This window comes from Neovison vison, chromosome 3 (genome assembly GCF_020171115.1).
Source record: "Neovison vison isolate M4711 chromosome 3, ASM_NN_V1, whole genome shotgun sequence".
Lineage (NCBI taxonomy): Eukaryota > Metazoa > Chordata > Mammalia > Carnivora > Mustelidae > Neogale > Neogale vison.
In genome coordinates, this window is record NC_058093.1 from 140,302,377 (window position 1) to 140,437,410 (window position 135,034).

Sequence of the window (135,034 nt, forward strand, 5' to 3'; positions counted from 1 at the left end):
CTCTCTCATGCTCTCTCTGCCAAATAAATAAAATACTTGGGATCCCCGGGACACCTGGGTGGCTTCGGCAGTTGAGCAACTGCCTTTGGCTCAGGTCTTGGTCCTGGAGTCCCAGAATCAAGTCTCACTTTGGGCTTCCTGCTCAGTGGAGAGTTTGCTCCTCCCTCTGACCCTCCCACCTGTCGTGTTCTCTCTAATAAAAATAAATAACTTAAATTAAAAAATAAAATCTTAAAAAAAAAAAGAGAGAAATTCTTGGGATCTCCTACAGCTGATGAAGATGGAAGAGTGGAAAAACTCATGGATAGGGAGTTTCAAGTTTACGGACACCAAGTATATTCTTCCTACCTGGGATAGGTACAAAGGGGCTTGGCACATGTGGGAGAGGGCATGCTGATAATAGGCAAGGGGCATGGGTCTTACTTCTGCCTCAAAATATCTTCCCAACTCATCAGTTAGACTTTCACATGTTGATGCGGTCTCTAGGGTCATAAACACGAATTTGATTAAGTTTATCATTGGTTCCAATACAATCTCCTCTTATCTCTTTTTCTCTGGTCATCTAAATTTAGGTGCTTAATCTGTAATTTTTTTTTTAAGATTTTATTTTTTATTTGACAGACAGAGATTACAAGCAGGTAGACAGGCAGGCAGAGAGAGAGAGAGAGAGAGAGAAGGAATCGGGCTCCCTGCTGAGCAGAGAGCCCGATGCGGGACTCGATCCTAGGACCCTGGGATCATGACCTGAGCCGAAGGCAGAGGCTTCAACTCACTGAGCCACCCAGGCACCCCTATAATGTATTCTTAATAATTCATTTCAATTTAGCAAACAGTTAATGAATGTCTCCCTATTCAATGCACCGGGATACAAAACTAAGACGCTGTCTTATAGCAGGAGGGTCGGTCCTCAGGGCACTCAGTATGACCCTTTACATGCCTGTTCTGCCTACATCCTCCTTCTGAGCAAGAAGCCAGTTCTTAATTTAAGATTGCCTGAGATATAAATGAATGCATTGGGTGTCCTGAGGAGGGAGTGATTAATTTAGGTTTGGAGGAGAGTTTGGGGTAGAGGTTACGGTAGAGCCAACCACAGTGATATTTGAACTTGAACTTGAGGAGTGCTCCATTTCTTCTCCCCTTCTTCCCCCCACCCCCCCTTTTTCTTTTAAGGTTTTATTTATTTACTTTGAGAGGGAGAGAGCAGGAGCGCCCAAACAGGGTTAGGGGAGAGACAGGCAGAGAGGGAGAAGCAGACTCCCTGCTGAGCAAGGAACCCAACATGGGGCTCTGTCCCAGGGTCTTGGGATAATGACCTAAGCCAAAGGCAGACGCTTAACCGACTGAGCCACCCAGGCACCCCAGGAGAGTACTATTTCATAAAGACGTACTACGAAGAATGAGAAACCTTTGTGAGAATTTGGAGATCAGGCCTGTACCTGGATCTGCCAGGACCTGGAATAGTGGAGCCATGAAAGTGACCATGAATATCATGTAAGGGTTTGGGGCTGCAGACGGATGGCCATGTGGTGAGCTGGCCCAAGACGCTAGGGTCAGACTATGAGGTGAATTTGGGCCAACTCCGGGGCAGTGAGCAGTCACCCATCCATCCATGCTTTGCAGGCATGGAGCTTGGATTTGCCGCCATTGGACTTGCACGGCACAATGGTTGGGAGCACCCGCCGGCTTGGTGAGGAGCCTGTTCATGCTTCCATCGCACCTCGCTTGAACACACTGGCCTCTCTGCTTTCCCAGCTCACCACAGATCGGAAACATAAAACAGCAAGTTTGAAAGGAAGTATGCTAGAAGCAGGCAACTGGGAAGGAGACAGACAATGTACTAGACAGCCAGACTAGACTCCGAGGTAACCTCGGAGATCAGCTGATTTCACCCGGCCCACACTGCGGACCCTCAGGACGTTCAGGTCACGACTGCTATGCTTGGTTTAAGAGAGCAGGGGCATGCGTCCTCTGTCTGAGAATGCTTCCATTAAAAACAAATGTTTTCAAGGTTTGACCCTTAAAGGGATACAGCAAACATTTTTTTAAAATTAATTTTTGGGGGGTGGGCACCTGTGTGGCTCAGTCGCGGAGCGTGGACTCTTAATTTCAGTTCAGGTCAGGGTCTGAGGGTTGTGGGATCCAGCCCTGTATGGGGTTCCTGACTGGGTGTGGAGCCCGCTTGCCATTCCCCCTCTTCCTCTGCACTCCCCGGCCTCCTCAACTGCCCACTGTCTCTCTCAATAATAATAATAATAATAATAATAATAATAAATTATTTTATTGTGGCAAGATATACATGACTAAAATTTACCATCTTCATCATTTTAAGTGTACAACGTGGTGGCAGTAGGTACACTCGCGATGTTGTGAAACTGTCAGCTATTCCAGAACGTTTTTGTCATCCCCAACAGAAACTTTGCACCTATTAAACAATACATTTCCATTTTCTTCTCTCTTCTACCCCTGGTGACCAGCATGCCACTTCCAGTCACTATGAATTTGACTATATCAAAGAAATGGAATCACACAATATTTGTCCTTTTGTGGTTGGCTTATTTCACTCGCCATGATGCCTTCGAAGTTCATGCCTGTGTCAGACTTTTCGTCCTTTTGGACGGACCACACTTACCCATTCCTCCGTCCACGGATACTTGAGTTGTTTTCACCTCTTGGCTACCATGAGTGACGCTGGTAGGGACGAATATCTCTTTGCGTCTCTATTTTCAATTCTTGTGGGCACAGACCTGGAAGTGGGCTATGTGGCTAGGTGATAATGTTATTTTTTATTTTTTAGGAACCCCCATACCGTCTAAAAATAATCCTTTTATCTTTTCCTTCACTCACCTGCTCCCCACCCTTCAAGGTCCTAATCAAGTTCCACCAATTCTAGGAAGTCCCCAGTGTTCTCCTGCACTTCCTTCTTGTAAACTATGCACTTCGCAGTGTGGCAGCCGACGAACTACGCCCTTGCGTTATCCAGTCTTGGTCCCTTGGTTTAGTTGTATATCCCAGGTTCGACTGCAGATTCTCCAGGTGCCCATCGCGTCATGCTCAGATGGTCTGACTGCATCTAGCTCAGAGAAGAGGACGTGGCGGGTTCTCGGGAATAGCACGGACGGATGGTTTGAAGGAACTTTGGGAGGAAGCGTAGAGCCATAAATCGTCATCCTTGTGTTTTAGGGGATTTGGCGGATGGCAACGCTATTTTGGGATAGAGCCCAGCAGAATCTCCCACACACAAGGTGGAGGGCGTAAATGGTAGGGGCCGACACAGAAAGCTCAGGGTTGCGTTGTCACGGGCGTTGAGGATTAAGGAAATAAAAATGAGTGAATTGCGGCCAACGAGAGTGGCTCTGTGGCCTAGGACAAATTATTTAACTTGTCTTAGTTGCCTGTCAGCAAAATGAGTTTGCTGTACTGTCCACTTGCAAGCCCTTGATGAAGCCGAGCTGGGTCCTGTTCAGAGTCAGAAAACACTGGTCCCCTCCCCTTCTCCTGCACAGATGCCCCTCTTTCTCCAGCCTTCTGGAAGGAAGTGATCGTTAGAGGTCTTAGTCTTCCTTCCCTTTCTTTCTTACTTTGGAGGCCAGAAGATGAGGAGAAAACAGCCATTGAAGGGACAGTTTTCCACTTGCAGCTCTCCAGACACAGGAGGGATACGATGCCACACGGGGCCGCACTGGCCACATAGGGCCACAAAGGCCACACAGGACCACACAGGAGACACCAGTGGTGGTCAGGAGGCAGAAAGGGCAAAGTGGAAAGCACGGACAAGAGCCTTGACCGTGGTCTTCTGGGAAGGAATGCTCAAGGCAGTGTAAGCAGGGTAGACAGGTTTAGGATTGGCTGGTTTGAACATTTCCATGTGCTCTGGAGCACAGGGGATGTCACTGGTGGTTTGGTCCCTAGGCCCTGGGATACTTGGGGGCAGAGGATTATTGCGTTCTGGGGTGTAAGGACCATTTAGAGGTGGTGCTTTGGAGTACGGGCTCTGTTTGGTTAGCTTGTGTAGGAAAGGAGTACTCCCAGAGAGAAGTGGGCCAGCTTTCAGAATTGGCTAGACCAGGGAAGGGCAGTCTCTCCCCAGTCAACAAGCCCCCAGGTGCTAGAACATCAAGAATGTGGAAAATTAGGGGCGCCTGGGTGGCTCAGTCGTTTAAGTGTTCACCTTCGGCTCAGGTCATGATCCCAGGGTCCTGGGATCGAGCCCTGCATCCGGCTGCCTGCTCAGCAGATAGCCTGCTTCTCCCTCTCCCTTCCGCCTGTCCCCAACCCCGCCATGCTCTCTCTCTCTCTTTCTCTCTCTCTCTCTGTGTCAAATAAATAAATAAAATCTTAAAAAAAAAAAAAGGAAGGAATATGGAAAATTAGAATATACAGTATGATACAGTTGGTGAGGGGCAAAGACGCTGGCAATTACAGCAGGCGTGTGCTGCCTGTGCTCCCAGGGCGCTTGGCCCAAACCTGTCCTCATCGCTAAGGAAACACTTAATCTATGGGGGCTGAGAATAATTGTCATTAAGAAAATGGCCTCTCTTTCCCCAAATTCCCCAAGGATTCTGTCTTTCCTAGGCCCTATCAACTGTCTCCCCTCTGCTCTCCTTACACAGAAAGGTTTTAAACTCCTAAAGATAAATATCTCTGAGAGGTTAAGAAAATGACCTCAATGGGAAGAAAGTGAAAGCCTCGCTGGGAGATTTCCATGCAGGATGGCTCTCTTTCAAAGAGGAACCTTAAAAAAAATCAACAAGAGCACTAATAAATATCGTAATAAAACCTATTTTCAAATGAGTTGCAACTCAGCTGTAAAACGTCACTGAAGCTTAATCTCGAACAAAGACTTTGAAAAAATAAACCTCACTCCAAATTAGGAACGCCTGCAAATGTAGTAATTTCTACCTAAGAGGCTTTGTGTCCAAACATGTCATTTGAGAGGCCAGGCAGACAAAGGAGAATGCGCTTGGAAACAAGGCTGCCATTCAGCCCCGTGGCCCCAGGGCATTGGATTTCCTCCCTGGGCTCAATAACATTTTCAGCCACATTAGCCACCAGCTTCAGACCTGGTGGGAAGCAAATTTAAAGTGTCTCTTTTAGGGGAAAACAATAAGAATGCTGTATTTCACAAAAGAAAGGAATCCTATCACCCTTGGATTGGCGGACCTGGAGTCTTAATGATTATCTTTGACAGTTGCTCCTAGATGTTGGATTTATAGACACCTTTGGGCTGGTAAAGCTTATTCCAAAGGGGAGACACCCCAGATCTCCACTGAGCCCTAGTTCTTCCAGTAGCCTTGGAACAAATGTTTATTCTGTTCACCTTTGCATTCCCGGGGATCAGTAACAAATAAATGAACGATCCAAAAGCTTCAAGATACTGACAGTAAAGAGTAATAAATCAGAAGAGCATTCACATCCATTCATTCGCTCGCCTATTCATTCAATGACCAGATGGCTACGGAGGGCTACCCCCACCGGGCACCTGAAGTCCAGAGTGAACAGAGATGTGGGGTGAGACCAGAACTGGTGGCATCTAGAGGGGAGAGAGGGGGATTCCCTCACCTTCAAGCAAAGGGGAAGAAAAACTTCCAGGAGGTACGGAAGAGAAGAGAAGGGGAAAGGGAGGGAGCCCTGGCACAGGATAGAGAACATGAGATTGGGCAAAAGGACATCAGATCTGGGCGCAGGGAGACTTCTGGTCAAAAACAAACCATCGAAAGAACCTAGGAAATGTTTTACTGTGAAGCAAGGCCTCCAATCCAGCCCAGATCCAAGCTCTAAGGGCATGTGGTCAGGGGAGGAGAAATGGGCATCTTTCTTTTTTTATTTTTATTTTTTCAAGTGAGCCCTATGCCCAATGTGGGGCTCGAATTCACGACCCCGAGATCAAGAGTTGCATGCCCTACCAACTGAGCCGGCCTGATGCCCCTGAAATGGGCTTTATTTATTTATTTTTACGATTTTACGTATTTGTTTGACACACACAGAGAGAGACAGAGACAGCAAGAGAGGGAACACACGCAGGGGGAGTGAGAGGAGAAGAAACAGGCTTCCCGCTGAGCAGGGAGCCCAACATGGGACTCGATCCCAGGACCCCTGGGATCACGACCTGAGCCGAAGACAGATGTTTAACGACTGAGCCACCCAGGTGCCCTGAAATGGGCATTTTTAAAAACTGAAAAACCATTGACCAGCCTGGCCCAATTTAGGAGAGCGAAGTCTCCCCTGCTTTTCCTTTCCTAATTTCAGGGTCAGGAAAAAAGACGAGATTCCATACCCTGATTATGTTGCATAACATGGGAAGAAACGAGTTTTGCAGGTGTCATTAAGGTTACTAATCAGTTGACTTAGAATTACTCAAAAGGGAGAGAATCTGAGTGGGCCTACTTGAAACATGGGGGCCCTTAAAAGCAGAGAGTTTTACTGGGCTGATGGCAAAAGGGGAAGTCAGAGAGACTGAGAGGGTAAGAAAGATTTGCTGTACCTTTGCTAGCTTGTGGTGTGCAAGGACCACCTAGGAGTGGCCCCTAGGAGCTCAGAGTGACCCCTGGTGGACGGCCAGCTAGGCAATGGGGACTTCCAGTTGTCCAGCCACGTGGAGTTCAATTTTGCCAACAACCTCAACGAACTTGGACATCCTTTCTTCCCCAGGACCCGGCCCAGCCTCCATCTTGTTTTCAGCCAAGTGAGACCCAGAGTAGAGAACCCAGCTAAGCCTAACCTACACCGGAGTTAACGAACAGGTGCTGTTTTAACTGGCTACCTTTGGGACATTTGTTCCCTGGCCATAGAACGAATCCAGCCTATCGGACACTGGGCCGGGTACTGCAGAGACAGTTGCTGCCTTCAGAATCTTTCCGCTTGCAGGGACCACACACGTGGGCTCGTGCAGGGAAATGCAGGAATAAAGGCCACATGAATCAGGCCTGGCGAGTCACAGAAGAGTCACGCGTGAGGCGGTCTGAGAAGAGGGGGTGTGCGGGCGCAGCGATGGGGCGTGGTGTCAGGGATGAGCTGGGGGGGGCTCCAGCTGTAACATCAACCCCCACATTTAGGAGATGCTGGGGCTCCCCAGGTGCTCTACGGAGGGATGGGTACACACTCCCCACCCCCTTCTCTCTCTCTCTCTCTCTCTCTCTCTCAATCAAGGAGGCGCCACAGCCAGCCTGGAGCCCACCGCGGGGCTTGAACTCACCACCCTGAGATGAAGACCTGAGCCAAGATCCAGAGTCAGATGCTTAATTGACTGAGCCACCGCTCCCCTCTCTTTCTGGCATCAGAATTATAGAAAAAGATTCAAGAAGGGAGAATTTCATGAAGGAGGGGTTACAGGACTACGATCCCTCTTGCTGCTGAAAATTCACGGGCTGTCCCCTACGGTGTTTTATCACAGACACTATTCACAGACTCTATCTGTTTCTCTGTAAAAGATGCTGCTACTGCCCAATTACCCCAAATTCTGTTTCTTTTCAACAGTACTTCATCAAAAGGCAGCACATTAAAATAAAAGGAATGTTCCGGAACCCAGGGGAGATGAAGCTGTCAGGCAGCTGAGGCAGGCTCTCTCTAGGGAGCAGACAAATTCCTACTCTTTTTATCTCTGCAGACTCTTCCCCAGTGCCCTGATGGATGAGGAGGCCAGAGAAGGAAACAGGCCTACTGCGGACTTCTCCTCGGGAGGGAGCAAGGGGGGGAGGGCGGAGGGGCGGAGGGTGGGCAGGGATAGACGGGGAGAGGGAAGGGAACACAGTGAGGTGCGGCCGGAGAGGTCCCCGGAGACATCACTTTCCCACGGGAGGACGTTTGCTTCCTGCCACTTAGCTTCTCCGAAGACCTTGATAAAAGGATGGTGAAGACACCCGCTGGCTTCTGCCAGGTCGTCTGCTACGTTCACAGCTGGCTCTGCCGCGACCGTGTACGCCTCCTTCTGATTCATGGGACATTTGCCCTCTTCCTTCCCAACCGAAAATACCATGGTAGAGGCCTGGAGGCCTCAGGCCATGGAGAAATAATCCAGAGACAGAAAATATTTCCATCCGCACAAACCAACGTCTTCACGTTCACTTGAGTACCTATCCTGAGGACCACCACGGCCTCCATGTTTGGGTCCCCCACCCCTGCATTTACAGGTTGAAATTCTAACTCCCGAGGTGATGGTGTTAGGAGGCAAGGCCTTAGGGAGGCGATTGGGTCAGCAGGGTGGAGCCCTCGGGAACCGGACTGGCGAACTTCTGCGGAAGGCGTGAGACAGCTTCCTTGCCCTTTCGGCCACTAGAGGACCCACATTGCTGTCTGTGAGGAAAGAGGCTCTCACCAGACATGGAATCTGCCAGCGCCTTCATCTTGGGCTTCCCAGCCTGCGAGAAGTGGATTTGTGTTGTGTATTGGCCACTGTGTTTGTGGTATTTTGCTATTACAGCCCCAGCAGCCCAAAAGACGAGCCAAAAAGAGTCGTCCAAGTAGTAGTCCCAAGAGACAAGAACCACAGCAGCTATTTCGGGATTTGGACAGAGGCGGGAAATTCAGGTACTGATTCAGTCATTAGGGGTATGACTGTTTCCCCGCAGGCGCCCTTGCCTTCCTTTGAAGGGACCCGTGGGTATTTTGGTGCAGGATGTACCCTCAGCCCTTGCTGGCTGCAAAGACTCTTGGTCGCTGCCTGCAGGCAAATTTCCACATCATGGTCCTGCCCTGACTTGTTCCTGCCCACCTGCCTGGTTTCATACTTGGAATTCTTCTCCACATCCTGATGCTGCCGCCACTCCAGACTGTTTTCTGCCTCCTAGATACCCTGTACTCTGTTCCCCTTTGTTACTGCACTGCTGTCTGTCTAGAAGCTTCTGGGCACCTCCTCCTCTCCCTTCCAGGCAAATTCCTGCTGCTTCTTCAAGTCTCAGTACAAATTCTATCACCATGAAACTTTCCATGATTCTCTCGAACACGCAGGGGCTGGTTTCTCCATGCTCACACCAACCCGTGATTAGCATATTGTGTTGTGATTGTCTCTTTGCCTGCAAGTGTCTCCCTCAGACTCCATACCTGAGGTGGAGATCCTGTTTTGTTTTGTTTCCATGTTGGCATTGCTAACGTTATTACACGTGTCTCCTGAACATTTGCTGGTTGAGCAACTACAGAGCTTAGGGACTGTTACATAGGTGACATCTGTCAAGTCCCCTGTACGACGTCTAGTTCATTCCCCATAGGTGTTCATGAAATGTTGGGCTTCTCGTGGAAAACAAGGGATCCTGCTGAGAAAAATGCAGAATGCTTCAGAGTGAAATCACCTGAAATGCTGACATACGGCCGGTGGGGAGGTGGTGGGGGGACCTGGAGAGGGGAGCATTGATTTGCGGCAGAAACAAAACAATAGGACTTTGGAAAGTACTTGTGAGGCATTCCGCTCTTGAGGATTTTGGTTTGATGATCTGTCAGGGAAGAAAAGAGAAAGTGGAGACCCATTTCCTCCTGGCGCTGGGCCTCATCATGCAGTCCTATTGATTTCAAGAGCTGTCTCCCCCTGGCAGGGTCCCAGTTACGCTGTTGGGGAAGAATTTCTTCCCCAGCATCTGCACATGAACCAGCATGGGCCCAAGAATGCCAGATCTGTGTGCTCCGTAAGTCACAGTTCCTGTGCTCATCAATGACAAGCAAATGAATAACGTGACAGGGCTGCCTTTTTTTTTTTTTTTTTAAACTCAGCAGTGGAAAAAATAGCAGATTTGAAGTCAGAAGACTCCCAAAGTTCCTGCCTGGACTCGGCCACTCTCTGCTAGTATGACCTTAAGCTCTTACTTTCTCAGGGATGTCGTCCTCAAAATGGTGGTGTAACAACGGCGGCAGTAATGGCCTCATGGGACTGTAGGGACCGTCCACTGAGATCCCTTAGGTAAAGCTAAAAGAGAATTTTCTTAAATGGTGAAGGTATGAGTTTCATACAGCTATGAAATAGACAAGAGTCAAAGATTTTATTTAACTCATCTGTCAATGCGGAAATCAGTAAGATGGTGAAACTGATTCAAGGGAGAATTTGACTCACAGAGATGTCTGTTCTCCACAGCATACAGTGCCTTTGCACTGCTGGGAATGGGAGTCTGTGCTTGCCTGTGGACAGGGAAAATTGGTGGTGTCACTTAACTTCTTTCCCGACAGATTTGTTAAATAGCTTAGGCAGTCAAAAATAATCCAAGGTGCACATCCCCACAGTCTGATAATTCCTGGAAGGTCTACTAGAAAACCCCAGCACTCCACTACAAGGACACTAGGATTCTCTTCTGCTGATTTTCGCTGACACCCAGCAGCTGGATACTCCTACCCGTCCCCCATAATCCTGTCTTGTCCTCTTTCCCCTTGACATCACACCACACCTTGATCCTACCCCCACCCCCACCCTCTTCTCCCCTTGACCAGATGCCAACATACTTTCACCTTTGTCCATTCCTCCTTAAAGACCCTTCTCTTCTGAGATCCATTCTTCTTTCGTTAACTTTCCTCTCTTCCGTTTTTACAACCCTGTTCCCTTGCTCCTTCTCTATTGTTCTACTCCATGGCTTAGAAACTTTTTTTTTTTTTTTTAAAGATTTATTTGTTTTAAAGAGAGAGATAGAGAGAGGGAGAGAGAGAGCATGAGTGGCAGGGAAAGAAGGAGAGGGAGAGAAACATCCAAGCAGACTCCGTGCTGAATGTGGAACCCGATGCAGGGCTCAGTCTCATGACCTGGGCTGAAACCAAGAGCTGGATACTTAACTGTGCCACCCAGGTGCCCCAGCTTAGAAACATTTTTAAGTCCTTCTTACTTAATGTATAGTTGTAGTGTTGTTTTTTTTTTTAAATGTAATTTCTACACCCAATATGGGGCTCGAATTCACAACGCTAAAATCAAAAGTAGAATGAAATCCCTCTTAATATAAAAACAAACAAAAATATGAAATTATTCATCTATAATTGTGAGTAATGCTGTGTAACCAAAAAAACTGGACATTTTGATGGTTTACAGTAGAAATCAAACCAACTTTTTCCTTATAGGGCCAGAAAGTCAACATTTTAGACGTCATGGGCCCCATATGGTCGCTGATCCTGTTCACTTTGTTTTTCTTCACAACTCCTAGAAAACGTGCGAGTCCTTGTACAGGCTGCAGGCTAACGTGGCCAGCAGGCTACAGTCTGTTGAGTCCTGGCTGATAGAAATAAGGCTTTATTTTCAGCTTTATTTTCCCGTCTCTGAGGCAGAGTATCCTATCTGTCCCTCTTCCCATTGATGTCGGGAGCCATGGGCTTACGTGGCTGATGGACTGTGAGCAAGGATGTAGCATGAGAAGAACACGCCTGGGGGATCCGTTGGTCCAGGAAGGATGAAAGACATGTGGCACAGACCTGGACCCCGCCCCTCGCTCGGAACCACAGCTGGCCGGGCCCAGCTCCGGTCCGCCAGACCCCAGCCCACCTATGCAGCTGTCCGACGGCGATGGTTGGCTGCTGCAGCAGGAAGTGCCTCCGTACGGGGACGGGGGATTGTAGTTATTTCCGTGTTGCTGATGACCGTCTAGGCCGGCGTTCCTCCAGGTGTGAGCAGGGACCACGGGCCAGGTGTGACCGAGTCACCAGCCTGCTTGCTGTGTCAGGTCCTGGGGCCTCACGTGAGAGGGTGAATTCGGAATATCTGGGGGGGAAGACTTACTAATCCGCATTATTCCTATACTCCCTGAGGAGTCTGGGAGGCCCGTCTCTGACTCCTTCCAGTGTTCTTCGGTGAGAGTTGGGAATAGCAGGTTTCACGGGACATCTGCTACATACCGGACTCTCTGCGTGTACATAGTCCTGTTCTTTAAACCTCGCAGAGACCGCTCTGTGGGGTAGCGGGGCTGTCCCCCTGTTACCATGGGGGAAGCTAAGACACGGAGAGGCTCAGTACCTCAGCTCCCGACACGCATCTACTCAAGAGCAGGGTCAGACCCACAGGCCAGGATTCTATCGGCCGGTTTCGGTTTCCCTAGACTTAAGGAATTAGAGAATCAGCTCATGCAGCCAAAAAAGAGAAGTGAGGCCAAGAGAAGAGTTCATTAAGGAAAAGAGGGGAGGCAGAGCGGGAGGCTCAGTCTGTGGACTGTTGGGCAGAGGCAAGGGGAGGAGCAGGGGCCTGGTCTGCTCTGTCAGGGCTAGTTCAATGTGCAGGAGGGGGGCAGGGAGGGGCGAAGGGGCAGCAGGGAAGTCCAGCCGGATTCGGTAGGTCTGAGCTACAACCAAGGGAACCCTCCTTTCCAGCAAGCTCTCTGAATCTGACGCTGGTGCCCCCCCCCTTTTTAAAATATATTATTTATTTGAGTGAGCACACAACTGCATGCATACGTGCAAGAGGGGATGGGGAGAGCCAAGTGCCCGCTGAGCACGGAGCCCAATGCCGGGTCAATCTCACGACCCTGAGCTTGTGACCTGAGCTGAAATCGAGAGTCCTACGCTTAACCGACTGTGCCCCCCGGGGTGCCCCTGATGATGTTGGTGCCTTTAAACCACAGTTTGGAAAAACTGGGAACTAAAGGAATGATTCATGAACACCAGAATTTCTCTTAACGCATATATATATAAGGAATACACGTGCAGTGTAAGTAAATTCTAAAATGCAGAAAAAGAAAAGGCAAAACGTCACGAAAATGCCACCAGTCAGGGATGCTTCTCTCAACGTTCTGACGTCTGTCCTTCCACTCCTCTGTGTGTGTGCATCCCGGCTCTAGAAGGGGCACGCACTGGCCAGAACGCTTGGCAGCTTGCGTTTTGCACGTAACAACGTATCTTACACACTCTTCCATATCAATAATAGAAATTTACGTCCTCTTTATGGTAGACTTTCCGGCATGGGTGGAGATCCTGGTTTTGGAGGGTCGGGCTGGGGTCTTTCACCTCCCCTTGGACTTGTACGATCTTATCTAGCCAACACCTACTAGCCTTGGGTAAGGCCGGAACTTGGGTTCACTTCTGAACCCAAGCCCTTCATTCCCTACACTTCATAGAATCCTTTCCCGGCCTGAGAAGTGGGGAGCTCCTGGTTGGTTCTGGGCCAGCAACAACCTTTGCTGGCTTTCTGGGCAAATATCCCCAGACTTCAGAAAGCCGTCCGGGGACTGGCTGGCCTCCGCCGCTGATCCTGAGTGTTTCTGGCTCCAACGGCACAGTCCAATCTGCAAGATTTGCAGTTTGGGATTCCACGGACTGTCCTTTCTAAGGCCCACCCCACCCCGACCCATGGGAGCCCCACGGGGACCGGGTTCAGGAAGGAAACGTGGGCCCAGGGAAAGCAGAGCCTGCCGCCTTTGAAGGGCAGAGATCCCCCCCCCCCGCCCCCGGCAGCTCTGTCCTGAGGGCCCCCACAACAATGCAAAGTTCAAATCTATGGTTACTGGAAAGAGCATTTGGGAACAATCAGGGGCCCCCTGACCTCTGACATGTGACCTTAGGCCCACCCTCCCTGCGGCTGAGACCAGGCTTGAGTCCTTGGAACCAAAGGGGAAAAATGTGTTAGAGAGGCCTGGTTTTTTTTTTGTTTTGTTTTGTTTTTGTTTTTTTGAGAAGAAATGCACTTAAAATATAAACTCTTGTAAACTTAAAAAAAAAAAAGGTAATTGGAAAAATTGGGTTCAGTCTGAGAGGCAAACAAACAACAAAGCAAATCTTTTCACCTCCTGTTTGAGGCTGTAAAGGGGCTGCATTTGTATCTTCCTGGTGCTTTTATGACCTGGGGGCCAGCCTTTCTCTGCCTCTGGACTGGGCCGGCACAAAGCCCGGCTAATCACAGAGCAGTTTCGGAAATGAGGGTCTAGAATGGAATTTCCTCCACACGCCCCCCCACCCTCCCCAGTCTGCAGCTTCCCCCTCTGGAAGGCTCTGGGCCCAGCTCTGCACAGGGCTGGAGAACAAAGGGACTGTCTCTCTCAATTTTCCCTGGAGCCTAAGGAGCCTTGTGTTGTACAAAAATTCAGTGAAAGCAGCTCTTCTGTTCCCTTCCCAGGGCTAGGGCTGCCTGAAGGAGGAAACCGGGGGCTGCATGTTTGTGACACATACTGTGTGTAGAGCTCTGTGGGGGCAACACAAAAATGCATTTTGTACCTAGGAGCCTTGCCCTCAAAGAGCTTCCTATTTATCGGGAACGTCAAAACTCATGAGAACACCAGGGAAAAGTCAACTCATAATTCAAGATGGCCGTCCAAGTGACTGAACGATGAGAGGTCCAGGCCTTCAGAGTCCAGTAATTGTGAAGACAGATGCCGTGTCTCCCTCATACGCGGAATTTAAGGAACAAACGAGCAAAGGAAAAGAAAAAAGAGAGAGAGGGGGAGACAACAAAAACAAGACTCTTAACTCTAGAGAACACACAGTTGGTTACCAGAGGGGAGGCCCTGGGCAGGGGGATGGGGGAGATAAGTGAAGGGGATTAAAAAGACACTTATCATGAGGAGCACTGAGTGGTATGTGGAATTGCTGAGTCGCTCTATTGTACGCCTGAAACTACAGTAACACTAAGTTAACTACGCTGGGAAAAAAAAAAGAGTTCAGTAACTGTTTAATATCTGTGGAGCATCTCTACTAGACACATCATGGGATGGGGGGCCTGGGGAGCTCAGTTGGTCATGGTCTTGGGGTCCTGGGATCAAGTCCTGCATCTGGGCACCCTACTCAGCAGGGAGCCTGCTCCTCCCTCTCCTTCTCCCTCCGACCGTCCTCACTGTTCATGCTCTCGCTCTCCCTCTGTCAAATGAATGAATAAAATTCTTAGGAAAAAAAAAAAAAGCTATAGAATCACAAAGACCCTACGTGTCATCTCAAAAGATGGCTGCCATCACTTCTTTCCTTCCCCGTACACGCTGGCCTCTGCCTCTTGAAGAGGCGGAGTCTACTTCCTCATCCCCTTGAACCTGGGCTGGCCTATGACTGCTTTGACAAATGCATATGGTGGAGGTTATGCTGTGCTAGTTATTTCCAGGACTTACCTGGAAGAAGACTGGAAATTTCTGCTTGTGTCTTGGAACCCAGCTGACAAGAAACTACATGGAAAGTCCAAATGAAAGGACAATTCAGGCTCCAGAACTTTGAATCTGAGTGTCCCAAAGAAGAATGGTTTAGGAAATTCCCCTATAGCAATGGTAATGCCAGAAGAAGAGCCCGCCTGGGGAGGGAGTCTATCCTCAAACACTGATTTGTGGAATTGGAACAGATTCCAGGAAGATGATTTCAGTTTTAGAAAAGCTGGAACTGAAAAGCAGACAGAGAGAAGGTGTGGAACTCAGGGCTCGGGTCCTCGGCGGTTTACAGAATCTCTCTCTGTCTTCCATAGACACCCCATAGACCCCGTGTCCATGTACCGGCGATCACACATTCCTAATACACAGTCACACCGACAGCAAGAGAAGTAGTACGTAGTAAGTACTCAGAAAAAGAACAAACTGCCAAAACATTTGATACAGAGAAAAAATGCTACAGGTCATCTAGAGGGGAAAGATCACGGGCTTGACAGCCTCCCGAAGGGTTACAGTAGAATCAGAAGAAGGATATTCTTGTAACATATGCGTCCCAGGGCGTGGAGGGACCGTGGAAAGCATCGTTTTCACAGCCAGCGAACAGTCTTCCAAAACGTGATTTTTTAACGATCACAGGGTATCCGTCTCATGAATAACCACAATTTATTAAACTCTCCCTTGTACATTTTGTACATTTATGAGGTTGATAATTTGGGCTCTTATAAATAACACGAAAATGAAAGTCTCTGTAAATAAATTTTTGCCTGCATCTGATCTTTCTTTGAAGACAGATTCCTAGAAATGGAGTTAGTGGGCTGAAGGGTGATAATTTGAAAATATTCTTGATACTCGTTGCCAAATAGCCTGCTGAAAGCGTTGCCAGGCCGTGTGATGTCCAGCAGTGTGTCAAAGGCCCACCCTGCATTCAGCTTGTAATGGAATGAGAAGAGGACATAGAGCTGTGCCCACTTAGGTCCTCCTGTTTGTTTTTAAAGATTTTTTAATTTATTTAAAAAGGGGGGGAGGGGCAGAGGGATAGGAAGAGAGAGAGTCTCAAGCAGATTCCTCGCTGAACACGAAGCCCGGCATAGAGCTCGATCTCACGACCCTGGGATCATGACTTGAGCCAAAATCAAGAGTCAGACTCTTAACTGATACACCCAGGTGCCCCTGTATGACCTTGGTTTTAAAGATTTTTTTATTCATTTGAGAGAGAGAAAGAGAGAGGAGGGACACGTGGGTGGCTCAGTTGGTTAAGCATCTGCCTTTGGCTCAGGGTCCTGGGATCGAGCCCCACATTGGGCTCCCTGCTCAGCGGGTAACCTGTGCGTAACCTCCCTCCCTCCCCCTGCGTGTATTCCTCTCGCCCTGTTTCTCTGTCTATCAAATAAATAAAATCTTAAAAAAGAGAGAGAGAGAAAGAGAGAGCAGAGTTGGAGGAGAGCAGGACAAGAGGGAGAGGGAGAATCCCAAGCAGACGCCTCACCGAGCGAGGAGCCCATCGTGGGGCTTGATCCCAGGACCCTGAGATCGTGACCTGAGCTGAAATCAAGGGTCGGTCGCCCAACCGACTGAGCCACCCAGGCCTCCCTGACCTTGTTTTATTTTTTTTATTTTTATTTTTTTTAAAGATTTTATTTTATTTATTTGTCATAGAGAGAAGCGAGAGCAAGCATAGGCAGACAGAGTGGCAGGCAGAGGCAGAGGGAGAAGCAGGCTCCCCGCCAAGCAAGGAGCCCGATGTGGGACTCGATCCCAGGACGCTGGGATCATGACCTGAGCCGAAGGCAGCCGCTTAACCAACTGAGCCACCCAGGCCTCCCTGACCTTGTTTTAAACTAAATACATGAAAATAGATGAAAAGAGAACCCAATGGTTAACGGTACCTAACTCTGGGTGTTGGGGCCTCAGGGGAGATGTAATTCCTTCCTTACACTTTCGTGTGTTATGTATAATTCCTACATAAGTTGTGTACTCCTTAAAACAGGTTTTTGTTTGTTTGTTGTTTTTTTGTTTTGTAAAGCAATAAAAGTAATAGAGCAGGAAGAACCCTGGGCTCCGGCCAGGGAAACTGTGGTCCCAGGTACCCTGCTGACAGCGGGGTCGCCGAACCAGCTGCCAGGGGTCTCCGCGAGGGGCTCCCTCAGTGACCGGGGCTTTTAGAAGCCCTTCCCCTGAGTCCCACCTCAGACTAACGGGGTCTGCATTGTTAGTTGGGGTGGGGCCTGGGCATGGGTATTTTCAGAAAGTGACCCACCTGCCCTAATGTGAGACTTAGACCCTAAAGCGAAGGATCTAAGGACGGTCTCGAAGGCTGCGCTGAAGACCTCACCCTAGCCAGGCTGGGGCCATCTCTGGGGCCGGGGGTGCTGGGACAGAGCACCCCCCTCACCTGTCTGCCCGCACTGCTGAGCCCCGCAGGGGGGCTAGGCTGACTCATGTCCGCCAGCGTTTGCAGACAGTGAGTCAGAACCAAGCAAAACCGCATCGCTGGCAAGGGCAGCCAGGGTCCCCATCATTCCTAGAGCCGCAGAGGTCAGGTAGGTGAAACCAGGCGGTGGCTGGCTTGGGCCCTCCCTTCCCGTGTTAGGGAAGCCACACTGGTCGTCTCCCTTTTTGGGGGGTTTGTGGTTGAGGCGAGAGAAGAGGAGGTGGAGCAGAAGAGGGGAGACGTAGGGCCACAGGCCGGTGACCTCCTGCACGTCATCTCGGCCAACGGGGAGCTGCCACCTCATGCTGGCCAGGCTCGCGGCCTCCTCTGAAGCCTGGAGATTAGGGCAATTTAATCCCTTGCTCCTCTCTGGTTATTTCTGTGGGGAAGGGGGCTGGGCCCGCCGTGGGTTCCCTCAGCAACAGGGCCTGGCCCGGCTCCATGGTGAGGAGGCCCCAGCTGGGAAAAGCAGTGGGGGAAGGAAGGGAGGCGCCCGGTCTTTCTAGGGCCTTCCCTGCTCCGAGGTGGTGGGAGCGGTAGACACCCTACAGACATGGAGGGGAAGTCTTTAGGGTCCTCCGGCCCTCCCTGGAGGGGAGAAAGCCAGAGAGGAGCCTGTGGCCATAACAGAGCTCATTGTTCAGGCGCTGAAAAGGCAGGCACAGCCCGGCCAGGCTGCAGGCCGGGGGAAGAGGTGTTAGAGAGTTCTGGGAGCCGATTTCCCTTTGATCAAGAGGAGGAGGAGAGGGTCCGGTCGGACAACCCCGCCTGGAGGCTGGTCCCGGCCTACAGCCCTCACACTTGCATTTTCTGACCAAACTATTCCCCTCAGTGTTTCCATCCACAGAGCTCCTTACAAGCTTCTCTCTCCAGCGCCCTCCGCGGCAGGGATTCTAGTCCTCACCCCACGACGGCTCCGTCTTCCCTGTATTTTGTGGTGCTCACGGTTCCCTCTCCGCAAGCCTCTTCCAGCTCTGCCACGTGCCGTCTCTCTCTCCCACCTCCTTGTTCCCATTAATCTTTTTTTTTTTTTTTAAAGATTTTATTTATTTATTTGAGAGAGAGAGACAGTGAGAGAGAGCACGAGTGAGGAGAAGGTCAGAGGTAGAAGCAGACTCCCCATGGAGCTGGGAGCCTGATGTGGGACTCGATCCCGGGACTCCAGGATCACGCCCTGAGCCGAAGGCAGTCGTCCAACCAACTGCGCCACCCAGGCGTCCCTTCCCATTAATCTTTGATTACACACGGCCCCCCCCCCCACACCGCGAAAGCAAACGAACGTCTCCCAACCTCTCTCCAGGCGTGCCCTGCTTCAGGACAATAAAGGGTCCGCCAGCCTCGAGGGTGCTGGCAAAGCACCCAGGCCTCGCCACAGCGGCCCACGTGGGGAACCAGACGTGAGACACATGCTTGAGAAAGGTTCGGTCACTGGTGAGTTTTAGATGTCTCGGGACTCACACCTGGAAGCTTCCAGATCTAAAAACACGGCCGCTCTAAAAGCTTCCAGACCGCACCCAGGAGTCGGATGTGACCCCAGGTCAGATGTGGCCCCCGGTCAGATGTGAAGTCCCTTAAAGCATAAATGTCTTTGCGTGGAGACCTTGCTGTTTTTAGTAATTTCCCAAATGCCCGTTCCTTAGGGACCCTTGTTTCAACCTGGCAAACGTCGCGAGCTGAAGAGTCATGTTAAGGACCCAAGAGACCCAGCCACCCCCCTCCCGAGGTGCCTTTTTATTGCTGACGGCATCCTCACCGCAGCGGAAGGGCGCTCAGGCTCCCGGAGAGCAGAGCGGGGCCCCCAGCCCAGCCGGTGAGACGGCGCAGGCTGGATTGGACCTTGAAACACTCAGCCACCCGTCGGCTCTTTCCGGAGCGGCTGCTGCCTCGCCCTCATCTCGCCAGTTTCAGAAAGGGTTTGCCTTACCTGAGTCCTCGGAGGTTTGCGCCAGGAGACAAGTCCATTAGGTCGATGCACTTGAAGCGGCCCGGAGGCAGTGTCTCAGCGGATGCTTGTAGGGCCTGTTAAGCAGGTGGGGAAAGAATCAGATCAATGCAAGGAACACGATGTGTGTGAGGTTCCCTCATAGGGCCTGTAGACCTGCCCGTGCTCCCAGATTCTCGAACGAGGCTGGAATCCTAAGGCCTCAGAGGAGAACAGTTTTGCCCAAAGACAGAGGTGGTGGCTTTTCCCATGCTGGCGTGATTTTAGGGGAAGGGGACCTTCCTTATGGATGTATCCTTTAGATCCAGATTGTCTGCTATGAAACACGCCTGAAGAACCAGCATTAAATCATTGTTCTGAGGTCCTCACTCTGGAGTCCTTTCTCCAAATAAATATGCCTGCAAGAAAGAAACCACCAGAGCGTCGGGCCGTCCTCCTGGAAGGCAGCAGAGGATGGCCCGTGTGGGCCTGGGGAGGAGTAGGGGGAACTGAAAGGGGGGCATGAGGGCCTCAGTGTTCTTCCCAAGACGTCTGGGGGAATATCTTCGATTGGATGCTATCTGTGTTGTGATCTCTGCTGGGTTTTCCTGCTCTTCTCTGCTAATATCTGACGGAGAACAGAAAAGGATGATGGAGAAGGGGGCATGGGCAGATGGGGGCGGAGGAGGGAGCGTCTGCCTAGCTTGGGTAGAGAGGGAAGGTCTCACCTGGCACACATGTGTGCACCGGCGCGCGCACACACACACACAAACACTCTCTCTCTCTCTCTCTCTCTCTCTCACACACACACACACACACACACACACACACACACACACACACACACGTCCTGCACCATTTCGAGAGAATCACAGTGCCACCTGCTGGTTCTTTCTGTGCAAAGACGTCTCTACACCTTCCCTGAGGAGGAGGCAGCCCAGGTAGGTGTCATCCTGTCCTTATTTACTCTGGTTTCCTACGGTTGCAAGTCCCTCCTCACCCTCCCGTCTTTTTCTCAGAAAGTGAGCCAAGCCGTGAATGTGCCTTACAGCGTTCCCGGCGGTGCTCTGGGCCAGAGAGACAAGACTCAGCGCACAGACTCCCTGCGGAAAGTCTGGCTTCTCGGTGTCTTAGAACCCTGGCATTGTGCTTCTAGCAACAGGCTTGAGGAGCAGAGGTACGTGGACGGCAGGAAGTGATCCCAGCCGCTGCCCCCCACCGGACATCCTAAAAAATCCGTAAATTACCAAAAGAGCAGAATCATTAGTTGCCTCCTGCTTCTCTCAGGTGTGGTCTCTCCGGTAACAGCTCATCTCGCTCTGTTGTAATTATACAAAATGACATCCGTCTGCAACACCGAGTCCCTACCCCCAACCCCCACACCCCCAGGCAGGTACCCGCAGGGAGGCTCCTCCCATAGCTGGTGATGTCAGGGTAGAAGGAAGCCCACGCATGGGGCTTTGTTTTCCTCCCAGGAACCTGAAGCACAGGTCACAGGTGATCTTTATCTCTTTGAGTCAACCAGATGGTGACTATGATGAGCTCGGCTCTCCGCCTGGTGCCTCAAAAGCGTCCTGTCACCGCGGCTACGAAGGAACCCAGTGGGTACACCATAGGCACGTGCAGCTAAGACCCAGGGAGCAGGCAGAGCGTTTTAAAAGGACTCATTACAAGGCATCGAGATGACTGCCTGGGATGCTTCTGAAGTCCAAACGCTAACTCAGAGATCCTTGCGGAATCGCCTGGAAGCGACTGGCCAGGAAAGGGAATGCCACCAGCACGTCATTAATCCGAGGCCGGTGGCAGCAGACTCAGGACAAGGAACAGGCCGTTCTTCCAGTGCCCTCGCTCCCGAGTCAGAGCCGTGAAACGCCCTGGTCAACAGCCTGGTTTTGCTCTGCGCCTGCTGGGTATGGGAGCCACCTCCTCGGAGGCCTCGTGGCCGGGAAGGAATAAGGCTCTGAGCAATGATTCTGGATGAGTCTGTAAGCAGGAAACAGAGAAGCGGTGGAGGGCTCACGGAGTTCCCGCTCCTCCCCTACGTGTGAGTACAGGTGCCATCAGGCTAAAACGAGTATCAGGAGAGCTTCAGGGGTACCTGGGTGGCTCCGTGGGTGAAGCCTCTGCCTTCGGCTCAGGTCATGATTCCAGGGTCCTGGAATCAAGCCCCGCATCGGGCTCTCTGCTCAGCAGGGAGCCTGCTCCCCCACCCCCCCTGCCTGCCTCTCTGCCTACTTGTGATCTCTCTCTGTCAAATAAATAAATAAAATCTTTAAAAAAAATAAATAAAATAACCTTAAAAAAAAAAAAAAGAGCTTCCAGGGGGAGGACCCGGATAGGAGAGCGCACAGAGGCCTCAGCGCCTGCAGGGGGCGGTGGAGGGAGACTGCGTTCCCAGCCTTCTTTAGCTCCCCCTGGCGGCCTGCGTTCCTTGGCCTGTGACCCCTTCCTCTGACTTTGTCTTGTGTCATACATCACCTTCTTCCATCTCCAGTTCATCCCCTTTTGATGGCGCTGGCCCACTCAGATAAGGCAGGACAGTCTCTCCGTCTCAAGATTGGTACTCGAATCTGCAGAATCCCTTTTGCCATAAAAGATCACAATCCGGGGATTAGGATGTGGGGAAATCTGTTTTTTTTTTTTTTCTGCCTCTCACACTGGGCAGTCAGAGCAGAGAGACTGAAAGGCATTAAATCCTTCCATAACATCAATTTCTCCAAGTCCAAGGATGCTGGGACACCTCACCCACGAGCTGGCCATTGGAGTGCTGGACTGGGCCAATGTGAGCCGTGCTTCTGGACAGGTCTCCCACCGTGGGTGCAAGAGAGGGCATTCTTGGGACTCTCCCGAGCTAGGGGTGGTGAGATACTGGTGCAGCTCCAGCTTCTCCCTCCAGAAAGCTGAGGAAGCCTGTTAAAGTTCAATTATCAATGGGGAGGGCCACTGGGGTTGCTGGGGAGATGCCCTTGTCTACAGCGGTCATGGGGAATGGGAAATGGGTTTCATAACAACCAAACCTCATCAAGTTCTTTTGGACCATCTCTGAAGAGACAGTCTGTGGCTTTGAGTTAGAGGAATCCAGATGGAAACCACAAACACCACGTGTGAGCATTTCCTTCTGCTCTTCAAAGAACCAGGTTCAAAGGAAGAGTTCCCATCTGCAGAGACATGTCCGAGTTCCTGCATCCTAAAACCTCCAGGATGGTTCTGGCCACAAATCAGTCCTGCTGTCAGATCTTGCCGCAGCTTCTAGGATCTGATCTGAGCTCATGGGCGCCTCGGACCCCCCCTGCACTGTCGCAGCCCACGCGGGCCCTGAGGGCTCCGGACTTAACTATTCCCCTTCTCTCCTGGTTCTGTGGCTTGGATGTCCCCTGGGGGACACGCTCTACAAACCACGGTCCTTGGGTCTGCATTGAGGAAGACCCACTGGTCAGTTCCCCTAGAGCCTTGCTTCCCTGCCTCACTTCCCCTCTCTGAAGAAGGCTCTCTCGCTCCATCTACAGTTTGGGATGGCCCCAAGTTTGGGGTAAGTGCACTTTCCCTCTTGAAAGCTTTTACGGTTCACACAGCTCTTTCGGTCTTTGACCAGGAAGAAAAATCTCAAGGGTGTGTCACGTGGGGGTTTGTTAAGATGCAAAGCAAGAAATATGCAGCCCTGGTGACATTTGGGGGCAGATAAGTCTTTGTTGTAGAGGCTCTCTTGGTCTCTGTGACATCCCCAGCTTCTAACCACTAGATCAGCTACTCCTCAGAGCAGCAGGGCATGGCGGGATGGTGGGGGCGGCAGTTTTGCCCCCGGAGGACATGTGGCACGATCCGGAGATGTTTTTGGATGTCAGACCTGGGAGTGGGTGGGTGGGGGGGTGCTCCTGGCATCCAGGAGGTCTGAGCTGGCACGGGACAGCTCCTCGGAGCAGAGAGTGATCCGGCCCCGATGTCAGTGGGGTCAAGATTGAGAAGCCCTGGTTGAAAGAAGTGGAAGTGGACATTTATAGTTGGTCCAACAGGACGGGGCGAGAAAGTCCCGAGGGAAGGACATGCCCCCCAGAACAGAGTTCATATCCCAGTCTCTCTGCTGATACAGCTGGAAATAGTCCTTTTGGAGCCATCATTGCCGGGATGAACATCCTCCCCGGAGGCCCTTCCTGGCAGGAGACTCAGGGAGGCGAGCACAGGAGAGAGCGCACTTGCTTCCTCTCAGGCCTGGCTGGGGCCGCCCGGAGAGTGAGCAGACAGGGTGGGTGGGTGGGGGGGATGTGCAGGGCTGGCCCGGAGAAGGGGCCGCAGAAGTTCTGGAAGCACGGAAGCCACGGGCTCAGATGCCAGGCTGAAAATCCAGTCCCCAAAGGATTGTTCGCAGCCTCGGTCCCCACACAGCGGGCAGGGCTGTCGGCATCCTGCTTGGTACTTTTTGTCCTTTGCATTTGTTTTTGTTATTTTCGTACCCCATTTCTGTGGACACACTAATAGCTCAAAGGACATGCAGACATCACCCAGTTGTGCACACAAACACAACAGGCCTCATTTACGAAAACCAATGAAAAGGTAACAAAGGAAAAAGGGGATCAGCCCACCTCTGGGGTGCTAGAGGCCTTCGGTTTTGTTCTGTAAGCCTGGCTGGGTGCTGGGAAATCCGGAGACGGGGAGGGCGGGGGTTCCTGCCGGTCAGAATAGCTGTGGGGTCCCTCCGCACAGCCCCGGCCTGGTGACAAAGCGGGGGGTGCAGGCCGAGGGGGAAGGTCAGCCGTGGTGGGGAGCCACAGAGGCTCCTGAAAGTCCCCGCGTGCTCCAGAGTCCACCGTGTTTGCAAACCCTTTTCTTTCGCCCTCTCATTAGCTTGACATGAAAGAGCCAAAATGCATTTCAAATACCAAGCACAGGAAAACAGACCCTAGTTCTTGATTTCCTCTTCCGCTTCCCTCTGCCCTTTCGGATGGAGGCATCGATCCCACAAACTCCCCGGGCTGTCTCCCAGCGGGGCGTGGGGGGGGCCTCTGGGGCAGCCAAGTGGAGAATGAAGAAGCGTCAGGAGAGGAAGGATGAGGATGGTTTCTCCCTGGCAGCGGTTCTCAAGAAGCGCTGGAGTGGGAAAACATGGCGCATTTTCTCTGGTCCTTTGGTGACATGATTCTCCCACTGAGGTGGTGGCGGAAAGAGGTGGCGTGACCGGCTGGCAGACGCGTGAAGGATCCTGGGGTTGCACCTCTCACTTATTAAAGTTCTCATGTGGGTATTACTCATCCAGATGGACAGATGTGGGTCAGGGCTAGCTCGTCTGGCCCGGTGACCCTGACCTTGCTCCAAGATGGGGGGCGGGGCTCACCCAACCACCTGTGAGCTCCCCCAGGACATGGTTGCCCCCAGCCCATCTCCTGGCTGTCCTCCAGCCCCCAGTGCTGTGCTGGTCAAAGAGGGGGTCCTTCGGCCATGTCCCTGGAGCCCATGTGCTCCGGGCTCCATCACTCACTTTCTCGGTGGCCTTGAGCAAGTCAGCCGCTGGGCATCTGTTCACTTCTCTCCAGCGTGGACTTGATATCGGCACCTCCACTGAGTGAGGCAAAGGCCCGAGTGAGAGAAGCCAGTCTGGGGCCAGGCTCACGGGCGATGCTGCCTAAACATCAGCCCTTAGTATTAGGAGTTCAAGTTCTGTCTTGTTCGGCTTTGTAGCTCATCAAAGACCAAATATCTCAGGTATTTGACTGCTTGAATTTTTTTTTGTCTTAACTACTTCTCAGTTATGTACTGTACAGATTATTTTCGAAGTGATATTTGGGTGGGGAATCTCGAATGCCTTTGGTCCCATTTCTGAACGTGGGCAGGAAGCCCTCTGGGGTCCTCACTAGGCTTCTGGATGCGCTGCAGGTTCTGAGCAGCCAAGATGCGGGAGCGCAGTCGGAGATAGACGGGCTAGGACACTGTAAGGGCCTGTTTAGCCAGAGTGATCCCACCCGGTTAAACAGTGATTTTGCTGTTTATGCAGTAAAACTTAGACTGACCCCCTCAGGGAACTTACTTAAAACAAGTCCTGGAAACCAGTTCCAGGTAACAAAGCCCAAATACAAGGGTGGGTCAGGCCAGGTGGAGACATCCGATCAGTGGGGTGGGGGCGGGGGCGCATACTGTCTCCCTAACTACCAAGGAATATGGGCCCTGCCCTTTGGGCACCAATTCTGACCAAGGTGATAGGCTGCTTCAAATACCTACTATAGGGTAAATTGTACTTCAATTGGTCACTTACGTGTGACGTAGCATGACTGTGCAGCTTTCCCTGTGTATCACAATCTCATTGGTCACCTGTGCGTGGCCAGGCCCAACCACACGGCCTTTGCCCTTAAAAGCTAGTCTGTGAGGCAGAGAGAGGTCACGCTCTCTGTAAGAGGCGAGGCTCCAGCCAGTCGGTTTGATTCTCGATGCTTGGCGCGAAATAAAGGTTTCCTTGACCTTCGCTTTGTATCAGTCTCGCTCCTTTGACCTTGGACCCAACAGACACCCCAGGCTCTGGGCGGAAGCATCCCTGGAAAGCTCACATGGGCCCCGTGGCCTGGAAAGCCTCTCCTCTCTGCCTTGGCTTCCTTCCATATTTTTCTCAGCGAAATCTTTCTGCAGATCTCTGCCTTTTCTTTGAGGTTCACTCTCTGTGCCCCAGGCTCTGTAAATGAAAAGTCGCAATAAAAACCAGGAGTGGGAACAATGTGAGTGCACTTAACCTCCTAACAGTTCGCATCTAAAAGGGGTAAGATGAGGGCCGCCTGGGTGGCTCAGTCTGTTAAGCGTCTACCTCCCGCTCAGGTCCTGGTCCAGGAGTCGTGGGACCCAGCCCTGGGTCAGGCTCCCTGCTCAGCGCAGAGCCTGCTGAGCAGACTCTCTCCCCTTCTCTGCTCTCACAATGAATAAATAAGTAATATCTTCAAAAGAAATAGAATGGTTAAGATGGTAAGTTTTATGTCAGGCATATTTTACCACAATTTAAAAAAAAATAAAATCACTAAAAAAAAAAAAAATCCCAAAAAAGTGGAGTGGGAGGGACGGAGGGGCCTTCATTCTTGATGTGACAACCAGCTCCGGGAGGTTCATTCAAGTCCGGAATCGCGACTTCCAAGTTGCCTTCCGTGAACAAGCCTCCTCTCCCCTCGCTGCGTGGGGCTGGGGCTGGGGCTGGGGTTCCGGGCGCAGCTGGGACTGCGGATTCTTTCCTATATGTACCAGGAGGGGCTGCGGGGCTGGATTTGTTGACTGTTCCTCAAGGCAGGGGCTCCCGGCAGAAGGTTCCAGGGGCATGTGGCCACGCCCATGCCGGGAGGGGCGCTCCTGAGCATCTCCGCGCTGTCTGGTGCCAGGGCTGTGGGAGCAAGAGGACAGGACAGCGGAAGACCCCACCACCGGTGAGTTAGGCTTGGCCGAGCCTGGCTTTCAACAGCGACCATGCGGACAGCCTCTCCTGCATTCCCGGGCGTGTCCAGCTTCCTGTTGTCGTACTTAGCCACCAGCTGCGTTCCGGAGGCCCTGAGTGCACGTGGAAGCTCAGGGTTCTACAGATGCAAAACTGCTTCCTCCTGGGTCTTCCCGCAGCCCTTTGGGAAGGGCCCCTGGGGCTCCCAAACCAGTGGGCCCAGGACAAACCCAAGCCTCTGCTGCCCTCTGCTGGTCATCCCGACCCATGGCATTCCCTGGGTCTCTGAACCAGTGAAGGGGCACCTGGGTGGCTCAGTGGGTTAAGTGTCTGCCTTTGGCTCAGGTCAGGCAAGGTCCTAGGGTCCTGGGATCGAGCCCCACATTGGGCTCCCTGCTTGGTGGGGAGTCTGCTTCTCCCTCTGCCGCCCTCTGCTCATGTTCTCTCTCTAATAAATAAATACAATCTTAAAAAAAAAAAAAAAGAACCAGAGGGAAGCCAAGGCAAGAGCAGCCCCAGTGGGCAAGGGCAGGCCTATGAGGCCTATGGAGAAATGCATACCTGAAAGGGACCCCATGGGCCCCTCATGCAAGCTCTTACCTGGTCTTACCCCTGGGCTTGGGGCCCCAGCCTGCCTCACTGGTCCCAGTCACTCTGTGTGGATGCAGGCTGGCGTTCGTCCTTGTAAGCCATTTCCAGCCCTGAGCTCTCTCCCCTTGGGACTCAGGGAGCTTCCCCTGCCCTCTGTGGTGGGCTCTGGCTGCTGGCTTCCCTGGGGGGCTGCGCTGGGATGTGCCCTCTCAGCAGCTTATCTGTCCACCATGGCTACCGGCTCCTATTTTCTTTCCAGAACAGTGTTCTAGGTACTGTCCGGCCCCATCTGGCAAGAGTCCCTCTCCCGCCTTCAGGCCGCTCTGCCCGACCCTGCAGTCAGTCTGAAGGAATATGTGACTCGGTCATGCTCTGTCTGACCGCCTGCAAAGTCCGCCAGCTGTCCAGAGGGCGGTGCCAGAGCAGCATGAAACACAAAGCCCTTCACCATCCGGTTCTGTCTTTCTTTCCTGTCTGTGCTTGACATCAGTGTCACCTCCTCCCTTGTCGTTCAAACGAGAGGCAGCTTACTGTGTGCAGCCCAGCAGCGTGGATTCCTACAGCACCTCCATTTGCGCTCTGACCTCATTGTGACCCCTCTTGCCTCAGGGTCTGCATCTGTAAAATGGGGAGAATAGTAATAGTATGCCTCATAGAGCTTTCTTTCTTTCTTTTTTTTTTTTTTTTAGATCTTATTTAATTACTTGAGAGAGAGAGAAAAGAAGGTAGGAGCAGGGAGACAGGCAGAGGCAGAGGGAGAAGCAGGTTTCCCACTGAGCAGGGAACCCCGTGCGGGACCTGATCCCAGGACCCTGAGATCATGACCTGAGCTGATGGCAGATGCATAACAGACTGAGGTATCCAGGCATCCCTATTTATTTCCTTTTTAAAGACATTATTTATTTATTTGAGAGAGAGAGAGCATTGAGGGACAGAGGGAGAAGCAGATGAGAATAATTCATTAAGAAGAGAGACGTTGATGATGTAGGAGAGAAGGGATACCCAGAGAATGGAATTTGGTGGAGGGAAAAGGAGGCAGGACCCTGAGGATCTGTGGAGGGATTAGACAGGAGGAGGTCGTGCAGGGACCTGTGGGTGCAGATGTGGGTATGTTCCTGTGGGCTGCGGTGGCTTCCATTGTCTCCGGGAAGGCAGAGGCCAGGCTCCCAGCCAAGTGGGAGAGGGTGGCAGGAGGAAGGAGGTCTGCAGAGGAAGAAAATGTGTGTGGGGCGCCTGGGTGGCTCAGTGGGTTAAGCTGCTGCCTTCGGCTCAGGTCATGATCTCAGGGTCCTGGGATCGAGTCCTGCATCGGGCTCCTTGCTCAGCAGGGAGCCTGCTTCCCTCTCTCTCTGCCTGCCTCTCCATCTACTTGTGATTTCTCTCTGTCAAATAAATAAATAAAATCTTTAAAAAAAAAAAAAGAAAATGTGTGTGGAAGGCTGTTGGGGCGGAGTTTCACCAGTTAAACAAAGGGCGAGCCAGTGGAGGGGGCGTGGGGGGTGGGGGGCGGGAGGGGTGCGGTTGGTATTTGCTCCAGTCCTAGTACAATGAACGGGAGCGTCCAGATTAGGCAGGAAAGTAAGTTAAGAGAGGCTGGAAAGGAAGTTAGAGCCGCCCACCGCCCACCCAGGTGAGCCATATGGATTCGGCCGTTACTGTACGAGGGGAAGGACAACCGAGGGGTGGGTCTGGTTTGCAGGAAATGGTCTCTGCTGATGAGTCAAAGAAAGGAGAGGAAATTCGCCGGGTGGGCCGCCAACACGGGGCTGAATTTCCCGAGAAAGATGATGGGACACAGGACGGAGCTCAGGCTTCAGGACAAGTACCAAAGCCTCCACCCTGTTTTTCAAGATGGGGTGGGGGCAAGAATGAACTGTTTAAGAATGTTTTCTTACTTTGCAACGATGTGGATGGAACTAGAGAGTATTATGCTGAGCGAAATAAGTCAAATCAGAGAAAGACAATTATCATATGATCTCCCTGATATGAGGAATTTGAGAGGCAGGGCAGGGGTTTGCGGAGTAGGGAAGGAAAATAATGAAACAAGATGGGATCCGGAGGGAGACAAACCATAAGAGACTCTTAATCTCACAGAACAAACTGAGGGCTGCTGGGGGGAGGGAAGTAGGGAGAAGGTGGTGGGGTTATGGGCATTGGGGAGGGTATGTGCTATGGTGAGTGCTGTGAAGTGTGTAAGCCTGACGATTCACAGACCTGTACCCATGGGGAAAATAATACATTATATATTAATAAAAATAATTTTAAAAAGAGAATGTTTTCTTACAGAAATATTTCTGCTTGGGTTTTGCGATTCCCTGGTTCTCGCATTTCACCGGAGATAGCTGGGGCTGGAGGAGGCGCACTTCTCCTTCAGGCCAGAAGGGGGCGCAGGAGACTGCAGCCAAAGAGTGACTCTGGGGAAAGCTCTGGAAAACAAGGTGGACACAGCTCAGGAACCACCAGGCATCCTCTGCCATCAGTGTCCTTCTTAAGACAGGCTGGGGCTGGAGCCACCGGGAGGTCGGTCTGCTTGTGGATTCGTTTCCTAGCCAATCCATTTGCTCAGTGCCTTAAAACAACAGACCTTTATTGTCCCACAGTGCTGGAGGCCAGAAATTTGGAAGCGGTATGACTAGGCAGAAATTGAGGTCTTGGCAGGGCCGTGCTCCCTTGGAAGTTTCTAGGGGACAATCCTGCCTTGCCACTTGAGCTTGCGGTCCTGTAGGTACCCCTGGCTTCTGGTTGCTGCCCCCAACCCTGGCCTCCTCTGTGTGTCTTCTCTTGCAGCTCTTACAAAGACACTGAGCACTGGATTTAGTGTTCCCCAGTCCAGGATGTTCTTGTGTCCACATTCTTGATTACACCTGCTAAGACCCTATTTGCAAATAGGGAGTTACAGGTCCTGGGGGTTAGAACATAGAGATATCTTGTTTGGGGTCACCATTCAACCCACTAAACTTTCTTTCTTTTTTATCTATTTATTTGACAGAGAGAGAGAGCACAAGTGGGGGGAGCTGCAGAGGGAGAGGGAGAAGCAGGCTCCCCACTGAGCAGGGAGCCCAACATGGGGCTGGATCCCAGGATTCTAGGATCATGACCGGAGCCAAAGTTAGATGCTTAACGGACTGAGCCACCCAGGCGCCCCATCCCACTGTACCTTTCTGTTCTCTCTAGGTAAATAACCCAATGGGTGGCCCACGTTTTATTTTGGTGAAAGTGTTATAACAGTTACTGAGTTTTTACTATAGGCCTGCCACGTGAAGGTCCTTACTGGGGCCCCTTATGTAATACTCACAGGTACTCCCGGGGCATAGACTCCTGTCTGCACACAGGAACAGGGAGGCATTAAGATGTGGGTAAGCTATGGGAGCTGAGCTTCCAACCCAGGTCGCTGCCGCCTTAATCCCATGCCGCCTCTCAGTTCTTGGTGGGATCTCATTTCTACAGAGAAGTTGTCTGTGATTAGAAGTTAGAAGAATTTGGGGTGCCTGGGTGGCTCAGTGGGTTAAGCCTCTGTCTTCGACTCAAGTCATGGTCCTAGGGTCCTGGGATCGAGCCCCACATAGGGCTCTCTGCTCAGCGGGGAGCCTGCTTCCTCCTCTCTCTCTGCCTACTTGTGATCTCTGTCCGTCAAATAAATAAATAAAATCTTTAAAAAAAAAAAGAATAATGTTTCAGTGTTTAAAAATATTTTTCATACACTTAGAATAATGAAGTATCAAGCCATACTGTTAACACACCTCATGAAGAGTCACTGTTTGGGGACACCTGGGTGGCTCTGTGGGTTCAGCAGCCAACTCTGCGTTTTGGCTCAAGTTATAACTTCAGGGTCCTGGAATCAAGCCCTGAGTTGGGCTCTGTGCTCAGTGGGAAGTCTGCTCAGGATTCACCCTCTCTTTCTGCTGCTCTCCCCACCCCCACCCCCCGTGCACACACTCTCTCTCAAATAAATAAATAAATCTTCAAAAAAAAAAATCATGGTTGGCTCTTTTTCTGGTGATATGGGAAAACAGCAAATTTAAGTTACCAAATCAAGATGCCATTCCTTCTGTTTTCAAAGTAGGGTGGTTTCTTGCGCTCTTCAAAGACTTTATCTCTTAGATACAATATTTGATACTCCATCAAATATGAACATTTAATGTCATGCCACTTTTGCACTGACTGAGCATTTAGGACAATAATGATTGTGTATCTCTTGGTCATTGGGTAATCAGCAGCAGCACTGGGGACTCGTAATGGGCTCTGGTCTGGGTTTGAGTTATCTTGCTTCTGCCGCTTGTCAGCTATCCAGGGTGAATTCATGTCTTGATTTAACAGTTTCTTCATCTGTAAGTCGCAAGGCTGCTGAGAGTTAAATGTGGTTGTGTGTAAAATGATTGTACGTGGGTAGAATGTGGAACACTCCACCCCAAAAGCTTGCTCTCTTTCCTTTGCCTAAACGTGTGGATCTGAGGCTCCTATGTATTCATTCGATAATGTTGATGAACCACTTATTCTGCAACATAACGGATGCATGCTACCTTTAAAAAGTTTGGAGAAAAAAAATTTAAAAATCAGTTTGGGGATGAAATCACGAATAGAAAAGGGGATAGTTTGCCCACAGTGTTATTTCTTGCAATATATGAAAAGTAATCCAAAATTATTTTCAACTATGGGATTAGCTTTAAAAATCACTTACAGATGTTCACCTCCAGCCATGATGTCATGATAGGACTGGATTCACTCTCCCACCTTAAACAACTGGAAAGCCACACACAAAGTATGAAACAATAGTTTTTAGATATTGGACAAAGATCAGAGGTCACGATCTGTGAGGGAAGGGAAAGATAAGGGAGGATTGTGGTTCCCAGTGCTTGGGCTGCAGCAGAGGGAGGTTCTGGAATCCTGTCCCATCTGGACAGTTGTATTGTGGTTATGTAGGAGAACGTTCCTGTTTTTAGGAAGTACACACTTAAGTGTTTATTTAGGAGCAAAAAGTTAACCCTTTTGAATAGCTCATGAAAAATATCATTTGTAGATGTATGTAGAAGATAGACATACAAACATATATATACACTTATGAGACAGAATGATAAAACATGTAAAAATGTTCACATAGGGAAGCAGGGTGAAGGGAATAAGGGAATTCTTTGTACTGGTTTTGAAGTTTTTCTCTAAGTTTGGAATGTTTCAAAATTTTAAAAAATAGTCAAAGCCTGGTGCTTCTTAATTCTTAATTCTTAAGTTCTTAATTCTTAATGCAGGAATACTCAGCCAAATATTTCTACTACTTAAATGCTGTTCCACAAAACCCAACCATGATGCAAAAAACTGGGAATTACTTCAGATTTGTGGTAGGTACTTCAGACTTAGCTACTCTGTAACAGGTAGAATAAAAGTATCGAAGTTTAGCATATTTACATGTCTATATCTATATTCACAAATTACAAAACAGCTGTTTCCTAGATAAAAACTGGGAAATCCAGGGAAGCAAACACAAATAATCCCCAGCAGAGAAACACTGCTAATCAGTGGTCTTTGTGTGTAGACAGAATGTGCTAGTAACTGGTGACATTAGATTTCTTTTTGAAAAGTTTGAAAGTTTTTGAAAATGGATGCTCATTTTGGGGTGAACAACATCCACTAGCAACTTATTTTTTTTTTCTTTTTGTCTTGTGTGTTTTTTTTTTTTTTTAAAGATTTTTATTTATTTATTTGACAGAGAGAGATCACAAGTAGGCAGAGAGGCAGGCAGAGAGAGAGAAGGAAGCAGGCTCCCCGCCAGGCAGAGAGCCCGACGCGGGGCTCGATCCCAGGACCACAGGATCATGACCTGAGCTGAAGGCAGAGGCTTTAACCCACTGAGCCACCCAGGCGCCCCCTAGCAACTTATTTTTAAGCATTTCTTAATTTTTCATTTTTTTTAAAAAAAGTAAACTATCCACCCAAGATGGGGCTTGAATTCATGACTCCAAGATCAAGAGTCCCATGTTCCACCAACTGAGCCACCCAGCCACCCCAAATGCAACTTATTTTAGAAGGCGATGCTACATTGCCAAATCTATGAAGAGTATTTGATAGGAAGCATCTTAGTAACACATAATACATACCATACTGTGTATGTACTGGCTGGTACGGTTTTGAAAAGGCCTGATTTGAAGGATGAGACCCTTTCCAGAGAGCAGGCTCTCAGAGGACTTACCATCTTGGTCCTGGCAGCACTGCAGAGTATTGGAAGCCCTCTGCTGTTACATCCTCGTCCCCATCGTGCAGATAAGGAAACAGAGGCACAGAGCCACAGGGCTCACTTCAAGCCACCCTGCTCCTGGGTGCTGGGGCGAGCGAACTCCTCCTCTGTAACACCACACTTTGTGTCTGATGCTGAAATATTTTTAGTGCTGTCAAATTGTAAAAAAAAAAAAAATTAAATACATTTATACAGACATTCTCATGTTCTGAGTATCTTTTTCTTCACTAATTCATCTTTTATCAGTATGAGAAATAGGTCCTATAATTCAAGGGAAAGTATTTAAAAATACATAGTTTAGTTAGGCCTGGGTAAAACTCATAATGTCAAAATAGAAAAACAGGTTGAAATTGCACAAAAGCAATATAGACATTACAAAAATTATTTGTTTGAAAAATAGAGTCCGTGCACGAGCAGGAGGGACAGGGAGAGAGAGAGGGAGAGAGGATCTCAAGCTGACTCCACACTGAGTGCACAGCCCAGTGCAGGCCTTGATCTCAAGACGCTCAGATTACAACTTGACCCCAAACCAAGAGTTGGATGCTTAACTGACTGGGTCGGATGCACCACCCAGGTGTCCCTAAAAGTAATGTGTAAATTCTGAGTATTTGGCATCAGTTAACAGTGAAAAGCAATGATAGTATATAAATACCAGGGGAGGAGTGCCTGGGTGGCTCAGTAGGTTAGGTGTCTCTCTGCCTTTGGCTCAGGTTCATCCCAAGGTCCTGGGATCAAGCCCCACCACTGGGGAGTCTGCTTCGCCCTCTCCCTCTGCCCCACCTCCTCCTTCCCTGTTCATGCTCTCTCTCGGTCTCTTTCTCAAATAAATTTTAAAAATCTCTAAAAACATTAAGTACTAAGGGAATGTTCAAATAACAGGAAACAATTTAAAATTTATGAGGTCTTTTGTTTAAAAACCTCAGATTGAATCCTTATATTAAACTTGTGCCAATCTATGTATCAATGAATCAATTATCTGAGCTGTGGTTACATGACTGTATTTCTGGACTCTAACAATTTTGACTACCAAAGAGACCACCTTATGGTTGCTTTTGTGTGCAAGTAAGAGCTATGAAAGGTAACAAACACTGGGAAAAAAGGAAAGGTCTGTTGTCCCTTTTCCATGTTGGTACCCTTCAAAGACTTTCTCAAGGCTATGATTTATTTGACCTGTTCACCTTCAGACGGATACCACGTTCATGTTCTATATTTGATGATCCATGTGTTGATTTCACTTTTTTGAATTAGAAATCATGTAACTTATAATTGCTAACTTTAGAACTTTTTGTTATTAGGGGAACCTGGGGGGCTCAGTGGGCTAATGCCTCTGTCTTCAGCTCAGGTCACAACCCTGGGGTCCTGGGATTGAGCCCCACATTAGGCTCTCTGCTCAGCAGGAGCCTGCTTCCCTTCCTCTCTCTCTGCCTCTCTGCCTACTTGTGATCTCTGTCAAATAAATAAAATCTTAAAAAAAAAAAAAAAGAATAGAACTTATTGTTACTTTCCAGAAAAAACCCCCTTCCCCAGAAACTTATATTAGCTTTGGATTTAGGTGAGATTTTACTACCCTAATATCGTCCTCCCACTGTAATTGGTATCAGTGGATTACTCTTCCGAAATGCTACTGCTGTATAAAATCCTCTGCTAATGTTATAAAGCAACTAGCGTAAGAAGTCAACTCACATAAAAACATGGCTGAAGAGACAAAAAAAATACACAATTGTTATTTTATTTGTAAAAATTTTTGACACAATTGTTATTTTAAAAAATGTTTTAAAATTATAAATACACGCTTTTAAAAACTCAAATATACAGAATGAACAGCTGAGCAGTTGAATGTGGAAGCAAGCTGTACGTCCACTCTGCCACCACACAGGGCTGGAAGCTGGCACGCCCAGAGCACACACCTGGAACATGTCCATCCTCACAGACGGCCCATCAGATACTTCACTGGTTACTGGTCTACAGTGACCATAATTAAACACTAGTATATTAATTGCTTATTATTAGACAAGTTCTGTATACACTCTGGATACAAGTACCTTATCAGGCACAATTTTCAAAAACTTTCTCCTGTTCTGTAGGTTGTCTTTTCACTTCCTGGACAGTGTTCTTTAAAACATGAAAGTTCATTTGGAGGACGTGCCAATTTATTTTTTTCCTCATTGCTTGTGCGTTTGGTGATGTATACAAGAAACCCCATCGCTTAGTCCAAGGTCACAAAGATTTGCTTGTATGTTTTCTTGCCAGTTTCACAGTTTGGGCTCTTATATTTAGGTATATGATCCATCTTGGGTTGAAATTTGTATATGGTGTAAAGATGGGGGATCCTTTAGCACGTGGCTATCCAGCTGTCCTAGGACTATTTGTTGAAGAGATTACTCTGAATGAATGCTTTGGCACTCTTGTCAAAAAGCAATCGATCATAAACATCATAAGTTTATTTCTGGATTCTCAGTTATATTTTATATGCCCTCAATCCATGTTTATCTTTATGCCAGTATCACAGTCTCGGTTACTTAGCTCTGAGGTTAAGTTTTGAAATTGGTTAAGTGTGAGTCTTCCAACCTTGTTCTTTTTCAGGATTATTTTGGCTTTTGTCTTTTGCATGTGAATTTTATCAGTTTGTCAATTTTTGCAAATGAGCCAGCTGGGATTTTGAAAGGAACTGCAGGAACTCTCTGAAGCAATTTGGGGAGCATTTGCATCTTAACAGTGTAAAGTCTTCCAATCCATGAACAACGTATTTCCATATATTTAGGTCTTCTTTAGTTTCAACAGTGTTGCATAGTTTTTATTCCTCTTGATGCTATTGTAAATAGACTTTACAGAAAATCTCAATTTCAGAATTCACTGCTGACATTGAAATAAAGCTGATCTCTGTATATAGATCTCCTATCTATCCTCTAGCCTGGTGAATTCAATAGTTTTTAAATGAATTTCTTAGAATTATAAGATTATGCCATCTGTACATACACAGTTTTACTTCTTTTCCAGTATGATTTTCTTTTTCTTGCCTAATTCCCTGTCTAGAATCTCAAGTACAATGTTGACTAGAAGGCATGAGAGTGAACATTCTTGTCTTATTCCTGATTTTGGGGGAGGATATTCAGAATTCAGTCTGTTGCCAATAATGATGTCAGGTGTGGGTTTTTTGTAGATGCTGTTTATCATATTGAGGAATTTCCAATTTATTCCTAGTTTATTAAGTGTTTTTTATCATGAAAGGTGCTGAATTGTATCAAATGTTCTTTCTCCAACTGTTAAAACAATGAAGTCAATGTAACTGTTAAAACAATGAAGTCAATGTAGTAATTTAGTGCTTCATGAACATGGAACAGTTGATCTTCATTATTTATGAGTCTGTTTGTAAATTTATCAATTTATTTGTAAAATTTGTTTGTAATCCCCAATCAAAACTGTCGGCACTTTTATGATCATTCATAGATATAAGCAGACCCATTAATTTCCTGATACACATGTTTCCAGCAGGGGAAAACAAGGACGTGCTCTGCCTCTGTTTCACTGCCCACCCCCAGACCTGACCAGAAGATGAGGGGGTGGGGGCAGGGCTGTATAAGTTTTGGCTCTGGGGCCAGTTGGACAGGTATGAATCCCAACTCCGGCAGTTATTAGTGGGGTGGCCTTAGGAAGGTCACTTAATATTTCTGAACCTCATTTTCTCTTTTGTAAAATAAAACAGTATACCAGGATAAACTGTTTTCAGGATTTAAGATTATAATCTATTTGAGATATGAATACACAAAGACTTCCCCTAGGAGCAATGGTTCTGCATTCACTCGTTCAGTATCCATAGTGACTTCCTGGACTATACCTACTGTGAACAATGAGAATTGTCTGCATATGACATTGATTTTTGGATGTTAAACAAACCTTTAATTTCTGGGATAAATCTTACTTGGTCATGGTGTATAATCCTCTTTATATATTGCTAGACTCAGTTTGCTAGTATTTTGTTGATGACTTTTGATTCTCATTCATAACAGGTGTCGAGCTGTTGTTTTCTTGGAATGTCTTCACTTGGTTTTGTATCAGGGTAACACTGGCTTCATAGAATGAGTTGGGAAGTGTTCTTTCTCCTCCCCTTTTTGGGGACAGTTTGCAAAGGACTGGTGCTAATTCTTTAAATGTTTGGCAGAATATAGCAGTGAAGCTACCTGGGCCTGGTAGTTTCTTTGTGGAATGCTTTAAAATTGCTAATTCAATATTTTTGTTATTGGCAGTTGCCTTTTTGACATGCTTTAGGTAGGATGAAAGGCGGTAAGATCAAATTCGTTAAGAAAATGTTATCGAGGAAGACATATCCAGTGTTTTTAAGATTCAATAAGCAGCTGCCAAGATTATCCAGAGACAGCAATATCCTGCTGTCTTGCTATAACAGAGACAAACATTTCATCATCTCTCCATGTGCTTTCATGACTTTAACAAGAAACTGTTCTACGTAAGATTTATATACAAACGTCTTAATTAACACTTGCAGTAAAGTCCTATAATCACAAATTAAAGTTTGTACATTTCTAGATTATATACAGACACGTATATTTACATATTATCTTTAAATCTACCTACAAACATAACACCTGTCTCAGTACCTGTCAGAAAGGAAGTGTGTAGAGGGATAAACACTGGAACAGAAATCTGGAGATCTCAGCGCTGGGCCAGCACTAATGTAAACAAGATGACGCAATCTGTTTCTCCCAGTGATGAAACTAGGTTAAGCCTGATGATCACCAATGTTTTTTTTCCTGATTCTCATAACACAATGACTTATTCTACAATGCCATTCCCATTGTTCTTACTTCAGTGCTCAAAATGAAAATATTTTTGTTACAAACACACAAACATACACACAACCATTCTTCATTCTTACAGAACAAGTCAACCAATTCACCAACTCTTAAAAGAGAATGAAGAGGAAGTCCGTCGGTCAATAATGTAACTCCAACACTTCAAAGTCCTGGGTTTGCCATGAAATACTATCACAGATCTTCTCTCTCTACAGATCCAAGTTTGCTTTTTTATGATGCCTCTCTTCATGTCAGTACTGTTGCCCTGGAGGCATCTAGTAATTATGATAACTTCCAAAAATAAGGAGGTCAGTTTTCAGAAATTCGGAGCCCCTCAGAGAGATTGAATGGCATGTCATCAGTTGTCTCCACTGGCACATTGCTCCTCCCGAACTGGCATGGATAACGGTGGGTGTGGTGACTTGAAATAAATGCATCTGCCATCCGGCTGCAGCGACAGTCATCTGATGGCAAGACGTTACTGGAGTTACCAAGGTGTGAATGGTAAACACCGGGGAATGAGTCCTGAGATGAGGGGTAACGGCCGGTTCCCGCTGAGGTGGATGCCGCGGTCTGATAAGGGCCGTTACACATAATACACGTTTGGAAGCAAGTTTTCCTGCCCAAACCTCGGTGAATGTCCAGTTTGGCAATGAGGGGTTTGCCCACATTCACCTCCTGCTTCTCTTCGACGGTATCTTCCAAACCTGAGTACTGATACGACAGGCAGACTGTGAAGATTAGATGTTCCTGAAAAGGAGAAGAAAGAATTATTTTTATCAACTGTGAAAGTCTACCGATCTTAGAGTATTAGTGACATACACAAATACACATGTGATCACACAGCAACAGCCACTCTCACTTCCCTTTCCCAGGTTCCAAATCCTCAAGGCTTGTTTACATCTTCCCTGCATTAAAAAAAGCCAGCTATAATCACCTTCCCTTTCCCTCAGTCAGTACTTTGAACTGGTAGAATTCTAGTTCTTGCTACTGGCAGTTACCAGAATCACGGGATTCTGGACTGTATTCTGAATGAACAGTTTAAAGGCATTTTTCTAAGCAGTGGGGCTTAGAAAACTTACCCTGCCCTATTAGTGGAGATAGGGAATGATCCTTTTTTTTTTTTTTTAAAAGATTTTTATTTATTTGACACAGAGAGAGAGACACAGTGAGAGAAGGAACACAAGCAGGGGGAGTGGGAGAGGGAGAAGTAGGCTTCTGCCGAGCAGGAAGCCCAAAGTGGGGCTTGATCCCAGGACCCTGGCATCATGACCTGAGCTGAAGGCAAAAGCTTAACGACTGAGCCACCCAGGTGCCCCTGAAGAATGATCCTTTAATGAAAAAAGCTGGCTTTACACCTAGGCTAAAAGTTTAGCTGTTTTAAAAAACATAAAATAATAATCCACAGTCCTGGGTGGAGAAGCATAACCAAATCAGATTATAGGGTTATTTCAAAGACAAAGGAGACTATAGGTAGATTAGCTATGAACAAGGTGATAATTGTCTTTTGTTCTTTTACTAGAAAATGATTATTTGAAGATGCAGAGGCATATAAAAGCACACTATGCTCTGAATCTCTAACTTTTCAACTGCGGAGAGTAATCACATATCTTCTCACACAAAAATCCTCAGGCCATTACCAGGGACAGAACAGAATATGACAAGGAATTTTCACTTCCACAAAGTCAGTAGTTAATAAACAGGAAAAGGAATAACCTTTAATTTTTGCAGCGAGCTGAGCCTAGTGTAGAGGCAATGCTTGGGAAGATCCTTGGACACTAAGTAGCTGCCCGTTTCTTCAGGTGTCCCTTTATTTGCATCTTTGGGATCAATATCTAAGTCCTGTGAAAGTCAGCGGACATTATTAATGAAATCAGTTGAAGTCACAACATTGTCTTTGACAGTAAACTATCTTTTTTTAAAAGCTTTTATTTATTTATTTCAGAGAGAGAGAGAAAGGGGGGGAAGGGCAGAAAGAGGCAGAAGCAGATCTCCTCTAAGTGGGGAGCCTGTTGCGGGGCTCAATCCCAGGACCCTGGGATCATGACCTGAGCCAAAGGCAGATGCTCCACTGCGAAGCCACATAGGCATCCCTATGGCAGTAAAATATCTTTTTTTTTTTTTAAAAGATTTTATTTATTTATTTGACAGATGGAGATTACAAGTAGGCAGAGAGGCAGGCAGAGAGAGAGGGGGGAAAGCAGACTCCCTGCTGAGCAGAGAGCCCGATGCAGGGCTCGATCCCAGGACCCCGGGATCATGACCTGAGCCCAAGGCAGAAGCTTAACCCACTGAGCCCCCAGGGCGTCCCTATAGTGTGCTATTTTATTTATTTATTTATTATTTTTTTTAGTGTGCTATTTTAAATAAAGAAGAAAGGGGGTTCTTACAAGAGGAAAATCGGTGACATAGGCATCGCACATCAGGACATCGGGTGGCTTGTGGACTATGCTTGTGTAGATTATCATGACATTGGAGAATTCGGCAGCAAACCCTAACTGAATCTGAACGCCGCACTGAAATTTAAGACACATACTCTCTGGGAGTTCTGAAAAAGAACAGAAAGAACAACTTACAAATAATCCCCTGAGGAGCCCTTTGGTAAGTTTTTTGTTCAGCAACAGACAATTGTTTCTTATGGGGCAAAATACATGGAGAGATTTTGCTTTCACTTAAAAATGTTCTAGAACTAATACATTATTCAAAGATACAAAAACACCCAAGCATGCACTTATAGAAAGGAAAAAACCCCCAAAACCCGTGTTTTGCTGATCAAGCAAATAAAAATCTTTCATTTACTATTAGCTTACAGTTCTTGTCCCTCTGCATATGCCATTTTTAAAAAACATTTAGAGAGGGAACACAAGAAGGGGAGTGGAAGAGGGAGAAGCAAACTTCCTGCAGAGCAGGGAGCCCAATGCAGGGCTCGATCCAAGGACCCTGGAATCATTACCTGAGTGGAAAGTAGACGCTTAATGACTAAGCCACCCAGGTGTCCCTGCATATGTAATTTTTATAGTAGTAATCAAAAGTATCCACAGAATTGTAGAAAAATTTTCACTGTTGCCTCAATCTTCATTGAAAATAGTTTTTAGGGGCACCTGGGTGGCTCAGTGGGTTAAGCCTCTGCCTTTGGTTTAGGTCATAGTCTTAGGGTCCTTGGATGGAGCCCTGCATTGGGCCCTCTGCTCAGCGGGGAGCCTGTTCCCCCCAACCTCTGCCTGCCTCTCTGCCTACTTGTGATCCTCTCTCTCTGTCAAATAAGTAAATAAAAATATCTTAAAAAATAAAAAAGAAAATAGCTTTTAATAAAGCATAATGTCACTGAATATTTGTTACTGTGAACAAATCCAGTACTCTTGAATACCCATAATATTTCTGGGTTTTATTATTTTTCTATCATAGTCAATATTTCTTATATATATGTACTTAATGCTTTAGGATTACTAGATATAGCTGCTTGATGGTTTCTCATACGTGATACTCTCATTTACATATAATATTTACATATATTTACATACACTTACATAGATCTCACTATATACATTTCCAAAATGAAGTAATATTAATTTTCAAAGTATTTACCTAGTTGATGGGATTAAAAAGGAAAAACTACTCTATCAGAGTTCTAATTTTTTTTTTAAAGATTTTATTTATTTATTTGACAGAGATCACAAGTAGGCAGAGAGGTGAGGTGGGGGGAAGCAGGCTCCCTGCTGAGCAGAGAGCCTGATGCGGGGCTCGATCCCAGGACCCTGAGACCATGAACTGAGCCTAAGGCAGAGGCTTAACCCACTGAGCCACCCAGGCGCCCCTATCATAGTTCTAATTTTATTTTTTCTAATTACTACTGAAGTTTGTTATTTTCCATATTTGTTTCTTAATTATTAATATATTCTCAAATTGTATAGGCTAAATTTGCATCCTTTGATGATTAATTGATGTTAATGTTTAATGATTAATGATGTTAATGTTTCTCCTTTTACCATTTTGCATGAGCTCTTTAACATAAAAAATACCAAATCTGTTATCAAAAAAAAAAAAAAAGTGCTCTCTTTCCAGACAAACTACATCTCCAGAGCCTGTTTGCCTTGGTAAGGAGATATTTACCTATATCTAAAAGACAAGAAATCAGTATTATTTTAAGACCACAATCTTTTCATTATGTTTTAAATATTTAGGCCAAGAACTCTGGTGTAAATGTGGTTCTGTTCTGAGTATCACCCATGGACTCCCTCATTCAACAACTACTTTACTGAACACATATTATGTACCAGGCATGGTTCAAAGTAATCAGTAAACAGAGAAAAATATTGGACCAGGCCATGTATAAAGTTTCTTTCTTTCTTTTTTTTAAATTTGAAGATCTAATTGACTTTATTAGGCAATTCATGAATTGGGCAGCAGCTTGTCCACCAAGTAAAGAGATGCTCCCTTCATTTCATTTCATAAACTTTTTTTTACTGTTGATCTTTATCACCATGATTTTGTTATTGCTGTTGTCCAGAGCTTTTTTTTTTTTTAAAATTTTTTTAAAAATTTATTTGACAGGCAGAGATCACAAGTAGGCAGAGAGGCAGGCAGAGAGAGAGGAAGGAAAGCAGGCTCCCTGCTGAGCAGAGAGCCTGATGCGGGACTCGATCCCAGGATGCTGGGATCATGACCTGAGCTGAAAGCAGAGGCTTTAACCCACTGAGCCACCCAGGCGCCCCTGTTTAGAGCTTTTTTACAGGAAAAGAATCAATTTCAATTACTTATCCAATTATCTGGAAAGCCAAGACAATACATTTACGACATTTTATATTTTAAAGTGCTTTAACATATTCAGCCAAAAGTCTATTTCAGAGAACAGACTATTATGAAAAACGGACTCTTACACAGAAATTCACCAAATATAATTTTCACTTATCTACAATAAGGGATTCACCATGCAAATATTTGGGACTCACAGCAAATTAAACATTTTTACTTCAGTCAATAATTTAAACTCACCTTTTCACTAAATCACATAGAATTACCAAAGGTAATTAAGATACAGATAGGATATCCCCCTCACTGTCCCTTATCTTTCACTGACTCGCTGATGCAAGAGTCGCAGGGAGAGAATTCTCAGTAATACCCAGGAACATATAGTATTTACTGACCAGCATGCTTGTTTCTTCACATGTGAGATTGCATCCAATAACCAACAGCCCTCCCAAGGATCAGTTCTCACCCCCATTTAGAGATAACAAGTTTATCAAGTGGTAGAGACAGGATCAGAACCCAGGCCTGTCTGATTTTTTCAAACAGCACACTTCCAACAGCTCACAATTTAAGAAAATCCAAGGGACTGTATATTAGGTAAGTTGTTTAGTTTTGGGCTTGCCTACCAGTTTAAAATACTTTCACTATAAAATCGAGAGGAAAACTATTTATCCAGAAGGGAAAAAACCTCCTTCATGATTTAAAACAGCATATTGTAGGAAAGCCTGACAAGAACCAGGCTTCACCGTACCGTGTGCTTTGGCCCACTGCAGATTCCGCACCAGAGACTCCGCAGAATACGCTGTTCCCTGGATTGGGTCAGTGAGAGCTCTCTTTTCAGACAAGCTACTCCGAATCTCTAGAGCCTGTTTGCCTTTGGTGAGGTGACATTTACCCATATCTAAAAGATAAGAAATAAGTATTAAGACCACAATCTTTTCATGTTTTAAATATTTAGGTCAAGAACTCTCCTGCAAATCCAGTTATGTTCTCAGATCACTCACTGGACAGCTATTTTACTGAACACCTATTATGTGCCGGGCACGGTTGAAAGTAATGAGAAACAGAGAAAAATATTAGGCCAGGAAACTTCTGAAGATCCCCTTTTAGCTTTTATCTTCTATAATCCTATTATCATCTCCTTAATATTCTAGGCCTTATAATTCACAAAGAATTGAAAGTACATTCCTTCCTTCAAAGATTTTTATTTATTTGAGAGAGAGAGAAGAAGTGGAGGGGAAGGGCAGAGGGAGAGAGAAAGAAGCAGGCTCCCTTCAGAGAGCCCAATGCAGGGGCTGATGGATCATGACCTGAGCCGAAGGCAGATGCTTAATGACTGAGCCGCCCAGGCGCCACTGAAAGTACATTTCTTTACTGAAAGGGCAGCCGTGATAACTTTATGTCTATACTCTGTTGAGAAATACATGTATTTAGTAAACAAATGACTACTTAACTGTGCGAAAGGTAAGATTTCATGCCCATCTTTACCTCAGACAGCTTTATTTTTAAGCAAGGAAATAATGTTTTACAACTACTGATATGGTTAAAGGACCACCATTCTCCTCCGACTCAAATAACCATTGCGCAAAGTAGTACCTATATTCCCATGCCTATCTTAATTTTCACTCACACACAGGCATTGAGAAGTAGTTTATGCTAATGTTTTAGGTTTTGGTTTTTTTTTTTTAAAGATTTTATTTATTTGTTTGAGAGAGAGACAGAGATAGCAATAGAGAGTATGAGCCGGGGACAAGAGGGAGAACCAGGGTCCCCGCCAAGCATGGAGCCCAATGTGGGGTTTGATCTCAGGATGCTGGATCATGATGTAAGCTAGAGGTAGACGCTTAACTGACTGAGCAACCGGGTGCCCTTAATGTTTGAAGTTTTGAACTTAACAAAACTGTTATCCTATATGCATGCTCCATTTCATTAACATGTTTCAGGCAAAGACTTGTGACTACTGATAAATGTCAATTTAAATTTATAAAGCCATATATATCATATTCTTTAATATGAACAAAATTACAGTTTCTCTTACTTCTGTATGCATTATTATTAATAAATAAAATTATAAAGTAATAATATCTGGTCTTTGATATGTCATTACTTATCTGGAAAAAAAAGAGGTAAAACTAAGATTGTTAAACAGAAGAATCTATTCTTAAATAGAAGCCAAATATAAAAACCAGATAAAAGCAGAACTTTTCCGGTTGAAGCAGGATGGTGGGAGGAGGTCAAAGCTCTGGTTGTCTATGTTAAATGGGAAAGTGGTTAAGTCAGGTGATCTAGGTAAAAGATCTACACTGATAAAAACATCAAAATAAACAAAGGTGACTCATGGCTCTTAGTGAAACACACACATCTTATACTCCACCTGCCATCTTTAGAACACCCTTGAAACTCCGTTTCTCATGGGCTGGTTTGCAAAAGGATTGCCTTTTGGCATGGCTTCTAAAATGGCATTTCAAAAAACACCTGGCAATCTACTAGCAATCTGTATGTACTTGTTTGGCCCCTGACAGGAACATAACATTATGCTGAGAAGGAAAGGGAACACAAGGAAATGGAAGACATGAGGTGAGCCCTCTAGGGTCATGTCCTGAAAGCAGAATTTAAAAACCATTAAGTCCATTAAAAAAAGAAAAAGAAAAAGAAAAAAAGAACCCAGCCTTTTCCACCCAAGTCTGAAAATTTCTGCAAAACTGGATCAGTCTGATCCTGGGAGAGGATGTTCTCTGGACAAGTTTCTCTGCAAACAAGCCGACAGAGCCATGCACCAGGCATGAGGCACAAACGAGGTACAGAGCTCTGAGGATGAAACTTCACTGATTTCAGTCTTGCCCGGGACCAGCCTTATAGCTCAAGTCATTCTGCACAGATGGCACAAAGTTCAGTCACCAGGGAGAGGAGGAGGGAGGAAGGAATCAAACACGAGTGTTGCTGAATGTTCTAGAAAAAATTGCTTTATAAAAATAAATACTGGGGCGCCTGGGTAGCTCAGTCAGTTAAGCGTCTACATTCGGCTCAGATCGCGATCCCAAGGTCCTGGGATTGATTACCACATCGGGCTCCCTGCTCTGTGGAGAGCCTGCTTCTTCCTCTGCCTCTCTCTGTCTCTCATGAATAAAATAAATAATCTTAAAAAAAAATACTAACTCCAAACCTGCATGATAACAGTAGGAATAAAACAATCATCAGAGAACCCCGAGTAGCTTTCCCTTTATTTTTTATTTTACCTTCTGCAACTTCATCCAGTAACACAGTAATTTTCTTGTCTTCTAATAATCTATCTTTTAAAAATTTCATAAAAATTCCATTTGCCAGCCCAGAATGCTGGATTTCAAAAGCTTCTGCTCCTTGACACCTTAAACACAGCAAAAAGACAAATTTTTTAAAAAAGTAAACACTTGCCACACAGGACTTGTGTAAATACTCATGAGCCTCATTTGCTTCCCTGCCTCTTGCATGACACCCTCATTGCGGAGCTTATCTTTAAGCAGGAACTAAATGCTCGGGGGCTTAGTAAAAAGAAGATGCCAAGATATGAGGAGCTAAAGTCAATTATTTAACTCATTTATCCTTTCAAGAATTATCAAAGATGAAAATTTATGCCTACATTCCTATGGATATATCTAGGCTTCTCATCTTTCATCAAAAAGAAGTCATTGAAAAATGAATGCATCTTGAACATGAATGTAAAATTCCTTACGTGGCGTATCCAAACACAATATTGGCAGTGACTTTTAGCGCATCCAAGATTGGGATAGTGTCATCATAGTCGTTTCTATTTAAAAGGGAGGAGGGAGAAGGACAGATACAAATATGAAAAAAGTTAAATAGCATTTTAAAAAGAGCATAAGTAATAATATAATGGAAAATCTGACAATGATATTCTATTATACATAACTAAAGATTATAGATTCAAAATGCCTTTATCAAATCAGGTACATATTTACCCCTAAATAATCTAGGGCTCTTCTGCTGTTGAGACAGCAGACAGGCACAACACCTTTTCTCTGGGTAGCTTTAAAACTGAAGTTACGTCTGAACTCTGGCCCTGGTTTCTCATCCGTATGGGCTGAGCAAGCACAGAACTCTATTTCCGAGAGGAATAATCACTGGTGCTGTTCCTTAGGAACCCAGTGACCAACAACTGGGATCCACACCTTCAAACACCTGGTCTGGCTACACTCCCGTATCTGGGAGACCAGGACTGACAGCGGCCCAGCTCTATGTGTACTGTTTCTGCCAGTTCCCGGAGAAATCAGTGCAGTGAGGACTAGAGACATCTACAAACATTCTGAACAGTTGAACCTTCTGGAATATAAATACATACGCATACCCTTTAGTTCCTCACTTTCATTCTATAACAAATAGGAAAAAAGTTAAAGTGATTAACTACATATAGAGAAACGGAGTTTCCTTCTTGGTCAGTTTCAATGTGTAATTGCAAACTCACAAGCCTGAGTGCTTCTCAGCATTCCCAGGTTTGCCTTCGATTTCACTGTCAAGGCTGGTATTTATCTAACTCCAATGAGCTTTGTTTAACAAAGATGAGGCAGTTTACCTTTTCCTACACATGTCCAACAAGAACACGTTAAGCCCAGTTTCTTTTTCTTGCATCAGTTTCAGTATATTTTGTACACATAAACAGTTTTCAGACCTATATGGATTTGGAGCATCAACAGGGACCATAAAGCTGTTGCCAAAGTTTTCATAACCATGCCCTGCATAATATAATAACCCTGGAAAGGAAAAAAAAAAGAGATAAAAATTAATTCTAAATTGCACTCTGAACACACATGTAGCACTCTTCGGAAAAAAAAGACTTTGTTTTCAAGTTAATGCAAGCTTATTTAAGAGATATCCAATTATAAACACAGTCCATGTTAACTAAATTTGTACAGAAAATTATTTTGACAACAGTCTTCAAGTATTGCACTTAAACCAACACCGAGATGCTGTCCTAAAGTGTATTTTAATTCATAAAAATAATATATTTGTAAACAATGGTATAACATGGAATCCAATTTTATCTCATGATGTACAACAAAGAAAAAGGCTAAAGACTTCTTTGTTGACTCCTGTGTTTCCTCCATGAGATCAGGAGACCAAGAGCTCCCGCAAGGCAGGATTGGTATTATATTTATCTGTGTATTCCTGGCACACAGCAGGACTTAGTAAATTTTTAACAGATGGACAAATAAACACAGTTCAGACGAGTAGCAACGGCCATATCCAGAACAAGAAATTCCACAGTCATTTCCACAGAATGTTAGTAAGGGCTATAAAAATATAAATGTAGCTTTCTCTAAGCAGAGAAGGGAAATCTGTTTTCATGATTATTTTTTCTTTTTCTTAAGAGATATAATTATCATCTAATTTTCCATCTAGAGTTTCTTGAATTAATAATCTAAAATTTGGGTTCCTTTTAGTGTTCCACAGATGAGTCATTATTTCTTTGCTGAGAAATGATAATATAAAACGTGTACCAAACAACTCTGAAGATATTCTTGAAAAGAAGTTTATTTTGGTTATACAACGACTCCCCCAAGACATCAATATGGGCTTCCTTATAACAATATTTGATAGAAATACTTGTGAAGACATCCTCCCCTGAGCATGCAGTTTCTAAGGCCCACTGATGCTCTCTCAGCATTCTGGGTATGATGACTTCTATGGGACCCTATCTTTAACAGTATAAAGGCACTGAGACAGGGAACAACAGAAAAACTAATCCTTTTTATCTACAGGCCCAATTCCTAGCAAAGAACGGGGCTTTGAACACTAAAACAATGTGTTTCATTCGGCCTACTTTACTTGAACTCCTACTAAAATGGGAAACATGGTTCTTTCTTATGTAACATTTCAGGTAACAAATGACAAAATGGGCGCATTCATTTATTCAGTGTGGGTTTATTCTATCCTGTCTGTGCCCTGAATGAAACCATGTAGGCACTGAAAGAAATAAAAAAAAAAAGGAAGACAAAGTTCCTGGCCCAGGGAGCCTGCAACTCATTCAGTCCTGCTCCTGTTGTTAGTCAAAGAACAAAGAAAGTCAGCACATAATGAAATGCCATAAATTATGTGGTTAAGGAAACCCTGCCTGATAGGAGCAGGGTGCAGAGGGGAGGCAGGGTGAGGTGAGGCAGCGGTGGGTGGCCTTGAGAGCCCGAGTGCAATCTAGAAGGGGAGAGAGAAGAGTGAGGTTCATTAGGGGCAGGGACGGCGGAAACAAACAAGGTGAGGACCCGGAATGGCCGCTCACAGAAAGGAGACCAGCCTGGCCAAGAATCCAGGTATTGCTGTAAATGGAAGTGAGACCGCACTGATAGGGAGCATTTTGAAAATCACGACACAGGGAGTGGATTTAAGTCACTAAGCAATGAAGATCAAGTGAGAAGACAACCTGAAGAATAAGGGAGAATATTTGCAAATCATGTATCTAAAAGGATAACTTGTGTCTAGAATATGTAAAGAACTCTTCAATTTGACCATAAAAAGACAAATACCCCCATTAAAAAAATGGGCAGAGGACCTGAATAAACATTTCTCCAAAGAGGATATACAAATGCAAACAAGTACATGAAAAGCAAAACAAAACGATGAGACACCGCTTTGCACTTACTAAGGTGGTTATAATAAAAACAGGCAATAACAAGTGCTGGCAAAGATGTAGAAAAAGTGGAAACCTCATTTATTTCTGGTGGGAATGTACAACAGTGCATGCACTTTGGGAAGAGGTGAGGCAGTTCCTCCAAAAATTAAACTCAGAATTATCCTATGACCCAGCCAATGCAAGTGCAATCCAAGGTACATATACCCAAGAGAACCAAAAATGTGTGTCCACACAAGAACGTGTACACGAGTGTTCGCAGCAGTGTTATTCACAAGATCCACACAGTTTAAGCCACCGACATGTCCGTCTGCTGATGAGTGACGTGGTACGCCCATACAGCGGGTGATTATCCAGCCACAAATATCACACAACAACACGGATGAACCCTGAAAACATCATGGCATGTAAAAAAAGCCAGACACAAAAGGACATGTATGGAATGATCCCATCCTATGAACCGTCTCAAAGAGGTGAATCCATAAAGCTAGGAAAGTGGATGTGCTGTTGCCAGGGGTGTGGGATAAGGAGGAATGAAGAGTGACACTAATGGACATGGAGCTTCTTTTTGGGATGATGGAAACGTTCTGCACTTAGGTGACTGATGCACAGCTCTGTGAATATATACTAAAAGCCGCTGAACTGTATACTTCAAAAGAGTAAAATTTATAATTCTTTATCAAGTGCAGGTACCCCTTGCTCTTGAAGTTTGCATCAGACCACTTTGCTTTTATGAAAGACCTACATTAGTATCCACTATTTTTTCTTTTTTTTTTTTAAAGATTTTATTTATTTATTTGACAGACAGAGATCACAAGTAGGCAGAGAGGCAGACAGAGAGAGAGAGAGAGAGAGAAGCAGGCTTCCCGCTGAGCAGAGAGCCCAATACGGGGCTTGATCCCAGGACCCTGGGATCATGACCTGAGCTGAAGGCAGAGGCTTTAACCCACTGAGCCACCCAGGCACCTCTACTGTCCACTTTTGTTCTTCAAAAGAAACCCAAAGAGGATTTCTGCTTTGACGAGAAAAGGCAAAAAGTGAAAACAGCGCGGAGTGTGTCTGCGGCTGGCACGAGCCCTGGAGGGGCAGCGCGGCCCCCTTCCCCGGGAACCACACCGGGCAGCTCAGCAGCAGCACCAGTGCTGTGAGCTGTGTCTGTGGGCCTCTGGGCTTCGCCTCCCTTTGGTGCGCGCATCTGTTAGCAAGATGTATCCTTCAGTAGTAAAGAAGCCTGTTTGGGTCTGGGGACGCTCAGGCACATGGTAAGTGCTTCTTCCCCGCAGGCTGCCAGAGGAGCGCTCTGCGTGCTTGGAGCGGGGGACCTGCGTACAACATGGACGCTCCTCCCCATCAGTCTGTTCACAGCTTCTGAAAGCCAGCTCTGCTGATTTCTAACCTTCATGACCCTGCTCCGGTGACTATCTCCTTCCTGTCCACCCAGATCATGACAAGTCCTCTAGGGTTTTTTCAGGCTCAGAACACTCGGCAGGCTCTCACCCAGTTTCTGGCTTTCTGACACACGGCAGGCTCGCCCCGCTCTGAAGCCCTGCAGCACCCCTCGGGGACACCCTACAGTTCTTTGTAGGTTTCATTTCTTGTCTAAAAATCGCAATAGACATTAATTGTACACACTGGTAGAGATTTTTCATGGTTTTGAAAGCACCTTCATATACATGAACTGATTTTAATCTACATAGCAACCTTTAAATAATTTATATCCTTATTATATTCTTGAGAAAATTAAAAAGATCAAATGACTTGCTTAAAATCATATAGGTGGTAGGCATCTGGACTCTAAAAAGGCATTTTTTTCTCATTATATTAAGTGCCTTCTAACTTTGAGACTATAAATATATTAAGGGACTTCTAATTTTGAGAATATAAATCATGTTCTTTATTTTCTGTATCTCCTTCAACACCTAGCATACTTCTTTATCTGGGCTATGGATATAATAAGAAACTCAGTACATGCTTTTTGAATGCATTAAATTAACAGTGCAAACCAATCAGGACAGAGGTAGATGTGGAGAACGTTCCATAAAAGTCTGATTTTCAGTAGAAATGGCACCATTTCTACAACCAGTATTACTAGCCAGCCAGCCAGAGGGCTTGGGGATTGCCCCTGCTGTATCATGTAATGCATCTGTCTCTAATAAGGCTTATAACTTGGGAGAAGGACCAACTTCAAGGGAAGGTTCGGCCTCCAGTGACCAGGGAAACCTACGTGTGGTCTGTTATTTCAGTGCCATATGTCCTGCTCTGCAATCACCAAAACTAAGGCACTTAGAACAAAATACCTTTTGTGCTCCCCAAAATGATTTATGAAAAGTGTAAGCATTTTGTATCAAAGTCTATATCCAAATTACATTGTGGGAGATTAAACATTTTTATGTAAAATAAACTAGCCCAAATCATGGTATTTTAAGAATTGCATCTGTAAGTACTTATTAATTTAATCGACTATCCCATTACTCAAGGATAGAGGCACAGAATAGGTATCTTTGTAAATGACAAAAAATTCAATGTGTTTCAAAACACTATCCTATCAATTAGACCCTTAGGGAATTTTATTTCTGGGGAACATGATTTCTAAGAATATAGTTCATTACAGCTATGCATTCTTGTCCATAGAGAAAAGAACCGCTTCAGTGAAGGCTGTCCCACTGTGCACTGAGCACCGTGCTCTGACCATGACCGCGGCCACCGCAGCAACCTACATGGCTCCTCCCCTGTTCACACAAAAGTGTTTTAACTATACGGTTATCATCTCCTATGATCCTATGACACATCTCTCATGACCAGGGAGGTAATATTACCGTCCCCCTTTTGCAGACGGGAACACTGTAAACAGACACTGATGAATAGTGACAGGGCCAGAATCTGGACGCCGGCCGGGCTGTGCTCCCACTGCACTGTCTCGTGGTAACTACCGCTGCCTTTCCAGTAACTTTACTCTCAGAAAATACAAACCGTCCGTGTCCTGGTTATTCATGCCTCACTATTACGATCATCTTAAAATCTCCATTAAAAAAAAAAAAAAAAAAGGAATCTGAGGCTGAACCTTAATATGTAACAACATGGAAGCCGGGTTTCTCCAGCTGAGGCCTGATGTGGAATGCCACCGGGTTCAAATCTCCACATAGAGTGAAGGAAAGTGGAATTCAGGAAATTACAACAATATTGGGACAGGCACCGGGATAATTATTTTATCTTATTTATTCGACAATCACCTCATTGTTAGTTTACCACTTCATAAGTCTTTTTAGGCTTATGAAAGTGAACTAACTTGGTTCTAGTTACACACCGGTCAGCAGAAAGGCCAGAGTGTCGGACCTGGGTGAGCTTACTTGAGGCCCTCCTGCTTTGCCACTCAGCTCCGCTGAGCCGAACGACTTCTCTAGAGTAAGGCAGGCTTTGGCCGTATTCTGACCAGGCTCTTCCACAAAAGCGCGGCGAAGCTGCTGCAATCGATGAGGGTAGAAAGGCACAGGGTAGGGGAGATACCGAGCCAAACAGCTACTCCCTACCACAGTTACATATGGCAACTGGAAATCTTTATCTCCATTTGTCTGCAAGGACACATGGCAGAAATCCGTTATTCCTGCTCTTAGTGTGTTTTTAAAGTTTATATCTGTTTTAAAAGTGAATTAGCTATTTTCTGTTCTGTTGCAGTTTTTGCTTCTTTTACAAACCCGCGGGCAACAGGATATAAAAGGGCATAAACCTGAGTGTATATACTTTCCTTCTCGGCAGTTGTTCCTGCCGGATTTGCTACACTCTGTCTCGGCCCCCTCCCCCACGGGATACAAGCCGTGACCTGGGGCCGGACTGGAGGTGAAGGTGCAGGAGGAGGGCCACCCCGTGAGCCTCTACCCCACTCACATTTCATGCAGATGTGCCTGATGTTTAGCATATTCACAATACTTGAAAACATAATGCAGTCACTCTGTTAAGACACCAATCAGTAAGATTTAAAAGCCACCTAGCTTTTGGGATGCCTGGGTGGCTCCGTCAGTTAAGCATCCAACTCTTGGTTTCAGCTTTGGTCCTGATCTCAGGGTCGTTGAGATCGAGGCTTACACCAGGTTCTGTGCTCAGCACGGAGTCTGCTGAAGAATCTCTCTCCCTTTCCCCCTTCCCCCGCATTACCTCCCTTAAATAAATAAATAAATCCTTATCAACTACTTTACCAACCTAAACCCTAAGTTGCTTAATATTTTTCCCTTTTGTCTCATTCCTTTCAGTGATGCTTTAGAAGCCTTTCCTGGTACTTTCTAAACGGAGGTAAATTAAATGCAATAAAAAGAATCAAAACACTACCTTTTTAAAAAAATATTTTATTTATTTATTTGACAGAGAGGGATCACAAGTTGGCAGAGAGGAAGGCAGAGAGAGGGGGGTAGGCAGGCTCCCCACTGAGCAGAGAGCCCGATGTGGGGCTCCGTTGCAGGACCCTGAGATCATGACCTGAGCTGAAGGCAGAGGCTTAACCACTGAGCCACCCAGGCGCCCCTCAAAACACCATCTTAATCTAGACTAAAAACATATTAAGCAATTGCCAAGAAGGCACATTTGTACAGTATATTCTACCATATTTTCATAAGAAAAATGAATGTCCTCACCCAGAACTACCACTCTACACACTCATAAACAAGGTTATGTTATTATAACATCAACCTAAGAGTTGAAATCCCAAATTTGAGATATTTACTTTGTTTTTTCATTTGTGTTACAGCTGTAATCCTATTATTTTATTTAAGAGGAAACTCATTTAAATAAGATTTTAAGATTCTCCCCATCCCATATATAATGACATGCTGAATCTTGGGGAAAGAAAAGTTTTTTCTTCCATTAAAAATTCTCCTTTGAGACCCATTAGCAATTCCACCAAGCCCACTTCATCATATCAGTCTAACTATAAATGAAGGGTTAAACTTAGAAATTATTGGGGTGCCTGGGCGGCTCAGTGGGTTGAACTACTGCCTTCAGCTCAGGTCGTGATCCTGGAATCTTGGGATCGAGCCCCACATCGGGCTCCCAGCTCTGTGGGGCGTCTGCTTCTCCCTCTGACCTTCTCCTCTCTCATGCTCTCTCTCAAGTAAACAAATAAAATCTTTAAAAAAAAAAACAACTTAGAAATTATTGAAGTAAAATAATTTGAAAGACATAGAAGCTAAACTGATACTTCAACACCAGCATGCCTAACAACAGGCCCGGGGATGCCACCTGGCTGGCAGTCACATGTGACGAAACAGTATCACCGCACGCACAGCCTGGGGGATAACCGCTCCGCGAAGCCCGCCGGCTGGCCTTCCGTGTGTGCTTCTACCCATTACAAGAAGTAACTTACCAAAGAAATCACTTACTACTGACAGCATATTCTGTCTCTTTAAAAAATCTGTACTGTATTTGTGGTGTTCTTCACATTTAAATGAGAGAATGAGTAAAATGATTACAAATTTACCATTAGAATTTCTGTGGGGGCCCACCTCTATGTTTGTATAGAGCTTTCGTTCACAAATTGCTTTCATATGCTTCATTCACCAATATATTCTTGCTAAATTCTAGTTCCTGCTAAAGGACTAGAAAATACTAGGCAATAGTTAGAAGAAGATTAAAACATACAGAATGTACACTTGCTTCCCTCTGTACTACACACACACACAGAGCAGGACGATACATATACTTGTATACGATGTGCTATTTGGTCATTGAGCTTCACTGTACTTCAGCTCTTATCAATAAAACACAAAATCAATTAAGACAGGAAAAAATTCTAGTAAGAACAATATTGTTTTGATAAAATAAGCGACATGAAAGTTAGGACACTGAGCTAATTGTTCACATGGAACTTCAGAATGAAGATTAAATCCATCATTTTCACAATTTCAGTTGTAAAATTAATTCACAATTCATTCACATACTTCAGCTGGATGTGTTTACCACACCTTTCTCTGATTTTTGTCTCTTAACCTAACTTGTACAGTAACGAGTGGATAATTATAAAAACCAAGATTATAAATATCTTACCATATACTCCTTTGTCTAAAAGTAGTAAAAATTCATCCACAGCATTTCGCATCTCATACTCAGTGAGATCCAACAGTGAAACAACTTTGAAATCTAGTTGTCTTAACAAGTTGGTCAATTCATATACATCCACCAATGGCGCTTTAAGCTTGGGGTGTTCCCAGTAATTCATATTTCCTATCAAAAGAGCAACCTTGTCCTTTGCTGTTTAAAAAAAAAAAAAAAAAGAAGAAGAGGGGTATTTAGAGGAGGATATAAAGATTAAAATAAAACCTATGGAAATGGTATAAATATAATAAAACAAATGCTTTACAAATAAGATCTCATTTTTTTCCAATTTATTTATTTTCAGAAAAACAGTATTCTAAGATCTCATTCTTAATTTCATCCTAGAACTATCACTTTATTTAGCAGACCACTTTATATAGTATATAGTATATATACTATATATAGACCACTTCCTGTAGTATACTGAGGAACACAGGTTGATAAATCAAACAAATGAAACTTATCAATGCTTTCGAGAACCAGGCAAAGGATATTTATGACTCATGTGAACCCTAATGGTAACAAATATTAAATTTATACTTTTATTGAGTTACAACAAAAGAAAAGGATATTCAACTAGATTTTTAGAGCAAATTTAAACAAGCAATGTTAGTAACTGGGTTCCCATCAAATTAGGTTCTGTTTTACTGACCGTGGAAGATGTTAAAACCAAAAGAATTACCAAAAAGAGGAACAGGACAAATTCTCGTCAGAGCAAGTAAGGGGAAAACCAAAGAGGAGAGAAAAGCAGGGACTTAACAAGAACTCTATCTGTACTTTGTCAGTTGATGTGCTATCTCCTTTCGGCTTCTTTAAAAAAAAAAAAAAAAAATCCCCTGATCTTAGGGATATGTGAAGACCTTTTGTATGAATATCTTAATAGTTTATTTTCTGACCTTAGTGCAGAGACGTTGCTCAAAGACGTACCCTCATACAAGGCATTTCCGTTTCTTAGGGCCAAACAGACCCAAACCGATGCCTTAGAAAGTGCCAGCTAGCTTTACCACTTATAGAGCGTGGTAGAGGGCAGGTCCCCACAACCACAGCTTTGCTAGTCTGGGGTTAGTGTATAGAGATTGGAGATCCAGCCACACGGGGAGGAACAGCGGAGGGCCACAGCGGGGACAGGCAGCACAGGTTCTGGTGTGAACCACGCAGAAGGCTATAGGGGAGCAGGTGACAGGCCATCACCAAACCGGCTGAGGAACCGCCGACCAGGGCTGGGTGACCAACCTCTGTCACTTAATGCTGCTCAGTAGTTTCTTTATAAATTATCATGAAGACTACTCTCGTGACTGAAACAGGCATAAATAATCCCGTTGCTGACTTGATGTCTGCAATATGGAATCGAATTTCAGATTTCAGATGTTAAACTGAAATTTAACATCTTTAAATTAAACTGATCTCTTTGGTGAAATTTCTTTCCACAGAAGACTTAAGTCTAGTGTTAAGCCAGGTCTGGAGAAAAACCTGTGCCAACTCTAAAATGGGGCTCTCAGAGTGAAAGAATACCTGCTCTGTGAAAAGCCTCAATCCTTTCTTGTCGTGGTATCTTTATTCTACATTCACAGTCTTAGAGGCTTCTTGCAAGTTGCTTATTCTAATGAGTAAACATATTTTAGAAAAAAAAATGAAATGATACTTGAACATTTCTAATTCTGTAAAAGTCACTTCAAGGCCCACATGAATGATCATCTTTTCTCTAAAAGAAAAGGTCAATTATCAAGACTATTTTAAACACAAAAATTCAGACATAAAGCTTCTACTGAACTGCCTTCAGTTCTAAAAATCAATGGAAAAGTTGAGGACACTCAGGATAGAATTCAAGAGGAGGCAGTATGAAACAACATTGCCTTTTTAAGAAAATTTCTTCTTAAATAAACTAGATCTGTGCTCTTCGACCAAAGTACCTACCGCATGGCAAACTTAGCTGACTAATCCACAGAAAAAAAAATTCTCAGTAGGATCAGAATGTAGGCCCGTCCATACAGTGACAGATTCGGCACAATGTACCTCAGACTGAGGAAAGTAAGAGAATGTGTGTCTCTGCCTCACACAAATCATGAGGTTCCCAAAGTTATGCAGGCAGTAAAGTGTTTGTAAATCAGAGAGGATTTTTTAAAAAATTAAAAAAAAAATTTTTTTTTAAAGATTTTATTTATTTATTTGACAGAGAGAGATCACAAGCAGACAGAGGCAGGCAGAGAGAGAGAGAGAGGGAAGCAGGCTCCCTGCTGAGCAGAGAGCCCGATGCGGGCCTCGATCCCAGGACCCTGAGATCAGGACCTGAGCCCAAGGTAGCGGCTTAACCCACTGAGCCACCCAGGCGCCCAGAGAGGGTTTTTTTAATGGAATATTATAATTTAATTCTAATATCTGTCCTAGACTAAGTTTTACTGGCAAAAACAAATTATAAGAAATACAACAGAAAAAAAATCACTGACATCTAGGGGAAAAGACCAGTTTTCAAACTATGCATGTTTTTGCTAATGTCAATTCTTTATTCATGGATTTAGTCATCTGTTTAGAAAGAACAGTCGGTACAGTTTACAGAAGGCCAGGGTTCAACAATTCAAGAACTATGTGGCTCAAAATATGTGTAGCAGCAGTGGCCAGTGCTTTTTAAAAAAATTTTCCCCAATGACAGATAACAGCCAATTCCTAAAATGTCTTAGAGCATTTTCTTGAGTGTAATGGTAATAAAGATGATGGGTAAGCAATCTTACCTTGCCCAATCTGCTTGTGAACAGTTCCTGAACGACAGGCCAACTGGGGTGCATTTGGAATAGAGATGCAGACCAAAGTGGTCAACGTAAGAGACGACAAAGACCCATTCCAGGAATTGGTTGTAGAGAGGAAAAGGAAAAGCCAGACTTTAGAGATACCACAGAGAAAGAAGCGGTAAAATGCGAAGTGGGGGAGATAAGGGCAAGGAATCAAAGACAATTTCAAAATAGCAACTACATAAGCAATTCGTGATGGCTTGCAAGTGATAAAATAGATGGAAGAAATCTTCTGAAGAAAAAAAAACACTTACTGTAAGAGCCACCCACAACTTCTTGAACACAAACCATTTATTGGAAAAAGGAAACAAAAATGCCAGTTGATTAAGCAACAGAATAATAAAACCACTTCAGAAAGATATTTTAACTACATGATCCTAGGCATCTTCCAAAGCTTAATGCAATGTATTCTGCAAAAACCGATATAATGCTACAGTATTAATTCCACCTGTAATTATGTGTGTTACTCATCCCCTCTCTCATCCAAAATAAAGAATATTCTTAACTACCTGGAAAGGAACCTGGTGCAGATTAAGTGCTATTTAGGTATTTGTTAAGTAAAAAAAAACCTGTTGACTATCAAAAATTGAGTATTAGCATCGAATCTGATGGAATATATAGTTCTTGTTGGTCTGCACAAAATCTTTTTAATCTCTACATCCTACAAAGTAAAGTCCAAGCCCACCTCTCCAGATGTGGTAGAAGGCAGCGATCTCCAAGGAGCCACGCTATCCTTCCTTGCTCTCAAGGGTACAGACCCACACCCCAGCTCCTGCCCTGAATCTGGGCTGCCCTGTGACTGATTTTCTCTGAACAACACAGTTTGGTATGACACCTGCCAGTTCGTCTAAACCTTAGGAAATCTGGACGACTCCCACTTTTGAGGCCCAGACACTATGTCAAGAAAAAAATTCAGGTACATGGCAAGACCACGCAGGTAAGGAGGGGAGGATGGGGAAGGGGAGGGAAAGTGAAGTAGGCCTAAGGTTGTTCAATGAACGGGAAGAAGAGGAGTACAAGCCCCTTTTAAGGGGGTAACCACTGTTTAGCACAGCTACCCCTCAAAAGCTACCACTTTTCAAAAGAACCTAGCAATCTAAATTTTGATATAACACCTGGTTAGTGATGACTGATTCTGCTAAAAAATACTACATGGACTGCCCTTCCTACCCCACCACCCCCACACACATAAAGGTTACCCAGTTTGTGCCCGCTTCTCTGTGGCCTGTGGTAATCTCATGTACGCCACCGCTTGGTTTGAATTTCCATCTCTGTGCTTAGGAGGCTCATAACTCTACTGCTAGCCCTAGCCCTGGCCACCCCCTTCAAGCTCCAGATCCATGTCCATAACTGCCCACTGTACATCCAGATCCATGTCCATAACTGCCCACTGCCCACCTCGATGTGCTCAAATACCTCATGCAGGTTAGGTCCTAAACGGATAGTCATCTAGCCTCTGAATCTTGCTTTCCATTCTGTATTCTCGAACTCGGTGAGCTCTTGTTGTCCACCTAGTGGGCCAACCAGCAATCCGAGCAGGCCTGCTGATTCCTCTCTACTTTTTATGCCCTATAGCAAGGTAATGAGAACAGCTTACTGATTCCATTGCCTAAAGGTCTTCTGAGTCGGCTCTGTCTTCTGCGTTCGCATTGGTACTATCCTAGTTTGGATTCCCATGATTTCTTACCTAGACTACTGCAGCAGTCTCTGAATTTTTCTCCTAACCAAAACATCGTCTCCCTCCAGTTTACTTTCTCCGGCCATACAAGACTGGCCTTTCAGAGACAAATCACAGGCCTTGATCCACAAGTTTCCTTCTAGTGGCCTGCATGAGAAACGGGCTCCTCGAAGGCTGGCGTCCTCCGCCTTCTCTCCCACTTTCTCTTTGTGCTCCACGATCGTGTGTGACTTGCAGTTCCCACAAGACAGTACCCTGGCTCACTCTCTACAATGCTGTGACTGCGATGTCATGCTTCCTGTCTGGAAGGTCCTTCTAGTCATCATTTTCTTTCAGATCTTTTAAGTAATCTCTAAACACAAGGTGGGGCTTGAACTCATAACCCCGAGATCAAGAGTCGCAAGCTCCACTGATGAGCCAGCCAGGTGACCCTCTACTTTTCATTAAGCTGCTAGCATTGCAACCTCTCTGCGGCTTCTCCCACCTCTAACCTCACTAAGAGATAGCATTAACTGCTTCTGTGTAACATGTAAGTTTCCTGTTTACCTAGTTGTATGCATGCTGCCAAAACAAAATCATTCCAAAGAAGTTGATGAGGTCCCAGAAACTGAATTCATCATCTTTTTCAGCTCCCTGTTTACAACTTCTTTTACAAATATCCAAAATAAAACATTTGGTCTCACTGTCATTTAAATATTTATAACATCAAATTAAAATGTCTTGAATCTCTTCATGACCATCATAAAAGCATTATAATGTCGCATTTAGACTATTTTATTTTCCTTATTCATTTATTTTTTAAAAGGATTTTATTTATTCGACAGAGAGAGACAGAAAGAGAGGGAACACAAGCAAGATAAATAGGAGAGGGAGAAGCACGCTTTCCGCTGAGCAGGGACCCTGATGTGGGGCTCAATGCCAGGACCCTGGGATCATGACCTGAGCCAACGGCAGATGCTTAATGACTTGACTGAGTCACCCAGCAGCTCCTATTTACTTACTTTAAAAAAATTTTTATTTATTCATTTTGGGGGGTGGGCACCTGGGAGGCTCAGTTGTTGAGCAGCTGTCCAGCTCTGGTCATGATCCCAGGGTCCTGGCATCAAGCCCTGCATCGGTCTCCCTGCTCAGCAGAAAGCCTGCTTTTCCCTCTCCCTCTGCTTGCTGCTCTGTCTACTTGTGCTCTCTCTCTCTATCTCTCTGTTAAATAAATAAATAAATAAATAAATAAATAAAATCCTGAGAGACAGAGGGAGAAAGCTTGCAAGTCGGTGGGGAGGGCAGAAGGAAAGGAGAGGGAGAATCTCAAGCAGACTCTGTGAGTCACAACCTAAGCTGAAACCGGGAGTTGGACGGCCAACTGAATGAGCCACCCAGGCGCCCCTATTTTGACCAAGCATTTAATTAATTTATTTGTTAAGTAGGCGTGGGGCCCAATGGGGCATGGGGTTTGAACTCTTAACCCTGAGATTGAGCCCTCAGCTAAAATCAAGAGTCACACACTTAACTGACGAATAAGCCACCCAGGCAGCCTTTGACCAAGCATTTCAAAGCTCTACTCACCCAAAGGCTGATCAGCTGTTTGCTCTTTATTGTCTACAAAAACATAAAAATATAAAAAAGATAAGGTGTTACTGTCCATGATACAAATATCTGCAGGGTTAAAGACACAAGGAAACAATAAACAATAACATCAGCAGCATCAAAAGGCAGAATGTGGTTTCCTAACAGCTAACTAGTAATTTTAGTATTTTCAGATTTTTTTCTTTTTAAAGATTTATTTATTTATTTATTTGACAGACAGAGATTACAAGTAGGCAGAGAGGCAGGCAGAGAGAGAGGAGGAAGCAGGCTCCCTGCTGAGCAGAGAGCCCGATGTGGGACTCGATCCCAGGACCCTAGGACCATGACCTGAGCTGAAGGCAGAGGCTTTAACCCACTGAGCCACCCAGGCACCCCAGTATTTTCAGATTCTTGATAAACATACCTGGATGGACAGAGTAGAATCAGGACAGGGGAATGTTTTCAGAAATTAATGACCACAGCTCGGGTAGTAATCCTTAATATGCTAGGGAGAACTCAGTCTGGAAATGGTGGGTGGTGGTATTAAGCAGTGGCAGGAATGCCTAGCAGTTGCTAAAGGCTTACCTGGTACTATTCTATGCACTTCGAATATAATGGGCTTAAGTAAGCCTCACCTTGTCTATAAGGTACACACTTCCTCCACTATATAGACAAGGACTCTCAGGTACAGAGGGATTGAGTCATTTGCTCGCAGTAACGGAGCTAGTCTCACTCCACAGTCCATGTTCTTTGCCATCTACATACATAAAATGAAAAACCTCCCATCCTGAGGACCATGCAGAAAAAAAGATGCAGGAAAAGATGGGAGTTGAGTCAGTAGTGTGTCTTCTATTATAGACAGGGTAACTCTTTTTGCATTTTAATAATATATTTAATTATAGTCTATTAAAAGTTCGTTTAAAAAATTCTTTTTTCCAAAGACTTAGTGTTGGGGGCATCTCTTGATTCCTGTTGTATAAGGATATAATGAAAGTGGGGGCCAGGAAAATCTTAGAAGCTTAGTGGTGGTTTCTTGCAGAAGTTTTCCTGATAGTTTTCACAATGTTCGCTGTACAGCAAGAAATAAGAGAACAACTTAGGAAAGGAGGATTCTAACTAGACTAAGAGAAATAGCTAGCTACATCACTGCATGGGTCTGGATGTCTGAAGCATACGTCCCCATGAGGCTCCGCCACAGGACAGCACATGGGTAACAGAGGCCTTCTAGGCTGTCACATTAGCATCTGTGTAATATACACAGACTGATCATCACTGATGGTAACAGATGTTTATTAGTAAAATATGGGCACGAAACTAAGCAGACCAGTTATGGTGCTAAAATAATGAGAAATAACATATTGAGAATACGAAGGATCACTTTAAGTATTAAATGATGTAACTGCCTTCTTCACTGCTGGGGGAAGAGTTAGTTTCAGAGTATCTTCCCAGGTTCCATCACTGCCTTTCAGGATCTCGGGCCCATGCTGATGCCCCTGTCTTTACAAGGTCCTTAGTATTACTATGCCTTTCATCACAGCTCAGCCTTTCCCTTTAGCTTCACCTGCTCAAAATTGGATTAAAACTGGCCAACATGATGAATACTTCTGCAGTGAGTCTTTTTTTCTTTTTTAAAGATTTTATTTATTTGAGAGAGAGAGGGAGATAGCGATAGCATGAGTGGGGGGTGGTTGTCAGGAAGAGAAAGAAGCAGGCTCCCTGCTTCTCCCTGCAAGGGGCCTGAAATGGGGCTCGATCCCAGGACCCCAGGATCACGACTTGAGCCAAAGGCAGATGCTTAACTGACTGAGTTACCCTGGGGCCCCTGCTGTCTGTCTCTTAGTGGTCCATGGCCACCTATTTCTCTGCACGGCACCAACAATGCTCACTCACACCCCTTGTACTTCAGATAAAGGCACTCCATTAACTGCCTTTTTATGACATAGATCATACACAATGATAAAAATATACATTGATATTTTCAGTAGCTGCAGTATTTTTATTTTTCTGTAGTCTTATAATCTAGAATATTTTAAATATTTTCACCCACATGAAATTATCCCTCAAGTAAGTACTAAATTCAACCCTAAATTGTATTATTTTAATAAAGAAAAAATTTACAAATATTATTATAGCAGAAAAATATCTAGTTATTGTATTCAAGCTAATGTGTTGTTTGTCTTACTCACCAGGATGTCCAAGATTATTTAATTCATCTAAAATGAAGTAAGAGAAAACAGATTAGTTTTAAATAATTGAACAGCCAATTTAGCACAAATAGTAAGACTAATCAGAGAAGTAGGTTTCGAGCTATTAAATCAGGTTATACTATTTCATTAGTTTAGAACTTGTCGAATGCCTTCATGGAGAAGCCATGCCACTACTAAGCATGAAAGGATGCTACTGTGGATTTGGTGCAGGACTTCTGAGCTATTGCTACTTCCACTAAGTGACAAAAAGCTGAATGGACTCATTCATTGTTTCTTCAAAGTTTTAGATATTCTGGCCTTTTAGGAAAGAATAGGTCTGTTGCCTCAATGGTAAACTTCGTGAAACTAAGAAACAATCTCCTATGATTTTTTCTTTTTAAATAAACTTTGTTTTAAAATAGTTTGAGATTTATGGAATTAATGTGAAGACAGTAAAGAAGAGTTCCTGTATACACCCATACCCAGCCTCCCGACTTTAACATCTTCTGTTTAGTGAGCGTAAGGTGTATTTGTCACAAGTAATGAACCATTAATGTCCTTTTTTCCTCTGGGACCCCATGCAGAACACATTACATTTTCTTATGTCTCCTCGGGCTCTTTGTTGTGACCGTTTGAGGCTTTCCCTGTTTCTGATGGCCTTGGTAGCTGTGAAGGTTACTGGTAGGGATTTTGTGGAAAGTCTCTCGCTTTGGCAGGCGAGAATTCTACCACTGAACCACCAATGCAAGTCTCTCGCTTTGGATTAGTTGATGCTTTTCTCATGCTCAGACTGGTGGAATGTGTGTTTGGAGGTACAGTGGTTTCAGAATCATTAACCCATACTCTCCGGCTAAAGGACAGATAAAATCATCTAAGCAAATACCCATGACACGATAGCCATCTATTTTTTCTTTACAAATCTTAAGATGCAAATTAACACTAACAATAAATTAGAAATATTATGCTGTTGCTAAGACGTCACAGAGGAACTTATTCTTATCTGCCATGTAAAGTCAACGGAAGATCATCATCAAATTGTACAGGGCTCTGCACAACTTCTCTAGCCTCTTGTCTCATAGACTGCATTCATTTCTAGTTACTTAGGTCAGCACCTTGTTCTTCCTTCCCCTCTTCACTGACGCTGCTGCATACATTTGTAACGCATTTAGATTCTTTGGTCACATTCTGCATTCCATCCTGGGAATCCCCCCTCCCCTGACCTCCTACTAAATGACTTGCATACATGTATTCGCCATTATAATAATCATACAGAATAGCTTCACTGCCCTAAAAAAAAAAGAAAAACTCCTGAGCTTCACTTATTTAATCCCCACCTTTTGTCCTGACCAAATATCTTTAACAAAATACATAAAGTGAAATAGTAATATGTTCTGCAGGTTAAAAAAAAAGATATGAGGTAGGACACTGTAAATGGTATGCGTTAATCCATTAATTATAAAACATCTCAAATTTTACACTTTTTTAGAAAGAAAAGTTGGATCTAATTCTCCCATTTGAAATTTCTGAAGTAGTTTCATAGTTGGATCTTCATCTCTAAGCGGCCTGAAAGGTTGATGTGAAAATTAGAATTTGACAGTGTGTTTGCTACTGTAAAAACTAGAGAGAAAATCAGACAGCACAAGAAACAGCACAGCAAGGCAGTAATTTCCATGCATCGCCCTGAAGCCAAATGGCAGTGCTAGTTTGTATTTGTTCTTAGAGATACCCAACTTTGGAAAGTTTAAAAATCATGCAATTAGGCAAAAATGAAGTAAGAGAAATTAGAGGAGCTTGTTAGGATTTCTTCACACAGCCTCCCTCCTGTAAGGCCTCTATAGACAATAGGATTAGAATCCCCTTTACGTTAGAGAATTCCTGTTCAAAAGTATGCATTAGGACAAAAACAGTAATGACAGTATTTCAACCATACAGATACAAAAGACAGGAAAACCCAGGAAACAAAAGATTTAACTTTTTTTTACTTTACCCAAGTAGACCCCAAGATTATGTAATATTTTAAAGAAGCAGAAATTGAAAAAATACTTTGCTATCTACAAATCAAATTCTGTAAAACAATGTGATGTATTAAGGGAAGGTAACTTAAGTATTCAAATTTACTCATTAAAACTTATGTACAATGCTTTGAGTAATTAAAACAAATTTAAAAGCTTATGTTGAAACAGATTTTCCAGTTCTTTATATATATTATTGTAAAGATGATACGGCAGATTAATCTATAGACTTGTAGTTTCGAAAAATGGATCTTACCAATTTTATGCTGAAATAGTAATATTAGGTACTTGATAAAACACGTGTTTAACAAGAAATTGCCTGTCCTGAAACTCTCAAAGAAGCCACATTCACATTTGAACAGCATATAATCATGGCTAAAAGGGTGGCTAAAATCTTAAATGATTATCCATGATAGTACAGCTTTCCATTTTTTTCAACAAATTGTATAAAGATAAAAATTAACATTAAGAATAAATTGTAAAATTTCTCTATTCATAAGAGGTACAGAAATGTTATTCTTATTTGCAATAGAAAATCAATGGAAAATTAGATGCTTTATTAATGTGTTAGTTTAACAGCATCCCTGGCAATTTACAAATCCTGAGACTCAGTGAAATTTCTTTCTTATAGCTAGTATTTTTTCCATCACTGCACAAAGCAGGCTAGAGCACACCACCGATCCCCAGGGAACCAGCATGCAGGATATGTGGTTTCAAACCAAAGGATTACACTACCTTCAGTGCACTCCACTGCCTCATCTGTTCTTCCTTGTTCCAGAGAAAACAAATGTGAACATACTGTAATTCATGATCTTAGGAACGGCAGCCATCAGGTAAACAAAGAAACGAATGTCATAGAAATATGCTGGCAAACCAACATACGCATCAACCCTCCGACTGCTGACAACCTAACTATAAATGCATGAGGCTTAAACAGAGCAAACTCCCACATTATGAACTTTATAATGGGACTGTTAGTTAATGATCATTCTTTCCTTTCCATGTCTGTGATGCTTGGTTTTTAAAAGCGTTTTAATAAGAATCTTTTCCCACTTAAATCAAGTTTTTTGTAACTAAAGCTTTAAAGAAAGCTTTTTTTGCCACAAATGTTTATGATTTTGAGTTCAGTATGTGTTCTCTCAAATTTCTATATAAACAAGATAACTGGCTATTTAACATGACACTAAATAGAATGGGATAAAAAGCAGAATTTCGACTGCTTTAATGTTTCATTTTATATAACTTATACTCCACTTGACAGAACACTGAGAAAGATGGCTTACCTATGATGATTTCTACCTTCTTGCTATCTTGACTGTCTCGATCATTATATACATGACACCAGTAGGTTCCCTGATGTTCCAGATCCACATAAGGTACCTGTTTTCAATATCAGATCACACACACACATACATTTGCTTTCAATTTAATTTTAACTGGCTTGGAGAGAAACTTATTTTGAATTAGGAAAAAAACCTAGAACCTTTTAGTGGACTTTAGACATTCTTAGATTATTTCCATTTATTAGATTAAACATTAGCAGGCAAATAATACAATGACTCTAATAATGATGAGTTAGGTGTAGTACTACTGGACATTTTAAGGATTTTATTTTGGAGTCATCTCTACATCCAGCACAGGGCTTAAACTCATAACCTCATAATGAAGAGCTGTACACTCCACGGACTGAGCCAGCCAGGTGCCCCATCTGACATTATACTATAAGCCCTTACATGTGGGCTAGTGTTTTATTCCAGAACTTTTATAAACATAAGAATGAGTTAATACTGAGTAACAAGAGACTAGAACTGATAATAAGGTAAACATTAAAATACCCCAACAAATATGAAATTTAATGTTTGTCTTAATTTTCAATTATACTACTTATTTTATATATCAACACAAAAAATACCCAAATAACCCAACTTCTTACCATGTATAGCTTTTTGGTCTCATGTATTAATGGTGATTCATTTTTGAACCACTGATAGTGAGGAATGGGGCTTCCAACAGCAACACACTGTAAGACCAAAGTGCTGCCCGGCATCAGCTTTTGGGACCTTGGTTCAACGCAGATTTGCAACCTGGATTCAGAGACGCCATCCACACTTCCTTAAATTAAAAAAAAAACTATCAATGAACATAAATAAAATCTCTAGGTTAGTAAGAAAAATTTCCCTCCTTTAACTAAAACAAACAAAAAACCCCAAAAATGTGTTTTCAAGCTAATATTTTTTATTATCCTTAACAGTACCTCCTAAAACTATGTTTCATAAAAGTGTGACACTTTTAAAAATATTAGATGTTCTGTGGATAAAAGGATGCTGCAGACAAGTACGCTTAGAAAATTCTGGGTTAAACAAAGTTAAACAGATTTTTTTATTGCATGACTTCTCAGAGTTTTCTCCTTTTGTTTTCTTAAGGCTTCTCAGAGCTTTAAGTGTTAGTGTGCTTTGGTGTATTTAAATTTTTTTTTTTTTAAGATTTTATTTATTTCAGAGAGAGACAGAATGAGAGAGAGCATGAGAGGGGCGAAGATCAGAGGGAGAAGCAGACTCCCTGCGGAGCTGGGAGCCCGATGCGGGACTCGATCCCAGGATTTTGGGATCATGACCTGAGCTGAAAGCAGTGGCTTAACCAACTGAGCCACCCAGGCGCCCTGTTTTGGGTGTATTTAAAAGGAAAAAATAGTCCACACGTGTTTGGCCACAGATTCTTGTTGGTGGGGGCAAACAACTTATTAACATCTTGAGTGATGTTCACATTCAACACTGAAAGTTCTACATTCTGCTGTTTGATCTCACACATTAAAAGGAGTTTTGCTATTTGCATGGAATAAATATGATGGACGACAACTAGCATTTCTTCCTGAGGCAGACACCAGAAAGCATTATTACGATTTTTTAAAAAGATTTATTTATTTTAAAGAGAGAGTGAGCGAGTGAGAGAGAGTGTGTGTGTGTGTGTGTGTGTGCATCCATGGGGGGTGCGGGAGGAGAAGGGGAGAGAGAATCTTAAACAGACTCCGTGCTCAGTACGGAGCCCAACACAGGGCTCAGTCTCACGACCCTGAGATCACGACCTGAGCCGAAATCAAGGGTCCAATGCTTAACTGACTGAGCCACCCACACGTCCCCAGAAAGTATTATTTACTGAACACTCATGTGTTGCTCTAAGGTTCTCGAAGCAGGACTTGTCAGTGTTAACACAATATTAAGTCTCTATCACAAAACTCAAGGTCTCACACAGTGCAGGTAACCAGTCTTTGCTAAATGAACAGGATTTAATTTATAAACATATTAATGTTCATTACACACAGAGAAATATTCTAGAAAGATATAAATAATTCCCTTGTTAAAAAATGACTATTTTTTTAAAAAAAGATTTTATTTATTTATTTGACACAGAGAGAGACAGAGAGATCACAAGTAGGCAGAGAGAGAGGGGGAAGCAGGCTCCCCGCTGAGCAGAGAGCCCAATGAGGGGCTCGATCCCAGGACCCTGAGATCATGACCTGAGCCGAAGGCAGAGGCTTTAACCCACTGAGCCACCCAGGTGCGCCTAAAAATGACTATTTTAGAGATTATATATTTAGGTGTAGAAGAGCTAAACTGAGAAAGAAGAATGGAGATAGAGAGCTAACAGAAAGTTTGTTTCCCACCTATTCTTCTGTCTGCCAAAATGACAAAGAATATAGGTCTCGACTGTGAGTGTGAATACAGAAAATAACATCTGATAGGTGCTCTTTAGAACAGGTATATTTTTTAAATCAGTAGTAGTTACTGGCCCAAAAAGGTGGATGAGAGAGGAGAAAACCAGTATGACGAAATGCTTTATTGCAGGGAATGATACACTACCTGTCCTTTCATGTCAAAGGCAACTTTAGAGGTTTTATTCCACAACACGATTTTGCCAGAGTGATACAACAGTTGGGAAAAAGACATACAGCATAGAAAGAAACACGAGGGAGGTTTCCAGAGGCCAGCAGCCGGTCTGGCCTATGGCATCTGCATGTGTAGATGTCCGCAGAGAAGGGATCATAGCACATGGGATGAAGTCGGAACAAATGGTGATCTTCTACTGGTGATAAGTACGTACGTGAGCTTCCGGTTCCGTTTGTGATACTGTGAAATTCAAGTAAACATTCAAAACAAAATAAGGCAATTCCCACTCCAATATTCAACTTAATTTACCACTTACCCTGGAAGCTTCCTGTTACTTCAGTGATATCACAAACATCCAGCTGTGACCACTGGCTGAATTCAAAGGTGAAATTATTATTAACCCGACAGACATAAAAGCCTGCATCTTTTACATGCACCGTGTTAAAAATAAGTTCTGATGCATTTCCGTTTGGAATCTGCAAAAGAATCAGCAAGAGAATGTAAATGAATGACTCATCAAAACAACACGCCTTGTGAAAATGTGCCGTGCAAAAAAATGTCGATTTCTCTGGAGATCTGAAAAGCATATTTTCTCCCCAGTTCTAAAATATTTTTTACTTAAAAAAACAAACATTTTGAATAATTTAAGACTGAAGTCTTAGAAATCCACACTCTTACAAATCCATTAACTGGAGAGTTAAGCTCTCTCCCACAGATCTTCCAAAAACTAACAGAAAAGTACCTGTTCCGTCATTTAAAACTGTTCAAATCATTGGTATTTAAAGACTCTATGATGGCAAATTTTTACGTAACATAGAAAGTTAGGCCTGGTTATTCATTTCAATTCTGGCCCAATTAGCTGTGAGTACATAAGCAAGTTATCTGACCTTGAGACCCCATTTTCTCATCTGCAAAATTCCATAAGAGGACAGACTACTGAACCACCTCTCTTCTTTCAGGGTCTGGGTTGAGAAGGGCTATGGACAACACGTCAGTGATGGGAAGAAACGGTCACCTAAGGGTTTCCCAAGCTCTCCAGCAGGGCTCTGGTCACCACATTAGGGCTTTTCACCTTTGCTGCTCTCATCAATCTGTAAATTCCACCTGCTTCTGGCACATTGCCAAGGGGCTCAGTGGAGTGCCTTCTTAGATTACAGGAGCTCCCTTTCAAAGTATCCCTCTCTCTCCAAACCCCGACCAACTGAATTCCACTCTCAGCCACTCAGAACCTGCACCAAAGCAGTAGTCTTCTGCGAAGATTTGACAACTAGGACGACCGGCTGCCCTTGACACCATGTTAATGTACTAAGTCTGCTTTCCCCCAGACTGTTAATGCACATTTTGTCTCTCCTCAAACCTCCCACAATCAATCCTGCTTCTCTTAGCCACCGACTTCAGAGAGAAACTCTCCTCTCCTGCCACCAAGTCACAAAGCTATCTATGTATCTCCTTGTAACTGCTCTCTTCTCTCCGTTAAAATGGAAAATGCGTCTTCCTAGCAAAGGCTACCTGGGCTTAGGATCTGTGGGGATCCACTCAGAACCTCAGACCTGGTATGCAGACTAGTTCAAGCTGCAGACATCTGGGATCAACCGGTAATTTTTCTATCCAAAAGGTGCAGAAAGCAGCCTTCTCAGAGACTCCCCTGTCTGACTAAACTAGACACTTCTGGGAAATGAGGCTACCATAAATTCCTTCTTCAGGGTGGCTTTATCCACCAAGAATAAACCTACCACAAATCCCTTCTCCAGGAGGGTTTTATGACCATGATGAAGACAGGAAGACCACTTGCGCCTGCATGAATAATCATCTTATCTCCTGTTTATTCTTCCAGAAACCCCTTTGCATTTCTTAAAGAAACCCTGTCTGTTTCTCTCAAAAGGGCCTTTCTCCCTCCTCCCTTTTCCCTACTAAATTAGGTATGTAAGGCTCTAACTCTAACCAGTCATGGAGTTACTTCCTTTGTAAGTTCCTGTATGAATAAACTTTTTCTCTTGTCAATCTGTATTTTGTCAGTTAATTCAGAGGCACCCAGAGAATGAACATAAGAGGGCAGGGGAAAGTTTTTTCCTCTCCTGTCAATCCCACCCTCTCTGACCTTGCTCCTGCAACTTTCTCTCCACTTTACCATCTATTTCTCTTTTATTGGATCACTCTCGAAAACAAACTCTAGTCCTCTGTATCTTAAGTAAGTAAAAAACCCAAATAAGCCCTCCTTGACTCGCACCCTCTCCTCTCAGCAGCACTGGCAATGCTAACTACCCTTTTTTTCTTGAAATACTTTTCCTTTTAGGCTTCATACCATTCTCTGCCGGATTTCCTCCCATCTCTCTTACAGGTTCTTCTTAGTCTCTTTACTGGTTTGTTTTCCATAACATAAACTTTCAAACACTCTCCGGATATCCCATCTGCCTAGCTGACTCATGGAGCTGTCTAGAGGGCATTTTGAACTTAATGCATCTAAAACGAAATCCTTGAATTTTCTCCTTAAATCCATTTCTTTCCCCATCTTCAACACCTCAGTACATGATACTTCCCCAGATGCTTCTGTAAAAAATCCAGGCATCATCCTTGATCTCTCTTCCTTTTCTTCATGCTCCACCACTAGCCAGTCAGGTGTGGCCCACTCCCCCACCACAATCACCTGATCAAGCACTCCGCTCCCTCTCCACCACCCTGCCACTGTTTCCAGTCTAGCAAAGGCCTGAGCTAACTGGTCTTTCTGCTTTCTCTTGCTTCTCTTCCAAGCGGCAGCTTTGTGTCTTAAACACATAAATCCTATTATGTTACTTCTCCTGCTTAAGACAGTTAGTGGCTTCTAACTTGAGATCACTCTGCTGATTTTCCTCATAGTTCTTAACTCAAAGAATTCTCCTATTTGTTTGCTGTCTCTCCCCACTGAGGTGGGAGCACAGAACCCTGGTTGTCAGTGTTTCCTCACCATGGCCTTAGACCAAGGCCTTGCACAAAACAGGCGCTCATCAAGTACCTGTTAAATGAATACATCTTAAAATAACCCTATGGCCATAAAGGGAGTCTGACAAAACTCGACCTAGTGAGTGCTTTAAAATCTATTACAACTCTTGGGGCGCCTGGGTGGCTCAATAGGTTAAGCATCTGTCTTTGGCTCAGGTCATGATCTCAGGGTCCTGGGGTGGAGCCCCGCATCGGGCTCTCTGCTCAGCGGGGAGTTTGCTTCCCTTCCTCTCTCTCTGCCTGCTGCTCTGCCTACTTGTGATCTCTCTCTCTCTGTCAAATAAATAAATAAAATCTTTAAAAAATAAATAAATAAATATATAAAATCTATTACAACTCTTCAAATCTAAGAAGTACTCCCCACCCCCTACATTTTTTACCTTTCTCAAATCAGGGCATATTTTACAAATGATATGCTTAATATAGCAAGTTTTATCTGTTACTTCTTCCTTTTTAAAAGGCATTTATTAAGATAAAAGCAACTCTGCAATTGAGAACATGTTATAAATAACTTTAGTTACCATCTCCTGAAAACCTAGGTACATAAAACATCCTGCCTTAAATTCTTATAATCCTGGATGATAGGAATTCATATTACAAAAAATGACACTCAGGGTTCTAACACAGGCCTATCTAGCACCAAAGCCTACATGCAACCTTCTACTACAGTTCAGCTGCTCTCCCTTACCTGAGTATAGGGGATGGAAATTAAAAAATATAAAACCACACATTTCTTCTAAGGCACGGGATGATCCCATTAAAGGAAAGATCATGATATTAGAATGGCTCTTTAACTTAGTTTCAGGTTTGCAAATGTAGACTTAGCACTGAGTTTGGATGAAAGCTTAGTTATTTGACTAACAGGATGAAAAGAGTATGGGGTTTCAAGGTACAGTCTAGGAGGGAGGGGGTTACGGGGAGCTAGAGTGGGAGAAGAGAGAAGCCGACCAAAGTGAGACACAACACCAGTGTGCAGAGTAGCTCAAAGAACTTACAAGAAAAAAGGATTCCAATATGGGATTTTAAATTATTTGTTGGGTGGTAAAAGAATAATGCTTCCCTCCTCCAGCCTGAATTTTACTTTGGAATCTACCACAATAGCCTAAATCTTTTGATATAATAGTTAAGTGCAATCTTCCATTAGCCTCCCATGACACCTTAAAAATCTTTTAATTAAAGATTTTGGTTTTCTTTTTCCAGGTGGTTGGGAAGATGGTGGACATTGATACTGAAGGTGCCTACCCAAAGCAGCCAACTACCTTTCAAAATAAGAAGAGGAACTTGCTTGGAGAACTGGCAAACAGAAGCTCTTACAATACCATAAAAACTTTGGTATAGGTTTCAAGATCCCCAAGGACGTCACTGATAGTCCTACACTGACAAGAAATGCCCTTTCACTGGTAATGTCTCTATCGGAGGGCAGATTCTGTCTAGTGTGATCAAGATGAAGATACAGAAAACCACTGTCATCCACCGAGATGTCCTCTACCCCATATGAAAGTAAAACTGCTTGGAGAAAGACCACTAGACTATGCCCGTACACCTGTCCCCCTGCTTCAGGGATGTCCAGAAGGGCAACACTGTCACAGTGTCGGCCCTCGAGCAAGACTGTGTGCTTCAGAGCGCTCCAAGTGACCCAGGCTGCTGGCACCAGGAAGCAATTCCAGAAGTTCTGAGACTAGAGGGCACACACCGCCAAAAAAATAAAGTCATTGTTCAAAAAGAAAAAAAGAGAGAGAGGTTTGGGTTGGAACATAATTTTTTGTTAAGGATTTTTGTGTGGGTATGTTAGAATGTACTGGTGATAGATACTATTTGTGAACACTGCTGTTCTAAATAATCCTGATTTTCCATAATTTCTAGAGTTTAGAGAATCGATTTTATCATTGCTTACCAATTTTTAAAAAAGATTTTATTTATTTGAGAGAGTGACAGAGAGAAAGAGAGCACATGAGCAGGGGGAGGGACAGGGAGAGAGGCAGACTCCCTGCTGAGCTGGGAGCCCGTTGTGGGGGCTCAATCCCAGGACTGTGAGACCATGGCCTGAGCCGAAGGCAGATGCTTAATGGACTGGGCCACCCAGGTGCCCTGCTTACCATTTTTTTATAAGACAACTTTCAGAAATGCCTTACCAAAATAACTGTTATTGACTACTTCAGTAATAACACAGCCAACTCTATCAGATCAAAATTCCAAAAAAACACACTGAGGATAAAGATGTTCAATAATTTGCTATCATTCTCTCTTATGACAAGGGAAGTAAAATACATTTAAAAAGTTACCTCTTTATTCATCTTAAACCATTGATATTGTACAAACGGATGTCCAGTTGCTCGGCAACACAGTTTGACAAACTGTCCAGCCAAAACTGCCTTGGACTCTGGGTTGACGGTGATCTTTATTCCTTTAAAAAAAAAAAAAGGTTAAATAAAGTCACAGAAAAGAGGTTTTCCTTGTTTATATTTCTGAAACCAAAAAAACCAAAGAGCATTTTGGAAATAACCTGTATATTCATCCTAGTTGTAAACTGCCCATTCATATCTCCTTCCCCATCAGATTAAGCATCTGCGAGTTCCAGGCTTTGTAAAACCAAGAGGAAAGAAATTCATCCCCAGAAGACTTTGATCTACTGTACGCCCCATGGCTGGGGAGAAAACTGTTTGTCATCTTTCTTCAATTCTTAGAAATATTTTTTTTATATTCTGACCCCTCTGAAATCAGGATGCACCTTATGAGAGACGTCGGCCAGACCGCAGCCAGAACCGGGCTCTCACGCCAGCTCTTCAAGTACTCGGTCATAAATGCTCACGTGGCTGGCACTTCCACGGACTTAGGAGCACTGTTGCAAGTGGCGGCCACTGAAAATGTCTTCAAGACACATTTATTTCAGAGCTGTGACTTAGCATTCAAATGAAAATCACTCCGTACACAGAAAGGCACAGAAACAGAACAGCAGGATACAAATCCGACATATGATATTTTCTCATCTGAACAATGACTATTAGCACCAAAGCTTGGGACAGCTTTATTTTTTTATTTTTATTTGTATTTTTATTTTTTTAAAGATTTTATTTATTTATTTGACAGAGATCACAAGTAGGCAGAGAGGCAGGCAGAGAGAGAGGAGGAAACAGGCTCCCTATGGAGCAGAGAGCCTGATGTGGGGCTCGATCCCAGGACTCTGGGATTAGGACTTGAGCTGAAGGGAGAGGCTTAACCCACTGAGCCACCCAGGCGCCCCTTGCGACAGCTTTAAAGAAAATCCCAAGTCAATTATGGAACTACCTTCTCACCGCTTCCCCTTCACCCCCACCGCTATCTCCCTCTCAATCACTCCCTCTGCAGAAGCCTGCTGCCGTGGCATTAGGACACTCAAGCAGCCCTGCGGGAGGCCCGAGTGATAAGGGAAGAACCCGGGCCTCCTGCCAGTGGTCATGTAAGTGAACCACCCAGGAAGTAGATGGTTCAACTCTAGTCAGACCAGACAGCTGAAGCTCTGCCCCAACAGCTTGCCCCCACCTCATCAGAGGCCAAAACCAGAGCCAAAACCAGCCAACTAAGCCCTTTCCAGGTTCCTAGCCTCAGAAACTGTGTGAAGTAATAAATGGTTTTTATACTAAGCTTTGGGTTTTGGGGTAATTTGTTATGAGGCAACAGATAACAGACACAAAAGAAACCAAAGTTAGGAAACTCTATGCTATAATACATAAAACTGGGTTAGCTGGCTTCTAGGAAGGAAGAAGAAAAGATCGTTAAAACTTGTAAAATATAAGGGGTGCCTGTGTGGCTCAGTAGGTTGGGCAACTGTCTTCGGCTCAGGTCATGATCCTGGGAGTCCCCGGATCGAGTCCCACATCAGGCTCCCTGCTCGGCAGGATGTCTGCTTCTCCCGCTGACCTCTCTCCTCTCATGCTCTCTCTCTCAAATAAATAAAATCTTAAAAAAAAAAAAAAACCCTGTAAAATGTAATTCCCTGTACCTAGTTTTATTTTCTTTCCTCATCTATCCTGAATATGATCTCCTAACAGTATCTTTTTCCTCTATAAGCCACCAAGCCAAAGGAACGAAACAAGATTATAGTTGAAGAGGAGTTAGTCCAATAGTAGCAATCTTAGTACCTCAGAGATACTAACCTTTCCAGGACAAAAATAGTATATAAGGTAAAATAAGTATGTGAAAACCATTCCAGAAAGATACCAAAACCAAAATCCAAAATGAATAAACATTTATTGCATACCTATTACATTTGAGGGTGTGGAGAAACCCTAGAAAATCTTTAGTAAAAAGAGTAGAGCCTCTCAAAAAAGAATTTAAAATGTTTACCAAGGGAGAACTTTCCTATTCATTAGTTCTTTATGTTGATGCCAAGTTAGCACAGTATGGAAAAAGTAATAGTTCTGGAACCTGTAGTATGTGTTGGTTGAAAGGAACTGTGAAGACAGAAAATGGGATGAGTGCTCTCACTCTGGCGGGCAAATTCACAGCACTGCGTTTAAGGCTCCCAATGCCATTCTTTAGCCACGAGAGACTTAGGGTCACAACTTCTAGATACAAAGATTCTGATTTTCAAAGTTTATGTGTGGTAAGAAAGAAAAAAAGCTGTAACAACAAAAGAAGGGAATATAAATCTGAAGAATGGAGGATTTGTAGCTAAATGGGCTTTAAAATGTGGATGTCTTCTAGCCATCTCCAACTTAATGTGTCCCAGATTCCTCAGAAACAAAATCTACTCCTGCATGAGACCCATGTCTTCCTTTCTCAGCCTGTCCCCATGCATCCAGATACTCAGAACAAAAACTTAGCAATGCCTCCCGAATCCCTCTTTTCTTCCTGTTTCCACGTGCAACTTCTCTGCAAGTCCTGCCAGTTCTGCTTTTCCCAGTCTCCACATCGTTGGTGCCATGATCTTAACCCAAGCCACCGTCAGCTGTGACGAAACTATATTACAGCCTGCAAACTGGTGTCCTTGCTTCCAACCAGCAGCCCGAATGTTTCTTTAAAACATAAATCAATCCAGGCTGCCCGGGGGGCTCAGCTGCTTGAGGAGCCCACTTACAATTCTGGCTCAGGTCATGATCTCAGGGTTGTGAGACTGAGCCCCACCATGGGCTCCACGCTCAGTGGGGAGTCTGCTTGAGATTCTCTCTCTTTCTCTCTCTCTCCCTCTCCTCTCCCCTCCACTCATACTCTCTCTAAAATTAAATAAATAAAATCAAATAAAACATAAATTAATCTGTACCACTCCTCTGGTTAAAGCCCTTGACTAACCTATTGTACTTTGAATAAAATCTACACTCCTCAGCACAGTCAGAAGGTCTTCCATAAACTGACCTCTCTAACCTCGTCCCCTCCCATCCTTGCTCCATCTACACTGGTCGTCTTTTCGGAAACCAACCCATTTTCTACTTTGCTACTTACGAGTCCTCTGCCGGATTTCCCCTCTAACCCCCCACTGTTTCACGGCAGCCTCTTTCTTTCTCATCATCTAGGTCTCTAGATTCTCTGGGAAACGTCTCTAAACCAGCTATCCCCCACCCCCACTTCTCGATTACATTCACCCCACTTTGTGGTCTTCCACTGCACTAACCATCTGAAATCCCTGGGTTTTCTTGTCTGTTTCACCCACTAAAACAGAAGCTTCATGAGACCAGGGACCTTGTTTGTCTAAGTCCCCAGTGTACCCGACACCCGGCACTCTGCCTGGTGCACAGGGCGCGGAGAGTGTTCCACATGTATTTACTGGATAACTTTGTATCATCACTGGAATAAAAGCTACTATGGCAGAAATGTACTGACAGCTTTTTATGTGCCTGGTGTTTTGATCCCTAACCTTCAAAATGACCAAATGAGTTAGAGATTAGTTAGATTTATGTGACAGTGAAGAAAATGAAGTAATTTGCAAAAAGTCCCCCAAATTACCTTGAATAAACTACTTAATCTCTCTGAGACCAATCTTTCTTTTCCCCATTGTAAAATGGCGGAACCAGAAGACAAACCTAGGTTTCCTTGGGCTTTAAAATCCCCATGTTTTTGTTAATCTAGTGATTTTTTTTTTCCTTCCACCTTTATGGAAGTATACTTGACAAATGAAAGTTCTATACATTTATAGCGTCACCATGTGAGTGCTCGCTTTGGCAGCACATATACTATAGTGTCACCATGTGATAATTTAATACACATACACACTGTGAAGTGATTACCACTGTTGACCTAATACATCTGTCACCTCACATAGTTATTTTCTAGTGATTTTTTTTTTTGAAGATTTTATTTTTAAGTGATCTCTATGCCCAACACAGAGCTTAAAATCCTAACTCCGAGACCAAGAGTCACATGCTGGGGCACCTGGGTGGCTCAATCGGTTAAGCATCGGTCTTGGGCTCAGGTCATGATCTCAGGGTCCTGGGACTGAGCCCCGCATTGGGTTCCCTGTTCAGTGGGGAGTCTGCTTCTCCCTTTGCCCCTGATCCCCACTCCCCCCACCCCAGCTCATGCTCTCTTTCTCAAATAAATAAAACTTAAGAAAAAAATCACACGCTCCACCAACTCAGCCAGAGTGCAGTGTCTTGCACCATGGCAGTGCTTATAAACTGACTACGGCAAACATTCTCTCCTATTATACAAAGAGATAAGAGTGATGGAAATTAAAAGGCTTTCTCCCTTGGGACATCTGGGAGGCTTGGTCGGTTAAGTGTCTGCCTTTGACTCAGGTCAGGATCCCAGAGTCCTAGGATGAAGCCCCGAATTAGGCTGCCTGCTCAGTGGGGAGCCTGCTTCTCTCTCTCCTACTTCCCCACTTGTGTTTCCTCTCTCCCTGTGTTTCTCTCTGTCAAACAAATAAATAAAATCTTAAAAAAAAAAGGCTTTCTCCCTAGAGTGTCTTACAAAGAAATGAGTAAATTTAATGGACAAAGGGCCCATAGCGCCAGGATATCTTAAAAGGTGTCCTTCCTTTGTTGGGGAAACAAAACTACATGATTTCTAATGTAAGTTAAGCTCAGTTTACACATCTGTTCTGGACCATCCATTTCAGTAGTTTGGTCTTTAATAAGCAAGAAAATAAATACACGTATTTTTACTTAATGTTTCAAAGATTGAGAATTGAAAGGCACAATCTGATTTGGAAACCGCCCTCGGTGAGTAGTAAAGACAAGAAGTCGCAATACCTCCCATGCATTAACCACACAAATTTCCTTCCTCCCACATAGTGTTGTGCGGCAGGGAACCATGGTCAACCTTAACCACCCTCACGGGGCACCCACTAGTCAGAAGGTGCGGAACAAAGGTAAGGAAAAAAGATGGACGGAGCTATGGAGGGTGTACCAAGGCATATAAATGAAAGTTCTGCTTTAAAGGGTGAATGCACAGTTTCCTGGCAAACAAGCCATTTTCAGATAACATCTGCAAAGAAGTCGAAGAGGTTACTCGATTTCCTGTAAACTGGGGAGAATCTGAACTAGGTACGATGGAACATGAGGATTGTTCATTCAGCACACACCTATGTAGATCAGAGAGTTGTGACAGTAAACAATAAACCTAAAAACCTGCTGGAATTTCAAAACAAATAAGTTAGGGTGATTCTTGACTTGACAGAAGAATTCACCATAGCTTTCCTTTAAGTTACCCCCACTCAGGATGCATTTAAATTTTTTCTTTTTTAAAGATTTTGTTTGAGAGAGAGAGCAGGCAAGCGAGAAAGCACGAGCAGGGGGAGCAGCAGAGGGAGAAGCAGGCTCCCCTTGAGCAGACAACCTGATATGGGGCTTAATCTCAGGACCCCGGGATCATGACCTGAGCGGAAGGTAGCAGCTTAACTGACTGAGCTACCCAGGTGGTCAATGGGTTCATTTAAATACTGATGTAATTTACAAACAGCTGTTCCAGGAACAAATCTATTGTATACATGACAGTATAACTGTTTTCAGAGGCTGTGAACCAAGATTTCTTTCCATCAGCTTCTATCTTAAACTCTTCCTTGGAGTTATTCCAAAAATTTCTAAGCTATCATCAAAAAGTCCCAGAATAAATACCATTTCTCTTCCTCCATCAATCTCCCCCCAAAGCAACCAAAGCATGTCCACGTATGTCCCTCTTCCAAGTCAGTTTACATTCACACCTCCTGTGGCTAAACCTAGTCTCCTCATGATACTCCGTATGCTTCTGTATTGCTCAGTGACCCTGAATACCTCAGCGCAGACGGACATTCTTTCAGACCTCACAACTCCCTTTCTCTCTCCTCTTCCTTTGGCCTTTATTCCCATCCATACCATCACTGCCTCTTCTGCTTCTTGATATTTTCCTTTCAGAAATTTTTGTCACTCATGCAACAAGAAAAGTCCTTTGTAAATGAGATCTAATATGAGTACTTTTTAATTTGGCAAGGACAAAAAAATTGCAGTCCATGGGTCAAAGAGGTAACTGGGGGAATAATTCATCACCGAGCTTCCTGAATAACCCAGAAGTTTCCTAGCATAATGGAAATGACATTGAGTTTAGCTTGGGGTCAGCAGACCTGGGTCTAATCCACTTTTGTCAATAACTGTGACTCTGGCTAAATGATAACCACTGGAAATCTCATTTTTCAGTGTCTGCTCACATTTAAAATTTAAATGTTCATGATGGTACACTTCTGTTCCTTCACAGAACTGTAAAGATAAGATGGTTCTGAACTAAAGGTATTTTGGAAATTAGAGAATAATATCCAACAATCTTGGTTTCTGTCTTTTTTTTAAAAGATTTTATTTATTCATTTGAGAGAGAGCAAGAAAGAGAAAGAGAGAGCGAGCATATGAGAAGGAGATGGAGAAGCAGATTCCCCACTGAGCAGGGAGCCTGATGCAGGGCTCAGTCCCAGGCCACAGGGATCATGACCTGAACCAAAGGCAGGCGCTTAGCTGACTGAGCCACCCAGGTGCTCGCTGGCGCCTGTCTTAAAGGACAAAAAAGGTGTGGGGCAAGCGGAAATGATGTGACTGAAGAGATCTCGGCCAGAACCATCTAGAATGTACCGAGAGTGAAGTACCTATTCTATAAAGAAGGAAATAAAATGAAAACATCACAGAGCTGGACCTGGAACCCTGGGATTCATTTAATGAAACCCATACATCAAATGTTAATTCTCTCTAAATAGCTCCTATCATCTGGCCTCTGCTCAACCAGTTCCTGGCCAGGGCATTGCTTCCCTGGCAGCCATTTTGGGATCTGCATACCTGTGTAACTGATGGAGCTTATAATCACTCAGAATGTTTTCACTTAAAACAAAAAAGAAAAAAAGGAACATCTTGCACATCTAGGCTCAATGACATTTGCAAAGGACAGAGATACCAATGTCAGTTGCTTCAGGATCAGGATTTTTGATCATTTAAGGAGAAAATTAAAGGTCTAAAAATCATTACAGACTTCTGGTGCAAGCAATTTCAGCACACTCATTTGGCGCTCCCACTCCCCTCCAGTTCCCACTGAGATGACCAAAAGAACAAAACAGGGAAACAATCAGTGTTGGGAAATGGGCATGGGGAGCAGTTAACCAACCATGTGCTGTGGGAAAAGCCCAATTAGAGAGAAAGCAGAAGAGGATAAACCTCAATCCTATGGGGCTCCTTCAGAAAATATATTAAGTGTCAGAGCCCGCGGAGAGCAACAATTTAGGCATGAGTTACCCTTAGATCCCACTGTAAGTGAGGGACCACTGAGGCTGGCTCCTACTCAAGGAGTTAGAGGTTTCTAGTCAGAGGCAGGGGAACACTGCCCCAGCTACTGCTGGGCTACCAAAACAAATAGATAAAAGAAACCCAGTTTCTCAAAAAACAGAGGAATTCTTTATTATAGCCATCCCCTATGGCTATATCTCTGGCTGTTGGCCCACAACCAACCAGAATGGAATGTGGCAAAATAAAACTAAAATAAATTTAAAGTTTCCTCTTTTTCTTGCATTTGGGTCTGCAAGGTCTGTTCGGAGGCTCACATCTTTGAGAACTCACCCTACTCACCAAAAGCAGATCTCTCCACAGAGAGAAAAGTCATTGGACTTTCTGTGGAATAAGAACTAATATCCTCCTATGAAAACTGTCTTACTACAAAAAAGAGAGAAAACATGAGAATATTTCCATATTGTATTTTCACCAACAACAGGTGAAAAGAAAAATCCAAAGATCAGATAAGACTTGCTCTGCTTGTTTTTACGGTTGTGTTGGATGTGACCATTTCCAGGTTTGTTTTTCCTGTTAGGCTATGAACTTTTCCTAGGCGAGAATTTTGGTTCTACTCATCTTTGAGTCACAGTACCAAGTACAACGTCTGGAATAGCAAAGGTATGTACTGGAATCCTGTAAGTGTTTACTGAACAAATGAGTGAAGTCCCAAATAAAGCTGACTCTTTCAGAGTGTACCTTCTTAATTATAATAGTTTTTATTCTCAATATCCTTATGAAAAATTAAGATTTTCTCTATAATTCTTATATTCTTTAGTCTAGTATCTGCAAATACAGTGGGTTTTAGATTATTCACATAAAATGCACATAGAAAGCTAACAGTAAATTACCTCTTCCTGAAATTTCTGAGCTTTATCAGATCCTAAAATATGTCCTCAAAAATCAATACTTAATATTCAGGAAACAACTGATTCCCAATGGATACTATACAGTTAACAGGACATAAAACTTCACAGAAATGGTGAATAAGTGTTAATATAGAAATGTTAAATAGAAACTGCTTTCCTTTTCCTGGTCTCCCCTCAAATGCAAGGAAGTCTGAGCAGATAACTCTGAAAAAGCTTGCAGACCAAATACGAGAATACTCCATATGGGGACACTTGATGGTGAAGTGCTAATCCTACTATTTGGAGAAAAACACAAAGAGCAGAAATGGATCTGTCAAGAGATTAGATTACTGATGTTTATTAAATTGGCTCTGTATTCACTGCTGGTTGGTCAATAACTTCAGGCAGACTGTTACACAGAAACAAACATGTGACTCAGTTTCAGGAAAGCCCAGTGTCACACATGTGAAAATGAAGACGTGGAAGCCCGAGATCAGAGGTGGGTGATCCCAGCACAGACCATCAGACGGGAAGCCTCTGTGGTTGCCTAGAGGCAAGTTCACATGGCATCACTTCATGTAACTCCTTCAACTCTGCCAGGTAAAGATATTTATTCTCATTTTACAGACTTGGCAACCAACAGAGTAATTAGTGTTAACTACTGAAAAAAGATAATGAGATATAAGTTATATTTACTCCCTGGAGAGGTTTCTTAAGTTTTCAGAGGCCCTGGTATGGTATTCTAGGACTTTTGAGGACTTAGTAGCTAACTGAGGGCCCGAACTAGCAGATCTCAATCGTCACAACTCCTGGGTAATATTCAGGGCACTGGGGATATTAAAAGTGAACAAATGTCACCTTATGAAGAAGTTCACTGACAGGTGACAAATCACAATCTCATCTAGACGGGGGCTGCTCTAGCAGTAGTTACTCCTACCCTAGACCTCTTGGTAGGAAGAGGCACCAAGGAACGGATGTCAAGCATCCAGTGCAATGTGTAACTCAAAGGAGGCATCTGTCGACCTATTTTATCATCTTGATTAGGCCTTGGGAAGCAGAGGATGAGCTGAGAGTCCAAGTCTCCTGCCTGGGAATTTAGGGTCCTTTCCCCTTTGTAGCAGACTCTTCAGTTACCTCCCCAGCATCTGTTACGCCCTTTCTCCTTCCACCAGACCTAGTTTTGTTTGGTAATCCATGTGGTTTCTGGAAGGCTGACTCAACCCAACTCCACTCCTGGTTCTAAGCCAGCAAGTGGGCACATACCATCTCCCTTGCCACAGTGACAGGTGCACGGACAGGCATGTCACTGAAATTGGTTAACTAAAGTAAATTTTATGATTTTTGCTGGGATAAAGATGAATGCAAGGAACAGTCAGTAGAAATCTTGCAACTATGCAGAAAGTTACTCTTAGAAGGAAGCCAGTAACAAGAAAGGAGGGACAAAGATGAAAACAAGCCAATTCTTTGAAAACAGGGCTGTCCTCAGCCTCTCTTGAAGCCCAACTTGCTTCAAGACTTTTCAGTTAGAAGATTCCCGAACCCTAGAACTGACAAAAATATGATATGAATTATAATTTTAGGTTCCTCATGTTAACTTTGAAATACTATCACAAATAGGCTGGTTATTTAATAAAAACTGCATACATCAAAACCATGCAAAATAGAGCACGAGTCCTTAGACCATGGCCCTCCCAACCTCGACTGGCTTCTCTGGTTCTAGTGGAACCTATGATGGTGAAGGACCACTGAGAAATGAGATCCGAGGTGTTGCTGTCATCAGGCGACTTAGATCACATGGTCTCTCCTGCCGGTAGTGCTCTAGGGGACCAACTCTACCTGTAGTTGTGAAGACAAGGGGCTTTTCCTACCCCTTGCACCTGACCTTGCAAGGGAGAAATCTCATTCAATAATACTGTTATATTCAGAAAAAAAAATCATGGTTGAATCAATCAACATTTCAAAAATATCACGTTGGTAAAATACTTAATAAATATCTGTCATATTCGCTTTATCTAATTTGTATACATATATACATATTAATAAATATGTATTTCTTTATGTTTTGGTTGCACTATTCCCCCTCCCCCTCTTCCTTTTTTCCTTCCTTTCTAAGTAAACTCTACCCCCAAAATGGGGCTTGAACTCACAACCCCCAAATCAAGAACCACAGTCTCTACTGACTGACCCTTGGCTGCACTATTTCAACACAAGTTATATAAGTAGGACTTATATAACTAGGGGCGCCTGGGTGGCTCATTTGGTTAACCATCTGCCTTCAACTCAGGTCATGACCCTGGGGTCCTAGGATCAAGCCCTGCGTCGGGCTCCCTGCTTGACAGGGACTCTGCTTCTCCCTCTCCCTCTGTTCCTGCCATCCCCAATTTGTGCTCTCTGTCTCGCTCTCTCTCTAATAAGTAAATTCTTGGAAAAAAAAATCTTACCCCTAAAAATTTTACTTTTTTTTTCCCTTAAAGATTTTATTTATTTATTTGACAAAGAGACAGCGAGAGAGGGAACACAAGCCGCGGAAGTGGAAGCGGGAGAAGCAGGCTTCCCTTAACAACTGAGCCATCCAGGCACCCCACTTTTTTTCTCCTTTTTTTTTAAAGTAGGCTCCCCATCCAATGTGGGGCTTGAGCTCACGACCCCGAGATCAGAGTTGCATGCTCTCCCACTGGGCCAGCCAGGAGCCTCATCTCCTAAACACTTTAGCATATATCTCCTTGGAATAAAGACATTCTTCTATAGACTATACCACCATTATCACATGATTATTCCATAATACCTAATACATGTGTTAAATCCAAATTGTTTCACTTGTCCAAAATGTCTTCTACAGTTGATGTTTTTGAACCACAATCCAATCAGTGTTTATGTGCTGCATTTGCTTTTTATGTGTTCTTTAGTTTCAACCTGGAGGGGAAAAATGAGTCTCCATACATTTACATTTTCCAAAAGTATTCAATACAATTCACTGGCAGGTGAGATATTTTCCTCCAAGTTTGCGTCCATAAACTCCTGGAGAACAGACTCCAGAGAAGAACCCACCTGGGGGGCTAAGAAGCAGAAGAACCTCCGTGTGCTCCATAGCCTGCAGGAAGTCACTCAGTTCCGTGACGGTGCAACCTTTCTCACCCAACAGTTTCAGTAAACATAAACTTGGACTTCCTTCAGGCTCCAAGACTTTAAGAGAACACTGCTCCAAGTCCAGACAACTGCAAACAAACAGATTTAATTCAAGTCAACAGTTTTCGTCAATATGATATGCCTTCTTTATGTCTGGCACGATTGCAGGTGTTGTCGGGATAAATCACGAGTCACTGAGTGGTGAAAAGTTATTTCCATTATGAATGTTACTGTCCTTTCCTCCTCCTCCTGCCATCACAGGCAATTCCTCTTACACCCTTCTCCAACTCCGCTCCCAAGACTACTAAATCAGAAGATGAGAGAAATCTTGAGACAGGATGTGAAAGAAAGTTGGCTTTGATATTAATAAAAATCTTTACCTTTAACTTGGGAATTCGGAGTAGGAAGATCAGATACGTTTCTCTACTTGTTCTTGTGCTTTTAGAAGGCATAATACGACCAAAAAAGGGCATAGATCTTTGAGACATCTCGAAAAATGAAAAAACTTAACATACAGAATTTTGTATTAGCAAAGCCATGTGCCTACATTTGTATTCATATAAATAAAGATAGAGAACAGTGTTTGTTCTGCTTGATACCATTTTTATTACTAAGAATATGTGTTTGTTCTTAAATGTACAGAATTAACTTTGAAAAGAGAGCCAACATTTGCGATGACGTGGATGGAACTAGAGGGTATTACACTTAGCGAAATAAGTCAGTTGGACAAACACAACTATTATATTATCTCCTGATATGAGGAAGTGGAGATGCAACGTGGGGGGTTTGGGGAGGGCAGGAAAAGAATAAATGAAACAAAATGGGATCGGGAGGGAGACAAAACATAAGAGACTCTTAATGTCACAAAACAAACTGATGGTGCATGGGGGGAGGGGGGTAGGGAGAGGGTGGTGGGGTTAAGGACATTGGGGAGGGTATGTGCTACAGTGAGTGCCGTTAAGTGTGTAAACCTGTGATTCACAGACCTGTACCCCTGGGGCTAATAATACATTATATGTTTGTAAAAAATTTTAAAAAAAGCCAAGAAACTACAAGTAGTAATTTTCCTACAGAGGGGAGCCAGTGCAGCAAAGCTCACAGCTCGATGATTCAACATTTCACTATAAACCCTTTTGTACTGTCGAATTTTTTACTATATGTGCTCATTTTTCCAATAATCTTTAGAAGACTATCATTGCTACTGACATTCAAAGTTCTTCTAAGTACCTAGAAATACCCTAACACATGGGTAAGACAAACGCTGGTTTTGGGTCAAACCTACCCAGTCACCTGATTTTGTAAACAGTTTTGTTGGAACACAGCCATGCTCCTTCACAGACATGGTTACAAAGGTGGATGGCTGCTTTACTGTTATAACAGCAGAGGTGAGTCATTGGTCTGCAAACCTGAACACATGGATGATTTAGCTCTTCACAGAAAAAGTTTGCTGACCTCTGCTCCAAAGAATCTACTTTCTGTCTGTCTTTTTGTTAGAACTATTTTTTTTTTTTACTATCACTATTTAACATACATATACCATTTCCTTTTTAATGTCATTGCGTTCGGTAGGCATATACAAGGTTAGAAAGGTTAAGATCAGACTACAGAAGGCCATAAATAATGAGACAAGGAATACAGACTTCAACAATTTCACAGAAAGGGAAAGCACAAGTATGAAACATTCAAGAAAAGAAAGAGAAAAGAGCCCCCCAAAATCTTCCCAAAGACACAAAACCAGCAACAAAGGCCAACCAAAGCCTTTAGATAATCTCCATGATATACTGTAGAATCCACACCTCACAGGGATCTGTCCCTTTCCTTCCAAATTATAGTCCAATATAAACTCTAGCTTCTCTGTGAGGTTCACCCAGACCACACAAATCCCCCAAGCATGTTAGACATAGTCTCCTGATGGGACTTATCTTATTTATTAAAGGTTGACAAATTCTGTAAAGGGCCACAGGGAAAATATTTTAGGTTTTATGGGCCATACAGTCTATTGCAAGTTCTTCTTTCTTGTCTTTTGTCTTACAATTTTTTAAATATGAAAACCAATCTTAGCCCATAAACTGCAAAAACAAGGGCAGTGGCCCAAATCTGGCTCAGGGATTACTGTTTGCAGACCCCTGTTCTCTAGGTCTCAGTTGACACAATTCTGCCTTAAAACCATGAGCTTTTCTTTCACAAGTGTTTCTTCTCTACCTAACTAGATCACAGTACTCCTTGAAAACAGAAACCCCGTATTTTTAACCCCTCAATACCTAAAATCTGTCTTGTGCATATTAATTATTCATAACTGAATGATAACTGCATGAAAAAATTTTTAAGGCTTTATTTATTTATTTGACAGAGACAGTGAGAGCAGGAACACAAATGGGAGGAGTGGGAGAGGGAGAAGCAGGCTCCTTGCTCAGCAGGGAGCCTGAAGGGGGGCTCTATCCCAGGACCCTGGGATCATGACCCAAGCTGAAGGCAGACACCCAACGACTGAGCCACCCAGGCACCCCTACTGCGTGAATTTCAACTGTAACTTAAAAGGCTGGAGGACTGGATAGAATGGAAATGGTCAGACATGAGAGTTATCACAGCTGTGCCAGATGCAAGGTAAGCAACTTTTCGTATGACTTGGAACAGTCTTTTCTTTTTTTAGAGAGACAGGCCGGGGAGAGGGATAGAGAGAGAATCTTTTTTTTTTTTAAGATTTTATTTATGAATTTGTCAGAGAGAGAGGGAGAGTGAGAGCACAAGCAGGGGAAGTGGCAGGCAGAGCAGGCAGCGGGAGAAGCAGACTCCTCTCTGAGGAAGGAACCAGATGTGGGATTTGATCCCAGGACCCTAAAATCAGGACCTGAGCTGAAGGCAGATGCTTAACCAACTGAGCCACCCAGGTGTCCTATAGACAAAGAATCTTAAGTAGGCTCCATGCTCAGTGCAGAGTCGGTCACAGGGCCTGATCTCATGACCCTAAGATCTTAACCCACTTAACCCACTGAGCCACCCAGGCGCTTCTGGAATATTCTTAACCCACATTCATTTTGATCGCTTTTATTAAGTCATTCAAGATTTATAATTTATAATTCTGTGGTGAAGTTGGTAATCTCATAACTTTAGGGAAAAAAAGGTTTTCTTTTTTTTTTTTTTTCCAATTTATTTATTTTCAGAAGAAAAAAAGGTTTTCAACCAAAATAATTTTTTTTTACCTGGTTCGGTACTTTAAAAAATTTTTTTTAAAGATTTTTTTTATTTATTTGAAGGAGATCACAAGTAGGCAGAGAAGCAGTCAGAGAGAGAGGAGGAAGCAGGCTCCCTGCTGAGCAGAGAGCCCAATGCGGGGCTTGATCCCAGGACCCTGGGATCCTGACCTGAGCTGAAGGCAGAGGCTTTAACCCACTGAGCCACCCAGGTGCCCCCAACCAAAATAATTTCAATACTAGTATCACCTATCTCATAGGATTGTTAGAATTAAATTAGATAATCCATTCTATAAATACTTAGCACAGTGCTTGGCAAAAAATAAGCACTCAATAAAAGTGAGTTCTTACTATGCAATAAAAATATGGGCTATTGAAAGAACATCAGTTTCCTAATGATGCTGGTTCTGAAACTGTTTTCGCTTTTCTAAAAAAAGGTTTTGATTAGTTACTAGTTTGGTAACCTGATCATTCCTTCAAGGCCTCCTGTCTCTATACTCACTAGGTATTCTTTTTTAAGTGTCTCAGTTAAATGCATATATTCAATACTCTATTTTTGATAAATGTGAGTCATCATAATATATGTCAACTGTTCCCAAATTCTGGATGGCAGACTAGTGGCTAGTAAAATGATAAAGATAAGGACAATAAGACTGCCTTTTAACCTGAGATGGTCTTTCCTATTTTTTTTAGCGTTAAAGTCTCATTTCTCCTACGGAATAATGGTAACTATGATGAAAGCAACAATGAAAGCTGCAGATGCCCACCGCTCCTCTATTCGGTAAGATTTTCTTCCCTCAGTCCCTGTAACACCCAGGTCAAGAAACCAGGATTAGAGATAATAGAAGGATTACCATTCTTTTAGATAATTAGAATAGAAGATCTAAAAAAACAAGGATGCTGTATGCTAAATATAATTTTTTTTAAATGATTCAGAAAGATGGTCAAAATCGGATACATAAAATTCAGAAGCCATCTCGCCAAATGCGGCCGAGTGATGCTTTGATGTTTATACTGATACAGAAAAAAGCGAAAAAACAATCTGACTTCTTTCTCCCAAATGAAGAAAGAGGTCGAGCTGAAGCAGACAGAAATTTCCAATACAAGACACACAGGAGAAAAATAAGATTCTGTATCTCCTTTTCTTTTTTACTGATTTTCCGCCTGGGCACTGGCTTTCAGATCAGATGATGCTTCTATATACCAGACTCTTTCTTTCCTGTTTTAGTTACATTCCTGTAAGACTGTGCTTTGAAGTGGTTTCTACCAGCCCTAATTTGGAATTTCTCATTTAAGTTAAAAGACTATTACCGAAACAAATGGGCTTTGCTCTTAAGAAAATATATTTGTATTTCTCTTCACTTCAAAAAATATATAATCAAATAGAACACATCATACATCCCTTAGGGTACAAACCACGGCACTGCTTTTCACTTCTTTTGCTTCTCTTCTTGGAACATTTACTCTTTGAAATCTCTCTTCATTAATTCAGCAACTACTTATTAATCATCTAAAACAGGCCATTTTCCCTAGGTATTTAGGATACTGCAGCAAACAAGACAAAATTCCCTATCATCCTGGATTTTCCTACAAGATATAAATATATATATATGCACACACAGGCAGACAAACAGAGGTGTGTGTGTGTGGTGTGTGTATCCATCCAATGGTCATAAGTGCTCTGAAGAAAAAACAAAGCAAAGCAGGGGGCTGAGCAATGCTGGAGCAGATGTACGGGGTCATTTTAAATCATGTGATCAGAGTAGACCTCAATGAAGGAGGTGACTTGTAAGCAAACACTTGAAGAAGGGAAGTCTTATGGTTCACCTGTGGAGGCTAGTCAGACTGCGGAAGAGCAAGTCCAAAGACCTTCCTGCAAGTGTGCAGAGAGTAGAGAAAGGGAGGAAGATAATGGGGTCAAAGAGGTAACTGGTTACTTACTAACTGGTGTTTTTATTCTGAAAGAGAAAAGCAATTAAAGGGTTTTGAGCAGAGGAAAGATAAGACCCACTGAATATTCAAAAAAGTGGTAATTCTCACTGAATGAGAATATGCTGAGAATAGCCTGGGGGCAGGGGCCAAGCAGAAGTGAGGTGCCTACTAGATAGAAGTGAGGCGCCTACTGGAACGCTCCAGGTGAGAGACGGCAGTGGCCTGCCCAGAGCTGAGGCTAAGGAGGTTGGATTCTGGATGCACACCGAAAGCGTAGCAGATGCTGATGGGACATGGTGTATAAAAGGGGACTCAGGAATGATTTGGAAGTGTTGGGCTTGAGCAATCAGAGGGGTACAGTTGCCATTTCCTGAGATAAAGAAAAACTACGTGAAAAACAGGTCTGTGGGGAAAGACATGCCAAGTTTGAGACATGCTACCCTTAAGATATCTTAGTCATTCATGACGAGATGGTAAATCGGCATCTACAGGTACGAATCCAGGGGGTTCAAAGCAAAGATACAGACTGAAGATACGAACTGAGAGGAATCCACCCAAGTAGGTATAGTCCTGAGACTTAAGGATACACTGAGAAGGGGATTGGGTGAAGACACGGAGCTCCAAACTTCAGACACTGAAGAGACAGACCAGAGGGACTGAGACAGGAGGAGAGCCTTGGTTTCAGCTTTGCACACGTTCTCAATCTTATCACAAACTGCAGGAGGGCAGAAGTCTGCAGCTACAGCAGGTGTGCAGGGATGCTTTTCCTTGGTCTGAGTCCCCAGAGCCCCCTTCCGAAGCTCCCTCCTGCATGGGGTCCTGGCAGCGTTAGAGCCTCCTGAAAGCTGTCACCTTCAGGGTGTGGTGACACCATGACACAGTTGTGTCACTCAGAACCTGCTTCTATCTGCATTGACAGCAAAGGCTGTTCAGTATCAGGGCGGTCTGGAATGGAATGAGGGCTGAGTTTGTATTTAGGGCACTCCTGTATAGACACGGTTGTGGGAAACCAAACCGTAAGCCAGGACTGATTGTCAGTCACCCATAATTATATGAAAACATTTACAATTACTCCTAACCTCTGATGGGCAGTTCAGGATGGACTCTTGGGTTTTCCTCATTAAATTCTCATCTATTTGAGGAAACATGTATACAGTCAGAAAAAAGGGAAGAGAAACACTAGGCAACCTTGGAAGACTTTAGGGAGAAAGTCCACAACCTCATGGGAACTACTGTCCACTTAGACCCTCACATTTCATTCCCTTGATCTGACACTAGAGAAGAATACCTCTGGGACTTTCTGCTATGAGAGATGCTCTTCTAGCACCAGTATGAAATTACTCTGAAATAGCTTTTTTGTCTTAAATAGAGTAGGCATCACCAGCTTACCTTGCCCACTCAGATGTCACACTCCAGCCTCTAAGTGCCCAGTGCTAACCTTTTGTTATACCAGTTTAATTCCGATTTCAGTAGGTAGATGACTTTACTATTCCCCAATTTTCTAACTTGCAGGGGTGCCCCGACTCTCACCACCAGTCACCTATTCTGAACTAATCTTCTCTATCTTGGAAAACTGGTAAAATCCCATCTATTTCTTTTCAGACATCCCACTCTGGAATTTGCCAGATTCCACGAATGCATGTGCTTTGTTGCCTGGGAGGCAAGACTGCCCTTCTCTCTACACTACTTTCGCCAGAGATGTGGCCTCAGACCTTTCTGTTAGTTTGCCACACGAACCATTCTGCGGCCTTTGGAAAAGCTGACTGAACGCTTGAGAATGAACACTGAGCACCTGCTGTCAGGTATCCACTGCTTCAGCTGTGCTTCCTCAGTGGCAGGGCCTTCCTTTCTTCTCTTTCCTCCACTGCCAAATTAGGAGTCCTTACTCTCAGGCCCTCTTCAGGGAAGTCAAGAGCCTTTCTAACTAGCGTACTAACCACAAACCAACCAAACCAATCACAGATCCGATGATCCTACCCCCAGAGAAGACAACTTTTTACACTGTTATGAAGTCCAGAAGTTCAGAAATCTACAGACACAGTGTAATAGTATTTTGGATCTTCTTTGCATAGCCCCTTCTCCCTAAGAGAAGCACTGTTTTTTCCTAGAACAGAAAAGTGTGCTGTCTGCTCAATTTTGCAAGTTTATCACTTGTTAATTCCAACTTCACATCATTACTCCTCTCTGTGCCCAAAGAACCCTAAATCATCATGATCCTGGCTTAACCCCAAACTCTGAAACTCGAGGTTGTTGCGAGGGCTAGAGTAGACAATGCAGGTAAACGCTTAGTGTGTTGCTATATACTAAATGCTCAATAAATGACAATAACCCACTGTTGTTATTATTCACACCCAACATAGCATTTAACGTGTTATTTGTGAATGTCCCAGAATAACAGTCCATTACTAGAGAGGTCCTTGTGAATAGGAACTAAATATTTGTCATCTTTTTATCTTCCGGAACTTCCAGCTCCTAACAGGCTCATACCTCAATAAACATAAAATCGTGAACAAATGACTCTCTTCTCAATTCAAGAATATGGTGTCTAAGGTTCTATGCAGAACACACAGACTGAACTGATGCCCCCTGTTCTCGAGGAGTTCATAAAAAAGTGTACAAATAATTATAGTCCAAGAGAAAGTTTAGTCATATGAGATGTTAAACAAACAAACAAACAAACAAACACAACAACAAAAACTTCTAAGGGATTCCCAGCCAGGTAGATCAAAATCCTAACAACAGCAGAGAGGAGTGGTTCTAAGTGGGGTCTGGGCATCCCTAGTGCAGTTCCTGAGATCCTGTCATGGGCTCTGCAAGGTCCAAACGATTTTTTACAGTAACACTGAGATGTTACTTATCGTTTTCATTCAGTCTCTGAGGAAGTGTACATTGTGGAGTATCCAGTGTTACATGACCTGGGACCGTGCAACAGCCCAAATGCAGAAGCCCCTAAAGGGGGCCCGTTCTCTGCAATAGAGGCAAGACTTCGAAGAGACCTTTAAAATGTAAAAACAATGCCGCTTTTCCAACAAATTGTGTGTGTTTGTTTTGGAAAAGTTTTGTTTCCCCACAAAAACATGCAATTTCTGTTAACACGTAACAGGTTGTTCTTTTAAAAAGAGTTAGTATTTTTAATGTTTCTTCGTTTTAATTCCTAATAGGGTAACTCCGCATACATTACATGTGTGTAATGCACAGAACCCCCATTAAAAACTCTGGGGTCCTCAATCATTCTTAACAGTGCGAAGAAGTCCTGAGACCAAAGGTCCGCAGCTCCTAGCCTGGGAAGAGGAAAAACAGTTTGACTTCGAGCCCGGTGCTCACGGTGAAGTCAACAAGAGAACCCGGGGAGGTGGTCTGACGGAGGAAGACGGCAGTTTTAGCTTCAGGCTTTCCCATCACCATCCTCTCCTACAGAAAAGCTTCCAGGAAATCCTTCGCTTTCATTATCTCTTCACCTGCACTTCTGCGGCTTAGCCTTCCTTCGGTCTTCCCGGCCGGCGCCCACATCCCGTTCCTCCGCACCCCGGGTCTTTTGGAACCACGGCCCGGACCCAGCGGTTTGCGGACAGCCCGCCTTCTCTCCAGATCCTCCCGGGTCGACCTCCGCGGCTCGCTCTCCGTGGAGCCCCCGGGGAGGAGGGTCCAAGCGGGGATCTCTGGCATTCCCACGCTTTCCCGACCGAGTCCCCTCTCCGCGCCGCGTTCACCGCAGCGGCCCCCGCCGCGCTCCAGCCGCCGGAGCGTCGGTCTCCCACCCGGGTGCCCGCTCGCTCCCGCCCCCCCGCGTCCCGGTCCCTCACCTGAGCCGGAGTCGCCCCCGACTTCCCGCCACCTCGGCCAGCCTCCTCCAGCCCCGGCCCTCGGGCGCTCGGTCCAGGCTCCCGCTGAGTCTCCGCAGCAGCGGCTCGGGAAGGCGGTTGAGGGTCGCGCCGGCCGAAGCGGGGAGTGGCGGCCCCGACGGCGCGGCCGGAGGCGGCTGCAAGGCCGGGGGCGACGGGGCCTGCGGCAGCTCCCCGCACAGCGACCCGTCCGTCGCCGGCGACCCCGCGACTTGCGGTGCTCCCCCCGGGCGCATCGCGGGCCTCGGCTCCAGCGAACCTTCCGCTCGCCCCCTCGCTCGCCCCGGCGCCGCGGACGCAGGGGCGGAAGGAAAAATCCGGCGACGCCGCACCGCACTCTGAGGAGGAAGCTCCGCTCCCCGCCCTGCAGAGACAGGTTTGCCGGGGGGAGCCGCGCGGGCGGGCCACGCCTGCAGCGCCTAGGGGGCGGGGCCTCTGGCGGGGCGGGGCCTCTGCGCGCGTGCGCGCACCGCGCTTTTAATTCGCCTTCCCCCGCCGCCTTCCCCCGCCGCCGCCCCCTCGCGGAGGCGCGCGCTTCGGAACTGGGGAGGTGGAGTCCGGGCTTAGCAGGAACGGTGGGGCGGCTGCAGCTGGGGGAGGAAGCGGTGGAGGAGCTACGCCCGGGCGGCTCCACTTGGGCTAGGAAGCCTGGGGCGTCGGGGCTTCCCGAGACCGTGGGAGGAGGATTGCCTCAAGCCGGAGACCGGAGCTCGCGGCTCTCCACCGCCGGCCCCTCGCCGCGCTCAGCTGACGCAGTGACTTGCGTGTGCCGGGACCCGCGTTGGGCAACCTCAGTCGAGGCTTCCTCGTTTTAGGGCTTGATGTGTATGGCACTGCTAAGGGAAGTGGTTCCTAGACATCAGATACCTAATGGAAATTTGCTCGAAATCTGTGCCTAGACTTTTTTTTTTTCTTTCAACTGGGCGGCAGATCTTGGAAATGATCGTTTTTAGCAGGAATTGCCTGGTTTCCTCTGAGTCCGACTGCCTCCCATTGAACACTATAGAGTAGTTTGGGGCAAAAGGAAGCCATTTATCGAATGTGACCAGCTAGGTACTCTCAGACAGAAGGCTTCCTTGCCCAGTTTCTGGTGCCATTAGCTTTTGCATCACATAGGACAACAGGATTTTCTGTAGCAATTTGGGCACCCAAATTCCCCCTCACCTCTGGCGAGGTAATTAGTTGCTCCCATCTTTTTTTTGCTCCCAACAAACTTCTCCCATCACATTCTAGCACAAGCAGTCACTATCCCTTTTCATCTGGTGTTAAGTGCAGAGTTCAGAAAGCAGTGTAATGGCTAAGTGCACGACCTTTAAGATTCAGAAAGATCTGGGGGATTCTCGTTTTATGACTTTGAATAAGTTACTTAATTTGCTGCCTCATCTGTTAAAATGGAATTGAAAATATAGTAGAACATATAGAGTTGTTACCAGAATTAGGGGACTTGATGTAAGTAAAGCATTAACTCTGTCGTATAGGAGATAACAAATGCAAGCTATTATCCTTGGAAATGCAAAAGCTCGTTTCACACTCAATTTGGCTTGGTAAACCTTTCCCAGTCACTTCTGGTGCCGTCTTGTTTTGTTCTTAGTCATTGAACATATATGAGAGTCTATTAGCTGCACGTTCCAATTACAGAAATCATTTTCTAGTTTTTATTGGTCTAGTCTTTATTAGTCGGTTGGTCTTTCAAAATTGAGATTCAACAAACTTCTTTTTTCTAAGTCGGCTACATGGAAGGTGTTGCTTATGCAGCTACTCACACGTGCCTGGGGATCAAAATGCACATCTATCTTATCCACCCTGGGAAAATCCTTACCAATTTGATCTTTGTCCAGTACAGCTCAGCTAGATACTAACAGTGTCCATCCCCTCCCATCTCCTCCTCAGCTTCTCCTCTTTTCCTAGGAGGACTGCCTCACTCATTTCCCTCCAGTCTAGGTCCTGTTTTCCACCTTGCAATTTTATTATTTTTTTTTAAAGTAGGCTCTACCCGGGTGTGGGGCTTGAACTCATGACCTGAGAACAGGAGTCGCATGCTCTACCAACTGAGACAGCCAGGTGTCTTGCAGTTTCCTAACCTATTCAGTCACCCCACCCAGCACCCTCTAACCTCTGCCATGGGCTGACATTACATTTTATGATTGGTCTTTTTCTCCTCTTAATCAAATATTAATATTTTTATTATGTAATTCCACCCCCCTGTGGTTCTTTGAAGGGGCATAATGGTTTAATAGGGAAAGTTACGACCTTTCGAATTAGCCCTGAATTTGAATCTTGATGCTGCCACTTATTGAAGACATGACTTTAGGCAATTTCCTTGAACTCTCAGCTTCAATTTCTACATCTGTAAAAAGCAGAGATAATAGTACCTGCTTCAAAGGATATTATGAGAATTAAATGAGAGATAATAATGTATACATATAAAACCTGTTTGGGAGTAGATGCAGGGTTTACTAGCACTCTCAAAATTGCCACGTTAATTTTTGGAACAAAATAATAAACAGTAATTCAGCTTCTTTTCCTGTACCAACCATTACAATTTTACAGAGATAGGAGAAACATTGAGAGTGGAGATCTGGCTTTTAAATGCACCTTAAGGGCGCCTGGGTGGCTCAGTGGGTTAAGCCACTGCCTTCGGCTCAGGTCATGATCTCAGGGTCCTGGGATGGAGTCCCACATCGGGCTCTCTGCTCAGCAGGGAGCCTGCTTCCCTCTCTCTCTCTGCCTGTCTCTCTGCCTACTTGTGATCTCTGTCTGTCATATAAATAAATAAAAATCTTTAAAAAAATAAATAAATGCACCTTAAAAGTTCATGCTTATCTTTAGAGGATATCCTTGGGAGTTCTTCCTCACTAGTTGAAAGTTTTGTAGGTCTTTGTGAATCCAGACAGTCTGCAAGAAGCTTGTGGTTTCTTTCTATGGAAATGCATTGATGTAATCTTCAAACTACAAACCTGGAAACTGACTCATAGATTTCTCTTCCTTTATCTAATTTGACTCTAGATGGTACTTTAACTAAAAATGCCAGAACAACATATTATTTCATATCTGGACAGATTTTCAAAGACCCAGCGCAGGAGAAAACCTGCGGGTCCTGGGATTGGTATGCGACAGAGAGGAAGGAAGCAGGAGTCTTGTGACTTAAGTGGTACCCCTTGCCTTCCACCCTTATTCCATACCAGCACCCTTCATGTCCTCTGACTCAGCTCTGTGTTGAAGCTACTCAGTGCACCCTCGGACACAAGGCTCCCCATATCCACTGCCCCTTCTTTGCTGCTATCTCCCAAAGGACTAGGGGCATTTTTCCCATTTTAACTTCAACTTTGGAATAGTAACTAAGTGTTGTAATAGCATTCCATACTTTTTCGTCATAATGAATCATCCAGAGCAAACTACATTTATTTGTTTACATTTATTCATTCACTCATTCATTCAATTTTAACAAATATTTACTGATGCCTACCTTGTGCCAGGCTCTGTTAAAGGATAGTTTTTATTAAGGCTTTTTTGGGGGAGGGCGCAGTTTTAGACTCATGGCAAAATTGAGGGGAAGATACAGAGATTTCTCATATACCCTCTGCTCCCACACAGACACCACCTCCCCCATTATCAACATTCACCAGCAGCAGAGTGGTACACTTGTCTTAACTGATGACCCTCCACTGACACATAACCACCCCATATCCATAGTTTCCATTAGGGTTCACTCTTGGCTTGGTACATTCTGTGAGTTCAGACAGATGTATACTAACATGTATCCACCATTGTGGTGTTATACAGATGGTATCTTCACTGCCCTAGAAATCCTCTGTGGGCCACCTATTCATCCCTGTGCCCTTGAACTCCCATGAGACTATCAACAGATAGTTGAGCAGCAATTTATGAGATGGAAGACATTCATGGTCACTTTGTTATCACCACCTTTCCTTCCGATTCAAGAGAACATATCTGAACACTGGTATGATGATAGAAATAATTTTAGGTATCATGATAAATATGGCATTGTGATAGGGAAAGTCCTGAATCAGGTCTAATTTTAGTATATGTGCTGCCGAAGCAAGTGTGAATCAGGTCTAATTTATAATCTACAAAGCAAATCATTCAGAAACTCTGATACTTACACGATCACTACTAACTAATCACTGGGGACACATTTCAGCTGAAAATGAGAACTGCAGTTGAGGTGCCACTTCTCATGGCCAGGAGACACTTTGTTGGGGTTTTCAAAAGAGTACTTTTCATCCACCCAGTCGTGTTCAGACTCTGTGACAAAAACAACTGCATTGGGCTTCATTAAAATTAATGAAGGAAGTCACTCCATAATGTTTACCAACTACCAATCAGTATTCTCTTAGGATGTAGGAGGAACACCGGTATTCCTCATGTTTGGCTGTACTTAAGAATCACGTGAGGGCAGGGTGCCTGGAGGGCTCATTTGGCTGGGCGTCCTGCTCGTGATTTCGGCTCACGTCATGATCTCAGGGTTGTGGGATTAACCCCTGCGTCAGGCTCTGTGCTCAGCCCCGAGTCAGCTTGAGAGTCTCTCCCTTTCCCTTTGCCCCTTACCATGCTTGTTTGCTCTCTCTCTCTCTCTCAAATAAGTAAATTTTTAAAAAAAAGATTTTATTTATTTATTTGACAGAGAGAGAGGTCACAAGTAGGCAAACAAAGACAGAGGGGGTGAAGCAGGCTCCCCGCTGAGCAGAGAGCCTGATGCGGGCCTCCATCCCAGGACCCTGAGATCACAACCCGAGCGAAGGCAGAGGCACAACCCACTGAGCCACCCAGGCGCCCTCAAATAAATAAATCTTAAAAGAAAAAAAAGGATCACATGAGGGCATGGCCATTCATCAAAAAGTTAAACGTGTACTTTGGCAGCACATGTACGAAAATTGGGATTACACAAAGAAGATCAATTTTCCCCTGAGCAAGGATGACAACAAATTTTTGAAACATTCCATATACGTTTTTTTGTATTTGTATGAGATGATGGATGCTAATGAAACTGTTGTGATAATCACTTCACAATACAAGTAAGTCAAATCATTATGCTGTGCAACAATTACATCTCAATGAAATGGGTAAAAAATTAGACATAGAATTACCATATGATCCAGTAATCCCACTTCCAGGTATATAGCCAAAAGAATTGAAGGCAGGTACTCAAACAGATCCTTGTACACCAATATGCATAGCCTCGTTCACAGTAGCCAAAAGCTGGACAGACCAAATGTCCATTAACAACTGAATGGATAAACAAAATGTGGTATGTACATGCAATGCGATATTACTCAGCCTTAAAAAGGAAGGAAATGCTGACACAGGTTTACAACATGTAGGAACTTAGAAAGCATTACGTTAAGTGAAATAAATTAGTCACAACATGATAAATATTGTATGATTCCAATTATATGAGGTACCTAAAAGAAAAATTCATAGATACTGAAGGTAGAATAGAGGGTACCAGAGCTTGCAGGGGGAAAGAGAATAGGGAATTATCGTTTAGTGGATACCCTCTTGTTTGGCATAGTGAAAAGGTTCTGGAAATGGATAATGCACCGTAGTGTGAATGTACTTCATGCCACTAAATTGTATGCTTAAAAATAGCAAAAATGGTAAATTTTGTTGTATATAGTTTACCAACACACACAAAAAGAATCACCCAAGGGACCTGAAAAACATACAGATCCCTGGGCTGCAGTCCTCAGAGACTCTGATTTTACTTGATCTCAGATGGAGCAATAGTAGTTTCTAATGTATCCCTCGGGGTATTCTAATGTACAGAAGGGATGCTGAACCTCCAGGCCAGTGAGGCTCAGCCTTTATTACATGTTAGAACCATTTGGCAAGTTTTAAAATACACTGATATCAGGGCACCTGGGTGGCTCAGTGGGTTAAAGCCTCAGCCTTCAGCTCAGGTCCAGAGACCCAGGGTCCTGGGATCGAGCCCCACATCTGGCTCTCTGTTCGGTGGGGAGCCTGCTTCCTCCTCTCTCTCTGCCTGCCTCTCTTCCTACTTGTGGTCTCTCTCTGTCAAATAAATAAATAAAATCTTAAAAAAAAATACACTGACATCTGATCTCACATCCATCTTATTTCACTGGCTTGGGGATCCTGCCTGGTCACTGCGATTTTTTTTCTGAATTCCCCATCTGATTGTAATATGCAAGCTAAGGTGAGAACCTTTGCTCTGAGGACACCCCAGGATCTCTGCCTTTTATTCCACCTTGGGAGAACAAGTATTTCTGTATATCAGTGACGAAATCAGGACCAGAGTGCAGGAGGGGCTTCTGATGAGAATCAAAGGGCCAAAGCCCACGTGATTCCTTCTCTTTCCCTCCGCAGTCAGAATAGTAAAAATCAGAGAAGCAAAGACCAGTAGAGGGCCCAGGAGAAAAGGGTGAAGATATGTTAGACTCACTCTTAGGAGAGAGAAAGGCTCTTTATTCTTCTCACAGGCATTTAGCTCCTATCAGCTTCTAACATGGGCAGTGCTCTCCGACCTACCCCCCTCCCCGCCTTTGAGTTCTCCTCCCTCCCCAGGAGGGGCTCAGAGCTGATCTGCTCAACTGGGGTCCCAAAGAATCAGGGCTGATAAGAGCATCCCAATCAAGGGGCTGCATTGCTGGTGCATGAAAAACTGTCCAGCTTATCTTTTTTTTTTTTTTAAAGATTTTATTTATTTATTTGACAGACAAAGATCACAAGTAGGCAGAGAGGCAGGCAGAGAGAGAGGAATGGAAGAAGGCTCCCCGCCGAGCAGAGAGCCCAACGCGGGGCTCCATTACAGAACCCTGAGATCATGACCCGAGCTGAAGGCAGAGGCTTTAACCCACTGAGCCACCCAGGCACACCCTGTCCAGCTTATCTTAAAAGAACATCGAGATGGTAGACATACAATGTCCTCTGAGCAATCCTAATTTACCTTCAGTCAGTCTTTTGTCACTTTTATCTTCTGTGGTATTTGTATTTCTGTTCTTCTGTATAAATCTTGGCTCTTTCTGCTTATTAGGTCCTGTTGTATCCTGCTATCTTATTTGGGAATGCCTTACTCCAGTCTTAGGTCCTTGGAACCAAGGCCAACTAGACAAGGGGTAGGGTGGGGATTTAGTCACGCAGCTGAAGGGCAATGTGGGATCAGGGTGGCCCCTAAAGATAGGAAGTATGGAGAAAGCAGGTGAGTCCAGTTCTTAAGTAGATGGCTCATCTACTTATTTTACCTCTAGGCCTTGGGGTAAAGTAGTGGTTCCCCATTAATCTGTATCATTTCATCATAGTAGAATCCCACCATAAGTCTTTGGGCTGGTCACTTACCACTGGTGCTAAGTACCTTTAATGTCCTCTATATAACAATCCTCTCTTCCATTTTTACGGCCTCAGGAACCAACCAGACACTGGAAAGGGGACTTGGGGTTCCAGATCCTGGCTCTCCCTTCAGGCACAGCAGAGACGGGACATAAAATATAAAACAAACCTGTGTTTTCTAGGAACCTATGATTTTGTTGAGGAGATAAATTATATAAACATGAAAAAGTGGCAGAGCTACGTGTCGAACCTGAGGATTTTTGTATTGTTAAGGTGTTGAAGCTCATTAGTTTTCCAGAGACTTATCAAAGGCCTAGAGATGGGTCAGGAACAAAGAGAAATAAACTCCTAGGATTAGGAATGCTGGACCCAGAGAGTTAAAGGAATCTGAGTAATGAAAGCATGATTATTTCCTGGGTAATAATACAACATATATTTTTACAAATGTGGCAACTGTGAAGGTTAATGACATTAACCTTCGCATGTGAACATGGTCAGGTAAAAAGATGGTTAAATACATTTGTGCTGGCTCTCCTTCATGCCTCCAAAGGTGACCTGTTCTGTGTTCTGGGGTGACTGATGGAGGACCTCAGCAGACTTTCACAAGGTGTTAGTGATTGATTGACTGGGCCGTCCCTTCTGAGTCTGGGAATTCCTTGGTGTAGTACCTTGAAGACACATTTGGTGGGTCAGATTAGGGGAGTGGACTGGACACTAGGTCCCCTTCAATCCTAAGGTTCTAAGCAGGAAGGCATCAGGTCCCAGAGGGAGAAGAGTATGTGATCTAAGACCAGCCAAGGAGGGTGACTGCAGCTGCTCTAGGATTGAGTTAAGCAAATTAACATGTAAATACAATTTATTTGTGTGAGGCAGAGGGGCAATATTTAAATGACTGACACTTCAGGTTTACCATATTAGTTATTTGCTAAGCTTAGATGCTGTGAACAAGCATGGCTATTTCAGGAGGATGGACACAGTACTAAATTAAAACGCAAGTAATATTTATTTGTTAGAGGAAAGGGGAGGAGAAGTACATGTTTAGTAGACCAGTAGCTTACACCATATTTAAGGCCTTTAAACATTAGTTATATGCTAAGCCTTCTGTGCTAATTATTAATTTGTTCTGTAAAGTCATCTCAGTGAAAACTTTTTTTAAAACATTTTTGTAGGAGCCCAGTTAACATTATGAATAAAAGGGCATTTGCTTAAAGTATTCTGTAAGTTTTCCATAAGTGATAGTAATGAATTCTATTTAATAAGTTTTTGTTGTATATAGATCAGAGCTTTTAAACTCCTGGAAATTTTTATAGTTTGTTTGTTTGTTTCTTTCTTTCTTTTAAAAGAATTTATTTATTTAATTGTCAGAAAAAGAGCACAAGTACGGGGAGCAGCAGGCAGAAGGAGAAGAAGGCTCCCTGCTGAGCAAGGAGCGCAGTGCAGGACTCCATGCCAGGACCCTGCGATCATGACCTGAGCCAAAGGCAGACGCTTTACCCAGGCGTCCCTATGGTATCTTAATGTAGGTAGTCAATAATGATTTCATGGTAATTAGAAAAGCTTGACACAAGTACACGTGTAGCCTCTGTTTAACTCTGTAAGCATGGGTGTCGGTCCTAAAGAGCATTTTGGCTCACCTAACCCAACACCTTCCCTTTCAGATGAGAGCCCTGTGGCCCAGAGAGGTTTTCTGTCCCTTCTTGAACATCTACATAGTAGTTCTCAAAATGTGGTCCTTGGACCAACAGCATCAGCTTTTTAGAAACGCAAATTCTCAGGCCCCACCCCAAAAGTGCTAAATAGAAACTCTGGGATGGGACCAGCAATGTGTAGCTTACCAGCCTTCCATGTGATTGTGACCCACCTGAATGTTTAAAACTACTCCCCCCGTACCTTGGCTTTAAAATATCTAGAGGCAATAAGTTCCCTTAGATCACTCTCAGCCACATAGAGATTTACTTCCTGTTTTATGTCTAAATTTATCTCCCTGAAGCTTTGAAGGGCATGTCACACAGTCTTCACAAGAGTAGAGACACTTCTCTTACGATCTTTTGTGGGCAACAGCGCAGGATGGTCTCAGCAGAAGGGGAACCAAGCCAAGAGGGGGGAGGAAGACGGAGCTGGCAGTGGGCAGAGACTGGGGGAACAAGCGCTGATCTTGACCCCTTCCCTATTACCATTATTTGATCATTTGTAGTCCAAGATCTACCCCAGAGAGCAGCACAGCACAGTTTAGTTGTGGGGGTGGGGGGAGGTCTGGGTTTTTAAGACAAATAACACAGAATCAAGAAGTACAGAGTGGGGAGAAAGCTTAAGAGCTCCATAGTAGAGAAGATGGGAATCTAGGATATTGGCCAACATTGTCCCAGAAATTCTCTGATTACAGGCAAGATAGAATCAAGAAGGGTCCAGCCCTCTGGGAGTTGAGCACTGTTGATAAGCTAAAAGAAGAGCCCCAGATGGACTGCCTGTGATCCATGGTGGGATTCTACTGCTCCCCACCCTCCCTTGCTAACCCAGTAAGCAGAGAAATCCAGGGATTGGGATGCCCAAGAAACTGAGGATTCGGAATGCCAAGGGAGCAATGTGGGGCCACTGTTTCTGAGGACTTCACAATGCTCTTCGGAAGGACGATGTGGTGGGTGGTTACTGTTTTGTCTGCCTAGAGTAGAACTCCCTTCTCAGAAATACTGCTTCTCAATGTGTGTGTGGTTTAGCAGGAGCCCCTAGTTTCTTACCAGTCTGTTTCTTTAACTCAGTGCTTGGCTGGAGGTAGGCATATTCTCCAAGCTGGGCCAGTCCTGGGAATTTCTGACCTTCAACCAGATGAAGGAGGTCTCAGGCTGTGTCAGGCAGCAAAGCTGGAATTATATATCTGAGCTGTTTCGTAGGCCATGTCCCCCCGCTGGCTGTGTGGAGGAAACTGGTAAGCTGGCAGCAAAAAGTGACTGGTACACTGAGAAGGAGAAACGAGAGGCAGAAAAAGGATTGGTGATGTTCCTGTCCCTGGCTATGGTCATCCCAGAGGCTGGCTCATATCTACCTTTTCTGCAGTTCAGTTGGCTGATCCAACAAATTCCTTTATTTTTGCAGTAAGGGAAAGGGAAAAACAGGTTCTTCAACCTTCTTATGTTGAGTACTTGGGGCCTGCAAACTACAATGATATAAGACAAATGAACAGGAGGAAAGGTTTATTTTGTAGCACAAATGACCCATCAAAGGAAGCAGCTGGCTTCTTAAGTGGTTGGAGTTAAAGGATTATATATCTGATTTAGTAGAAGAAAGGGAAGAGGGAAGAAAAGCCTTGTTATGGGAAGAACAAATAGGATTTTTTTAAATATTCTTTTTAAAATTTACTGTAGAAACAATATGAAAATGGGAGAAAACATTAGCATCAAAAATGTCAAGTTAGGGTGGGCAAACCAGGTGGTTGGGGGAACCAGGTGGTGGGTATTCAGGAGCGCACGGATTGCATGGAGCACTGGGTGTGGTGCAAAAACAATGAATTCTGTTATGCCAAAAAGAAATAAAAAATGTCAAGTCACTTTTTTTTAAGATTTTATTTATTCATTTATTTGTCTATGCTCGCTTCGGCAGCACATATATTTGTCAGTGAGAGAGAGAGTACATACAGCAGGCAGAGTGGCAGGCAGAGGCAACAAGAGAAGCAGGCTCCTCGCCAAGCAAGGAGCCCGATGTAGGACTCGATCCCAGGGCCCTGGGACCACGACCTGAGCCGAAGGCAGCGGCTTAACCAACTGAGTCATCCAGGTGTCCCAAAAATGTCAAGTCACTCTTAAAAAAGATTTGTAATTTTGCAAATAGGTTTCTTTAGGAAAGGCAAATGGGTTTTAGGAAAGAAGAGGAAGATAAGGTTTGTGATAATGTTTGTCTACATAGGTATGAGAGGTCTTTCCATCTTTAGGGTCATAAAACTGTCCTGAAAGGGGGATTTGGGGTAGGTTTTATTCATGTTCTCCCTCTCAGAGTAGATCAGCTCTGAAGAGGAATTTATGGCAGCCTTATTTCCCAGAAGTCACTGCTTTTAGTCAGATAAAGGAAGCTCCCAGAGCCACCCTCCACCCCCAATCTGTTGAGTCTCAAAAATGTCTTCAGCTTACAATAATATTACGCCAAAGTGGCGTATTTCAGTGTGCCATACTCTGCTCCCGTCATTGCCGAAGTGTCTCACTTCACAATGTCCTTCTGTAGGTGCTTTAACAAAATACCTTGTAAAGTTCTTAATTATTTTTACTTCCTTTTCTTCTAAAGATTTTATTTATTTATTTATTTATTTATTTGAGTGAGTGAGCAAGCCCGTGTGTGTGTATGTACAGAGAGAGGGGCAGAGGCAGAGGGAGAGAGAGAATTCTAAGCAAACTCCCTGCTATGACCCTGGGATCATGACCTCTTAACCAGTCGGTAGTGGTTAAGCCACTACTGGTTAACCAGTACTGGTTAAGCCACCAAGGTACCCCTCTTTTTTTTTCTGAAAGATTTATTTAAGAGGCAGAGAGAGGCAGGGGGAGAGGGAGAGAGAGATAATCTGCAGGCAGACTCCCCTCTGAGCATGGAGCCGGACAGAGGGCGAGCCCTAGATCATGACCCCAACCAAAACCAAGAGTCGGACACCTCAACTGACTGAGCCCTGCAGGTGCTCCTGTTTTACTTTATCTTCTAAGTGGCTACAGGGTCAATTCCTATTATTTTTAAATTTCGTATTTCAAGAGCAGTTTTAGGTTCTATTACTGAAGTAATCCACATCCACTTAATGCACAATATGAACCAATTATGCTTTTCTCTTTCTGGACAGAAATTCCTCTATGGACTGCTTAGATGTTCCTACATTTTATGACAGATCCCACAAGAGTATCCCTGGAAGAAATATGTGTGTGGAAGTAGTACCGTCAGCTCAATAGCCTGTAGCCTAAGGTCATTTTTATTGTTGTTTTGGTTGTTTTGTTTTAAAGATTTTATTTATTTGTTTGAGAGAGAGAGAGCAGGCACAAGAGCAGTGGGGCGGGGAGTGGCAGAGGGAGAAGCAGACTCTGCCCTGAGTGGGGAACCCCATGCGGGGCTTGACCCCTCGACCTTGAGATCATGACCTGAACTGAAGGCAGACACTTAACCGACTGAGCCACCCAGCTGCCCCTAGCCTGAGGTCATCTGTAACATCAGTTGACCAACTGTAACTCAGCCTCTTTCCCAACTGTCGTTAGAGCCCATCGGTAGATACTCCCAGATTCTGGTGACTTAATATTCAGGTGATTGGTCAAGTGAGTTTCAAGTGTCTTCTGTTTAACTGAATGCTTTAGACCTATTTACTTCAAAATAGGGGACAAGTGTATCCCTAAAATATGGGGTAAAGAAAGACTAAGGCAAAGAAAGCTTAAATGCCCCAGTCCTCTCATTCCTGAGTACACACTTGCACTGCGTGTACCTTGTATCAAATGAAAGAATGTGGACCCTTGAGATTTGGCTGCAAACTTTTGGTTTCGCCCTGTTATGTTTCCTCCCTTTGTGGTTAGCTACTTGGGAGGGGATTTCCGGAGATGTGGGCTATATAGTTTGTTTCCCAAAATATTTTGCATTGTTTTGGGTGGGAGAGCCTATTGTCTACTCTGTAATACCTCGATCTCAGAGAGCTAATACAACTCATAGCCGTAATCACATGAGTGTAGTGTGTCTCTCAGTGGTGACACATTCTTCTTTTTTTTTAATGATTTTTTAAAAAGATTTTATTTATTTGACAGACAGAGATCACAAGTAAGCAGAGTGGCAGGCAGAGAGAGGAGGAAGCAGGCTCCCTGCTGAGCAGAGAGCCCGATGCAGGGCTTGATCCTAGGACCCTGGGATCATGACCCGAGCCGAAGGGAGAGGCTTTAACCCACTGAGCCACCAAGGCACCCTGGCGACATATTCTTTCATAAGAAAAGAACGTTTAAGGGCGCCTGGGTGGCTCAGTGGGTTAAGCCGCTGCCTTCAGCTCAGGTCATGATCCCAGGGTCCTAGGATCAAGCCCTGCATCGGGCTCTCTGCTCAGCAGGGAGCCTGCTTCCTCCTCCTCTCTCTCTCTCTGCCTGCCTCTCTGCCTACTTGTGATCTTTCTCTGTCAAATAAATAAATAAAATATTTTAAAAAAACATTATTTTTTAATTTGGTAAAATATACATAATATAATTTTAACCATTTTTAAGTGTGCAATTTGGTGGCATCAAGTTCTCAGTGCTGTGCAATCCTGGCTACCATCCATCTAGTCCCAGAACTTTCTCATCCTCCCAAACACGAACTCTTTTTTTTTTTTTTTTTTTTTTAAAGATTTTATTTATTTATTTGAGAGAGAGAGACAGTGAGAGAGAGCATGAGCGAGGAGAAGGTCAGTGAGCGAAGCCGACTCCCCATGGAGCTGGGAGCCGGATGTGGGACTCGATCCCGGGACTCCAGGATCACGCCCTGAGCCGAAGGCAGTCGTCCAACCAACTGCGCCACCCAGGCGTCCCCCAAACACGAACTCTTGATCCGTTGCACAGCCGCTCCCCACTTCCTCTCTTTCCCTCTGGTCTCTGGCACCCTCTATTTTGCTTCCTGTTTCTGTGAATTTGCCTATTCTAGGTACCTGACATAAGTGGAATCATACAGCATTTGTCCTTTTGTTTCTGGCTTATTTCACTTCTCATAACACTTTCTAGGTTCGTCCATGCTCTAGCATGTTTCAGAATGTTACTTTTTGAAAGCTGAATAACATTCCATTGTATGTATAGACCACATTTTTTAAATGCATCTGATGATGGGCATTTGGGCTGTTTCTACATAGAGTCTGCACTTACAATTCTTTTGGGTATGTATCTAGAAGTAATTAGGTTTAACTTTTTGAGGAACCAAAGAAAGGAAAACTTATGAACTATCCTATTTTTTTCTTCACTAACCACAAGTTGTATCTGCAGGCCCCAGATGTGATGTGACAGAATGTCTCAGATTACACTGTAGCCTGTCGCGTAGACCCCAGAGCATGTGAAATGCTTTAGAAGCTGGCCTGGTATTCCTGCTACAGGGCATGGTGGGGGGAGGCAATTCACTTTGGGGTATCTTATCTGAACCCATGATATTTCCTTACAGAAGAGCTCTACGTCTTTTCCCAAGAGGACTCTGATTTTTATGGCAACTCTAAAACTAACTGCCTTCTTGGGTTGCTCCAGATTGGGGCCTTTATAGAACTGGACTAAATCCCAGAGCTTCTTTAGGGAAGACTAGGAAACCAGCTGCCTCTTCCAAAACTGCCAAATCACATTCATCATCGAGTCCTATCCCTTTTTTTTTCTTCCTGGGCTCTTGATCCCCTTTCCTTTCCGTCTCTGCTGCGACCATTCTGGTCCAAGTTACGCTCATCTCTCTTGTGAATTCCTAAAATGGCATCTCTTGCTGGTCTTCCTCCATGCGCGCTTCTTCACACAGCCAGAATCATCTTTCTGAAGGTCTGATCTGACCACGTCCCTGACAGGGTTTTGGAGGAGGGGACCAGATGGGACGATTATAAAGTTCATATAGAGAAGTAAATAGGTAACAACGAGGAGGTTTCTAAAAATCAAGAGTAATGAGAAGAGACCAGCCTTTTTAAATATTGAAATAGATTAAAGAAGCCATAAATACTTAGTTTTATGTCACACCTGGGTAGGCAGATCAATGGAACAGAATACGGTACTGCAAATGAGACCCAAAACAGATGACAACTTAAATTATAACGAAGATGGTATTTTAAACCAGTGGGGAAAACTGGGTTTTGATTAGTTGGGTGTTGAGACAAACGGAGAAAAAATTTGTTTCCTTAACTCATGCATCACACTAAAGGAATTTCCAACTTCACAGCATTTTAGATAATATTTTTAAAAATGAAACCATAAAGATACAAGAAGAGAATTCAGGAGAATGTCTTTATATTCAGAGTAGGAAGGGCTTTCTGAATATGAAAAATCTCAGATGACTTAAAAGATTGGTGAATTTGTGTATGTACAAATGAAGATTTTGTTTGTGGAGGAAAAGCACACATAGTATAAAAATGCAAAGGACAAACTGGTCATTATATTGAAGACAAGGGGTATTATTCTTAACATGTAAAATACGCTTATAAGATAACTGAAACATTAATTGTGTTTCAGGAGGAGAGTCCCTCCTGTATACCTTCTTGGCTCCCTATGTGCACCTGGATGAGGGCAGAGGTCTGTCTTCTGCTTGTCTGTGTGTCCAACCCTCCCCACCCCCCAACAGTGTCAATTACTAACAATTATTGGGCACTTAGCTTATAGCAAGTGATGTATTAGGAACATTCCACAAGTAACTTGCCACCACATCAACCTAAGGAAGAAGCTATAATTATTCTCATTTACCAAAGGAGTTTCAGGGAAACAAAAATGTGTCCAGGGCCACCCATCTAGGGGCATGTATGCTAATGAAAGTGGATTGAGTTTAGCATTTTGGTGCATAATTAATTCTTACCAGTAGACTGAGCCATAACATTAGATTATGAAGCCCACATTTGAAATAGCTTGGTATAAGCAAACTTAAGGAAATAGAGACTCTCTCTAACCAAGTAACGTGGGTCTCCCTTACTTCAGAAGTACAGGAGTACCCTGACTATTAAAGACAGTGTCTTCTTACTGCCTCTTCCCCCATAATGCTAATTTTAATCAATGAAGGTGACGTCTCATCAAAGTGGACCCTTTGAGTTTCACGTCTTTTAGGTAAACATTTGCTCTCTTTGGGCACTCTTTTTAAAATGCAAATATTTTCCAAAGTTAAGGCATTGAATTCCTAACTGTGTAATGGGTATGAGTTTATCACAGACTTTTCTACTCTAGCCTAAAGTAGAATAGAGGAACATGGGGCTACATGTAGTTACATGATGTGGTGAAAGGTGGTTGATTGTCCCCCAGTGTCTTTGTGATTTTCGTCATGTGGTTCACTGGCTGCTCACGTAGGGTGTGTGGGAGGGGTTGTTGTTAAAAAATGAAGATTTCTGGCCTTGAACTCAGACCCACTTAGTCTGAATCTCTGGGAATGGACCCCAATCCCTCATTGGAACAAGAGCCCCAAGAGATTCAGATGCGTGGTGAAATTCAAGACTAATTGCTTTAAGGGTCAATGTAAACTCCAGAGAGAATGACGTGAAAATATCCCGCCGTGTATGTTTTATTCTCATCGCTATTTCCATACTGGTATGAAAATTATGGGGAGGAATCCCCAACACTGCACGGTAAGGGCCAAGGGGATACTAGAATGGGGGAGAAAATGGAATTGAAAGAAAAGATCTAGGGACGGACACTTCAAAAGTTTCGGTGTTTCCTGGAGCTGGTGCTGGGCTTCCCAGAATAACCGTAGTTGATGTTACCTGCCTTTCAGGAAGTTAGTCCTTTGGGAGAGCATGAGCAGACATACCGCCATGAGAAGGCTCTGTTATCTAAGACCTGTCCATTCATTCGGTCAATAACTTGACCGATGGCTTGAGCCATCGCCAGCCCGGCACTGAGCTAACTGCTGGAGCTGTAGGGCCAGCAGGTGTTTCTCATAAAGCTTACAGAGAGGTTGGGGGGAGAGTTAACCCCCGAGAAAACTACAGGGTTGACAGTGATTGTTATTTCCAACACTTGAGTGAAGTAAAGGAGTAAGTTGCTATGTCAATGATCAAAATGGAAAGCGACGTCGTTATGGTATTTCACCTTTCCTGTATGGGGGAAGGTTAAAATGAGGAAATCCTCGGTGCTTTTAGGGTTTGAGACATTTTATTTGCAGTGAAAGGGGCTGGCCAGACAGTGGGTAATGGGACATCCTGGCTCAAGTATTAGCTGATTATGTCAGCAGCAGGACAAATGCTTTGCTCATCATCAGGAATTATTTTATTATTTTTTATTTTTTAAAAGATTTTATTTATTTATTTGACAGAGAGAGAGAAGGTGAGAGAGGGAACACAAGCAGGGGGAGTGAGGGAGGGATAAGCAGGCTTTCTGCAGAGCAGGGAGCCCATTGCTGGGCTCACTCCCATGACCTTGGGATCATGACCTGAGCGGAAGGCAGACGCTTAATGGCTGAGCCACCCAGGCGCCCAGGAATTAATTCATTTTAATGGTGCAGCTTTCAGAATAGAGCAGACTTAGGGGCGCCTGAGTGGCTCAGTGGGTTAAAGCCTCTGCCTTCGGCTCAGGTCATGATCCCAGGTCCTGGGATCGAGCCCCACATCGGGCTCTCTGCTCAGCCGGGAGCCTGCTTCCTCCTCTCTCTCTGCCTGCCTCTCTGCCTATGTGATCTGTCTGTCAAATAAATAAATAAAATCTTTAAAAAAAAAAAAAAAAGAATAGAGCAGACTTATTCTCTATTCCCTGCCCCTCATCTTTGACTATGTCTGAATCTGGGCTTGTCAGAATATGTAATTTGGGGGCGCCTGGGTGGCTCAGTGGGTTAAGCTACTGCCTTCGGCTCAGGTCATGATCTCAGGGTCCTGGGATCGAGTCCCGCATCAGGCTCTCTGCTCAGCAGGGAGCCTGCTTCCTCCTCTCTCTCTCTGCCTGCCTCTCTGCCTACTTGTGATCTCTCTCTGTCAAATAAATAAATAAAATCTTAAAAAAAAAAAAAGAATATGTAATTTGGGTAAAAAGAGGAAGTTGGATTAGGTAATCGTGAAGTCCCTGCAGTTATTTTTGTTCTTCTAGCAAAGAGGGACCTCTGCTCCTCTTAGGCTGGAAGTGGAATGGAGCAGAAAGAAGTCTAAAATGCATCTCAGGTAAGTCTAGCCCGGTGTATCTACACAAAGCACGTCCACAGCCCAGCTGGTTCCAGGCGCGGCATCGACCGTGCCCTCCTGGGCCAGAACCACAGGAAATGGAACGACGGCCTCAGTCCTCCAAGACTCCCTGAGTGTAGCTGAGGAAACTACACAGACCAAGTAGTCGGAGGTGGCAGCAAAATGCACTTGGCTATGGCAGCTTTACCCTCCTCCTCTGGGCCAGGGTGCATTTCCAGAGAGGAAGTTAGCACAGCCTAGCGCGGTCTTCCTGCCTGAGTCGTTAAAAAATTCTCACCATCACCACACTGACTTTAGGAATTCCAGGAACTTGGGGCGCCTGGGTGGCTCAGTGGGTTAAGCCTCTGCCTTCGGCTCGGGTCATGGTTTCAGGCTCCTGGGATCAAGCCCCACATCTGGCTCTCTGTTCAGCGGGGAGCCTGCTTCCCTTCCTCTCTCTCTGCCTGCCTCTCTGCCTACTTATGATCTCTCTCTCTGTGTCTAATAAATAAATAAGATCTAAAAAAAAAAAAAGAATTCCAGGAATTCAAAGTGCCCGAACGAATGGGTGGCAAGTCCATTCAGAGAAGGGAGGCGCAGGAGTGTTGGATCGGGGGCCTGCTGGGGGCTTGCCTACAGGAGGTACCCCTCAAGCTGGGCCACAAGGAGGTGAATGACCGGTGCACAGGGTTACAAGATGTTGTGTCCGGGTTGTAGGTGTATTGGTGGGGGCAGAGTGCCTACGGCGGAGGGAGCAGAGGTCAGTGAAAGCATTTCGACTTACTGGTCAAGGTATTACTGTCGTAGCTCGCGTGGTCCAGCTTAATGCCAGTAGAGAATAAATTCTGTTTGAGAAGTCTCAGAGGTGTCAGTGACATTTGCTATTGACAGTCTGTGTCATTGATTAAGCTCTGATCGTTACCCATCGACTGGCGTGAGGGGATGGCTGGCATGGATCAGAAAGCTGAGGAACCCGGGCAGGATGAATGTTTGAATACAAGACTCATACTCTCCTCACAGAGGAGCAGACCCATCCAGAACCAAGACCTACATTTCCCTCAGAACTTACTTCTGGGCCAGCTCTCATCATGGGACAATAGAGGGCTTGGGAATGTCCACCTGAGATGTTTAGCTTTATTCTGTTAATGAAGCAGAATCACTGAAGGTTTATTAGCAAGGGGAGATATAAATAAACAACAGTGTTTCTAGAAGACTGGTCTGAAGTCTGTCTTGCTGGTAGCCTTTGCCTGTGATGGCTGTGGTGCTGGGAAGTGGGGATGACCGTGATAGATGTGGAAAGAGGAGGCTGGTGGGCTACTGCTATGGTCCCATCACTTAGGGGTGAGGGGAGTTGGACAGAAAGAAATGGACTCAAATTAACCCTCATGGAGTAAAGGCATATGGAGAAGTGCCTGTGTAACACAAAGGTTAACTGGTTGCTATGTTGTTACTGCATATGCAGCCGCAACTTGCAGGTCAGAGATGACTCTTTCACCCTGCTGGAAGGTTCTCTTTGTGTCCTTGGGAAGACCAGTTTGGACACCTTATGAGAAAAGTATCTGTGAAATAGAAAGAAGGGCCATGTTTTCAAGGCTGTAGTCACAAGCCCTCTGATGGTGGCAGCAAAAGGGGAGTCTGCTTGACTGGCAAAACCAAGCTCAGAATTCAGCCACGTGAATCTTACACACGGAAAGGGACAAAACTGCATGAAGCTTGGACAGGACCCTGGAGTTCAAGAAAAGGAGAGCAGGCAACAGGGATATACTGCTTCAAAAAGTTGTGATTTGGAGGAAACCTCTTTTGTGAAATTTTGCTCCCCTTAAGGAACTTAAACGTTTCCTGCTCATTTATCAATTAGGTAGAATTGACTCGTCCCTTAACTGACCACACAACTATCAAAGTAAGTGGTAGGAATAGGAAACATAGGAGTTTGCCAAAAACCCTGATGTAAGATCATGTAAGTCTTACTATGCTTTTAAAGACATTGTTACAAATGCAGAATCTTGGGCATTCGGGTCTCAAAGCTACCTCCCTGCCAGAGACCTACGGTAAAGGAACACAAGAGCTCTTTCTGTCCAGGAGCACACCATTTCCCCTGCTACCTTTATGTTTGTTGGAGGACAGGCTCATATGCTGCCTTGTTGCATAAGAGAGTGGCATAATGACCCTGTCAAAAGAGCAAGTGTTATACCAGGTGGCTGGTGCTAATTCTTGTCTTAGACTTTTGGCTCTCTGGGTATCCGTCATGAGGAATATCATGTTCAGGAGGATTTATTCACTAGGTATCTGTTTCTTGGGTTCATAGCAATTGAGATCCGAAGTAATCATTCAAAGTCACAGGTTTATCCAGTAGGTCTGTTCGTTGACATGACTCTAGAATAAAGGTCAGGTTAAAGGCATCCAAACTGGAAAGGAGGAAGGAAAATGATCTGTTTGCAGATAATGTGATCATCTTATATGCAGAAAGCCCTAAAGACTCCTCCAAAAAAAACAAAAAACCAAAAACCAAAAAAACCCTACAACTGTTAGAATTAATAAATAAATTCTGTGAGGTTGCAGGATACAAAAACAACATACAAAGATCATTGGAATTTCTACACACTAATACCAAACTATCTGAAAAGGAAATGAAGAAACAACTCCATTTACAATAGTGCCAAAGAAAATAAAATACTTATGAGTAAATCTAATTGAGGAGGTAAAAGACTTATACACTGAAAACTATGAAACACCGATGAAAGCAACTAAAGCAGGCACAATTAAATGGAAAGACATCTCATGTTCACAGATTAGAAGCATTAATATTGTTAAATGTCCATACTACACAAAGTGATCTACAGATTCAATGCAATCTTCTTCTTTTTTTTTTTTTAAGCTTTTGTTTTTAGGTTATTTCTATACCCAACACAGGGTTCGAACACATGACCCCAAGATCAAGAGTCTCATGATCTTCTCACTGAGCCAGCAAGGTGCCTCTCAATGCAGACTTTATAAATATCCCAAGGACATTTTTAAAAAAAAAATAGAAATAGGCAAAACAATCCTAAAATTCATATGCAACCACAAAAGACCCTGAATAGCATAGCAATTTTGAGAAAGAAGAACAAACCTGGAGGCATCACTGGTCTTGATTTCAAACTATGTTACAAAGCTATAGTGATCAAAACAGTATGATATTGGCACAAAAACAGACACAGAGATCAATGGAACAGAGTAGAGAGCCCAGAAAGAAACCCAGTCATTATGGTCAATTCACGTTTGGCCAGGACACTCAGAAACACAATGAGAGAAGGACAGGGTTGGGAAAACTGGATCTCCATATGCAAAAGAATGAAACGGGACCCTTATCTGTCACCATATACAAAAAGCAACTTGACGTGAGTTGAAGATTTGAATGTAAGATCTGAAACCATAAAATTCCTAGAAAAAAAAAAAGGGGGGGCAAACTTCTTGACATTGATCCAGGCAATATTTTTTTTGATATGACACCAAAAGCAAAAATGCACTAGAAAGACTACATCAAACTAAAAAGCTCTGTACAGCTAAGGAAACAATCAACAGAGTGAAAAGGCAACCTACAGAACAGGAGAAAATATTTGCAAACCATATATAAATTGTACCCCAATAAAGTTGGGAAAAATGGAAAAATAATAAAGTACAAATAAAAGTCATTTTAAAAGGGTAGACAAGGGATCCATTAACTGCTTCAGTCTATTTTTTAAGCAGCTTTACTGAAGTATAATTTACATAACATTCTTTCATTGTTAGTGTACAATTCAGTGATTTTTAATATACTTGAAGTTGTGCAACCATTACCACAATCCAGTTCTAGAGCATTTCCATCATTCCAAAAAGTTCCCTCATACCCTTTTAAAAAAAAGATTTATTTATTTGAGAGAGAGAGAGTGCAGGCGAGCAAGCATTCATATATGAGTGGGGGAGAGGGAGAGGGAGAGAATTCTAAGCCGAGTCCCTGCTGAGTGTGGAGCCAATGTGGGGCTTGATCCCAAGACCCTGAGATCATGACACAAGCCAAAATGAAGAGTTGGACATTCAACCAACTAAGCCACTCAGCTGCTCCCCTTCATGGTCTTTTACAGGTAAAACCCCACCCACCTCCAGACCTAGAAAACAACAGATATGTTTTCTGTGTCTATAAATTTGCCTTTTTTGGGACATTTCATATAAAAGGAATAAGTACTCAAAAGTACTCCTATGTGTTTCGCTTCTTTTATTTAGCATAATATTGAATTTATTGTAAGTTGTAGCATCTACCAATTTGTCCTTTCTTTTTTGTTGTTGAATAATATTCTACCATAAGTATGGGTATGCCATATAATTTGTTTTACCCATTTTCTGGTTGTCAGGGACCTGGATTGTTTCTAGTTTTTGGAATGCAGGATTTTGTTGGGACATGATTTTCATTTCTCATAGGTAGATACCCAGGTGTGAAATTACTGGGTTAGGTTATATGGTAAGGATATGTTTAATGTTTTAAGAAATTGCCAAGCTCTTTTCTAAATGGGCTGTGCCATTTTATATTCCCATCAGCATTGTAAGAGGGCTCCAATTTTTGCACATCCTCATGGACACTTGGTATTGTCTGTCTCTTTTGTTAACAGCCATCGTACTGGGTGTGTCGTGGTATCTCATTGTGGTATTTGTGTTTCTCTAATGACTAATGATACTGAACATCCTTGCATTGCTTATTAGCCATCTGTATATTTTCTTTGGTGAAACCTCTATTCAAGTCTTTTGCCTATTTAATTGGATTATTTGTCAGTCTGTTGTTGAATATACGTACATGTGTATCTGCACACACATACACAAACATATATTCCATATACGAGTCCCTTATGAGATAAATCATTTGCAAATATCTTCTCCCAATATATGGTGTGCAATGATGTCTTTTGAAGTAAAAGAGGTTTTAATTTTGATGAAACTCAGTTTTCGAATTTTTACTTTTATGGATCATGCTTAGTGAAAAGGACAAGTGATATAAGAACTCTTTGCATAACCCAAAGTCACAGTTTCCTCCTGTGTTTTCCTCTAGAAGTTTATGATTGTCACAATTACTTACATTTATTTCTGTGAGAGAGAGAGAGAGCACAAGGCGGGAGTGGGAGGAGTGGGAGAGGGAGAGAGAGAATCCCAATCAGGCTCCACCCCCAATGCAGAGCCTGTTGGAGGGCTCGATCCCTTGACCCTAAAATCATGACCCAAGCCAAAACCAAAAGTCAGATGCTCAGCTAACTGAGCCACATAGGTGTCCCGTGTGAGCCATTTTGAGTTAATTTTTGTGTATGGTATAAGGTAAGTTTCAAAATTCAGATTTTTTTTTTTTTTTTGGCATATGGATATCCAATTGTCCCAGCACCATTTTTTGAAAATACTATTCTTTCCTTTGTTGAATTATCTTGGTTATTATTTTTGCCAAAAATCAGTTACCATAAATGTAAAGGTTTGTTTCTGGATTCTCGATTCTGATAAATCTATACAGACTATCCCTCTATATGATGGTGTGGCCAGATTGCACTGTTTTGATTACTCTGGCTTCTAAGTAACTTCTAAAATCCTGGAGTAGAAGTTCTCCAACTTTGTTAATTTTTGTCAAAATTATTTTGACTGTTCCAATTCCATTGCCTTTCCATAGAAATTTTAGGATTAATTAAAATTTCCATAGAAATTTTAGTTTATCAATTTCTACAAAAACCCTTCTGGGATTTTGATGGGGATTGTGTTGTATATAGATCAATTTGGGGAGAATGGCACCCTTGACAGTAGTGAGTCTCCCAGTCTGTAAATGTGGACTGTCTCATTTAACCTATCTTACTTTCTCTTTTCAGTGTTTTATATAGTTTTTAGTACACATGTCTTTTTGCTTCTAAGTATTTTTAAATTTAAATTCAATTGAATTAACATACAATGTATTACTAGTTTCAGGGGTAGAATTTAGTGATTCATCAGCTGCTATAACACCCAGTGCTCATTACATCATGTGCCCTCCTTAATGCCCATCACCCGGTTATCCCACCCCCCCACCTCCCCTACAGCAACCCTCAGTTTTTTTCCTAGAGTTAGGGGTTATTGATACTACTGTGAACGGAATTGTTTAATTTTATTTTTGAATTGTTCATATATAGAAATAAAATTGATTTTTGTATATTGACTTACATCTTGTGATTTTGCTAACCTTGTTTATTAGTTGTAGCAGCTTGTCTGCTGAATCCTTGGGATTTACTACATATAGGATCTTGTCATCTGTGAATGAAGAGAGTTTTACTTCTTTTCTTCCAGTATGGATGCTTTAATGCTTTTTTTCTTTACTGCCTGCCTAGAACTTCTTGTACGTTGTTGAATAAATGTAGCAAGAGTCACATCTTGATTTCCCCCTGATATTAGGGAAATAGCAATAATAATAATAATGTTAATAACAGTAATTCTGTCACCATTAAGTAGAATATTCACTGGGGGTTTGGTTTGTTTTTGCAGATGCCCTTTATTCTTAATTTCTGAGAGTTTTTAATCATGAATGGATGTTGTAGTTTACCAAAAGTTTTTTCTACCTCTGTTGAGATAGATGATCATGTAGTTTTGTCTTTTATAATATTAGCAATGCATTACATTGATTGGCTTTAGTGTTAAACCATCCTAGCATTATAGTATAAATCCTAGTCGGTCATGGTATATAGTCTTCATATGTTGCTCACTTTAGTCGGTAATATTTTGTTAAGGATTTTTGCATTTATATTTTTGAAAGACATTGGTCTTTGGTTTTCTTTTCTTTTTTTTTTTTTTAAAGATTTTATTTATTTATTTGACAGAGAGAAATCACAAGTAGACGGAGAGGCAGGCAGAGAGAGAGAAGCAGGCTTCCTGCTGAGCAGAGAGCCCGATGCGGGCCTCGATCCCAGGACCCTGAGATCATGACCTGAGCCGAAGGCAGCGGCCCAACCCACTGAGCCACCCAGGCGCCCTGGTCTTTGGTTTTCTTTTCTTATTATGTCTTTGTCTGGTTTTGGGGTACTAGGGTAGTACTGAATTTCTATTGACTGCTTTTTTCCTGTGTAAGAATACACTGTCCTATTTCTTTGCACGTCACATAATTTTTTGTTGGAAACTTGAAAATTTAGATCATATATTATGGTAACTGAATTCGTGTATGTGTGTGTGGGGTAAGTGAATTCTAACCACTCCCCCCAACACACATGTTGCTGCTGCTTGGTTATTTGTTAGTTTAATAGCCTAGCTGAGATAAAGTATGTGGACACAGTTATTTCTACTCAGTTTTCCTTAATTTTCTCTCTTCTTTCCTTCCCCCCTTTTTTTTTAAATAAAAAATTGAGAGGGAGCATGTGGGAGCGCATGAGAAGGGGGTGGTGGGGCAGGGGCAGAGGGAGAGGGAGAGAATCTTAAGTAGGCTCCATGCCTAATGTGGAGCCCAATGTGGGGCTCAATCTCATGCCCCTGAGATCATGATCTGAGCCAAAATCAAGAGTCAGACACTTAACTGACTGAGCCACCCAGGCGCCCCTCTTTAAATTTTTAAAAATTTGACTTCCTAGAGGTCACTCCTGTGTTGGTATAGCCTTATGTCAGCTAACAGTTGGACAGAGGTTGTGCTCAAATACCTTGAGCCAATAAATCTTCTATCCTCTGCCAGTGTATCTATGCGTGGGTAGGGGAACACATTCAAGCTTTGGTCACGTTTGAATCTGTCCTGATGCTTACTTTCTGCTGGGTCCTTGCATGGCTCCTCTGTGCATGCTGGGAATGTGTGGATGGATAGCTGAGTCCTCCCTGGTCTCCACTGCACATGCCTGCAGCCTCAGCCAGACAGATGCTTGCCCCAACCCCAATTCCTTTCTCAAGCCAGTAGAGCCGTTGACCTTCTCCATTCATCTGCTACCAAGAGTTACTTCCATTGCTAACACTACTGGGCAAAGGTGGGTTCCATGGCTCCAGATCCAGCAAGTTCTCTTCGGCTGTGGCAGAGAAAATGCCAGGGTTCCCAGCCTGCCCTAGCAGAACCTCCATGACCTTGGAGCTTGGTGAGGGAATGGGAGAAAGTCTGGGCAAGAATACCATAAAGACTGATTGTTAGTGCCCCAGATTGAGAACTTCTTCAATCATAAGTGCTTCTCAAATTTTTGCACTCCTTTGGTTTTTATCTAGAGCACCAAAATGGCTGTTTGTCTGTATCACCCAATCTTTCTTTCTTTATTTTTTGTATTATCTATATTTATAGTTGCTTTCGAGGGAGAAGCTCTTCCAGCCTCTTTATTCAGTCAGGGCTAAAGGTCTTAATTCCCATTTCATTATATTTTTAATGAGGGGAAAATGTAGTTTCCAAATCAAAATCCTAGCCATATCAGTCTCTTAGTTGTAAAGGGTAGAAGTCCTGACAGCAGCAAGGAAACTGAGAATCTCAGATATGTGGGTTAATGAAAAATACGCAAACTAACCCAGGATATTAGCACAGGTGAAGTAACATGAAAAAGGGGGAAGGGCTTGCTTCAGACCCAGCTTTACTCTCTGCTCTGTCTGAGAGCAGTGGGTAAGTATGTAGAGAGATGGAGGCTTTAGAAGCCCAGGAAGAAACTATAGGAAAAAGATAGATTTCTTTTTCTGTTGTCATTAAAAAAAAAAATAACAACATTTGCCATTTCTAAGTGTGCAACTCAGGAGTGTTAAGTACATTCACATTGTTGTGAAACAGAGCTCCAGAACTTCTTTATCTTGTAAGACTGAAACTCAGAACTCATGAAACAACAATTCCTCCTTCCTTCCTCACTGCGAGATCATTTTTAGTATAAATTCATAGGTTCTATATATCAGAGCTTCACAAATAAAAGGGCAAACCATAAATTGGAAGATAGGGCCCATATCCAGCAAATTACATATGAAATACTTTCATATGTGTCAAAGGAAAATACTCAAAGTTAACCAAAAAAATTAAGGAGACAATCAGTAAAAGAAAACAGGCCAATGAACTCATGAGTCAATACCGAGCCTTATTAGTAAGCAGAGAAATGTATATTAAAATACCATTGTTGTTTCTTATATTAGCCAGACTTTTTCAGTGATGTGCTTAGTGCCAGACGTTGCGCTCTCGGTGAGATGGGTGGGCTCAGACCTGCTGGTGGAAACTACTAGCGTTTATCTGACAATATGTTTCAAAACCTTAAAATGTTCACAGTTTTCACCCATTAAAGTCACTTTCTGAGTATATAAGTGTCCAGAAAGGGAAAATAAAAGAGATAGAAGGAAATATGTCAAAATGGTGGCTATCTCTGGGTACTGGGATATTTCAAAATCAAAATATCAAGGATTACCAATAAAGAGTTTACCTCTTCTTAGAATCAGAAGTAAAGCCTTAAAAAGGAAAATTTTATAAAATAGTTTAAACAGCATACACAAGTATGTTTTAGAACTTTAATTTCCATGCATTGTTCAACTAATTAATTTTACTTAGTAATTGTGATATTAGACTTATGGCTTAGCATACATATTTATGAAAATTGGAATTTTGCTCCTCTTCTGAGAGTTGTAATGCTTTTTTAAAAAAATTTCTGTTTTTAAAATTAAAGCTGTGCCAAAATTTTATCTTGGGAGTTGAAATCTGGATTTTTTTTGCAGACAGTTAGACTTTCATATTTAGTTAAATGGAATTTTACCCTAGTTTTGATCCTTGTGGTTTTAGGAAGCTGAAATATGGTACATTGGGAATATGATGGATTAAATACTTCCGTAAGGTGTTCTGTGAACCTGATTCCCGTTTATTATTTTGAGACTCAGGGAGAAAATGAAATCTAACTCCTAAACTACATTCATATATTTGGAAAAGCACCTCTTAGATATATGAATTCAGAGAAAATTGCATTTTAAAAGTTATTTTGTAAATATTTTTTATGAAGATTTTAAGTAATCTCTACACCCAGCAAGGGGCTTGAACTCACGGCCCCAAGATCAAGAGTTGCACGTTCCACTGACCGAGCCAGCCAAGAACGCTTTTTGCATATATTTTTTAAACTTCATATTCTCACAAAGAATTTTGTCTTCTACCTGGTATGAAAAACATCAGGAGAGAACACATCCCATTTACACTGATATTTCTGTTGCCACCGGACTTAAGGGATCAAAATGCCTGTTGAGTTGACCTACCTGATTGGCAATACGGGGAACAGAATGAAGGTTGCAAGAGTTGGATTTGGGTCGTGTCCACCGAACAAGATGCCACACACAGTGCAGAAACTATGAGAACCCCTGGACCCTGGGTAGGGATGGACTGTTGAGAGAGGGAACCCAAGCTGATGCCCTCAGTGGTGGGGGACTCTCCCCAAATGTTGACTGTGCCCTGAGCTGGAGTGGCTGCCTCAGCTCCAGCTTGGCCCAAGGACCCTGGCAGAAAATCTGATCTGACCTAACATGTGATTGGTACCAAGCCTCCGCCAAGAATGTGCTCTGCTGGAAAGGGCATTCATCACTCCTACCATTAGACACAGATATTTGAGGGCCTTCTCTGCCAGGAGGGATAAAATGAGAAGATAAACTCCTCACGTACCAATTCAAGCCCAATTTATGGGAGTGAAAAGAAGCTTGAGAACCTAATGAATTGGCTTTAAATATTCAGATTAGTTGGGAACTGACTAGGTCTGGTCCCCAGCAAGCCTAGAGTAGCCGAGGAATTGCGAGGCGCCCCTTCATTTGAGAAGCCAAGAAAATAACCAAGCCCCAAAGGCCTTTGAGAGAAGCAGTTAAAGACATCTGATAAGAAATACACTTCCAATTCTGCTCTTCAGATGGACAGTCCCCTTACAAAAGGAGGGTTTTGTTTTTCCTCCTCTAGTTTCAGAAAAAGAGGTAACTTACATGTATTTTCTTCTATGCCATACGACTTGACCTGGAATGATGCTACATATCGTTAGGTCTTCATTTTTAATCACAAACTCAGGTATTTTGGGATGCTGTTAAAGGGGCACAAATATATGCCCTCCTTTTTCTCTTTAGTACTTTAAGCCTTCCATCCCCTCTTTGAATAATCAGAAAATGCAGTGTCCTGGCCTCACTGAGTTCAATCCCAAGGTCTGCTTCTGATTGTCTTCTGCTCCTGCCCCCCAACCTAAGATTAAAACAGAAATTCTATGGCTGCAGGTTAATGAGATAAGCAATAAAACATATCTAGGCAAATCTATTATATATAACACATATAAATATAAATATACATATAAATGTATATTTTAATCCTCTGCTCCTTAAACTTATTTTATAGAAGATGAATGCTAGGCACTGACTGTTTGTCAGGACCAAAAACAAGTTTCATAATGAATGTCAACTTTTCCATTTAAGAACTCCCAGGCAACAATTCTCTCATGACCGTATACGTCTGTCTACCGCACTGGGACGTTGGATCCCTTTTGTCTTATCCTGTTGCTGTGTGATAACTTTTGTTTATTTTTTATCATCACACCTTCCTCTTATCTGCTCTCTTAACTTAATGTTCTCTCCTTTTACTTGGAAAGAGCCTCTGTGAAGAGGATCCAGCTTTAAATAAAACCAGCCGATGGCCACCGTCACCAAGGGGTGGTAATTTCTACACGTGGTTGCATTTCATAGATGTGTTCCCAACGAGACAATCATTATACTTTAGAGTCTCTCAGATTTCAGAAAACTGAGAAACAGAACACATCAGCTGTATATTTCTTGATATTTAATAACTTTAGATGATGACTTCTCCTCTTGTGAAAAATTTCATTCCATCCTGGCGTAGTGATGCATACGTTGCACTGTGTAAGAACAGTCTGCTTTTGAGGATTCCGCTGCCCGGTACAGAGTGAATATATCCAGTTCTGTCCCTTTCAAAGTCACCCACTCAGAGCTGCTAATTTTAGCTGTCTCTGTGAGTGTCCTGAGACATTTCTTTCCAAGCTGTCCGTTTCCAGGTGTGGCACACACTTTTCCAGGGAAACAAAGTAGTTACAGAAGAACACGTCTGGATATTTTTTTAATCTTCTGTCTTGGATTTGGACAAAATTCAATAAAAGAAATGCCCGCGTGACAAATTCTACTTTGGTATGTAACATGAACAATTCTTGACAGTTTGACGGATTTGGGGGGTTCTTCTAAGGTGTGCTTCCTCTCTTCTTACTACTATGGTCAAAATAGGAAGAGAGAGAATGTGTGTGTGTGTGTGTGTGTGTGTGTGTGAGAGAGAGAGAGAGAGAGAGATTGAGAGAGAGAGAGGAAGGGAGGGAGGGGTGTGGGGGGAGGACCATGACAGGGGGAGGGAGGAGGGCGGATCCCGCCTTGCGGTGGTTTCTGCGTTTTTCAGAGAACTTCAGAGAACGACTGTAACGCCAGTTCTACACGAACAACATCATGCCTCTTCTTTCTCCTGCCCTCCACCCCCTTCCACCCCCTGCACGGGTTTCCTATGTGTGCTTCAAATGCCTTGTATTCTTGGTATGAGAACTGCCCGTGTTCCTCTGGCCTCACAGACCTTATCAGACAGCAAGATTCTGCTTTTCTAAGAGGCAAGCCACTAAACCTGAGGTCCTGCACAGCCCCGAGAGCGGCGCTCAGTGTCCCAAGCCTCGGGGACGGAGCCTCAGGGACAGCTCCTCTGCGTTTCGTCAGCTCACTGGAGCTGCATTTCACCAGCCCCCTCTGCCAGGGCCTCCCCGGCGGCGTCAACAAGTGTCACACCTCCTGCAGAAACAGCCCTCAAGTTTCATCACAGGGATGCTAAAAAATATTCTCCAGCTTCAGCAATGACCTAGTTCATTCAAGGGCAGGGAAAAAAATGTCTTCTTCCAGAAGTTCCCCGGGGAACGGAATTTTCCCTCTTAGGAAGATAGGAGCTTTTCTGGAAACAGACCCAACTGTGCTTTGACCCGAACGTGGAAAAGACCCTGAACCTTGTAACTTCTCTGAATCCCCTGTCCCAGGAGCAGGGACACCCAGTGAATACCTCCCACACAGCCCGGGGAGCCCACAGCCGAGCCTGTCCTCTTATCCCATCTCTTGGATAAAAGGTATTGAAAAGTAAGTATCTAGCCTTTGGTGTTTACATAAGGAATGGCTGTGCTTTAAATATGTAGTTGTTTGCATTATCTGCAGTAAGGAACAAAGCCGATGGTTTCCTTAGGACCTAGAACAGGAGGGAACAAGGAGGGGCTGTCTGGCACATTTGGCTATCTAGGGTTTTAAAGTGGTCAAATTACCATTTGTAGTTTAGGTCCATTGAAACCCATTTTTGGAAATATTTTTCTTGTCTGTTTATTTTGGCCTGGCAGCAATTAAAATAGACTCTTTCACATCAGGGCTCTCTCAACACGTAGAGAAAACAAACATATAGGATGACTCAAAGGAGTGATCTGCAAAGGCTTTGCAAAGTAACCTGAAAAATTGAAGTAATTACCCAGGTAACTCAAGCCCCAGATCCTTTTGCCTGGAATACTTGAGGATTTTAGTCAAAAGTTATTGCTTGAATTATATGAATGATTGAAAATCCCTACTCTCTGGGTAGGCTCAGAATGACACCCAGAATGCAAGTTGCTGAAAAGCTATCAGGCATTTCAAGATGGCTGACGCAGACACTCATTGAATCATTAGATAGATTTGCTTTCCTCTCTCCCCCCACTTTTTTTTTCAATTGAAGAACACTTAGCATAACATCTACTATCCTGACGAATTTTAAAGTGTACAATACGGTATTGTTAACTATAGGCATGACCTTGTACTCTAGTTGTTAAACGGAATCTTTAAAAATCTAAGGCAAAAAGTCAATGAACAAATCCATCAATAAAATGGCACCACTGTCACATTGCATTTTGATGAACACATCTCAACTTGAAAACCACTGATTAAGGGTGTCAGTTACAGACATATGGCAATCATTTAAAAATAGATAAAAGCAAGAACATCATTTAGAGCTGCTTCTGCTCTAATATTTCCCTTTGCCAACCTTTTCTTGAAGCAAAGGTATCCTTCATTTTTGAAGCTTAAGTAACCAGGAATGGAAAGAGAAAATTTTTTTACTAAGGGTAAATTGCTGTGAGGCTTTGGAACCAAAATCCAGGATGCTGGGAGTGACCTCAATCAACAAACTGACAAATCCTGTATTAACAGGCACTGATGGTCAATAAGCATGTTCAGATCTGGGAAATCAGGATTTAAAACAAGTCTAGTGCCAAAGTTATTTTGAAGTTTTACAAAAACAGTCACAACTTGGGGCAGACTTTTGGGTCGGGTGGAATTCCTGTTTTTGTCAACTGCAAAAATTATCCTCCCCCTGCCCCCATCTAATTCGTTTTTAAGCACCCCATGCACACCTACATGTAGATATGAGACTATGCAAGCAGGAAACAGTGGGTGTTGTCACCTGGGTGGATGTGCGGGGGAAGCAGGGGTGCTGAGTAAAGTCCAGGCTCTAGAGTCAGATTTCCAATCAAATCCTGACTCTAGCCCAGTTTTCCAGCTTGTCTAAACTTCTCATCTATAAAATGATGATAGCAACATCCAATCTGACAGGAGTGATGGGGACATGAGTAAATGTACCTAAGGTATGTGGTACATCCTAGCTTCTCCCCAAATGCCAGTTCTTCTTGGTTAATTTTAAAAAACCTCTGTCTCTCTCTCTCTCTTTTGGCTAAAACGTCCAAATGCTTTCATAATACAAACTATTAAAGCAGTAGGAGCAACACATTTTTGATGCCATGATTAAACAAAAATAACATAGGAAATTAGATTTTTCGAGGAATCTTCTGACCTTAAAAACAGTGTGTTTGAGACCAAAACAAAAGGGACTATATTTGAGAACACATCTATGATAAATAAGAAAAACTATTTTTTGTTTGGAAATGGTTGATGGGGCATGTATTATCTAAAAGGAGAGGCAGAGATTTCTCAATATCATCTGGCCTGATACTTCTTAGTATATATCAGTACTGTATTTATATGAGTTCTCATAATTCATAGGAATGGAGGGTCAAGTTAAATCCATGCATACAAGGTGATATCTCTGTAATGATTATGAAAATTAAGGCACAAATCCAGTCTTTTGTCAAAGGTTCTAGCTGTGCCTTTCACTGATCCCTTTTTGCTTCGGCAGAGGCAGAATGGAGTGAGGGCACGTGAGACTGAAGTGGGCTGGCCATAGCGGCTGAGTGGAGACAGTGACTGGGTGGACATTTCAGGAGCCATGAAATTTCGAGGTCAGTCATGGAAGTGCATAATGAACAGGATGCTTCCTGATTCTGGAGTGAGGGCGAGTCAGGCACAGAGGGATGGAGCAGACAAGGGTCACAAGCAGGCCTCATGGAACAGCTCCAAAGAAAGCTATCCACATCTTTATCACTGCACTGTCTTTACTGAGCTATGCCACAGCTTCTGCCCTGGCACACCAGAGTAGCCTGATAAATTCTTTGTTTGAGCTACTGACAGATCCCCAAGGAATCCTGTTATTCTGGGTTTAATTCTACCAAAAAAAAATCTAGAAATTCAGAAATGTAAAGAAACTTGGGAAAAGGTAAGCATATCATCTTAGGGTTAGCAAAAAGGGAAGAATAAATGCCCAACCTCCAGAAGAGAAAAGGACCCACAACTCACCTTGATCTTCACTTCCGTCCAGCTCTTGGATAACCAGGCTCATGCGCTCCTCAGTTGGTAGTTCAAGATTTTCCTCTACTCCACTGGTTCTCAAACTATAAAGTGCAACAGTATCCACAGAGCTTGTTATAATGCAGGTTACTGGGTCCCTCCTCTAGAGTTTCTGGTTCTGAAGGTCCCAAGAATTTGCAGTGCTGGCCAGTCCCCAGGTGATGCCGATGGCGCTTTCCAGGGACCACACCTGAGATAAAACATTGCTTTAGCCGGTTCTTTGGCCTGTAATTCCTGAGGAAAACCTATTCTTTTCAGTCACTAACCTTGCCTCCTTCTCAGGAGATGTGGAAGGCCCAGCCACAGTATGCTAGAGCTGGGGTGACAACAAAAGATAAGCCCAGGAGTTGGCTTGCAGGCAAACATCTCACAGTGAGTGTGTTTGTGGGGGATACTGACTGTGGGCCCGGCACACGGAGATGAGCAGTCCACCATTTGGGAGACGGCTGGTTTTTTGTTTTTTGGGTTTTTTTCCCCCAGCTGAGGCTGTCAGGGGAGGCTTCAAGGACAAGCTAGCACTTGAGCTGGGGTTTGAAAACTGGTGGGACTGATCGTAAGAACCAGATGGAAGGTGGTCTTTCTGTGGAAACAACAAAAAGCGAAACAAAACACAAAGGCCAGAAAGAGGAGGCAAATGCAAAGGGAGCTCAGAAATTCATGTGGTTATATTAGGCGTCCCCAGAGTTTTCTTGGAGAAGCATTCCTTGATTAATCTGTCTAATCTTAAATGCTTCCCTTCTGCCGGTAGCTTGGCAAAGGGACGTCGCACGAGGAGATGTGGAATGGAGGGCCCGTGGTAGGAATTTCAGGCGCCATGGGCCAGGGAGGGGAAGGTACGGATGCTTCAGTATGCTTTCGAGAAGGAACAATCAAAAATCAACTCAGATTAGCTTAAACAGCAGCAACTGAGGGAGTGTACTGCTCACACAACAGAAAAGTTCAGGGGTTCGGTCAGGACCTCGGTTCTGGTTCTCTGCATTTCGGGAGATTCTGCTCTTCTCCGTGCTTTGCTTTCAACCTCCAGCTGGCTTTCCACCTTCTCAAATGATACCCTCCCCTGGGCTGCGCACAAGTTCTTTTTCCTGTTTACAAACCTGAGCTTTGTGCTGATTGGATGACTCTTGAACCACTTTCTGGAGAGAGCCGCGTGCTGATTGGCTTAGAACTAGGTTCACAAGCCAATCACTGAGCAAGAGTACGTGACCAATTTGGACCAATCAGGGCCCACGAAGCGGGAAGGGTGAGGTCCTGCACATCGGTTCCCAGGCTTGAATGATGGGAGAGGCGTAGGGGAAGGCAGTGAGGACAAGGCAATGGCCAGGAGTTTGGGGATATATTCTAAAGTCAAACCATCTCTTCCCTTAGTCACGAGGATACCTCACAGCTTAGGATGGGCCTGCTTTAAACTCCAGCCCAAACAAATGAAAAGAATCTCCCATAGGAGAGTCCCGTGTTTGAATGCAATGCACTCACGGATGCAGTACTACTCCCCTGCTTTCCTAAGGGGCGGTGGTGCTCCTTACCCAAGGCACCTTTTACCAAAAACAATTCGATAATGAATGATAAAAATAATTTTTCAGGAAACAAGACAAATGGAGGCAAAACCACAAAGTCTTCTCCTGAGACCGTCTGACTGGCTGGGGGAAGGGCGGTGGATGAAGGTGGCCCAGGTGACGCTGGCCCTCCCCACAGCTCCCCTTCCTCGACCCAGGCAGGAAGGGGACAGAAGGGAAGAGAACTTTCCCCGGGTGCTCCCCTTTCTGCAGAGGCCTGAAATTGCACACCTCTTGGTCCACTTTAAAACAGACATTCTCTCTAAAGAGGGACACAGGTTGCCTAGAGAAAGTAGAGGACAAGAGGAGAGGGGACCAGAGAGAGGGTGTTTTCATGACACAGTGAGGACTCTCTGATGACACATGCCGGGATGGGGCACCGCCTTCAGCCCACCATCTTCAGCCTCGAACCAAAGTGATGTTAACCAGTTAATCCACAGCAGCTGGTCTCATTAGCAGCACTGTCATGCTCTGTATGTTGCCAGCATCGTGATCTCTCCTTTCCATTACCCTGAGAGAGGACAAGGATAGCCCCAGCAGAGGAATATGTCCTCTGAACAGAGTGAGTTGAAAATCAGAATCAAGAATCAGGGACTCTGCCACAAACAAGTGGTGTGACCTTGGAAAAGTCACTTGAGCTGCCGGTCCCTGGGGAATTTTTCAGTTGTAAAATCAAGGAGATACTAAACTCTCTCGTAGGTTTCACTGGACCTTGAGCTCTCTGTTTTAGCCCTCCCTTAAAGAATTGGAAACTCTTGGGGCACCTGGGTGGCTCAGTGGGTTAAAACCTCTGCTTGTGGCTTGGGTCATGATCCCAGGGTCCTGGGATCGAGCCCCACATTGGGCTCTCTGCTCAGCAGGGAGCCTGCTTCCCCCTCTCTCTCTGCCTACTTGTGATCTCTGTCAAATAATTAATAAATAAAATCTTAAAAAAAAAAAGAATTGGAAACTCTCATAGATTTTAAATAGCAGAGGAGAGGAGTACTAGTGGAAAGGCTCTATTCTACCTGAAAAAAAGTTCAAGCAACTTCCGCATGCAGAGCAAGAGGCAGCTGGGGCTCCGTGGTCTGCACAGATATGTGCCAGGCATGCCGTAGGCACATGGAGTTGTTCAATATTAATATTTAAAAGTTAAATTGTGTTTTTTAGGTAACATGTATAAATTTAAATTATCCAAAAGGATCTGTAGAGACAATCACTGTCCTTAACAGGTTCCCCACCCCTTTTTCCTTGGATACTTGGACCTTCTCCCGGCAGCAACCACATTACTGGTTTCTTGTCTGTTTTTAGAATCCTTATATGTATAAATATGCATATTAGCATATTCTTCTTGTTTTGCCTCTACAAGTGATAGCATACTCTACACTCACTTCTATATTTTATTTTACTGAACAATATACCTTGGAGATCATTTCATAACAATGCATACAGAACTGCCTTACTCATTTTTAATGCCCATTGCCGTCAGTAGAAAATCCCATTCAACAGATAAACTGTAACCATATTCCTACTGATGAACATTTTGGTTGCTTGCAATTTTTTGCTATCCCAAGTAAGTCTGCAATGAATGTAGTATGTGCTTATGAAATGTTTGTCTCCTTCTTTCCTCTATTTTAAAAATTAACTTTATTGAGGCATATACCGTATAATTCATCTTTTTTTTCTCACCCACCCCACACCCCTATGATTCACCTTTTCTAAGTGTTTACTTCAATGATGTTTTTAGTAAATTTACCTAGTGGTACACCCATCACCATCAATCAGTTTTGGAACATTTTCATCACCCCAAAAAGAAGCCTTGTGCACATTTATTATTATTTTTTTAAAAGTAGGCTCCGCATCCAGCATGGAACCCAATGTGGGACTCAGACTCAAGACTGTGAGATCAAGACCTGAGCCGAGATCAGGTGTTGGATGCTTAACCAACTAAGCCACCCAGGTGCCTTCATGCACATTTATTATTAATCAGTGTTTTTCCCTCAGCCTCCATCTCCAGCAATCACGAATCTACTTTTGGTCTTTATGGCTTCTTGCTGATATCTCATATAAGGGGAACTTTACAATATGTGGTCTCTTGTGTCTGGTTTCTTTCATTGGAATGCTTTTGAGGTTCATCTGTTTGTACCCAGTATCCAAGTTTGCTTCTTTTTGTTGCTCCACAGTCTCCTATGGTTGGCTTTACCCCATTTATCTATCTATTCACTAGTTGAACATTTAGGTTGTTTCCAATGGACATTTAGGTTATTTCCAATTTTGGGTTATTATGAATAATCCTGTTAGGAACATTTGTGTGCAAGTCTTTGGGTGGGTATATGTTTTCATTTCTCTTGGGTAGACACCCAGGAATGGAATTTCTGAGTCTTTCGTTCAATTCCTGTTTAACGTTTTCAGGAAATGCCAAACCGTCTTCCTTTTTTTTTTTTTTTTCCCAATTTATTTATTTTCAGAAAAACAGTATTCATTATTTTTTCACCACACCCAGTGCTCCATGCAAGCTGTGCCCTCTATAATACCCACCACCTGGTACCCCAACCTCCCACCCCCCCGCCACTTCAAACCCCTCTTCCAAAGTGTCTGTCCTGTTTTACATTCCCACCAGCCGTGCTTGAGGATTTTCTCCACATCCTTGCCCACATTTGGCTGCCCATCGTGTTATATAACCATTCCAGTGATTGTGAAACGCTATCTCATTCATTACGGTTTTAATTCGAATTTCCCTAATGACTAATGATATTGAGCATCTTTTCTGGGGCTTCTTTTCTTGCCTCTACTTCCCACGCAGAACCCTAAAATCATGCCCAAGAAAGACAGCAATGCTTGAACTACAACAAACCTGAACTCCTATACCCACCCTGTCACTAACAGGCAGCGAGGAATTAAGTTTGTTACATCAACGCTTTTAAAGTTACCTTAAGCTTTAAAGTCATTATCTGTGAAGTGGGCAAAAACACCTGCCTTGATAGTTTTGTTGTGAGCATTAAATGTGATCATGTCCCTGAAGCGTCCAGCCTGGCGGCTGACCCATGCAAGGGACCCAAGACATGTTCATTGTGTCTCTTCCCGCCTGTTTGCCTCCTCCCCTCCAACCTCCCCAGATTCCCAGAACCCATCTTTGGGGAGGGTCCTCTTCCCTAACTAACATGGGATGGTAGGCATAGTTCCTCAGCGCGTGCAGGAACCCAGTGGCCATTGGATTAGGCTGGGTAATCAGAACTAATCCCTGCTGTCCCCAGTGAGAAAGCACTGTGACAGCTGGCTTTCCTGCCAGCTCCCGAGGACCTGGTTCCCCGTTATCTGCACGTGGACTGAGATTGCTTCCCTGACCCTGTCAACTGACAGCAGCTTTCCTGCTGACAGCAGCCATGCCACCAGCTATCTGAACGGGGCAGACCGGCCAGAAGAAAACTTGGCGACAGTCGAGGGCTCTAAATAGTCAAAGAATTCTCCTGTAACTTTTGGTCTGTTCTCTAATTGAAGAGGGAGATATTTGAGTAATTTTACTGATCTTAACCCCAAAGCTCCTGAGAGCAACTAACACAGAGTTCTTACTCTGCCATTTAGAAGACCTTTATACGTACTCAAGTCATTTTCCTAACAATGAGGTCGATACTGCGATTATCTTAGTTTTACGGATGAAGAATGTCCGCAGAGCAAAGGTGAGCTAGGAAGGGGCAGAGCTAAGATTTGAACTCAGGAATCTGGCCTTTCGTCACCACATCCTTTTACTGCTCTGTAAAGGGCCCAGTCCATTGGGAGTATCTATCAAAAGAGAATCTGGGAGGGGTCTCTGATTCAGCAGCTTCATTTCATGGTATTTAATAGTGAGCCACTTATGTGCCCAAGGAAGCATGTAGCAGGATGGGTTTTGGTTTTGCTTTTGTTTTAAAGATTTTATGTATTTATTTAGTTATTTGACAGAGAGAGAGAACGAGAGATCACAAGTAGGCAGAGAGGCAGGCAGAGGGGGGTGTGGGAAGCAGGCTCCCTGCTGAGCAGAGAGCCCAATGCAGGTCTTGATCCCAGGACCCTGAGACCATGACCTGAACCGAAGGCAGAGGCTTAACCCACTGAGCCACCCAGGCGCCCCTAGGTTTTGGATTTTTTGAGGTTTTTTTGAGACACATTTTGTAAGTGTGAAAATCTCCAGCCTGGTTCTATGTCCTCAATACAAGAACACACAGATTAAGCCTGGTGTTGTGGTGCCAGGTGGTACTGATGTCATTGAG

The 135,034-nt window shown here is 43.8% G+C and overlaps 1 protein-coding gene, 1 non-coding gene and 1 pseudogene across 3 annotated transcripts; 2 read left to right on the forward strand and 1 right to left on the reverse strand.

The window, feature by feature from the left end:
* Positions 1-35,322: 35,322 nt before the first annotated feature.
* Positions 35,323-95,832, reverse strand: MALT1 (MALT1 paracaspase). Of its 2 annotated transcripts, XM_044242892.1 has the most exons (17): positions 95,481-95,832; positions 86,477-86,643; positions 75,174-75,295; positions 70,232-70,391; positions 67,965-68,143; positions 67,315-67,411; positions 66,767-66,799; positions 64,020-64,046; positions 61,834-61,866; positions 55,762-55,965; positions 47,683-47,860; positions 46,825-46,899; positions 46,352-46,479; positions 43,867-44,016; positions 40,760-40,917; positions 40,086-40,211; positions 35,323-39,119 (listed from the first exon to the last, which is right to left on the reverse strand). In XM_044242892.1, the coding sequence occupies exons 1-17, from the start codon at positions 95,753-95,755 to the stop codon at positions 38,679-38,681; spliced, it is 2,553 nt and encodes an 850-aa protein (XP_044098827.1). In that variant the 5' UTR covers positions 95,756-95,832; the 3' UTR covers positions 35,323-38,678. The 2 variants fall into 2 exon arrangements, with proteins under 2 accessions (XP_044098827.1, XP_044098828.1); XM_044242893.1 differs by lacking the exon at positions 66,767-66,799.
* On the forward strand, positions 74,104-74,567 carry LOC122902851 (annotated as a pseudogene).
* Positions 95,833-100,388: 4,556 nt separating the features above from the next.
* Positions 100,389-100,491, forward strand: LOC122903860. Its single transcript, XR_006384068.1, has one exon. It is a non-coding gene; the product is annotated as a U6 spliceosomal RNA (small nuclear RNA).
* Positions 100,492-135,034: the final 34,543 nt, after the last annotated feature.

What these genes read in the sequence shown, in the direction of transcription:
- MALT1 (XM_044242892.1), bottom strand. Translation starts at nt 95,755, where the DNA reads ATGCGCCCGGGGGGAGCACCGCAAGTCGCGGGGTCGCCGGCGACGGAC. An exon ending in GGTTTAAGATGAATAAAGAG is followed by an intron (nt 70,392 to 75,173) that starts GTAACTTTTTAA and finishes ATTCTTTTGCAG; the next exon opens with ATTCCAAACGGAAATGCATC. An exon ending in TTTAGACAAAGGAGTATATG is followed by an intron (nt 47,861 to 55,761) that starts GTAAGATATTTA and finishes TTTCCTTTCCAG; the next exon opens with GGTTATTATATTATGCAGGG.